General features: G+C 40.8%; 1 protein-coding gene across 2 annotated transcripts; it reads right to left on the bottom strand.

Annotated features, from left to right (window-relative positions):
• Positions 1-72,785: 72,785 nt before the first annotated feature.
• Positions 72,786-138,850, bottom strand: OMA1 (OMA1 zinc metallopeptidase). 2 transcript variants are annotated; one of them, XM_005903325.3, is made up of 9 exons: positions 138,755-138,850; positions 127,750-128,268; positions 124,305-124,533; positions 118,460-118,633; positions 118,239-118,346; positions 115,507-115,635; positions 111,715-111,789; positions 94,298-94,447; positions 72,786-74,297 (listed from the first exon to the last, which is right to left on the bottom strand). In XM_005903325.3, exons 2-9 carry the CDS (start codon positions 128,247-128,249, stop codon positions 74,091-74,093), a joined length of 1,572 nt encoding a protein of 523 aa, XP_005903387.1. In that variant the 5' UTR covers positions 128,250-128,268; positions 138,755-138,850; the 3' UTR covers positions 72,786-74,090. The 2 variants fall into 2 exon arrangements, with proteins under 2 accessions (XP_005903387.1, XP_070224056.1); XM_070367955.1 differs by having other exon boundaries at positions 138,745-138,843.
• Between the last annotated feature and the right edge of the window lie 5,329 nt (positions 138,851-144,179).

Here is a 144,179-nt window from a genome sequence, read left to right as displayed (position 1 = left end):
AGGGAAGAGCTATGGAGGGAGAGATGTTTGAGCCCAGCCCTGAGAGACACGGGGGATTTGACATGTGGGACTATGGGCCAATGGCCTGAGGAGTGGTCTGAAGTCTAGTGGGGCTGGAGCATCAAGTCCTTGGAGGCTGCGTGTATGTGGGTTTGGGACAGACGTGGAAGGGCCTGCACTCTATACTCAGAACCCTGCCATGCCAAGATGCCTCCTCCAGGCTGCCGCCACTTACCCTCCAATCCCTGATGCTTCCTGCCTGGGGCGTTTGCTGGAATGGGCTTCCCACCCCATTTCCTCCTTCATCAGCACCTACAGCTCTTGCTTTAAACTTCCCTCCCTTGGAAATGATAGACAGCCTCCCATAAACACTCCATCTAAAGTTCCTGTTACTTTTCTTCACAGCCTTTAACAACAACAACATAGAACTCTACATTTATTTTTTAGTTTACTTGTTATGTCTACCTTCTCTCCTAGATTCTAAGTTCCTGGAAATCAGTGGAAGCTTTTCTTTTTTTGATTCAAGACTGCACCCTCAAAGAGTGTGTCTTTGCACATGGCTGATCCTCAGCAAGTGCTGGCTGAATGAGCTGAAGGAGTGAATGAATGAATGAATGAGTTTAAACTCAGTTTAGAGGTCTCCTCCTCCACCAGACTCCCTTCCAAGACTATCCCATGTGTGTTTCCTAAAGAATGTACTTACCCAATCACAGCACTTACTGATAACACAAAAGTGAAAGCATTTACTTGCTCTCACTGCCCCAGACAAGTACTCCCTAAAGGCAGAGGCCATCTCAGTCTCCCCCATCCAGTGCCTGGCAGAAACTTCTGTTAACCTGGCACTTTGCCCCCATAGTGGTGTTGTTGTTCAGTCGCTCAGTCGTGTCTGACTCTCCTTTGCGACCCCATAACAGCAGTGTTTTCCTGGGTGGCAGGAGGAAGCTGGATGTTTGACCCCATAACAGGACTGTTTTCCTGGGTGGCAGGAAGAAGCTGAATGCATTCTGTGAGCTCTAAATCGCTACCACCGTCCCCAACCTATGGGAGGAGAGGCTGAATGAAATGGGCTTCCTTTGGGGCTCCTCAGTGGGGGCTCCTGCTCTGTGATCCCAGTTCCCTTCCTGTCGATGCCATCAGGAAAGCAGGGCTGGCCCCTCCTGCTGGCTGCCAGCTCTGCCTCAGCATCCTGTCTGCCTCACAGACGCTCCTCTTTGCAAGCTGACTGGTACCCGGAGGCGATTGCCTGTGCTCCTGCGTGCGGATAATGAGGTTGTGGGCTGTGTGAGAAAGCAGAGTTTGAGCAGCCAAGAGTGCCGTCCCATGCTGCCCTCCTCCTCCCATCTCATGCTTTTTCATTTGCACCAAGGGTGCCAGCCAGACTGGAGGGCTTCTCTCAGGAAGGTGCAGGATTGCACATTTGGTGGGTACTTTACATGGAAGGTCTCAAATGCACCTCTTAACAGACAGCCACGGGAGTAAAAAGGGCAGCGCAGTGAGAGAAGGGGATGTGTCGCATAGGTTGTGATTTTAAACAGGGTGGTGGGCTACTTCCCGAGAAGGTGACATTTGAGAAGGAATATCAAGGTAGCGAGGGTGTTAACCACATGAATCCCTGGCGGAAGAACATTCCAGGCAGAAGGGACAGTATTGCAAAAGCCCCAAGGTGGGAGCTTACTTGCGTGTCTGAACAACAAGGAGATCATGGAGGTTGGATGGACTGTGTGTGGGCAAGAGTCATAGAAGGTGATATCAGAGGAAAGATTGGGCCACGTAAGCCACGAAGGGATTTTAACTCTGATTGAGTGAAATGGGGTCCATGGTTGGGGTGTGAGCAGAGGAGAGACACAATCTGACTTGAATTTCTAAAGGATTGCTCTTGCTTTGGGGTCAAGTACAGACTTCAGGGGGGCAAGAAAAGGGAGAACTAGTGCAGGAGAAGCTTGACTGATCTAAGAGAGGGCAGCATGGGTGATGCTTTGGATGGGGGTGATGGATGTAGAGAAGGGGGCAAGCAGCAGATCCTGGATAAGGGAGGTAAGCCAGCAGGATGTCCTGTGGTCTTGTTGGAAGTGGGATATGAAAGGAAGATTTTTAAAAGCATAGAGGTCTCCGAGGTTTTTAAAAAGAATGAGAGCAAAAAAAAATGAAGATGCTGTGCATTGAGATGGAGGAAGCTGTAAATGAAACAGATTGAGGAGGAGGCAATATTAAGTTTTATTTTGACTTCTTGAATTTGGGATGTTTATGAATATTGGATTAGGAGAGAGAATTGAGTGGAAGATACAAATTCAAGATCCATCCCCGATACAGATGGCATTTAATGCCATAAGAGGGACTTCCCTGGTGGCTCAGATGGTAAAGAATCTGCCTGCAATGTGGGAGACCCAAGTTCAATCCCTGAGTTGGGAAGATCCCCTGGAGAAGGAAATGGCAACCCAGTCCAGGATTCTTGCCTGGAAAATCCCACGAACAGAGGAGACTGGTGGGCTATAGTCTATGGGGTCGCAAAGAGTTGGACATGACTGAGCGACTAACACACACATGCACAATGCCATAAGAATGGGTAAGTCACCAATGAACGAATGTAGGCGGAGAAAAGAAAAGTCTAGCCTGGCATTTATTAGAAGGTTGCTTTGACACCCAAGAGAAATTACACTCACTGGGAAAATTAAACAAAGTAATTAGCTTCCAATTAAAATAAATAAATTTATATTAAAAAAAAACTAGGTATACACCTACTGTTTGTGTGTGTGTGTGCGCGCGTGTGTGTGTGTGTGTGTGTGTGTGTGTGTACTCACTCATGTCCAACTCTTTTGCAACCCCATACACTGTGGCCTGCCAGGATCCTCTGTCCATGGGATTTCCCAGGCAAGAATACTGAAGTGGGTTGCCATCTCCTTCTCCATAGGATCTTCCTGACCCAGGATTGAACCTGAGTCTCCTGAACTAGCAGGTGGATTCTTTACCACTGTGTTATATGACCCAGCAACCCCACTACTGGGTATGTACCCTAAGTAAAGCATAATTGAAAAAGACACATGTACCCCAGTGTTCACTGCAGCACTATTTACAATAGCTAGGACATGGAATCGGAGAAGGCAATGGCATCCCACTCCAGTACTCTTGCCTGGCAAATCCCATGTATGGAGGAGCCTGGTAGGCTGCAGTCTATGGGGTCACGAATAGTCAGATATGACTGAGCGACTGCACTTTCACTTTTCACTTTCATGCATTGGAGAAGGAAATGGCAACCCACTCCAGTGTTCTTGCCTGGAGAATCCCAGGACGGGCGCCTGGTGGGCTGCCGTCTATGGGGTCGCACAGAGTCGGACATGACTGAAGTGACTTAGCAGTAGCAGTAGCAGGACATGGAATCAACCTAGATGTCCATCAACAGATGAATGGATAAAGAAGCTACAGTATACATATATATATACACAGTGGAATTTTACTCAGCCATACAAAGGAATGCGCTTGAATCAGTCCCAATGAGGTGGATGAGCCTAGAGTCTATTATAACATAGTGAAGTAAGTCAGAAAGAAAAACAAACACCATATATTAACACATATATATATGGAATCTAAAGGCTTTCCTGGTGGCTCAGATGGTAAAGAATCCTCCTGCAGTGCAGGAGATCAGGGTTCTATTCCTGGGTTGGGAAGATCCCCTGGAGAAGGAGATGGCAACCCACTTTAGTAGTACTGGTGAATCTATTTGCAGGGCAGCAGTGGAGATGAAGACATAAAGTACAGACGTGTGGACACAGCAGGGGAAGCAGAGCGTGGACGAATGGAGAGAGTAGCACGGAAGCATGTACACTACCGTATGGAAAACAGAGAGCCAGCAGGAGTTTGCTGTCTGACTCAGGAAACCCAGACCAGTGCTCCGTGACAACCCAGAGGGGTAACATGGGGTCGGGGTGGGAGGGAGAGGACCTACAGCTGATTTATGTTGATGTACAGCAGAAACCAACACAATATTATAAAACAATTATCCTTCCATTAAAAATAAACTTTAAAAATCTATTCTCTGTATGTCCTAGCCCACTCATCCTGTTCATGGTGTTCTCATAGAAAGAAATAGAGGAAAACAATAGAATAGGAAAGACTAAAGATCTCTTTAAGAAAATTAGAGATATGAAGGGAACATTTCATGCAAAGATGGGCTCAATAAAGGACAGAAATGGTATGGACCTAACAGAAGCAGAAGATATTAACAAGAGGTGGCAAGAATATACAGAGAAGGACTGCACAAAAAGATCTTGAAGACCCAGATAACCACAATGGTATGATCACTCACCTAGAGCCAGACATCCTGGAATAAGTTAAATGGGCCTTAGGAAGCATCACTAAAAACAAAGCTAGTGGAGGTGATGGAATTCCAGTTGAGCTATTTCAAATCCTAAAAGATGATGCTGTGAAAGTGCCACACTCAGTATAACAGCAAAAACTGTTATATATTTGGAAAACTCGGCAGTGGCCACTTGACTGGAAAAGGTCAGTTTTCATTCTAATCCCAAAGAAAGGCAATGCCAGAGAATGTTCAAACTATCACAAAATTGCACTCATCTCACACGCTAGCAAAGTAATGCTTAACATTCTCCAAGCCAGGCTTCAACAGTACATGAACCAAGAACTTCCAGATATTCAAGATGGATTTATAAAAGGCAGAGGAACCAGAGATCAAATTGCTAACATCCATTGCATCATAGAAAAAGCAAGAGAGTTCCAGAAAAACATCTACTTCTTTATTGACTATGCCTTTGACTGTGTGGACCACAACAAACTGTGGAAAATTCTTAAAGAGATGGGAATACCAGACCACTTTACCTGCCTCTTGAAAAATCTGTATGTAGATCAAGAAGCCAACAGTTAGAACCGGACATGGAACAACAGACCGGTTCCAAATTGGGAAGGGAGTACATCAAGGCTGTATACTGTCACCTTGCTTATGTAACTTATATGCAGAGTACATCATGTGAAATGCCAGGCTGGATGAAGCACAAGCTGGAATCAAGATTGCCAGGAAAAATATCAATAACCTCAGATATGCAGATGACACCACTCTTATGGCAGAAAGCAAAGAGGAACTAAAGAGCCTCTTGATGAATGTGAAAGAAGAGAGTGAAAAATCTGGCTTAAAACTCAACATTCAAAAAAACTAAGATCGTGGCATCCAGTCCCATCACTTCATGGCAAACAGATGGGGAAACAATGGAAACAGTGACAGACTTTCTTTTCTTGGTTTCTAAAATCACTCCAGATGGTGACTGCAGCCATGAAATTAAAAGACACTTGCTCCTTGGAAGAAAAGCTATGACAAACCTAGACAGTATTAAAAGGCAGAGACATTATTTTGCTGACAAAGGTCTGTCTAGTCAAAGCTATGGTTTTTCCAGTAGTCATGTATGGATGTGAAAGTTTGACCATAAAGAAACCTGAGTGCTGAATAGTTGATACTTTTGAACTGTGGTGTTGGAGAAAATTCTTGAGAGTCCTTTGGACTGCAAGGAGATCCAACCAGTCAGCCCTAAAGGAAATCAGTCCCGAATATTCTTTGGAGGACTGATGGTGAAGCTGAAGCTCCAATACTTTGGCCACCTGATGTGAAGAACTGACTCATTGGAAAAGACCCTGATGCTGGGAAATATTGAAGGCAGGAGGAGAAGGGGATGACAGAAGATGAGATGGTTGGATGGCATGACCGACTCAATGGACATGAGTTTGAGCAAGCTCCGGAAGTTGGTGATGGACAGGGAAGCCTGGTGTGTGCTGCAGTCCATGGGAATGCAAAGAGTTGGACTCAACTGAGCAACTGAACTGAACTGAGCCTACTCAGCCCTTTCTCAAACTTCTTTAAAAATAATCTAATTTCACAGTGCCTACTTTCTCCCCACCTAGCAATCTAGCTTGGACTCCAAATATCTACTGAAACTTCATGATCTCAGATCATCAGACTTCCAGTAAAGAACCTCAGCTTCAGTCAGCACTGTTTTATGAGCACTCCTACCTTTCAGAAACTCTCACCTCCAGAATATAGGCAATAACACATGACCACAAGCTCTTACATCTTTGAGACTTCAACCCTGTGGACTGCATCACTTTGGACCCTTGGCTTCAGACTGGGCTCTCGATGGAAGACTGCTCAGTGTTGGTTTGTTTTTTCTCTTTCTCCCTGTTTTCTTTCCATATATCTGGAAATGTCATCTTCTTCCTTCAGGCCTCATCTTCACTGAGTTCTGGTAGAGCTTATTCTTACACTGATTCTAGCTTTTCTTTCTCAGATCTCAGTCACAGATCCCATTCTCTGTGACTGGATCATCCTTTCCCTGTGCACTAAAGGCTGGTGTTCCATCCTCACTAATTTCCTGTTCTTTTCTCACACTCTGAGCTGTCAGTGACCTCTTTTATCCCCTGACTTTAACTACCACTCATATGTTATTAAATACCACACCAATACAGCTCTTTCCCACGCCTTCCCAGGGGCGCAGTGACCCATGTGCCATGTGGGAACTCACTGGACACCTCCAATGGATGCCCCACAGATACCTCCCCATCATCATATCCAATGGTGAGCTAAGCTTCTGCCTCCACAAAGCCACGAGAATGAGTGAGGTCATTCCCGAGAGCCTATTTTCCTTTGCTCTGTCATCCTTTCTGCCCAGATATCCTCCCTGCTGAGCCCCTTAACCTCTTTAATCCTGGCCCTCCTCCCCATCAGCCTTCTCCACAAAGAGATAATGTTTTCCTTTTCTGCCACCATTCCCGTGTCTTCACTCACCTCAACATTGTGTCTTGTCACTGGGTGGAGAATCTTCATTATTGATGCCTCAGGCCTAACTCTGTTAATCTGTTCCATCATTTATAAGACAGCTAACCTTAGCACATCTGAGCTATTGAACAAGTGTCAGTGGGAATTAGATTTGGTCCCTGACAAGCATGGATCTGTAGTCTGTGGCCTGGGCAAGGCCGCCATGGGGGAGAGAATCAGATAGCTGCCTCTGCTTCTCAAACTAGTATGGTCTTTCTCCCTGGCATAGAAGCCACTCCCAACTCCAGCCTGTTTAACTGAGGTCCTGACACTTGGCTTTCCAGTGGGAGAAAATGCACAAAATTTAGATTTGATGCATAACATTTAAATTTGGTCAGGATTTGAAGTCAGCTCTTCATCTTGGTTGTGAGATCTCAGGCAAGTCACTTCACTGCTCTGAACATGTAAAATGGGCCTAGTGTTCCATTCCTATACCCAGGTATTCCATTGAGAAAATTACACTAAATGCCAAGAATTTTACCAGCATTATCTCATGTAATCCTCATGCCATACCATTAGCTAGTTATACTGAGGCACACCCAGTGGAATTTGGGGGATGAATAAAGGGAGATAATGGAATATTATTCTTTATCCAATGGGATTCTATATAGATGTGAGAGAATGGAACCATCCCCCCAACAGAGCAGCCTAAGATTCCCAGTTGGAACAACAAAAACTCAGACCACCATATTCTTAATCTGTTGAGTCTCTCAGCTGCTCTGTATCATTCACCAGCACTCAGTTCCATGTCACAAGGATGAAGCTGGATTCTTCTTAATGGTCTCCTCTCAGCACTGAATTATACCAGAGACAGGAATTAGAAAGTCAAGAAGTATACCAACCTCTCTCAAGAAAAGGTCCAGAAATTCAAAAAAAGAAGAAACACTAGGAAGAGAAGAAGGAAAAGAAACAGTTATGAATTTTTAAATTATCTGCTGAATAATCAAATGATACCATTATAACATGTGACTCTAAAATTACTCTTGGAGATAGAGCATTTAAAGAGAAAAATATAATGTCCATGATGTCCACAGTTCATTGTTCCTGAGTAAATTGTCCTACCCTACCCCAACCACCCACTGACACCCCAACCCACTTCCCACCCCCCTACACCTCTCCCTGCATCACCCCCTCCCCCAGCCACCAGAGTCTAAGTCAGAGCACAGGGAGCCTTTGAACTATTCCTTTCCTTCATCCCCACACCCTACCAGGCACCAATTCCTGTCCATCTGGCATGTAAACTTTCTCTTCATGCCCAGCTCCATGTTCTCTCTCTGTTTCTGGGACCTCCACCACTGCCCAGTCCCTGGGTCTCCAGCCCATCCTCCAGGGAGTCTCCAGAGCTTTCCAAAACACCAAGAAGATCAACTCCTTTCCCTGTTCAGAGTCCTTCTTGTCTCTCTACTGCTCTGGATAATAGTTTTCAAACTTGAATGTGCATAAGAATCACCAGAGAGCTTGTTAAAGATACAGGTTTAGGTCTTACCCCAGAGATTCTGAATCTGTGAGTTTAAAGAGAGCCTGGGAACCTGCATTTTTAACAAATACCCTGCCCCCACTTGGCATTCTGACACATACAGTTTAAATACTACATTTTAAGACAAAGTGGGAAAGCAGGCAGACAGGCAGGCAGACAACCAGACCTGGTGTGAGAACTTGATTCATACTCCTCGGAACAATGCAGACTCCTCGCCATCTGGCCCCTGCCAGAGCCATCTTTCAAGCTGCTGTCCCTTCCCACCCTGTAGAATGTCGGTCCCTCAGTCATGCCTTGTCCTCTGTACCCTGCTTTGTTTTTCTCCAGAACACACGTCACCACCTGAGACATTTACAATTATTAATGTGCTTATTTTCTGTCTTGCCTCATTGCAATAGAAGCTTCTAGTGTAAGCAGGAAAATATTTGCTTACCTTCCTATCTCTCATTACCCGGAACAGGGCCTGACACAGAGTAGGTGGTATCTATAAGTATTTGTGCAAGATAGAGCATAAAAGAAGAAACCACTGCGTCCCCTGCCCCTCACCCACACTCCCTTTGAGGAGTGGCGCCACGCCTTCAAGTCACGTGACTCTGAGGAACCTATGGGTGGCAGTTCCCTGCATTCCGCTGGGCTGAGTGAGCACATGACCAGGGCCTGGCCAATCACAGTGGCCCATCTCCATGCCCTCTGTGGTGATAATTCTAGGGGTGGGCACTTGATTCAAGCTGGTCAACTGGTGTTTTTCCCAAGAGTTATGATGAGGACGTGGACATGCAGATATCAGGGACCATATTCCCTACCATCTGCCATAGCAGAAGAGGAAGCCAAGAAGAAATAAACAGAGTCTAGAGATGAGCAGAAGGAAGAGCCTGGCTATGTGGAGTCCTCAAGTCCAAGTCTTAAGGCCCTGGTGGCTGCTGTGAGTCTGTTCTGCCATTCTGGAGTCATACCCCACACCCTTTCTGGCTACAGAAGTCATTTCTCAATTTTTACTTCAACTAGTTTGAATTGTTTTCCCTTTGTCTGCAAATGACAGAGTTGCCCAATACATAGTTAATGACAATTTCTTATGAAGTGCTAGGAAGGGAAATGTAAGGTGTGTTCAGAATGAACAACTGGTGGGTCCAACCCAATCTTTTAAAAATTTTTTTCGTTGTTGTACAGCAGAAACTAACACAACATTGTAATTACCCCCCAATTAAAAAAGCAAAAAAACAAACAAAAACCCATACACATATATTAACAAGGAAAAGTCGAATACCTAAATAGAAAAGTAAGGAAAGTACAGCTATTTCAGTGAAAAATAAATAAAAATTAATTTTAAAATCTGAAATAAAAAGTAACAAACGAAGACCTACTGCATAGCACAGGGAACTTGTCTCAATTCTTTGCAATAACCTAGATGGAGAAAGAATTTGAAAAAGAATAGATACATGTACATGTATAACTGAGTCACTTTGCTGTACACCTGAAACTGGTTTAGTGGTGGTTTAGTCACTAAGTCGTGTCCGACTCTTGCGATCCCATGGACTATAGACTGTCAGGCTCCTCTGTCCATGGGATTCTCCAGGCAAGAATACTGGAGTGGGTTGCCATTTCCTTCTCCAGGAGATCTTCCCAACCCAGGGATCGAACCCAGGTCACCTAAAACTAACACAGCATTATTAATCAACTATACGCCAATTAAAAAAATACAAAATACAAAATAGGAACAAAAGAATTTTAACACAATTTTAAATGTTACTTTACATTTAAAATATTGGCAATATTCCCTGTGTTGTACAATACATTCTTAGCCTATCTTACACCCAATAGTTTGAACCTCCCACTCCCCTACTCTCATATGGCCCCTCTCTCCCACCATGGGTAGCCACTAGTTTGAAAGTGAAAGTGTTACTTGCTCAGTCATGTTCAACTCTTTGTGACTCCATGGACTGTAGCCTACCTGGTTCCTCTGTCCATGAGATTTCCCAGGCAAGAATACTGGGGTGGGTTGCCATGTCTTTCACCAGGGCAATCTTCCCAACCCAGGGATCGAACCCAGGTCTCCTGCACTGCAGGCAGATTCTTTACCGTTTGAGCTACCCAGGAAGCCACGAGTTTATTCTCTGCCAGTCTGTTATTTTCACTAGTTTGTTGTATTTTTTAGATTCCACCAAGCTGGTCTTGAGGGTCAGACTGCTTCTCCAAGGAATGGCATCTAGCTGTAGTCTAAAGGACAAAAAGATTCAGCAAGATGAAGTAGGGAAGAGAGGGATCCCAGCAGTGAAGCAGCAGGTATGAAGGACCTTGGCTAGAAGGAGGGAGCTGAAGCATTCAGGACACCAAATATAGGCCAGTGTCATGGACACTGTTGGTCCTCCCCCCCACCCCCCACCCCTCCGCCACCCACCGCATGCTCTGGGATCCCTTCTGTTTCTATGGGATTTGCTACTAGTAGCTTACCTTATACCTGTGGCTGGAGACACCTCACCTGTGTGGAGAGCCAGTGTGCTTGAAAGTCTACATTCTCTTTTAGGTGCCCAATACCAACACCTGACTGGGGTGGAAGAACCAAAACTAGACAAACTCTAGTGATCATGCTGCTGCTGCTGCTGCTAAGTCGCTTCAGTAGTGTCTGATCATAACTATCACCAAAAAAAACCAGACATAGTGGTTACCACTGGGGAGAGAGAAGAGAGAATCAATAAAGAGGTAGGGGAGTAAGAGGTACAAACTATTATGTACAAAATAAGTATGAGGATATATTGTACAACATGGGGAATATAGTCAATATTTTATAATAAATGGAGCATAACCTTTAAAAATTGTGAATCACTATATTGTATACCTGTTACTTACATAATATTGTACAGCAACTGTAGTTGTTCAGTCACTTAGTGGTGTCTAACTCTTTGTAACCCCATGGACTGCAGCACACCAGGCTTCCCTGTCTTCACCATCTCCTAGAGTTTGCTCAAACTCGTCCATTGAGTCAGTGGTGCCAACCAACCATCTCATCCACTGTTGTCCCCTTCTCCTCCTGCCTTCAATCTTTCCCAGCATCAGGGTCTTTTCCAATGAGTCAGCTCTTCTCATCAGGTGGCCAAAGGATTGGAGCTTCAGCTTCACATCAGTCCTTCCAGGGAATATTCAGGGTTGATTTCCTTTAGGATTGACTGGTTGGATCTCCTTGCAGTCCAAGGGACTCTCAAGAGTTTTCTCTAACACTACAGTTCAAAAGCATCAAGTCTTCAGCTCAGCTTTTTTTTATTGTCCAGCTCTTATATCCGTACATGACTACTGGAAAAACCATAGCTTTGACTAGATGGACCTTTGTCAGCAAAGTAATGTCTCTGCTTTTTAATATGCTGTCTGGGTTTGTCATAGCTTTTCTTCTAAGCAGTAAGTGTCTTAATTTCATGTCTGCAGTCACTGTCCACAGTGATTTTGGAATCCAAGAAAAATGTCTGTCACTGTTTCCATTGTTTCCTCATCTATTTGCCATGAAGTGATGGGACCAGATGCCATGATCTTTGTTTTTTGAATGTTGAGATTTAAACCAGGTTTTTCACTCTCCTTTTTCACCTTCACCAAGAGGTTCTTTAATTCCTGCTCTCTTTCTGCCATAGGGGCAAAATCATCTGTATATCTGAGGTTTATTGTACCTCAATTAAAAAACAAACTAGACAAACTCTGAGGTATAAATTACACTATACTTTAGCACTTCTTGTGGGATCAGGAGCAGTCTGTGTAACTGAAATTACTTGGCTTCTTCCTGTTCCCTATCTTTTCCCCTGCTTCCTGCAGGGTTCCTCCTGGAACACTCAGAGAAGAAACCATCTGCATGTGACTCTTTGGCTCAGAAAGCAATGTGGGGAGAACCAGACCGAGACAGCCATTGTGGCTGAAGTAGAAGGAGGCTGGGAAGATGGCAGGAGGTGGAGTTAGGAGGGGAGGGTCAGGGCATGAATGCTTATGAATCTGTATAGAATCCTGGCCTACATGCCAAGAACAGTGGGCCGCCACTGGAGGCTCTGTAGGTGGCAGAATGTGCATGTGGATGCTAAGCTGCTCAGTTGTGTCTGACTCTGAAACCCTGTGGACTGGAGCCCACCAGGCTCTTCTGCTCATGGAATTCTCCAGGCAAGAACACTGGAGTCTGCTGCCATGCCCTCCTCCAGGGGATCTTCCCAATCAGGGGATCCAACCCAGGTCTTCCATGTCTCCTGCGTTTGCAGGTGGGTTCTTTACCCCTAGCGCCACTTGGAAAGCCCTAAGCAGCAGAGTAGCTCTTCCTACTCCCCCACTCAGTACCGTGGACCCCAAAGTTTTCACCACTTCTCAGACAGCCCTTTCATAGCCCATTTGTCAGCTTTGACTTAGGTCTTCCCTCTGCCTCTTCTACTTTCTTACTCAGTTAACTGTGATAGATCCTTCAAGACTCACTTCAAGAATTGCCTCCTCCAGGAAGTCTTCCCTGACCTTCATCAGTCACACTCAATGCCCCCAACCAGGGTTGGACTAGATGCCACTTTTCTGTGCTCCTCCAGCACCCTCTTCTTACTTTTATCATTCAGCTCCCTTTAACGAATGAATTTCTTGGGGGAACCTGCTCAAACATTTTATTACTGATGGGGCAAGTAATCAAAAAAGTTCAGTGCCCTCACCCCTAGATCCTGAGCTTCCTGAGAACTAAAATTGTCCACGTTTTTCTCCTTAAAGTTTTATTCAGTGCCTAGTCAAAATGAAAAATTGCCTACTTGCTCACTATGTGTCAGGCCACTGTCCCAAGCATTTCACATGCCTTGTAATTTATGACAATCCCTTGAGGAAGGTACATGTTATCCCTGTTTTATAAATAAGACAAGTGCGGCACAGAAAGACTAAATAATTCACCCATGAAGATCACACAGCTCGAAAACAGGATTCACAGCCAGAGGGTATTGAGTCCAGAACCTGGACTTTTATATATATATATATATATATATATATATTCAGTTCAGTTCAGTTCAGTCGCTCAGTCGTGTCCGACTCTTTGCGACCCCATGAATCGCAGCACGCCAGGCCTCCCTGTCCATCACCAACTCCCGGAGTTCACTCAGACTCACGTCCATTGAGTCAGTGATGCCATCCAGCCATCTCATCCTCTGTCGTCCCCTTCTCCTCCTGCCCCCAATCCCTCCCAGCATCAGAGTCTTTTCCAATGAGTCAACTCTTAGCATGAGGTGACCAAAGTACTGGAGTTTCAGATAATATATTATATAATATAATATATAATATAATATATATTATTTTATATATATATATAATTTATTTATGTTGGCTCTGCTGTGTTCTCATTGCTGCGAGGGCTTTTCTCTAGTTGCTGTGGCTAGTAGGGGCTATTCTCTAGTGGCAGTGCTCAAGCTTCTCACTGTGGTGGCTTCTCTTGTAGCAGAGCACGGGCTCTATCTAGGTGCCCAGGCTTCAGTCATGGTTTCTGGGCTCTGGAGCACAGGCTCAGTAGCTGTAGCGCCTGGCCTTAGTTGTTCCACAGCATGTGGGATCTTCCTGGTCCAGGGATCGAATCTGTGTCTCCTGTATTGGCAGGCAAATTCTTTACTGCTGAGCCACCAGGGTAGCCCCAGGACCTGACTCTTAAGTAACATGTTAAGGTCAACACACAGCACAGGCATTAAAAAGAGGTGGGCACGATGCTCATATCACTGTTATCCCACGATCTCTGCATTCCTGGCCTCTTTTTGGTCTCCTCCTTCCCCACTGGACCTCATCCTGGTCATGATGATACATGTTTCATCTCCTGCCTGCTTTTTCTCATACGCCTTACCAATCCTCCAAAGTTCCTGTGGCTCCAGCATGCCCTCACAATGGGATGATTCTTGGGATTAGATTCTCACTTAGCTCTGTGTGGTACCACGTGAGATCATTGTCTTCCTGACAAGATTTTAGAGAGGACTAGACACCTTGATGAAATTTTGGAAACCCCCAAGAGGGGTGTCAGCCATGTTTTTTTACATAGCCACGCTGCAGCAGGAATGGAAGGAGAAGAGGATTTCCTGGGAGAATACCCCAGATGCTCCCAGCTGAAATCTGAAGACTGTGAGACCCACACACAAGCCTACACCCTGGGGTCAACTTCGGAGGTTGAGGGGGTGGATGCAGGCGGAGGTGGGGTGGGCAGTTCCTTGCTCTGTTCGCTACTGCCTTATTCAGCTCTCATTAGCATCCTCCTATGTGCAGGGCACCAGGCTAGATGCTGAGTTTACAGAGATGCCTGAGAGAAGGTCAGAGGCCCCAAGGAACTCCAAGCTGAGGCAGAAATTCAGACCAGCTAGCAGACCATTTTAATAAACTGGGGTAGGCACTGTGAGAGGAAGTAGTGGAAACTTAAGAGGAAGGACCCTTGACCTGACCCAGATTGGGAGTATCAGGGAAAACCTCCTAGAAGAGGCCAAAAAAAAAAAAAAAAAAAAAGGAATTTCAAATATGGATTTATGTTAGGATCAGGACATTACTTCTTATTAAGCTGCATGGTTTTGGGAAAATTGCTTAACCTCTATAAGCTTGAATGATCCTATTTGTATAATGGGAGTAATTGTGTGTACAGCATGGGATTAATGAGATAATTAATGAGATAAGTATGTATCAGCCACACAGCTATCTGTTGAATTTTCACCTAGGGTCAGGCACCGTTCTTTGCATTCTTAGCCCATGTAACCCTAACAACAACTCTTTGATATAGAAACTATCATTAACACCATTTTATAGATGAGAAAGCTGAGGCATTGTCTTAGTTTGAATGAACAAACCAGATGCAGATTGACACAAAGATTCGAGTGCAAATAGTTTATGGAGAGAGGCTTCCTTGGTGGCTCAGGGGTAAAGAACCCGCCAGACAATGCAAGAGACTCGGGTTTGATCCCGAGTTAGGATCCCTAGTTGGGATCCCGAGTTGATTCCTCAGGTTGGGAAGATCCCCTGGAAGAGGGCATGGCAACCCATTCCAGTATTCTTGCCAGGGAAATCCTGTGGACAGAGGAGGCTGGCAGGCTATAGTCCATGAGGTCACAAAGAGTTGAACACAACTTAGTAACTAAACAACAACAACACAACAAGTTTATGGAGCGGTGCAAAGAACATGATAACAGCAGAGGAAAGGAACATACCAACTACAGGTACATTATTAAGCCAGCTGCTATGGTGGTTGAATAGACCTTAATCCTGCAGAGAATTCTAAGGAATTGTGCAAAACACCTGCGTCATTATCCCAGACAATAAGCAAGGTTGGGTATTTATATCGCCATATCTGTCAGTCATTGGTTAAAGGCTGCCCCCAGAAGACTTGGCCTGCAATGTACATTGATAAACTGAGTTCTGGAGGGCCAAGGATAGCTCTCCAACAAAGATGCCGATGCTGGCCACGGAAAGTTGGGTTGGAATGAGTGGGAATACAAAGCGGATGTGAGGAGATAGGCACCAAAAACTGACAATGTCTGCTATAGGTCCCAGAGGCTAAGTAACCTGCCAAGGTCACATAGCTAATAAGTAACAGAACTGAATCTGAACCCAGGCAACTTGGATCCAGAGCTCATTCTATTAACTCCACACTACACTGCTGCTCCTAGATTGTTGGTCACATGAAGTGTAGCATTTATGGTTGTCACTGCTGCCATGATTATTGTTTTTGGTCCTGCCTTTTAGAGATTAAACCCAAGGGCAAGAAGTTGCTATTAATTTTATCATGCATTTTCTTGAAAAAATTGAATTTGAGAATGTGGTTCTTTAGTTCAAGCCCTAACTTTGTGCTGCCTACTAGACAGATCATTTCCCCTCTCTAGCCTTGATTTCCTCATTTATAAAAGGTGTCAGACTGGATGATCTCTGTACAAGTCTCCTGTCTGACAGTCTTTACTCCTCTCATATGGCTTTTTCACAAAGTGTAGGGCACCCTAATGGTGAGGACAGGTCAGTGGGTGTCTCCAGCCTGACCATCTCCGCCCCTTCAGACAGCAAGTTCCTGATTAACTAGCACTGATGGTAATTTATGTTCCTACAAAATCCTCCTCATTGGGAACAAGAGAAAATTAAATTGCTCACTAGAGTCGGTAACAGATGGTTGGCTCCATCTTCTTCTGACTAGGACCCCCCCAGAGAGAGTAATTGAGGGCATCCTGTCATACAAAAGGGACCAGAGGGGCTGAGGGAGGCTGAAGGATGGTCGGGAGTCCTCTCCTTGGCACATATGTCATTCTGATGTCTCCCCATTTCTCAGTGAAGGAGAAAATCAAATACAACCCAGAAGGAGCTAAAACAGTTTGTAAATAGGGCACGCTGGGGTGCCTCCAGCTTTTTTTATTCCACTTTATTTTGTTTTGATGTGTATGCATGCGCGCACATGTGTGTATACCCCAAAGCCAAGTTGGAGATTTCCCAAGCATCTGGCCCAGGAAACTCAACTTGGCCAGTCCCAGGGGAACCCCTGGATGGATCTAGAGGCTGACTGAGCCCTTCTTGTTCATGCCAGTGCTGGCCCCACTCCCAAAACTCCAAAATGCTAGTTTTAACTGAGAGCTGACACAAGAGTCCCTATTATTACTCAACTGAGGAAGGAGAGGGGCAATCTTTTTCAAGCAATGGTTTCCACCCAGCAACCCATTGACAACATTCATACACACAATCCCACTGGACCTTCTGAAGCTTCCATTTCCTTCCCTTGATATCCCTTCAGGCCCTTTATGCAAATACCCATCAGAATAGAAGGATCCTCTTTTGAGACCAAAGTCCAGAGAGGCTTTTTTTTTTTTTTTTTTTTTTTTGAGAGGGTGTCAAACAAGTACAATTTGGAGCATAAAAGACCTATACTGTCCTATAGACCTAGTTCTAATCCTTACTCTGCCACTAACAAGCTGTGTGGCCTTGGGCAAGTCACTTAACCTCTCTGACCTCACTCTTTTGATTTGTAAGAACATTTTATTTTGAGGATTACGGGAAACAGCATAGGTAAAGCAGCCAACAAAGATATCTGGCATACTGTAGATACTCAGTGTTTATTCAAAGAATTACAGAAGCTCAAGATAAAAACCCCAAAAACCTTTGGAGTCATCCTCCTAGATTTTCTAGTCACTAGTTAGGGACCCGCAAGGTAGACTTTAAATACACCCAGCCCCTCTCTCTTCCTGTGCCCTCCTCATGACAGTTGTGGTGGCTCAGTTCCCCATCACCTCCCACTCCCTCAACACACACATACATGCTTCTCCCATATTACCCCATGAGGCCAGTAAATAATTTAAAGACTGCTCCAATCCATAACCTAGTTTGTGCTCAACAATGCCAAATGTCCTGAAACCAGGAAGCTTCCTGTAACAGCATTCCCCATGCAGTACATGTAACAAGATTGCTAAAGTTTTGAACACAGGAAGAAATCACCTATAATTCTACTGCAATAATACCAAATCCTTATTTCATTAGCAAACAAGCTTTCCCATCTTTTCTAATGCTTTTCTTCACTAAAAATTCAGTAAGCCCTGGATTGGCTCCTAGAATAAACAAGTAACATTAGTGGAAAAACTGATGAAATCTGAAAAAAAAAAAAGTCTGGAGTTTAGTTAATGGTAATGTACCAAAAGTTTTGACAAATATACCACAGTAAAGTAAGATGCTAAAATTAGGGAGATCTAGGTGAGGGATGGACTTACCAGGTGACTCAGTGGTAAAGAACCCACCTGCCAATGCAGGAGACATGGGTTTGATCCCTGGGTTGGGAAGATCCCCTGGAGGAGGACAAGGCAACCCACTCCAATATTCTCGCCTGGGAAATTCCACGGACAGAGAAGCCTGGTGGGCTATAGTCTATGGAGTAACAAAAGAGTTGGACATGACTTAGCGACTAAACAACAACACAAGGTGAAGTGCATGTGGGAACTTGCTGTACTATCTTTGAAAGCTTTCTTTAAAGTCATTCTGAAGTGAAGAGTTCATTTTTTAAAAGACAAGATTTAGAATAGGAGATGTCATGTGTAACACTGTAAATAAATGAACAAACATGTTTTCTCTTCTAAAAAAAAACCTTAATAACCAACACTTTTCATTGTTTAAACATAGCAATTATAGTTATCACTTGTTGTTGCTAAATAATAGTTCATCTCAAAATATATCATTTCCATGTTCTTCTGATTCCTGCCACCACTTTCCAGTCTCTGCCTGGAGACTGCCTATTTCACCTCTCCTGCTTCTATTTCAACACCTACAAAATGAGAGTTATAAAAATTTCCAGACATTATTGCAAAGATTGAATGGGATAATACAGGGTTTGTCAAATGGTAAGTGTTGGTTAGTGTTATTATCATTCTCCTGTATTGGCTTTTAATCCAACCCTAATATTAAAGACCCACGTGTCATTAAACAAACTATTAAATATCTCAGGACTTGGTTTTCTCATCTGTTGCTCAAAACTACCTTCTTTAGGAGGCAGCCTAAATGTCTGTCGACAGATGAATGGGTAAAGAAGATGTGGTACATATATATACTGGGATATTACTCAGTCATGAAAAATGAAGTAATGCCATTCACTTGCAGCAACATGGATGAAACTAGATATTATCATACTAAGTGAAGAAAGTCAAACAGAGAAAGACAAATATCATATGGTACCCCTTATATATGGAATATTAAAAAAAGTCACAAATGAACTTATTTCCAAAATAGAAACTCACAGACACAGGAAACAAACTTACAGTTATCAAAGGGGAAAGGGGGATGGAGGTGAGGATAAATGAAGAGATGGGATTAACACATATGCACTACTATATATAAAATAGATAACAAACAAGGACCTACTGTATAGCACAGGGAACTATACTCAATAATTTATAATAACCTGTAAGAGAAAAGAATCTGAAATAGAATACACACACACACACACACACACACATATATATATATATATATATATGCATTCTGTACAACTGAAACTAACACAATATTGTAAATCAACTATATGTGTGCTTAGCCGCCCAGTCCTGTCTGACTCTGCAACCCCGGGACTGCAGCCCACCAGGCTCCTCTGTCCATGCGGATTTTCCAGGCAAGAATACTGGAGTGGGTTGCCATGCCCTCCTCCAGGGGATCTTCCCAATCCATGGATTGAACCCAGGTCTGCCACATTTCAGGCGGATTCTTTACCCACTAAGCCACCAGAGAAGCATAAATCAACGGTACTTCAGTTTGAAAAAGAAAAAAAAAAAGAAATCTAAGAGATGATCACTTAAAATACCATCAGTTGAATACACCAGAGTTACCATATTTTTTAAAAACTCATCTTCTGTGACAGCATTAGCACTATTGGTGTGGGCTGTCATACTACCCTAGAGGCAGAATAAAGCAGGAGAAATAAAAATAGCCAACCAGAACACTTACCATCTGCCAAACTACTGTAAGAGCCTTGCATGTATTACTCATTTAATCCTTGCATCTGTACTATGAGATAGGGAGTCTCCCTTTAGAGATAAGTATACCTAGGCTCAGAGAAATAAGTATCCAGGATCATTCCTGGCTGACTTGGGCTTGAACCGGGTGGTCTGGCTCCAGACTTGCTCCTCTTAGCGCTGCAGAGCAAGGACAGCTCTAAGCTCTGTCCAGCTCTCACCAGCCAGCAAAAGGGATCTGGGAGAGGCCCCACCAGCACCCACTGTAGGGAAGACGGAGAACTGTACGCTGATTCGTACCTGTTTCTGTCCTGAATTGAAACCTATCACTTCCAATCACATGCCGTTGGTCAAAACAAGCCCTTTGGTCATGCCAAACATCAAAGGTTCTGGGCCCAGAAAGAAGAAAACTACAACTACTGCAGAGTAACGCAAATGTCTGCTGATCATTATTAAAATAAAAGGATCTTCTTAAAAGACTAGAAGCAGTTGGTTAATACTGAAACAGAAGTTGATTTAATACATATTATCCCCATATAATTATTAAATAAAATAGAATTATATCAGTAGTTTTTGTTGTTATAATTTTTGTTCACAGTTTAACAAATACTTTTCTTCCTCGAATATTTACAAGCTCCACCACTTACTAACTATGTGACCTTCTACCATGGCCAACCATTCCAAGCTGCCTGGGACTGAGGGTTTCCAGTAACATCGGACTTGTAGTGCTAAAATCAGAACAGTCCCAGGCAAACCTAGACAGTTGGTCACCCTACTTTTAACAAGCCTCTTAACCTCCCTAAACCATTTTTTATATTTGTAACATGAAAGGTAATAATATTATTAAAATCTACTTTTGTAAGGTTTCAGTTCAGTCGCTCAGTCATGTCCGACTCTTTGCGACCCCATGAATCGCAGCATGCCAGGCCTCCCTGTCCATCACCAACTCCCAGAGTTCACTGAGACTCACGTCCATGGAGTCAGTGATGCCATCCAGCCATCTCATCCTCTGTCGTCCCCTTCTCCTCCTGCCCCCAATGCCTCCCAGCATCAGGGTCTTTTCCAATGAGTCAACTCTTTGCATGAGGTGGCCAAAGTACTGGAGTTTCAGCTTCAGCATCAGTCCTTCCAATGAACACCCAGGACTGATCTCCTTTAGAATGGACTGGTTGGATCTCCTTGCAGTCCAAGGGACTCTCAAGAGTCTTCTCTAACACCACAATTCAAAAGCATCAATTCTTCGGCACTCAGCTTTCTTCACAGTCCACCTCTCACATCCATACATGACCACAGGAAAAAGGTATATGTAAACACAACAATTTTTTGTGCATGGTAAATTCATTACATTCTGACAATATCATGAACATTATTTCTGCTTTATAGATGAAGACCCTGAAACCCCAGCAGGTGATGAGACTCTCCCAAAAACAACCTGCAACGTTGTTCTTCAGGCTGCAGAGACCAGACACTGCCCTCATCTGGCCCTGCCCAGTGCCGCTGGGCTCTGGCCCCTCTCCGGTCTGCAGAAAGTGTTTCCCTACAACATCCGGATGGTTTCCCTCTCCGTAATGTACATTCCCTGTGGTGAGCCTGCGCATGTGCTCCTGGTCTTGCGGCTGTGGAATGTATTCCTTGCTGTTGGATTTAGAAACCCGACTGTATGGCTAGTGATGCTCTCAGAAAAATCTTTCCTGGAGGAATGGGGACTTTCCTTCAGGGACTGATGAATTACAGGTCCCCTGCAGGAGTAGTAATTCCTTGCACTTAGGACGCCTGTTAACACCTAGCAAAGGTCTTCTCCAGCAATCCCTCCACTTGCCATTTCAATGACCCGTGAGAGGACAGAAGAGCTACCACCTTCTTCTTTCCTCAGGTAGGGAAATGCAAGCCCAGGGTAGTGAAGAAGTTCTAGAAGACAGCTCTCCACCCCCACCAGAGTTCTGTTTGCCACAGTTAAGATCGTCAGATAGAAACTCAAAAGTCAGTTTCTGCTAAGGTGACCAAATTTTAGCAGACATTGACATTGTCCTAATTTTCACTGCTAAAGTAACCCATCACAGAACACTCCTACTCCTGGGCAAACCAGGATGGTTGGTTGGTCCATGGCTTCTCGGATTGCCTCTCAAACCACCTCCCGTATTCTGTTGTATGAATTTATATGCACTCCATGCTTCTCTTTTTAGTACTTATCACAGTTGTAATTACACAGCCAGTTGTGAAATGTGTTATTTTTGTCTTGTCCACTAGACTATAGCTTTAGGCAGGCAATGATCAAATCTGCATCCTTTGCTCCTAGCTCATTATGCAGAGTATTCTCTCAATAGACCTTCCTCAAATAAATGATTACATGAATGAATGAATGAGTCACTCAGTAAATGTTTGTTGTATGAAAATATCTAGTAACCACCTTTGCTCAGATTGACATTTCCCAATATGTCTTCCTTCTGGGACTCATTAATATTAGTAACCAAAAAATAAGTGTTTCCTTGATAAAATAAGCGCCAGAACTCTGGGTTAAACAAAGTGGATTAGATTTTCTTTATTTTGCAGGGACCTTTGTATTTACCGAGTGAAGTGTATACTATGTTTTCCAGTTTAACCATGAGCTCTTTGAGCAAAGAGCATTTGGAGGACTTATGATCTGAAAAACATCTTTTGAGAAATGCTGGACCAGATAGTGTGTGGACTTGCTGCCAACTCCATTTCCAGTCTCCTCGGGAAGACTGCTGTTATTGCTGTTGTTATTGAGGCCATTGTTCCTTGTCTATGAATAAAAGAAACATGAGGATAAGCTCTGCTTCTCACAAGGCCTGACTCTCCAAACTCCCATACCTTCACCTTCCAAGGCAAACTAATGCTTTATAAAACTAAATCACCATGATATGCTGGCTTGTTTCCCCGAAATACTCCTGAAGAATGGCAAGACTGCTTCAGCTCTTTTTCCCCAAATCCTCATATCTCCCTGCAATCACAGACCCCGTGGCCATTTTCAGATAGTGAAAGGCAGCTCTTTGGACATCCCAGCAGATTGGAGTTGGTGACAAAACTCCCTTCATTTCACCATCTAAGAGCTGAGTGCTCAGAGATGAGGAAGCTAGACTCTTGCCTGGCTTGGCAACCTCCCTGGTCATTATTCACAGGTAATGACTGATCAGTCTCCAACAGCCTGCAGAAGAAGAAAAATCAAAGAAGGGGTTTGCTTAGCTGTCATGAATGCTAAAAGAACAGTAGCGAGAGGGGGTAGGGAGGAATAAGTAGCACCTGCTCCTGAGGGGATGAAATAATGGTGTATTTCAAAGTAAATTTAAAACTGTTTTGAAATCTATCAGCCAATGGTAGGGTACAGAGTCATTTGTCAAGATGAAAAATAAGAAGACAGTTGATCAACTTTTCAGTCTCAGAAAGGGCATGAAGGTAGACTTTGCTGCCAGTGCCAGCTCTTTTCTACATATGTTCATGTATTAATTCCTTCTTTTATTCAACACAGATTTATTGAGAGCTGATTAGCTGTCAAGCACTATGCTAGTAGCCATAGGAGACACAAAGGTCAGCAGAAGAAACACTGCCTCTGCCTTTACAGAACCCCGAGGTCAGTGAAGGAGAGTATAAACAATCAGGTAGGTGAACCGTGACAAGTGCAATGAAAGAAAAGGAAAGTTACATGGTGCTAGTGACTGATGCTCGGCAAGATGATATGACCTAACATGAGCAATCAGGGGAGGCTTCCTTGAGGAGGTGACGTTTGAGCTGAGCTCTAAAGGATAAGCAGAAAGTCTTTCACTTGGACTTTGTGAAATAGGCATTATAAGGCCCATATCAGCATATTTGGGGCTGTGAGTAGGAGCAAACTCAACTAAAAATAATGTAAGTGAAATGAAATTTATCTTGCATAACAAGAAGACCAGAGGAAGCACAGTTTCTGGGCTGCTCAATTAAGTGGCTTAACAGTGGCATCCAGAACTAGGTTTTTCCATCTTTCCACCTTGTTGTCTTCCTCCCGGGCTTGTGTTTGCAGACTGCACTGTGCAGCCTCATGCGGTGGCTGTCACAACTCCAGGCATCACACAAGGGGCAGCACTGGGAGACAGATGGTGAGTGTGCTCCTCCCCTGAGGCTTTTTCCACTGAAGGAATCCTTTCCCAAAGCTACCAATAGACATTGACTCATGCCTTTTTGGCCAGAATTTCATCCCATGCCCTTTCCTAAAGCAATCAAGGAATTACCACCACAATCAGTGTAGATCAAGACTTCAACTCCTACCCCGAAGAAGTCTGTGATTGCTTAATAGCTAAACAAAGACAGTGTTTATGAGCAAGGTAGAACATAAGAATTTTTCTCACAACCAGTTTTACAATTAGATTTTATTTTTCTTTTGGCTGCACTGGGTCTTTGTTGCAGTGTGTCGGCTCTTGATCGTGACCCTTAGGCTTCTCTAGTTGCAGCCCTTGGGCTCTCTAGTTGTGGAGTGCAGGATCCAGGCCTGCAAGCTCAGTAGCTGCAGCGGGCAGGCTTCTGTCTAGTTGTGGCCCATGTGCTTAGTTGCCCTGCAGCATGTAGGGTCTTAGTTCCCCGACATAGGGATTGAACCCATGTACCTTGCATTGGAGGTGGATTCTTAACCACTGGACCGCCAATTAGGAAGTTGACATCTCAGAGTTAAACAACTTCTCTCCTGCAACTTTAGATTGGAGCATGGATGAATCTGATCCTGATTTCATGCTTTCCTCTCCATCCAATCATGCGGTGAAGGATGGACCAGATTCAGGGAGGTTTCATTCTGTGATGCAAGATCAGGGGCTGGTCCTGCTGTTGAGTCTGCAGGTGAAGGAGCCCCAGTTGTGGGAGGAGACAAGGGGCTGAGAGCAGAGAGGGCCCAACACGTTTTCAAGCGAGAGACTCGGAGACAGGGAACATGAGCAGAAGAAACTACTGTAACTAGAGATCCCATGAGGGTCTCAGAAATGAGACAGGAGTCACAGCTATTAGAACTGAAGTACTAGCAGATGGGCTTGCTGCTGCTGCTGCTAAGTCACTTCAGTCGTGTCCAACTCTGTGCGACCCCAGAGATGGCAGCCCACCAGGCTCCCCCGTCCCTGGGATTCTCCAGGCAAGAACACTGGAGTGGGTTGCCATTTCCTTCTCCAATGCATGAAAGTGAAAAGTGAAAGTGAAGTCGCTCAGTCGTGCCCAACCCTCAGCAACCCCATGGACTGCAGCCTTCCAGGCTCCTCTGTCCATGGGATTTTCCAGGCAAGAGTACTGGAGTGGGGTGCCATTGCCTTCTCCAGCAGCTGGGCTTAGTGACTGAGTAAAACTCTTGTGAGCGCCCCACCCCCATCTCAGCACTGGGCTGCACAGCTGCCTCAAGTGTGAGGACAGGAGGGCCAGAGGAGGACGGGGCAGGCCACAGAACAGGTCTAAGTTGAGGCACCCACACTTGTAAAGTGGAGCAAGAAAGGGAATCCACCAGAAGAGACAGGAAAGAACGGTAGAGAGATAGGAAAGGAACGGGAATAGTAAAGACGGCAGAACAAGATATCCACAGGGAAGGGACAGTCACACAAGGTCTGGCATAGAGTGTGAATGGATACACTTGGATGCATCCATCAATGTATGAATGAGTACACAGATGATTGAATAAATGAGCAAATATAGGGGAAATGCCAGATAAGATGCAGATACTATATATATCAGGGAATAAACAGGGGATTTCTGAGTTCCCAGGGGGTGGGATTCAGGAGAGAAGAGGGAGATGGAAGGTCATAGAAGATGACTGTGAAATCTCAGGACTTGGAACCTCTTGGATTGGATCTGATCATCAGTAGGAGTCAGGTTATATTCCTCCCCCGACCGCCCACCCCCACCATACACACAGGCACGTGCATTTTCTAGATGCAGATGCAAAGGCAGGCTCTGCTGCTTCCCCGCTCTTTACAGATGACAGGTGGGCCCTCTCACAGACTACACAGGTTCCTTGGAGTGAAGAGTACATTTTTGCAAGTGACAGAATACCAAGCAGATGGAATCCACCAGGATGGGTAAGAATAGGAGAGACCACCAAATACCACTTTTCGAAACTCAAGGAGTATCTCAGAGGAGTCCTATCGTCTGCTCTACCGTTATTTTCAGCCACACTGCTGTCCTAAAAACCTAGGAGTGCAAGGGTCAAAGATGAGAGACATCCTCTCTTCAAACATGACCCCTTGACTTCTCAATCCCATGCTTTATACCCATGCTGTCCTTTCAAGGTAAAGTGCCTTCTTACCCCAAATTCACACACCTTCAAGAGACAATTTCCCTAAGCCAGGGTGCCTTTCTATGAATCCCTTCATTTAAGGGATTGCTTAAATAAAGCATAGAATACAGTATTCCACAGCTGACTGCTCCCACAGTATCATAGCATCATTCCCCTCTACTTATGTGTGAAAGTGAAAGTCGCTCAGTCGTGTCTGACTCTTTGCAACCCCTTGGACTATACAGTCCATAGAAATTCTCCAGGCCAGAATACTGGAGTGGGTAGCCTTTCCCTTCGCCAGAGGATCTTCCCAACCCAGGGATCAAACCCAGGTCTCCTGCATTGTAGGTGGATTCTTTACCAGCTGAGCCACAAAGGGAAGCTCATATTTATGTTTATCTGGTAATTAATCTCCTTTTTCTCTAGCCTAAGATTATTTGGAGACAGAAACTATATTTCATGTCTGTGTGTGAATCTGCAGTCATGTCTGTATCCAGAGCAACTAACATACATCTAATTAATAGTAACTGCTCAAAGCAGATATACTGATTAAAACATATAATTGCTAAGCAAATGAGTAATAATGAATAAAAGAATTAACAAATGAAGGATATGTGAATGAATGAATGGGAATAAGTGCAAGAATTAGCAAATAAAAGAGCAAACAAGTGTTTTCTGGCTCTAGTCAAGATGGAGTCAAGACACCCTCCACACTGTCTTATTCCCATTGAAAGCAACTAAAAACTCTGTGGAGAGAAAGCAGGGGGGAGCCCTCTGAGGACTCTGAAAGCAAATGGTAGCAAAAGAAACAGAACTTCAAGTGATACCAAACTAGTGATGAGTGTTTTATACATTTTTTTCTCCAATATTTCCTAGCCTGGACTCGAATGCAGCCTGAAATCTAGACCATGCATTGGATGAATGTGAAGCTTCTTCTAGTTCCGGTTCAAGGAGTCATATGGCTCCAATTTTACGCATGGCAAATAAGCCATATGGTGTCTCTTTTTGTTGTTGTTGTTTAGTCACCATGGTGTGTCAGACTCTGCAACTCCATGGACTGCAGCATGCCAGGCTTCCCTGTCCCTCACCATCTCCCAGAGTTTGCCCAAGTTCATGTCCATTGAATTGGTGATGCCATCAAAATGTCTCATCCTCTGTCACCCTCTTCTCCTTCTGCCTTCAACCTTTCCCAGCATCAGGGTCTTTTCCAATGAGTCAGATGTTCGCATCAGGTAGCCAAAATATTGGAGCTTCAGCTTTAGCATCAGTCTTTCCAATGAGTATTTACAGTTGATTTCCTTTTAAGATTTGCTGGTTTGATCTCCGTGTTGTCCAAGGGACTCTCAAGAGTCTTCTCTAGCACCATAGTTCAAAAACATCAATCCTTTGGCACTCTGCCTTCTTCTTTATGATCCAGCTCTCACATCGGTACATGACTACTCAAAACACCATAGCCTTGACTATACGGACCTTTGTCACAATGCGATGCCTTTGCTTTTTAACACACTGCCTAGGTTTGTCATAGCTTTCCTGACAAGAAGCAATCATCTACTTTCATGGCTGCAGTCACCATCTGCAGTGATTTTGCAGCACCAAAAAGTAAAGTCAGCCACTGTTTCCCCATCTATTTGCCATGAAGTGATGGGACCAGATGCCATGATCTTAGTTTTCTTTTTTTGATACTGAGTTTTGAGCCAGCTTTTTCACTCTCCTCCTTCACCCTCATCAAGAGGCTCTTTAGTTCCTCTTTGCTGTCTGCCATTAGAATGGTACCATACGCATATCTGAGGTTGTTGATATTTCTCCCAATAATCTTGATTCCAGCTTTTAACTCATTCAGCCCAGCATTTCACATGACGTGCTCTGCATAGTAGTTAAACAAACAGGGTGACAATAAACAGCCTTGTCACACACCTTTCTCAATCCTGAACCAGTCAGTTGTTCCATACAGGATTCTAACTGTGACTTCTTGACCTGGCATATAGGTTTCTCAGGAGACAGGCAAGATGGTCTGGTATTCCCGTCTCTTTAAGAGTTTTCCGCAGTGTGTTGTGTGCTATGACTTTGACACATAGTCAAAGGCTTTAGCATAGTCAACGAAACAGAGGTAGATGTTTTCCTGGAATTCCCTTGCTTTCTCTATGATCCAGTGAGTGTTGGCAATTTGATGTCTGGTTCCTCTGCCTTTTTAAACCCAGCTTGAACATCTGGAAATTCTCGATTCACGTAAGGCTGAAGCCTAGCTTGAAGGATTTTGAGCATAACCTTACTAGCATGGGAGATGAGTGCAATAGTCCAATGGTTTGAACATTCTTTAGTATTGCCCTTCTTGGGGATTGGGATGAGCCACCACATGGCCTTATCACCTCCAAAGGTCTCTACCTACTAATACCACCACATTCATTAGGATTCCCTGGTAGCTTCCCTGGTGGCTCAGACGGTAAAGAATCTGCCTGCAATGCAAGAGACTTGGGTTTGATCCCTGGGTCAGGAAGATCCCCTGAAGAAGGAAATGGCAACCCACTCCAGCATTCTTGCTGAGAAAGTCCCGTGGACAGTGGTGACTGGCGGGCTACAGTCCACGAGGTCACCAAGAGCCAGACATGACTGAGAAAACTAACACTTTCATTAGGATTCATGTACCTATTAATACAGCACCATCATTAGTATTTCAACAAATGAATTTGTTCAGAGAGTAGGGGAGAAAGAAACATTCAGACCACAGTAAATGGATACAATTTGTTTTTTAAATGAACAACAAAACCAAGTGTTGATGAGGATATGGGTGAACTAGAACTTTCATTCATTGCTGGCGGAAATGCAAAACATTACAGCCACCTCACAAAACAGTCTGCAGTTTCTTATAAAGTTAAACCTACACTTATCAATGATCCAGCAGCCCCATTCCTAAGTATTACTGTGGAGAAATAACATATTCACACAAAGCCCTGTACGTAAATTTTATAGCAGTTCTAGTCATAGTTACCAAAAATAGGAAATCATATGGATTGGATATGTGATCCATCCATACAGTGGGCTACTAGTCAGCAATCAATAACAACAAATAACAACAGCGATGAATGTCAAAAGGATATGCTACGTAAAAGAAGATGGTCTCAAAAGGTTACATACTATATGATTCAATTTATATGACATTCTGGAAAAAGCAAAAGTGCAATGACAGAGAAGTGGTTTCCAGGGGTTAGGGGTGGGAGGAAGATTTGACCACAAAGGGGCACAGGGTGCTTTTGAGGCGATGAGCTATTCTGTGTTCTGGTTATGATGGTGATTATATAAATATATACATGTATTAAAACTCCTAGAGCTGTACACCTAGAAAAAGGAAATTTATTGGACTCTATGTAACTTTATATAGCAATAATAATAATAATGGTGAATGAATATATTCATATTCTCATGTCTTTGTTCACTCTGTCCCCATCCATAAAGGATTTTCTTCCCTCTTCTCAGCTTATGTGAACCTCTGGCCATCCCCACTAATTACCTGGAATCCCAGCTCTCAAGATGCCTCTCTAACTGCATCTCAGTGCTCCCTTGTAGCCCGAGGCATACTGCCAAAAAGACCTGGTGCAATAAGGCCCGTTGGGGTCAGCTTCTCTAGTATGCTGGTGCAAGTCCGGCCTCACCTCCCTCAGGGTGCCCTCCAGGGCTGCTACGTGTCAGCGTGGCAGCTACCCTTGGGTTCTGTTTCCATCAAGACTCTTGACTGCATGGCAGAGAGACCCACTTGAGCTAGCCTGGGGGAAAGGCATTAACCGCAGGGCTTCCCAGAGGCCTTGGAGAACCTATGAGAGAGAATTAAGCAGAGCCAGTCCCAGGGGGCCTGAGACCTGGCCTCTCTCGCAGGGCCTGCGGCTCTCTGCTTCTCTCCGTGGGTCTGCTCCATTCTCTGGACTGGCCCTGCTCTCTTCTGTTTGCACACCAGCTTGTAGGTGGCCCGCCAGTTCCTTCAGCTTCTGGTGCATGTAACCTTCCTGCTCCAGGGCCCACCACATGCTGGCAGCAGTCTCTTATGTTTCAAAGTTTGGGGAAAGCAATCAGTTTGCTCAACCCAGCTGTTTGAGTCAGCCACACAATTCCGGGCTTGGGTTATGTGTCCACCCCTGACTCAGTGAGTAGCTAGGTGAAGTACAGGATCAAATGCACTGTGAGCTGCTCCTTCCAAGAGCTGTGACAAGGGCAGACCCTTCTAAAGTGCTGTGATAAACCATACTGGAAAAGAATATGAAAAAGAATGTGTGAGTGTTTATATATATATATATATATACATACAACTGAATCACTGCTGTTCAGCAGAAATTAACAACCTTATAAATCAACCATACTTTAATAAAATTAAGTTTTTTAAAAGTTCTGCTCAAATGAATTTACTGGTATGTCAGGCTATAGACACATAGCTCCCCTTCTGCACAAAGTCAATGCCATGAGTCCAGCTACAGGGGTAACTCCTTTTGGGGAGCCTCAGTATCAAGACATTGTCCAGCTGCTGCTTGGTGATCAGAATGCCTTCCAGACAAGCCAGAGCAAGAGGAGTCAGAGACAGTGAGGTCAGGAGGCCTGCTAGTACAGGAGGCCGAGAGCAGCAGCTGCCCCAGACTCAAAGTTCACCTTGAGTGGAGGCCACACAGAGCCGCTTTGCTGACAGATGAAGGGGCTGGCGAGGGGAGGGTGCAGGAGGCGGGTCCATAGGGGCAGGCAGATGCCAGGGTGCTGGAAGAAGAGAGGAGATGAAACAGGTGTCCTAGCAGCACGCCTCTTTGCTTTCTGAGTGTCATTTGCCTTTTCCCTTCTACCTCGGGCCCCATCCTCCTCACCCAAGGCTTGATAGAGAGCCCCCCCAACTATCACCTCTGGACAGACCTTTCTGAGACATCCTGAGTGCCACCTGCTCCCAGACACAACCCTCCAGACCTGGGCAGTGACACTACAGAGCTGTCCTCTTTCTGAGGAGAGGAGATACTTTGTCACACCTCTTCCCACATTTAACTGTGTGTTTATTCTGGAAAGCTCCAGTTCCTCCCCTTCCCTAGCACCTCAGAAGCAGAGCCTACTCGGCCTTGCCCTTGGTGCCTCTGGGCCACACCTCAACAGTGACTTGTGGCATCCTGAGCTACATTTGTGTGCTTTCTTCACCTTTGATGGTTCATGAGCTCCTCAGATGTTGCATCTTTATCTTGTGCTTCCCATCACCTAGAACAATTTTGAGTAGGGTCTGCATTTGGGCTCCTGAAGAAGTGATTCTGAGTTATGGATCTAAGGGTGAGTAGTTCATTTGGGCAGAGAAGGCAATGGCACCCCACTCCAGTACTCTTGCCTGGAAACCCCCATGGACGGAGAAGCCTGGTAGGCTGCAGTCCATGGGGTCACTAAGAACTGGACAGGACTGAGCGACTTCACTTTCACTTTTCACTTTCATGCGTTGGAGAAGGAAATGGCAACACACTCCAGTGTTCTTGCCTGGAGAATCCCAGGGACGGAGGAGCCTGGTGGGCTGCCGTCTATGGGGTCGCACAGAGTCAGACATGACTGAAGCAACTTAGCAGCAGCAGCAGTAGCAGTTCATTTGGGATGGAATTCCAGGAAACACCTGTGGGGATGGAAAAGTAAGAGAGGGAAGGATGGGGAAGCAGCCAATGAAAGAGTCCATTAAAACTTAGTTACCAATAGGGACAAGTGAAGCTTAATCCTACTGGGAGAACTCTGGCAGGGAAACATGTGCTTATCAGAGTCATCCTACTGGAGGGAGCTGGTTGTGATACACCAACACCTATCTGTCATTGGGTCAGGGATGCTTCTTGTTGTTTGGTTGCTATGTCCAACTTTTTTGCAACCCCATAGACTGTAACCTGCCAGGCTCCTCTGTCCATGGGATGTCCCAAGCAAGAACACTGGAGTGGGTTGTCTTTTCCTTCTCCAGAGATCTTCCTGACCCACCGATTGAACCTGTGTCCCCTGCATTGCAGGTGGATTATTTACCAGTGAGTCAACTGGAAAGCCCAGGGCTGCTTCTAGGGGGCCTTAATTCCCTGGGATTACAGTCCACCACTAGGACAGGCAAGGCAGGCTTTGGCAGCTGGAGAAAGCCCTCAGCACAGACAGGCACTGGCCGGTGGAACTTGGTACAACTGAAGATGAAGTCACAAGGTGGTGGGGATATGGGCGATGCGACAGAGCTTAACAAATATCTACTGCATTATGAGCGACTAAGGTCACTCAGAGATCTTTAGGAGTCAGCTTTTGTATCACCAAAGATTGATATACAAAAGGAGGAATGAATTTCATGATATTTAATCCTTGCCAAGGGGTCAGAGTATGGTTAGTAAAGTATTCTATTTTCTCTTAACAGTACTTCCACTGTATGTGTGAAACTAACACAATATTGTGAATCAACTATACTTCAGTACAAACTTTTTTAATAAAAAAAAAATATTTTGTAGACAAGTACATCCTCTAATGTTATATATGCCACCCAATGGGTAATTGTTTCAGAAACTGTGGTTGGGTATCTACGGGTGGGTGTCTCCTTTCTCCCCACCTCCATGGCCCCAGCATCCCTCTCAGAGCTATGGGGTCAATCAAAGCAGAGAAACATCCCCGAAGAGGTGATCCTTCTCCCAGAGGCACACAGCACAAAGACTCTGGAGTCAGACCAGCTTGGGCAGCATCCTGGCCCTGGCTCCACTCACTGTTCTCACTTTGGTTCAACAGCTCACTTTTGTTGTCTATAAAATGGGCCTATCTACCTTGCTTACTTTTATGGGGATGAAATGACATAAACGTATGGAAAATATTCAACATTGTGTTAATACTTTCATTTCTCAATTTTCTTTCCTTCCCCTAATCTAAGGCAACCCTATAAGAGGGTCTAATGGTGGGAGGGAAAACTAATTTCAAAAATTGGGATCTTTGGGATCCTCAGTAAGCAGATGACAGTACTGAGCACAGAGAGGTTAAGAAAAATATCCATGGTCACAGCTAATAAATGGCTCAGCTGGGATTAGAGCCCAGACAGTGTGGCTCCAGAGTCTATGTTCATATGCTCATGATGCTTTGCTTACTGTTTGAGAATGAATACTGGAAAAAGAAAGATACTAGGCTAGTGAAAGCATCCAAAATTACAATAATAATGGACGGTCCAGAGCAAAGCAGGCATAGGAGGGAGTGGAAGGGAGGCATGCACAGACGAGACCTGGCAATGGAGGACTCTGAGGCCTAGGAAAAGGAGAAGAGAGGAGAAATCCACAAGAATTTGTATTTTCCAAGGCCGGGGCTATTTTTAGCATATGTAACTTAGGGCCAGAGAGCCAGGTTTTGGAAAAGACGATGACACAAATGGAAACCAATGTAATATTGTAAAGTAATTAGCCTCCAACTAAAATAAATAAATTTATATTAAAAAAAAGAATCCATTGAGCTACTACTCATTAAGCATCTACTAAATACGAAAACTCCCACCAAGCCTTAAATATGATTTAGAAACACCCAAGAAGTTTATTTTTTAAATCCCAGCACTTAGATCTGGACACAAACAATTAAGTCAGTATCTGTGGGGTTCAGGCTGTGGGCATTGGTATTTTTAAAAAAGCATCCCAGGTGATTATTATATGCGGCCAGGGCTGAGACCACTGGAATTCCTTATCTCATTTAATCCCCCCGGCATCCCTATGAGGTTCTACTATTATTGTCTCAGATAGGCTAAGGAAGAACTAAGAAAAAGAGCCAAGTTTCAGACTTTATGTAGCTGTAAAGCCCATGCTTTCAGCTGCTTCGTAGGTTGAGAGGCTGAAAGAGGTCTTAAAGATTGCCATGCCCAGCCCCATTTCACAGAGAAGAAAATGGAGGTCCAGGGAGGGAGGGAGCTGCCAGAGGTCACCCACACCAGCTGTGCCACATCAGACTCCTACCTGGCTCTCCGGACCCCCAGCCCAGAACTCACTGCTCCCAGACATGCCGTGTTCTGTTTTAGACTAGAATTCTGATACAGAGAAGAAGTAGTGAGGAAAACCATCCGAGCGCTGGGTCAGACTGTCAGAGGGCGCTCCTTCACTCTCCTGTCTGCAAAGGCTGACTCCATGTTATGGGAAAGAAGCGAGAAAGAGAGCCCCAGCAGGCCACCCTGTCCCCTCCCTGTGTCTACACAACAGCACCTGCTCCTGACAGCAAAAGCCCTTATTAAGCATCCTGTACCATCTCATCTCCTGCCCCCGCTGAACTTATACTGCTCATGTTGTAGGGATTAGGGGGAAAAAAATCCCTCCACCCCGAGGCAGAACAATAACAACACGGATGCTGACTGGGAAGGCAGTTCGTCGTGTGGGCTTGAAAAATAATGAAGGTGACATTTAGGGGGGCCGCTCTGGCCTCTCTGTCACTGAGCCTCATCATTAATTTAACCGTCTCTGTTACAGACAAACTTTCTAGTCAGCCTTGGAGGGATGAGGAGGGGGCTTCCTGTCCTCTGTGGCCCATTAGAGATGCAGGGGGCTTCTCTCCCTCCTCCCCCAGTCACCTGAAATCTAGTCTCTGTCCGATTCTTGGCTCAAATGACATTTCTGCAGAAGAGCATAATTGGCTGCTGTGGACGAGGGGAGAAAAGGCAAAAAGTGCGTTGGCAGGAGGGCTCTGAGAAACATCTATCTTTACCCAGCACAGAGAAGCTATTCTTCAAATGCCCACAATGGGACACACATTCCTGTGTATATTCATCTGTTCAACAATTACACGTGCCTCTTTGGCGTCAGGCATGGTGCAAAGAGCTGAATATACCTTGGTGAGCCAAACAGGTAGAGACCCTGCCTTCCTGGAGTTTCTAATCTAGTTCTGTGCTATCCAGTGTAGTGATCATGAACCACAAGTGTCTACGTATTTAAACTGATCTAAGTATAATCAAAAGTTCAATTCCTCCTTTGTACTAGTTGGGCTTCCCTTGTGGCTCAGCTGGTAAAGAATCCGCCTGCAATGTGGGAGACCTGGGTTTGATCCCTGGGTTGGGAAGATCCCCTGAACAAGGGAAAGCCTATCCACTCCAGTAATTGGGCCTAGAGAATTCCATGGACTGTATAGTCCACGGGGTCACAAACAGTCAGACATGACTGAGTGACTTTCACTTCACATTGTACTAGTAACATTTCAGGTGTTCAGTAGTCATGTGGCTAGTAGCTACCACATTGGATAGACAGGAAACATCTCCATCTTCAGAGAAATTTCAGTTAGACAGCACTGGTCTAGTGGGACAGGCAGACACTTTATATTATTTCATCTCTCCCTCATAGAACCTTTGAGGTAAGCATAGTTTCCCCTATTTTAGAGAGGAGGAAGCAGGGACCACCTGGTCACTTATGGAATCAGGGTTTGAACTCAGGTTTCTCCTACCCCAAAACCTATAAGTAAGTAAAGGAAACAGGATCAAAGCTACAGGTAGAAAAGCAAAATGGTTCAGACCATGTGACTTGCAATACGACCTATTAAAATGTAAGTATAAATTTGGGTCATTTTTTTTTAACCTCTCTGGGCCTCAGTTTATTCATCATGTAGGGATAATAATAGGGTCACTTCATATTCTGTGGTAAGATGTTTGTGTACACATCCTGGTATGGGATAAATGCTCAGTGTTTTGGAGCCCACTCAGAGAACAATGAGTTTAGGACTATGGACACAGCTACATACACAAGTTAGGGGATACCATCTTTTAATAATCTGTATCTGACACCTACCTGATAGGTTAGTTTGACAAATAAATAAAATGGCATAGTTAAGTGTTCATTAAATACGAATTCCTTCCATCCCCTTGGATGATGAATCTGAGCTCTAAATGACAGAAGTACAATAGTGATTTAAAACCAGAGATAAAGAAACACTCAGAAATCATTTGTTTTGGAAAATTCAAGAACAGAACAACCAGGAACAGTAAAGATGAACCCCAGATTTTGATCATTACATTATTTGTCTATGTAACAAATTACCCAAATACTCAATGCCTTAAAACAACAAAGATTCATTATCTCATAGATTCTGAGGGTCATGAATCTGAAAGCAATTTAGCTGGGTGCCTCTCGCTTGGGATATCTAGCAAGGTGGCAGTCAAGTTGTTGGCTGGGGCTGTATTATCTGAAGGCTTGGCTGGGCAGGAGAATCAACTTGCAAGGGAATTTAGTCCCAAGACTGCTGTCAGGGGGCCTCATTTCTCTCTAGCTCTGTTTGGTCTTCTTGGGTCTTTACCACATGGGCTTCTACACAAGGCCCTATAAGAGTTCTTAAGACATGGAAGCTGGCTTTCCCCCAGAGCAACTGACCCAAGGGGTAGAAAGAGCAAGTGACAGAGAGAACCCATAGTCTGTTCACAAGGTAATCTCAAAAAGAACATACCACCACTTTTGCCATGTTCTATTCATTAGAAGCAAGTTACTAAATCCAGCCCATATTGGACTGAGAGAGGAATTAAGCTCTACAGCTTGTAAGGAGAAGCATCCAAGAATTTGTGGACATATATTAAAACCACCATAAGCACGGACTGGGCTGCGTGCCCAGGTCTTCCTCTGAGCAGAGTGCCTGGATGGACCAGGAGTCAAAGACAAAAAGTCTAGGCACATAAATACCACTTTACCATCCAGGAGCTCGAGTCAGATCTGGGAAGATAGCAAAAGGCAGACGAAGAAGTTGGCAGCAGTAGGACGTATTAGTAATGTTTATGCATATGTGTGGGGCAGGGAAGGAAGGGCACATCACCTGTATTATTATAGGACATACACTAATTGTATATAAATTCTTTCTCCTAATTGGGGCACTGTGTTTGGGGAACGAGGCACCAGAAACACTTCCAAACTTGCATTGTTTTATTTCTGGCCAGAGCACCTTCCCTGAATCCATCTCCTTTCTTTCACTTGGCCCTAGGTTGAGCAGCAGAGAAGGGGATGAAAGAAATTAATATTTATTGAATAGCTGCTATGTCATTGTATTTCTCACAAATATCCTATCAGATAGGTGTCAAAGACAGATTATTAAAATGTGTGTGTGCATGTGTGTGTGTGTGTGTGCTCAGTTGTATCCAACTCTTTCATCCCCATGGACTGTAGCCTGCCGGGCTCCTCTACCCACGGTATTTCCCAGGCAGGAATACTGGAGTGGGTTGTCATTTCCTACTCCAGGAGATCTTCCTGATCCTGGGATCAATCCCACATCTCTTGCGTCCCCTGCATTGGCAGACAGATTCTTTACCACTGATCCACCTAGATATGGTGTCCCCCAATTCATGTGTATACCTGTCCATAGTCCTGAATCTCATTGTTCTCTGTTGGTGCCCCCCTGACCAGGGATCCAACCTGCAGTGCTCTCTGCATGCTCAGTTGTGTCCACGACTCTTTGAGACCCATAGACTATTGTTCTCTGAGTGGTCTCCAAAATAAGGTTGACCTATTCTAATGATTCATGGGAGTTGTGGAGGAAAACACATTGGTGGAGCCCTCTATTTATATGTTTAAACTTAAAATAAGTAAAATATTAACGTTTACTAAGCTATAATATGCCAAAGCCTTTGACTGTGTGGATCACAATAAACTGGAAAATTCTGAAAGAGATGGGAATCCCAGACCACCTGACCTACCTCTTGAGAAACCTATATGCAGGTCAGGAAGCAACAGTTAGAACTGGACATGGAACAACAGACTGGTTCCAAATAGGAAAAGGAGTACGTCAAGGCTGTATATTGTCACTCTGCTTATTTAACTTATATGCAGAGTACATCATGAGAAATGCTGGACTGCAAGAAGCACAAGCTGGAATCAAGATTGCTGGGAGAAATATCAATAACCTCAGATATGCAGATGACACCACCCTTATGGCAGAAAGTGAAGAGGAACTAAAAAGCCTCTTGATGAAAGTGAAAGAGGAGAGTGAAAAAGGTGGCTTAAAGCTCAACATTCAGAAAACTAAGATCATGGCATCCGGTCCCATCACTTCATGGGAAATAGATGGGGAAACAGTGGAAACAGTGTCAGACTTTATTTTTCTGGGCTCCAAAATCACTGCAGATGGTGACTGCAGCCATGGAATTAAAAGATGCTTACTCCTTGGAAGGAAACCAACCTAGATAGCATGTTAAAAAGAGGTATTACTTTGCCAACAAAGGTCCATCTAGTCAAGGCTATGGTTTTTTCAGTGGTCATGTATGGATGTGAGAGTTGGACTGTGAAGAAAGCTGAGCACTGAAGAATTGATGCTTTTGAACTGTGGTGCTGGAGAAGACTTTTGTGAGTTCCTTGGACTGCAAGGAGATCCAACCGGTCCATCCTAAAGGAGACCAGTCCTGGGTGTTCACTGGAAGGACTGATGCTGAGGCTGAAACTCCAATACTTTGGCCACCTTATGAGAAGAGTTGACTCATTGGAAAAGACCCTGATGCTGGGAGGGATTGGGGGCAGGAGGAGAAGGGGATGACAGAGGATGAGATGGCTGGATGGCATCACCGACTTGATGCACATGAGTTTGGGTGAACTCCCTGAGTTGGTGATGGACAGGGAGGCCTGGTGTGCTGCAGTTCATGGGGTCGCAAACAGTTGGACACGACTGAGCCACTGAACTGAACTGAACTGAATATGCAGATAAGCTCTGATGCTCTTACTGGGTCTATCTGTCACCTATTCTCTACTCTCTTTTCTTTCTCTGAAGAAAAGGTAAGTGTCCCACAAGACAGAAAGGCTACCCACAGAATCCTCATTCAATTTTTACTTTTCAGCATTTAAGGGTTTACTGTATGGACATGAGTATAATTAAGAGACTTTACAAATTATTGTCTGAGATACTAGAGTTGGGTGAAGATCATGAAAATCTTCTATACCAAACAGAGGCTCACTAGTTATCCCAGAGCTAAATACTTAAAAGAGTTGTCTAGAAGAGAGATGAGATAAAAATTGATGATGAAATTATTTTTAAAAACGACAAAGGTTTGGAATTTACTGAGATTTCCTGTGATGAAAACAGCTGTTGGCAGTCCCTTATAGCTAAGACAATGATTAAATTCAACCCCTCAGATATATTAAACTTTGGGCCAAACTTTCAATTTTTTTTTTTTTAACTTTTTGGCCACACTGCACAGCTTAAGGGATCTTAGTTCCCGGCCGGGGATCCAACCTGCACCCTCTGCAGAGGAATCAATGGCGTCTTTACCACTGGGCCACCAGGGAAGGCCCTGGGCCAAACGTTTACATAACTATTTCAGAAAGTGTTGCAAGATTTTCAAAATCACAATATTTTAGTGTGAGTATGTATTTCTGGGTCACTAATTATTTTTCAATTAGTGTTTATTTTTATTTCAGGCTTTCAAAAAATTCCAATCTTAAAAATTTCCATTTGTGGACTTCCCACCAGAGAAGGAGGTCCAGTGGTTAAAACTCTGAAATTCCAGTGAGGAGTGCAGATTGTATCCCTAGGCAGGGAACTAAGAGCCCACATGCCACGTGGCATAGCCAAAAAAGAAAAAAATCTCCATTTGTGTTTGTCTTACACACAAAATATTAGTACACATGTAACGATACAATTTTTAAACAAAGCAATGTGCATACATTGATCCTGGATGCTCAGTTTCCAGTGCTAATAGAGGCTCATGATCAAAAAGGACTGATCTAGAGCCCCGTTATTGCCAATGTGATTTATACTCGTGCTCATTCTCCTGAAACATTTCTAAGTAAGGAATAGGCAGGATGGGTGAGAAAGGAGAGAGCAGAGATGGAGAGCAGACAAGAGATGGCCACTCTGGAGAGTCAGAGCTGCTCAGGGATTGCCAGGGAGAAAGCAAGGTTTGTTTTGAAGTTGATTTCATATAAGTACAGTAACCAAGGACGAAACTGCAACTGAACCCAGCTAAACTACTCAAGAGCTTTTTTAAAAAAATAAGTCAAAAGGTGTACATTAAAGGACACCGAGGCAGGCAAGCATCGACATGAACAAGGGTAGTACTGCCGTGAAGAGAATGAGCTCTCCCTGAGACTGAGTTATTCAGAAGGGCTCATGATTTTTCTCTGTTTTTATTTTCTATCTTGATGAGAAATGTGCTGATTCCACCCTGTCTCAGGACAAATAGAACTTTGACATATAGTTTACAATTTACGTAACTGATTGCATATACTTGTGCTGGCTACACTGTGTTTCTGACAATTACAAATACTTCTTTGCTCACTCGGTGGTGTTGTGGGGCATCCGTGATCACCCCGCTGTGCCTTGATGCTACAATTACGGGTGCTCTTTATTCCATCTGACACTGCAAGGAAGCGAACTGAGGCTCAGACAGGTTATTTGATCAAGGACACCTAAAGGGTAAAAGGCAGATCCAGGATTTGGACCCAGATCAATAAGGGAAGTACCTTAAAATTTCTCTGCCACATCTCAAGTGTCCCCAGACTGAGTCACCTCAATCCCAAGGAATCTCTGTCTATAGCAGTGTTTCAGAGGTTCAGGGTATTCTGAAGGTATTCAGAGGTTCAGGGTACCCAAAACTTCAGGGTATTCTCCAAACTTCAAAATGTCTAAAAAATGGCATGAGACAGGCTATTTACCAATAAATACAGTGCTTGTACTGGGTAAAATCTTTCAAGGGTGGAGTCAATCAATGTATGAAAATCATGTATGGGTCATTGGTGGTCAAAATGGGGGAAGTCATTGCTTTAGATTTTTACCCAAATGGCAAGTACCCTGCATCAAGTCCCTTCAACTTCATATAGCATCTGGTGAAGCCAGACTGGGCTGTTGAGCGAATGAATGCCTCAGGCTGTTGATAAGACCTTATTGTGTTCAGTTTCCTCAACTATAAAATAGGGGTGAGGACAGACATACCTCTAAGAGTTGTGGTTGGGATTTTTAAAAATCAAAACATGCAAAGTACTTAGAACAGTGCCTGACATCTAGCAGGAAATCAGTGACAGCTACCGTTATTGTTTTAGCCTCGGTTTCTGCATCAGTAAAATAGGAGAGTGCACATACTACCTACTACCCACAGGCATACTGTGAGACTCAAATGAAACGGTACAATAGTGCCTTACAAGCTACAGCGTGCTCCGAAGATGACAGAATGTGTTGTACTTTTCAGTTTTCTGACTCACACATGAAACAAGTCTGAGAACAGCACATTCCAGCCGGGAAATTAAAAGCTTTGTTCCTTTGGAGTCAGAGTGTGTCCCTGTACAGATCAATGTTGCTGAAGTGAAAAGAGAGATTTAATTACCTCCAGCCTCACCACCTTCCCTGCCGAGAGCAGCGAGCTCCTGGTGGGAGGGGAGGCTGAGTGTGGAGGTGACGGGCCATCGTGTGCACACCTGGGGAATCCTAGACCACCAGCCTGGGCTCTGTTCCTGGGGGCAGACAGCTTGACACAGGCAGAGCTGACCCCAAAGAGAAGGTGTGAACCTGTCTTTGAAAAGGCCATGAGCTGGGATGGAATCCCTCGGGGGGAGGAGGCAGTTAAGGCTGCCTTCCTCGCCCTTGCATGCCTGTGTGTGTCACCATGGAAGGGAACACGGCACTGAGTTTGCATACACTGGTATCCATGAACCCAAGGGTATGAACTCTCAGATGCATAAGGTCATATGCACACCAGAGAGTCTGTGTGTGCGTGTACCTGTGCATCTGGGCACACATTGCATGCGAAACACAAGTGGGTTTGCCTGCGGGCTCTGTGTCTGCCCCGTCTGGGTCTCTGCTCTTGGCCCAGTGGGCATGGATCCTTGTGGCAAGGTGGATCCATCTGTGTGAGATTCTGGCATCACTGTCTAGATTTGTGTTCAAGTCTAAACACAAATATATATGAGTTTGTACAGCTCTTACTGTGCATCTCACTGTTGCCTGGTTCTGAGACAGGGCAGGCTATGGGGCTGCTGCCCATGGGATACCTGTGGAGTCAGGTCTGGGGGGCTCTGGGTGAATACACCAAAGCTAGGAACTGGCAGGGAGCTGTGGTTGGGAGAAAGTGAGCTCACTGCCAAAGGGGTCAAGTAAGAGTGGACCTAAATGAGAGGAGATGTGGAGCCTGGGCTGCAGGGAGGAAAGGACAAGGAAGAACACAGTGCAAGAGGGGGAGCAGAGATCTGGCTGACAAATCCACCACCAATGGGCAGGCACAGACAGAAGAGCATCTTGCTTTTTAACCAGAGATGTCTCCTTAAAGGCGCCACACCCATTGCCCAGGGCACACAGCCTGAGGACTGGCGTGCATACACAGGGTGTGTTTCTACACAGGGCTTCTCTGGGGTTGACATATGATACGACTGCATGTTGGCTTTTACTCAGGCAGTGTTTAGACAGCACCTATTGCATACACGAGGTCTTTGGGAGGAATTGGAACAAAGTGGAAGCATGTCCCTTGAGCCTGAGTTTCTAAATGGAGGAGTGAAACATACAATGAAGAAAAAAATAAGCAATGTAAAGAAAGTGTTCAGGCATTCTACTGTATAGATTTGTGTGCAAGTCTGAACTCCACCTTTTACTGGCTCTGTGGTCTTCAGATCAGATCAGTCGCTCAGTTGTGTCCGACTCTTTGCAACCCCATGAATCGCAGCACGCCAGGCCTCCCTGTCCATCACCAACTCCCGGAGTTCACCCACACTCACGTCCATCGAGTCAGTGATGACATCCAGCCATCTCATCCTCTGTCGTCCCCTTCTACTCTTGCCCCCAATCCCTCCCAGCATCAGAGTCTTTTCCAGTGAGTCAACTCTTCGCATGAAGTGGCCAAAGTACTGGAGTTTCAGCTTTAGCATCATTCCTTCCAAAGAAATCCCAGGGCTGATCTCCTTCAGAATGGACTGGTTGGATCTCCTTGCAGTCCAAGGGACTCTCAAGAGTCTTCTCCAACACCACAGTTCAAAAGCATCAATTCTTCGGCGCTCAGCCTTCTTCACAGTCCAACTCTCACATCCATACATGACCACAGGAAAAACCATAGCCTTGACTAGACGAACCTTTGTTGGCAAAGTAATGTCTCTGCTTTTGAATATGCTATCTAGGTTGGTCATAACTTTCCTTGCAAGGATAAAGCGTCTTTTAATTTCATGGCTGCAGTCACCATCTGTAGTGATTTTGGAGCCCAGAAAAATAAAGTCTGACACTGTTTCCACTGTTTCCCCATCTATTTCCCATGAAGTGATGGGACCGGATGCCATGGTCTTAGTTTTCTGAATGTTGAGCTTTAAGCCAACTTTTTCACTCTCCACTTTCATTTTCATCAAGAGGCTTTTTAGTTCCTCTTCACTTTCTGCCATAAGGGTGGTGTCATCTGCATATCTGAGGTTATTGATATTTCTCCCGGCAATCTTGATTCCAGCTTGTGCTTCTTCCAGTCCAGCGTTTCTCATGATGTACTCTGCATATAAGTTAAATAAGCAGGGTGACAATATACAGCCTTGACGTACTCCTTTTCCTATTTGGAACCAGTCTGTTGTTCCATGTCCAGTTCTAACTGTTGCTTCCTGACCTGCATACAGATTTCTCAAGAGACAGGGCAGGTGGTCTGGTATTCCCATCTCTTTCAGAATTTTCCACAGTTTATTGTGATCCACACAGTCAAAGACTTTGGCATAGTTAATAAAGCAGAAATAGATGTTTTTCTGGAACTCTCTTGCTTTTTCCATGATCCAGCGGACGTTGGCAATTTGATCTCTGGTTCCTCTAACTTTTCTAAAACGAGCTTGAACATCAGGAAGTTCATGGTTCATATATTGCTGAAGCCTGGCTTGGAGAATTTTGAGCATTACTTTACTAGCGTGTGAGATGAGTGTAATTGTGCAGTAGTTTGAGCATTCTTTGGCATTGCCTTTCTTTGGGATTGGAACGAAAACTGACCTTTTCCAGTCCTGTGGCCACTGCTGAGTTTTCCAAATTTGCTGGCATATTGAGTGCAGCACTTTCACAGCATCATCTTTCAGGATTTGGAATAGCTCAACTGGAATTCTATCACCTCCACTAGCTTTGTTCGTAGTGATGCTTTCTAAGGCCCACTTGACTTCTCATTCCAGAATGTCTGGCTCTAGGTCAGTGATCACACCATCGTGATTATCTGGGTCGTGAAGATCTTTTTTGTACAGTTCTTCTGTGTATTCTTGCCATCTCTTCTTAATATCTTCTGCTTCTGTTAGGTCCATAGCATTTCTGTCCTTTATTGAGCCCATCTTTGCATGAAATGTCCCTTTGGTATCTCTGATTTTCTTGAAGAGATCCCTAGTCTTTCCCATTCTGTTGTTTTCCTCTACTTCTTTGCATTGATTGCTGAAGAAGGCTTTCTTATCTCTTCTTGCTATTCTTTGGAACTCTGCATTCAGGTATTTATATCTTTCCTTTTCTCCTTTGCTTTTCACTTCTCTTCTTTTCACAGCTATTTGTAAGGCCTCTCCACACAGCCATTTTGCTTTTTTGCATTTCTTTTCCATGGGGATGGTCTTGATCCCTGTCTCCTGTACAATGTCACGAACCTCATTCCATAGTTCATCAGGCACTCTATCTATCAGATCTAGGCCTTTAAATCTATTTCTCACTTCCACTGTATAATCATAAGGGATTTGATTTAGGTCATACCTGAATGGTCTAGTGGTTTTCCCTACTTTTTTCAATTTAAGTCTGAATTTAGCAATAAGGAGTTCATGGTCTGAGCCACAGTCAGCTCCTGGTCTTGTTTTTGCTGACTGTATAGAGCTTCTCCATCTTTGGCTGCAAAGAATATAATCAATCTGATTTCAGTGTTGACCATCTGGTGATGTCCATGTATAGAGTATTCTCTTGTGTTGTTGGAAGAGGGTGTTTGCTATGACCAGTGCATTTTCTTGGCAAAACTCTATTAGCCTTTGCCCTGCTTCATTCTGTATTCCAAGGCCAAATTTGCCTGTTACTCCAGGTGTTTCTTGACTTCCTACTTTTGCATTCCAGTCCCCTATAATGTAAAGGACATCTTTTTTGGGTGTTAGTTCTAAAAGGTCTTGTAGGTCTTCATAGAACCGTTCAACTTCAGCTTCTTCAGCATTACTGGTTGGGGCATAGACTTGGATTACTGTGATATTGAATGGTTTGCCTTGGAAACGAACAGAGATCATTCTGTTTTTTGAGATTGCATCCAAGTACTGCATTTCAGACTGTTTTGTTGACCATGATGGCTACTCCATTTCTTCTGAGGGATTCCTGCCCGCAGTAGTAGATATAATGGTCATCTGAGTTAAACTCACCCATTCCAGTCCATTTCAGTTCACTGATTCCTAGAATGTCGACATTCCTAGAATGTCTGTGGTCTTAGGCAAGTTATTTAACCTCTCTGAGTTTCATTTCCCTCATCTGCAAGATGAAATAATAATACCAATTATTGTTACTAGGCAATTGTGACAATGAAAGGAAGTAAGAAATATGAAGTCACCTAATAAAGTATACAGTACATAGCATATGTGATGAGTGGGGCTCAGTCCAGCAGGCTCCTGAGAAGGCACTGACCAGGTGACAGTCTGAGAGAGGATGTGGAGGATCCAGACCTCCACATGAGGCAGCTCTTGTCTTTAGACCTTTGTTGCTGTGAGTCAGTCTCTGAGTCATATCCAACTCTTTGTGACTCCATGGACTGTAGCCCACCAGGCTCCTCTGTCCCTGGAATTCTCCAGGCAAGAATGCTGGAGGGGGTAGCCATTCTCTTCACCAAGGGGACTTCCCAACCCAGAGATCGAACCTGGGTCTCCTGCACTGCAGGCAGATTCTTTACCATCTAAGCCTCCAGGGAAGTAGAATCAGAGGAGGATCCTAAAACCAACCCCTGGGGTCAGGAGAAGCTTTGCAGAAAGATGGGCAGAGTGAGGTTGGGTGTATCTGACATAGGCCGTGGTAGGACACACGGTGTTTCACATTTGATACAGTCCTGTCAAGGTGATGCATTGAAATAGCCTGCAAATCAAAATGGCTCCACTACAGTTATAATGGATAACATTTATGGAGCACTTGCCATGTGCTTTCATTCATTTGCTCCTATGACACAGTGTGGGAATCCACATTTTCAGATGAGAAAACTGGGGGCTTAGGTAGCTTGGCTAAAGTGCCCAGCTGGTAAGTGTTTGAGCTGGGGGGATGACTCCAAGCTGTACCCCTATACTACCTCTGGTCAGAAATGTTTCCCCATTAAAACTCAGGACCTGAGGCCAAGAGAGAAGCCAGATTTTGGAGAGGAAGAAACCTAGAGCAGTATGGTGGCTGTAAGAATGTGCCTCTCAGATGTCCAACCTCAGGGAGCGTAACTGACCAGTGGTCCCAGCCACTGTGCTCTGAAGTCCAGCATTGCTTTCGCACCATGCTGGTTCCTGGCAGCTCCCAGCCAGAGGCAGAACCCAGCGAGGGACACTCAGCAGGGTCATTCAGGGGAGACTCAGGCCTCCTCACCCGGGCAACTTGGGTTCAAGGACCCCCAGACAGCTTTGCCAGACTCAGGATTGTCTAAGAATTTCCACCCAACCCTCTGCCTTCCCTCTGTCCTTCACTCAGGGTCACATCAACTTCACACTCCGTAGCTCCTCCCATCTCTCCTGACTTCCCCTTCATTTTCTCTTCCTTTTCAGATTTCCTATACATTTAATCCTGTCTGTTTCTGGTTTCTGCTTCTTCTACGGACCTGGACTAATACAGATCAAGTAAGTGTAAACAGAAGCCACGTGGTGCCCAGCTGAAGTCTGCGGAGCACTGGATTCTGAGCCCGGATGGTAGAGGAAAGGGAGGACGCTCGAGTGGTCTCATGTGAAGCACTGTCACTTTGCTCTTCCTTTTTCAGGCCTTGGGGGGGTGCAGTTCTTTCTTGAAGGAACAATCTCTCTCCCCTGCCACACGCCATCCTTTTTTCCTTCCCCTGGCTCCACCTGGTTCTCTTCTGGAGGTCACTTCCTCCAGAAAGCCTTGATGCCATGACACGGGGTGATGTGTCACTTTCAGTGCTGCCACTGCCCCGACCTTCATCTCTCATGGACTTCATCCCACTGCCCGGGCACCTGTCCATGCCTCTGTGTTCCTGCTAGATAGGGGTGGGGGCTCCTGGGTGGTGGGTCAGAGTCTGTGCTACTTGTCACTGTATTCTGGTGCCTGGAATGTAGGAGTGGTAAATCAATGACTGAAATGATCGAACACATCAATAAGTGGATGATTGGCCTCATAGCAAACACATCACTTGCCTTGTATAAAACAGACACAGAACCTGGAGGCAGAGCACCGCAGTGGACCCCTGACACCAGAAAGACTTTCATGTGAACCTAGCTCTGCTAATTAGCAGCTGAGTGACCCCAAATTTGCTGAGCCTCAGTTTTCTCATCTGTAAAAAGGGATTGTAATGTTCAACTCTCCAAGTTGTGAAGACTGAAAATAAAACACATGAGGCATTTAACAAAGTGGCTGTCACAGTAGTAGGAAATCAGGCATCAGGCCCTCTGACCTGGCCCCCCAGGTCCTCCTCTATAGATCTATCACCTCATACAGCAGTGCTCAGACAAAGGCAGAGGCTCTGCTTTCCTGACTTTCAAAACAGTTACTTACGTTCTACTATCTGCTCTACCCGCCTTCTCTCTTCCCTCAATTTTCCATCTCCTGATTAGTAAAAACATAATAAGCACATATTGCTTGTCAACAGCACTGGGGATTCAGAAATAAGCAGATGAAAATCTTCCTTCTTAGAGTTCATGGTCCAGTGAGGGTCTGAGAGAGAAAGAGAGTAGAAACAAGCATAAAAATAAAGAATTGCTACTCAGGGCAGGAAAAGCCACAATAGGCTAAGACTCAATTGCTGACATGTGATAACAAAGACCCAAGATTTTCTGAAGCAGAGCCGATTTCAAGTCATTTAATATATTTTCAAAAAAGGTAATCTGTGGAGTATGATTTAATATGGGTTACTTTTATCATGGAATACTTTAGGCACAGGTACAAAGAGCAATCATGAACCAACCACTCAGCTTAAAACAGAAAACCTGACTGCATTCTTCTTTCTTTCTCTCCCCAGTGGCAACTTCAATCCGGAAGTTTGTGCTTAATCACTCCCTAGTGTGTTCTTAGACTTTTATTATGTATGCACATATCTACAAATGATGTATTGCTTGGTTCTGCATGTTTTAAAACTTTATATAAATGTCACATCCTGTATGTATCACTCTGCAACTTTTTTGGTTGTTTTTGCTCAATACTGTACTTTTGAGATGTATCCATATTGAGGCCTTTATCTCTAATTCATTCATTTTCACTGCTCTGTAGCATTCCATTGCATGTCAATATCACAGTATTGATCTGTGTTCCTGGTGATAAACATTTGCAATGGGGAAATAGAGTCACTCTGTCTACTAGAGACTTCCAAGAAGCAGACACCAAGATGGGATCAGATGTAAAGAGATGAATTGGAGAGACACAGGTGAGTGATGTGGGTAGGGGAGGAGGAGTAGGCAGGGACAGCCTTCAGACCACAATGCAGGTCTGACACAGGAAAGGAGAGTGGGAAGGAAGGAGGACTGAGTCAGGAAGATTTCTGACTAGCGTGGCTCTAAGCAAGTCTCAGCTAGGCCAACAGGGAGTCCTCAAGCAAAGGTTGTCCATTATAGGTACCCACTGGGAGGCCAGAATGGCCCCGTCCAGCTCTAGCACTGCTGCTGTGTCCAGTCACTGGCTGGAAGCCATCCAGATGAAATGTCACACTGGATCTGAAGGTGTGGCAGCTGGGGCATCAGTCAGCTAAGCTCCACACAGCAGGTTCTCTGGAATGGGGTGCTGAATGGGTCCACAACCTCTGTGGCTGCCATACTGTGCATGAGCAGAGAACAGGCAGATTCCTACTTATTTATTCATTTGTTCATTCATTCTCTATCTTAGAAACAAATTGAGATGTTTCAGAAGGTCATCACAGAACAGTGCCATGAAAGCTGGGTCCCTAGAGGACTGTTTCAGACTTCATCACTGGGGCCAGCAGCCGCAGGAAGTCATTTTTGTCTGGTGACCACATAGAGCTCTACTGCCAGGGATCTACAGTCAAGGTCCCAAGAGTCTTCAGGGTAAGATTTTGGAGTCATACAGACCTGTTTTTATTCTTTTCTCTGCCACTTGGTCACTTGTGCAAAGACCTTTGTACCTTGCTCTAGGTCTCAAAAATGAGGGTAACCAGACCTATTTCATGGAGCTGTTATGAGGATTAAAAGAGGTGATGTAAACATAGCACCTGGCACACATAGTAGGTGATTTAAAAAACATTAGGTTCCTCACCCAACATTCTTGGATGGAACAATTTTTCTCAAACAGAACTGCTAAAACTTAGAGCCCTAGTTCTGCAAACTCCAGCTATAGCAATCAGGGTGAATCGAAATGGTCTCCATTGACCCTTCTTATTCACACCCATCACTCTTTCTAAAGCAGCATTTGTGATTAATCTCACTCTAGGGCTAAATCAGTCCCAAGAGCTTCCAAGGCACTTGATAAAGAAGCTCTCTGATTTATAGCAAACACCATTATTGAGCGGTGGCAGAGAGAGGCCATTGGGGGATTTGTCTTGCTGGAAACTCTGTCTGTTGGAGCCATTTCTTCTACTTTCCCAGATAAGAGGTCAATTTATTTCAAAATAGATAAATGGGGTCCTTTTTTTATTCCCTTGGTGGGGTTGGAAAGAGAGAGGAGTTGGATGATTTTTTAAAAATAATGAATAATAGTTAACATTTTAAATTTGGGGAACTCTTCATGGCTGACACAGACATCAGGGTTCAGCAGAAGGCTAGGCACATAGTTCAGTTCAGTTCAGTTGCTCAGTCATGTCCAACTCTTTGTGACCCCATGGACTGCAGCACACCAGGCTTCCCTGTCCATCACCAAATCCCAAAGCTTGCTCAAACTCATGTCCACTGAGTTGGTCATGCCATCCAACCATCTTATCCTCTGTCATGCCCTTCTCCTCCTGCCTTCAATCCTTCCCAGCATCAGGGTCTTTTCAATGAGTCAGTTCTTCACATCAAGTGGCCAAAGTACTGGAGTTTTAGCTTCAGCATCAGTCCTTCCAATGAACATTCAAGACTGAGTTCCTTTAGGATTGACTGGTTGGATCTCCTTGCAGTCCAAGGGACTCTCAAGAGTCTTCTCCAACACCACAGGTCAAAAGCATCAATTCTTCAATGCTCAGCTTTCTTTATAGTCCAACTCTCAGATCCATACATGACTACTGGAAAAACCATAGCTTTGACTAGATGGACATTTGTCAGCAAAGTAATGTCTCTGCTTTTTAATATGCTGTCTAGATTGGACATAGCTTTTCTTCCAGGGAGCAAGCGTCTTTTAATTTCATGGTTGTAATCACTATCTATAGTGATTTGGGAGCCCAAAACTATAAAGTCTGTCACAATTTCCATTGTTCCCCCATATATTTGCCATGAAGTGATGGGCCAGATGCCATGATCTTAGTTTTCTGAATGTTGAGTTTTAAACCAGCTTTTTCACTCTCCTCTTTCACTTTCATCAAGAGGCTCTTTAGTTCTTCGCTTTCTGCCATGAGGGTGGTGTCATCTGTGTATCTGAGGTTATTGATATTTCTCCCAGCAATCTTGATTCCAGCTAGTGCTTCAGCCAGCCTGGCATTTTGCATGATATACTCTGCATATAAGTTAAATAAGCAGAGGGACATAGTAGGTCCTCAATAAATGTTTGTGGCATATGCAGTCATCTCATGGAATATTCACAGTGCCCCTGTGAAGCGTACCAAACTCATTCTTCACATTTGACAAAAGGGGAAGCTGAGGCTCGCAAGTAAGAAATGGAAGAATTAGGACCGTGATGTAGCCTCAGACCTAACCTTGACCAGTCACCACACCACTGCCCTTGGTGGTTCAGGAGCAGAGCCATCATACCCATTCCTTGAGCACAGATGCCTAAGACACTGGCTCAGAGTGAAAGCCCAGTCAGCCAAGGCTGCAACTTATTTTTACCTAGTCTTTGGATCCAGTTGGTTCTACTCCAGAACATATACATAGAACATTTGTCTCTCACTTGCAGTCCCACTTCTTCACTTCTGCCTACTCAGAGCCAGACTTTCCTCTCCAACAAACCTTACAAATGGTAGTCTGACAAGACTTTGCCTGAATATTTCCAGTAACCAAGAGCTCCCTCCCTGCCAGAGCTGTCCATAAGAGAGCTCCTCTTATTTGTGCCCTAGGAAGGTAATTCCCCTGGACCTTAGACTTTGCTGCAGGCATAAAAGCATAGGTGAAAAGCTCAGGCAGACCTGCCCTGAAGTATGGACTTTCCATTTACTAGCTAGGTGAACTGGCAAAGTTAACTAATTTGCAAAATGCAACCAATAATATTTTATCAGTAGGATTTCATTTGGGTGCAGGTATGAGAATGGCCACCTGATGTGAAGAGCCAACTCACTGGAAAAGATCCTGATGCTGGGAAAGATTGAAGGCAGGAGGAGAAGGAGATAACAGAGGACGAGATGGTTGAATGGCATTACCAACTCAACAGACATGAGTTTGAGCAATCTCTGGCAGATGGTGAAGGACAGGGAAGCCTGGCACACTGCAGTCCATGTGGTTGCAACGAGTTGGACACAACTGAGCAACTGAACAAGAGAATACTTAATTAACAGTGGCATAAACAATACACTTAATTTTTCATTTCATAAACAATTGCAAGGGAGGCAGCACTGGCACTCGCTCAGCAACACAGTGATGTTGGGCTTCAGGTTAGTATCTTCATGATTCTCTTGGCCTGCCCTCAAGTTCATTAAAAGGCCACAGCAGCAACAAGTATCATATCTTAACACAAAACTTGCAAAGCAGGGATAGAAGACACAGGATTAAAAATAAAGCAAAGTAGATAAACAATAAGGATCTACTGTATAGCACAGGGAACTATATTCAATATCCTGAGATAAACCATAATGGAAAGAATATACATATGTATGCATGTATTTCAGAATGTATAACTGAATCACTTTGCTGTATAGCAAAAATTAACATAACATTGTAAAGCAACTATATTTCCATTGAAAATGTAAAATAAAATAAAACAACCAGACTTTTTCATGGCCTCTCTCTTATCAGGTGGAAAACATTTGCCATTCTGGAAAATATTAGACTTGTCTCTATTTCTCATTGGTCAGATCTGGTCACATGCCTACTTCTAGACCAATCACTAGCTGAGGGAGATAGTACTGCCATGATTGACTTAGACAACCATGTTTTATCTCCTTGGGCAGGGCAGATTGCCATTTAAACAAAATGAAGCTCTGCTAGCTGTTGGCTGAACAGCAACAATATTGCACTTGAGGGTAAAATGGGATATGTGCACAGTGCTTAGTAATTTCTGACATGTTTTACTCCTTGTTAACTCTTACTATTGCCTATTATGATGATAAACATTAACAAAGGTACCCAGTTTCCCTCTGACAATCTCTTCTTCCACCTAGAACTTCAGTTCACCCTTAATTATGTTCTACCTTGAGGATCATTCTTCTTGACAGAAAAGATAAAAGCATTAAAGGTAGGACTGCCTTGTTGCATTTACTCTACTGGGAGTTGTTCACATTGTAGTCTGGGCGGATGGCGCCCTCTGGAGTTGTGCAGGATATAACTTGTGTGACTGCTAGCCTTGGTCCTACTAGAAGTAAAATAGTTCTTTCTGTGTCATCTGTCTTCACCATACCATCTTCTCCCATAAGCAGTCCCCTCCTGTTCTTGGTATATTTGACCCTACAAAAACTTTAGCTTTTTTGTCTTACTTGTACGTCTCACTTAGGAATTGAGCCTGGATTAACATCTTATCAATATCTTGAGTGAAAATAGGGACAGGCAGCTCCCTTTAAGGGATAGAGTCAGTGACCAGTTGTGGTCATTGAACTTGACCATGGGACCTCTATCTGCCCTTCATACGGCAGTGGGGCTGGGGGGAAGGCAGGCTTTCCAGTTCTGCTGTCACCTTTGAAACAGTTCAAAGAGACTCATCAGCAAAGGGTAGAGAAACCAGGGCAGGTATTTCCTGAATATTACTTGATGCTATCTTGAGTAGAAAACAAAAGACTTTGTTGAAAAACCTTTCTTGTATTTGTCTCTTGATATTCTCTGCCTTACAAAAGAATCTCTTATATCATCTGAGGCCTGATAAGAAGAGTCAGATTTTGGCCCCAAACTTTCCTTTGCAAATCATCTTTGGAAGTAAGTGGACTATAAGGCATATGTTTGAGGGGTAAGAGAAAGAACAAGAATAAGAACAATGGTAATTAGTTACCATGTGCCAGGCACCTCTGCACATAACTCCACTGCCTTCTCCTGGCTGCTCTGTGAAGCAGGTATCACCAATATTTGGTGGGCGTGAAATCAGTCCTGGGAAAGTGAAGGAATTTTCTAAGGTCTGTCTGATTCAAAAGACATTTCTCCACATCACACTGTCAGTTCAGTTCAGTTCAGGTGCTCAGTCATGTCCAACTCTTTGTGACACCATGGACTGCAGCATGCCAGGCCTCCCTGTCCATCACCAACTCCCAGAGCTTCCTCAAACTCATGTCCATTGAGTCAGTGATGCCCTCCAACCATCTCATCCTCTGTCGTCCCCTTCTCCTCCTGCCTTCAATCATTCCCAGCATCAGAGTCTTTTCCAATGTATCAAACTGTATTTTTGTTCATCATAAACTAGTCAGTCAAATAGCCAACCCACCCTCATCGAATGCCTTCACATGGCATTAAATCTGGAGCCCATTAGCTTGGAGGATGGGGACAGTCCAAACTGTGACTCTGGGTCAAAACACCCATGCTGTCTAGGCTCTGATTCCCATGCATTCATCTATAAAGTGAGACGATCATATCCACTTCACAGAATGGCTGCACTGATCAAATCAGCCCCTGGATGTCAAGTGCTTTTGGGTCCTGGCTTGTAAGAGGCGATTAATTATTCATCCACTAACCAATGGTGGCTCTTATTACTGCTCTGCTTACTGGTCTTACTGTCAGTGACTGGATCTTGCTGAGCCCTGAAGTGAACTGAGAAGTGTGAAGTGAAAGTGTTAGTCACTCAGTCATGTCTGACTCTTTACAACCCCATAGCCTACCAGGCTCCTCTGTCTGTGGAATTCTCCAGGCAAGAATACTGGAGTGGGTTGCAGGGGATCTTCCCAACCCAGGGATTGAACTCTGGTCTCCTGCATTGCATGCAGATTCTTTACCATCTGAGCCATCAGGGAAGCCCCAGTGACCGGTTTCCAAAACAACCCAACCTGAATGTCCTCTGCAGAGTAAGCTGGAGCACTTCTGAGTTGGCTCCCTCAAAACTGGTTTGCCTTCCCAGCCTATGTTCCGTGTTTCGACTCCTGACAGATTCCTTGTATCGGACAAGGCCTCTGAGTGTGACTCTGCCATCTGCTCTGGCTGTTAAATAAACTTCTGCTCCCGGACGGGCTGTCACATGTGGTAAAAACCACTTTATGTCTGGACTCTGATTTCCAAGTCAAAATTCCCACTACATGGCTGGTTATTAGGGTCACTCCAGATCCAGATTGTATGAATCAGAGATAATAGGTTCCAGCTCCGAGGCTGCCCTGGGGCCTGATGATGGGCCTGAATGAGGGATGTTTACTTATTGTATATGGGCATGTTTATGGCTACTCTGAGCATCAGATGATCACTTTTGTGTCACCATCATTAGAAGAGGTGGCATTATGAAGGGACAATAAGCCACTCATGCCCAGTACTACAGTTTATGAAGCCCATTTATATTTAAGTGTTGACTCATTACCTCCTCATAACAACCCCGAGAGGCAAGGGTTATTTAAACTATGCCCTGCTGTGTAACCATGGGCCAATCCCCAGTCTCTGAACTTTAGTTTTGTCATCTGCTAAGTGGGGTTGTTATAGGCATTCAATAATAATAACAGTGTTTGATAACTAACTTCCCAGTTTGGGTCTCCCCCAAAATAAGGCCAACACAGGCACCAGGTAAAGTAGGTAGGCCTGAGGTGGTTTATCTGGCCTTGCTCTCAGGAACTCATATAAGGAAGTGGACAGAGAGAGCGGGGAGGGAGAAACCGCTGCAGTATGGATTAATGACAGGGTTAAAACTGTGATGCGGCTTCTCAGGTGGCTCTGTGGTAAAGAATCCACCTGCAATGCAGGAGACCTGGGTTCGATCCCTAGGTCGGGAAGATCCCCTGGAGAAGGGAATGACTGCGCACGCCACTATTCTTGCCTGGGAAATCCCATGGACAGAGAAGCCTGGAGGGTTACAGTCCATGGGGTCGTAAAGAGCCAGACATGAGCCTAAACACACACATCTATAGGCTCATAAATCACACTAAACCTGCTACAGATAGGTTTCCCTTTTCTTACCCTTGGGTAAGAACAGATGATCATCAGTTCTGGGTTGTATCACATCAGGCAATGGTCATCCTTTTGGAAATGACCTCTCCTAAATAATAAACTTATCACCCAGACTAAGATGATGCTAGAATTGGCCTGCATACAGTGTTGTTTTTTGGTTTTGGTTTTTTTTTTGAAAGAGAAATGAAGCAGTTTTTAATAAAAATAATGGCATAAATTTGGTTGTATATCTTGGAATACAAAAATAAATTGTAGGTGTTTTAAATACAAAACGATAAAAAGCCAGCCCCAAACTGCATGCAGCATTTTGGATAAAGTACAAAGCAGAGACACATAACTATATTTAAAACCCATAATAACTGCAGGAAGTAGGCAGGGAAAATGTTATCATCCTATTTTCCTAAAGAAAAAATAAGATTAGTCATGTTCTTGATTTTTCTCAAGGTATTCTAACATCAGAGGGGAACAGTTGTGGAAAAAATTAAATTCAACTTGCCTTTCTGCAAAAATGATACTTAAAAAATATATCCTTATATACGGAACAACAGACCTGTCTACCGTCAGTAGACTGTCCATCACCCCTAACCTACAGAAATATGGCTATAATTTAATATACTGGTCAATGTTAATACATGTTAATTTTACTTTATTTCATCTTCTGGAGAAAAAAAAGTGAATCTGACTGTAAACCTCCTGGGAAGAGGTCCCAGGCCCCTTGTGGCCTGTAAAGATGTTATTGGAATCTTTCAAAGAACCTAACTAAAAACTTTATATTTTCTCTCATATAATTAGGCCACACAGACTAATTAAAATCACAAATCTTTCTTTTGGCTGGAATTTGGTAACACCAGAGATCAACATGATGATCAGCAGTCCTGATTGGTCATTAATGACATCACAGAAACTTTGAGACCTGGAAGCAGAACCACACTGTGACTTATGCCCCTTACCCAACTATCTCAGCTCCTAAGCAGCCAGTGCAGCAAGAGACCCTGGTCATGGGTTGAGACATTCCAACCCTTCAAGACAGAGAGAACTTGGTGCAAACATCCATGCACACAGAGCCAGATCATGTAAAAAGAATTCTTGGTGATTTAAAAGCTAGAGCCACTGGCCTACTTTGGAGGGCTATGGGTTTTCTGATGGAAATTAGGGGGCCAAGGAGTAAAGTGGGGATGCCCTGATAGTGCTTTATTTCCACAGTGAAATGAGATATCAGATCAGATCAGTCACTCAGTCGTGTCCAACTCTTTGCGACCCCATGAATCGCAGCACGCCAGGCCTCCCTGTCCATCACCAACTCCCAGAGTTCACCCACACTCACGTCCATCGAGTCATTGATGCCATCCAGCCATCTCATCCTCTATCGTCCCCTTCTCCTCCTGCCCCCAATCCATCCCAGCATCAGAGTCTTTTCCAATGAGTCAACTCTTCGCATGACGAGGCAAAAGCACGGGAGTTTCAGCTTTAGCATCATTCCTTCCAAAGGAATCCCAGAGCTGATCTCCTTCAGAATGGACTGATTGGATATCCTTGCAGTCCAAGGGACTCTCAAGACTCTTCTCCAACACCACAGTTCAAAAGCATCAATTGTTCGGCGCTCAGCCTTTTTCACAGTCCAACTCTCACATCCATACATGACCACAGGAAAAACCATAGCCCTGACTAGACGAACCTTTGTTGGCAAAGTAATGTCTCTGCTTTTGAATATGCTATCTAGGTTGGTCATAACTTTCCTTCCAAGGAGTAAGTGTCTTTTAATTTCATGGCTGCAGTCACCATCTGTAGTGATTTTGGAGCCCAGAAAAATAAAGTCTGACACTGTTTCCACTGTTTCCCCATCTATTTCCCATGAAGTGGTGGGACCGGATGCCATGGTCTTAGTTTTCTGAATGTTGAGCTTTAAGCCAACTTTTTCACTCTCCACTTTCACTTTCATCAAGAGGCTTTTGAGTTCCTCTTCACTTTCTGCCATAAGGGTGGTGTCATCTGCATATCTGAGGTTATTGATATTTCTCCGGGCAATCTTGATTCCAGCTTGTGCTTCTTCCAGTCCAGCATTTCTCATGATGTACTCTGCATATAAGTTAAATAAGCAGGGTGACAATATACAGCCTTGACGAACTCCTTTTCCTATTTGGAACCAGTCTGTTGTTCCATGTCCAGTTCTAACTGTTGCTTCCTGACCTGCATACAAATTTCTCAAGAGGCAGATCAGGTGGTCTGGTATTCCCATCTCTTTCAGAATTTTCCACAGTTTATTGTGATCCACACAGTCAAAGGCTTTGGCATAGTCAATAAAGCAAATAAATAAATAAATAAATAAATAAAGGAGAAATTATATATATATATATATATATATTTTTACCACAGATTAAGGAACTCTCTGCTGCTGCTGCTAAGTCACTTCAGTCGTGTCCGACTCTGTGTGACCCACAGACGGCAGCCTACCAGGCTCCTCCGTCCCTGGGATTCTCCAGGCAAGAACGCTGGAGTGGGTTGCCATTTCCTTCTCCAATGCATGAAAGTGAAAAGTGAAAGTGAAGTCACTCAGTCGTGTCTGACTCTTCACGACCCCATGGACTGCAGCCTACCAGGCTCCTCCATCCATGGGAGTTTCCAGGCAAGAGCACTGGAGTGGGTTGCCATTGCCTTCTCCAAAGGAACTCTCTAGGTTTCAATAAAAATACATTATACAGATGCTGGAGAAGGTGTAGAGAAAAGGGAACCCTCCTATACTGTTGGTGGGAATTTAAGTTTGTTCAGCCATTATGAAAAACAGTAGAGAGGTTCCTCAGAAAACTAAAAATAGAATTACTACATGATCCAGCAATCCCACAACTGGGCATATATCCAGACAAAACTCTAATTTGAAAAGATACATACAACCCAATGTTCGCAGTGACACTATTCACAATATCAAAGATATGGAAACAACCTACATGTCCATCGACAGACAAATGGATAAAGAAGATATGGTACACAAATACAATGAATAGTACTCAGACATAAAAAAGAACAAAATAATGCCATTTGCAGCAACACGGATGCAATGAGATTATCATTCTAAGTGAAGTAAATCAGAAAAAGACAAACACCATACGAAATCATTCATATATGGAACCTAAAATATGACACAAATGAACCAATCTATGGAAGAGAAACAGATTCACAGACATAAAGAGCAGACTTGCGGCTGCCAAGGAGGGAGATGGGGGAGGGATGGACCAGGAACTTGGGGTTGAAAGATGCAAACTACTACACTTAGGATGGATAAGCAAGGTCCTATTATATAGCACATGGAACTATATTCAATATCCTGAGATAAACCATAATGGCGATGCATATAAAAAAGATTTGTGTGAATGTATGTGTGTGTGTGTATACATATATATAAAACTGAGTCTCTTTGCTGTACAGCAGAATTAACACAGCATTGTAAATCAAGTGTATTTCAATTTAAAAAAATGTTATAGAACAATTACCAGGAATTTTATCTTCATGTATATGAATATGCTTAAAATAGATATTTTTACCACATGCCATAGAGCATTAAAATGAGTGCTTTTAAGAAAGGGAAGAGAAGGTATTGGCCCTGCTGTTCACAAGTGAGGAGTGAAAGGAAAGGAACCCTGTGCATTTCCACTTCCTTTATGAGATTTGCCAGCTGAAGTAGTAAATGGATGAGGAGCACAGACTCTGGAATCAGAAGATGAAGGCTTGGATCTCAGTTCTGCCATTACTTGCTGAGCAGTGCTGGGCAGTTGCTTAGTATCTTTGAGCTTCAGTTTTGAGATATAAAAAATGGAGGTAAGGCCTGCCTCTCCAAAGAGAGTGGAGTTACAGTGTGGTGTTACTGTTGAATGAGCACAGGATTATAAATCAACGAATCTTTTCCTTCTGATCCCAGTTCAGCCATTCACTTGGATAACTTGCCTAACTCCTTCAAGCTTTAGTTTTATCCCCTATGAGCAAAACTCACTTGTCCTTCCAATCTCATAGGTTGATTTTGAGGATATAATTCAGGTCAGGCCAAAAAAAAAAAATTATAAATGAAAAAGCAAACATTTCAACACAAACCCACTATCATATCAACATAAAATTTCGCTACAGTGTTTTTGTCCAGATTATCATTTCAGACCAATCTTCAAAGGATCGTTTTTCCTTACTTGCTCAGAGGCAAAGGTAACAGGTTTCTTTATTCATCACTCAATAGACCCTACGGTTGCATGTCCCCACCATGTCATAGAGCTCTGTTTGGGTGCTGTTGACTGTACCCATCCTTGGCTCCTGCCAGTCAGGACAATACCATCCTCTACCATGGTGATGGTGACTGCTTCTGGGATGCTCTTTAGAGGCCGCACTTAGAAATGAAGGCTTTGTTTCAAAAGTTGCAAAGTGAGTCACTCTTCCTATCTAGATGTGAAGTAAACCTGGCAGCTGCCTACAGCCATCTTGATTATCATCAGAAGAGAGAGAAGCCAGAGCTGAGAAAAATCACAAAGAGCCATCGCTCTGCTGATATCATGATCCTTTGGACTGAATTGTGTCCAGAGCTAGTGCACTTCTGGGCTTGCTGGCTGAGACAATAAATTTTCTTGATTGAGTTTGAGTTGGTTTTTCTGTTCTTGCAAGTAAAATAATCTTAAGAAATATACCATGTGACCTTGAGCAAGTTTCATTAACCCCCTGAACGTCAGTTTCCTGATCTATAATAGGGGATAATATAATATCTATCATATAGAGGGTTACAGTGAGGTTCAATAGTGCTTGAAAAATGCTTAGCACAGTGCTTAGTACAAAGTAAGAATTCAATAAATTGTGGCTATTTTTATTATGTTTGGAGCTCTAGACATTGTGCTAAATGCTTTCAGTACATCATTTCCCTTAATCATCATGTTAACCTATAAAGTGGGATTTACTATCTCCATTTACAAATGAAGAAATGAGGGTTAGAGGGTTTAGGGGACTTGTCCAGGGTCCCATGGCTACCAAAAGGCAGAGATTTCATCAAATATCATTACTTTTCCTTTTTTCTAATCTTTCGACCAGATGATATTGTACATTATCATCAAAATGCAAATGTGCTAAAAATGATTAGGTATTAGAGATATAGCAGTAAATATACATTTTTCTTTGAGCTTAGTTTTAGAGGGTATAGTATTAAAACTATTGGATTATAAAAGAAATTAAATTGAATTTGTGCTCTGGATTAACCAGCATCATTTTCCAGCCAACAGCATCTAAATCCTCCAAGCACATAAAAAGCACTGAAAGTAAGTTATGCAACTAAATGCAGGACATAGAGAGGTCGTTTCCATGTACAACTTAAAGCATATGTACACATATTATGTTCCAATTACTATTTAATTTCTCCTAAAACCCTGAGCTGAAATGTAACATTTCTTTTACATTTATTGATTCTAGTTTTTAAAAAAATCTTTTTCATGTACACTATAAAATTATCATCTCTATATTGTCTCTGCTCTTTCTGACAAGATGTAAACTTGTGTATGTTTTCTAGGAAGTCTGAACAATACAATTAGATGTGAGAATAGAAGAAAAACAAATAGACTAGGGTCTTCACTACATAATTTTCTTAGGAAATGTACAGGGAAATCTAAAACTGCATTTTACTGTTGACCTGTAGGGGACCTTCTCCAGATGCCGCTACATGGCATGGAGTGACAGCACTCCAACCACTAAGGGAGGAAAGACCAACCAAAGGGAGAATGGTTAATCCAAACCTCTGCCTTACAAGTGTTGTCTTGTGGGCAGATGAGGGAATTCCTTCCGAGCAATAAATACAAAGCCTCGAAAAACATAAATACACTCTGGACTGGTCTTCTTAACAACTAGGTCAATATTTTGTCAAAGAAAATGTAACTGCATCCAAACATATCCCCGGTGAGAAGTAACAGAGTTTCACAGGCAGGGCGAGAGGTTTCACTTCCGTCCTGCCTCATTCTAGGTTTTTCACATGAGGCCTGATAGAAACGTCTGAGAGGAGGACCTGGAAAACAGTCTTATAGATGATACAAGTGATCCTTGATTTTAAGCTTAGGCGGTTTTTTACCGATATCAAAGTCATACATGAGGAAGCTGACAAGCAACCTAGAATAGTTTGTTCCTTTTGGTAGTTTTTAGAAAGCTGAGGGTGTGGAAGTGGACATATTTGTAGTCAGGCAGGTCTAGCCCTGCTCCTTCTAGGTGAGAGACACTGAGTGTATCATTGAACCTCTGCAAGCCTGTTTCTCATCATAAAATGAAAATACAGGCATGCCTCATATCACTGCGCTTCACTTTATTGCACTTTGCATTATCATGTCTTTTACAAACTGAAGGTTTGTGGCAAGACTGTGTCACACTGTCCCCACAGCATTATTTTTTAATTAAGGTGTGTACATTGTTTCTTACACATGATGTTATGGCATATGTAATAGACTACAGTACAGTATAAACGTAAGTTTTATATGCACTGGGAAGCCAAAAACAATTGCGACTCATTTGACTGTGATATTCACTTTCTTGTGGTGGTCTGGAACCGATTCTGCAGTATCTCTGAGGTATGCCTGTAATAAGAACTACTTCACAGGGTTGTGTGATGAATGGGCACAGGTAAAAGGTAGCTTATTTTCCCTTTAATTTTCTATAAAACTATTTATTTGATTTAATGTGTTATAAGAAAAATATCCCTCTTAATATAACCTCAACATCACTAGACTTCACAGTTTGGGAGTACAAATCATACAAAAACAATAATACATTTTTACAACCTATTTCTACATGTAGGGAATATAGTAATTTCTGGGTATCACTAGGGATGTGTCTTGTGCTTCTTTCATCTTCATCCAGATCTTTTTCGATGTCTGCTGCCAGAAAGATCAACTTGGGGACTACATCTCGCCCCTGCCTGCGTCTCTGTGATACCTCAGTGAGAACAGGTTGGCTGTGCTCTCTGAGAACCCCCGACGTACTGAGACTATAATATCACCAACAAGCTCAGATGACACAACTTCCTGCTACGGCTTCAGTGCACCAGAAGCATACCATGTCTGCAGAGAACATCCTTCTCCCCATTTTCTCACTTGATCACTTAGACCTCAAACAGCACTACTTGTGTCTGCCTATGGAAAGAGCTTCTTCAGCTTCTTCTTAATCACTCATGGCCCACAGATGAGGATCAGGAAACTCTCTAGTCAAAGGTGCCTACTCCACACAATTGCAGTCCTATTGCAAACCAATTTCTGCATATTTCAGACCATCAATTTCCTAGTTCATTGCAACCACCCAGACTCTTAAATTCAGTTTAGGCTCAGCTGGAACCCTCTAGATGATAACAATTATTTTACGTTCTGATATTCTGATTTTTCACCCACTAGAGGTTTTCCCCCCAAATCAAAAGTATAAGACACAGTAAAATGTGTAAAACAGGGGTGGTCCTAAGATGGCGGAGGAATAGGATGGGGAGACCACTTTCTCCCCCACAAATTCATCGAAAGAAAATTTGAACTCAGAAAATTCCACAAAACAACTTCTGAATGCTGGCAGAGGACATGAGGTGCCCAGAAAGGCAGCCCATTGTCTTTGAAAAGGAGGCAGGACAAAATATAAAAGATAAAAAGACAGACAAAAGAGGTAGAGATGAAGATCCATCCAGGGAAGGGAGTCTTAAAAGAGAAGTTTCCAAACACCAGGAAACACTCATTGGCAGGTCTGTGGGGAGTTTTGGAATCTCAGTTCAGTTCAGTTCAGTCGCCCAGTTGTGTCCGACTCTTTGCGACCCCATGAATCGCAGCACGTCAGGCCTCCCTGTCCATCACCAATTCCCAGAGTTCACTCAAACTCATGTCCACTGAGTCAGTGATGCCATCCAGCCATCTCATCCTCTGTCATCCCTTTTTCCTCCTGCCCCCAATACTTTCCAGCATCAGAGTCTTTTCCAATGAGTCAACTCTTCACATGAGGTGGCCAAAGTACTGGAGTTTCAGCTTTAGCATCATTCCTTCCAAAGAAATCCCAGGGCTGACCTCCTTTAGAACGGACTGGTTGGACCTCCTTGCAGTCCAAGGGACTCTCAAGAGTCTTCTCCAACACCACAGTTCAAAAGCATCTATTCTTTGGTGCTCAGCTTTCTTCACAGTCCAACTCCCACATCCATACATGACCACTGGAAAAACCATGGCCTTGACTAGACGGACCCTTGTTGGCAAAGTAATGTCTCTGCTTTTGAATATGCTATCTAGGTTGGTCATAACTTTCCCTCCAAGGAGTAAGCGTCTTTTAATTTCATGGCTGCAGTCACCATCTGCAGTGATTTTGGAGCCCAGAAAAATAAAGTCTGACACTGTTTCCACTGTTTCCCCATCCATTTGCCATGAAGTGATGGGACCAGATGCCATGATCTTCATTTTCTGAATGTTGAGCTTTAAGCCAACTTTTTCACTCTCCACTTTCACTTTCATCAAGAGGCTTTTGTTTTTTTTTTTAATATGAGGTACTTTGTGTTTTTTTTTTTTAATTTTATTTTATTTTTAAACTTTACATAATTGTATTAGTTTTGCCAAATATCAAAATGAATCCGCCACAGAAGAGGCTTTTGAGTTCCTCTTCACTTTCTGCCATAAGGGTGGTGTTATCTGCATATCTGAGGTGATTGATATTTCTCCCGACAATCTTGATTCCAGCTTGTGCTTCTTCCAGCCCAGCGTTTCTCATGATGTACTCTGCATATAAGTTAAATAAGCAGGGTGACAGTATACAGCCTTGACATACTCCTTTTCCTATTTGGAACCAGTCTGTTGTTCCATGTCCTGTTCTAACTGTTACTTCCTGACCTGCATATAGGTTTCTCAAGAGGCAGGTCAGGTGGTCTGCTATTCCCATCTCTTGAAGAATTTTCCACAGTTTATTGTGATCCACATAGTCAAAGCCTTTGGCATAGTCAATAAATCAGAAATAGATGTTTTTCTGGAGCTCTCTTGCTTTTTTGATGATCCAGCGGATGTTGGCAATTTGATCTCTGGTTCCTCTGCCTTTTCTAAAACCAGCTTGAACATCAGGAAGTTCACGGTTCACGTATTGCTGAAGCCTGGCTTGGAGAATTTTGAGCATTACTTTACTAGCATGTGAATTGAGTGCAATTGTGCAGTAGTTTGAGCATTCTTTGGTATTGCCTTTCTTTGGGATTGGAATGAAAACTGACCTTTTCCAGTCCTGTGGCCACTACTGAGTTTTCCCACGGCAACATAACTGGGAGGAAAAATAAATAAATAAAACCCACAGATTACATGCCTAATGGCAACTCCCAGTGCTCACATCCGCCAAGCAGGGACTGAACAGGGAGGCATGGGCTACATTGTTTAGGGTAAGGACTGAGCCTGAATGCTCTGAGGGCAATCTGAGGGAACTAATGTGAGATAGCAACCCAAACTGTGGGATAGCCAGAGAGAGAGAAAAAAGAGAGAGAGAGAGAGAGAACTATCTTGCAAAAAACCCTAACCTAAGGCACTGCCAGGCCCGCTCACAGAACAAAGGACTGAGCGAATAACAGAGGAGAGCTAGCTGGCTGCGGACTGGCCCATCCCCCACTGGAGACATGGAGGCAGGAGGGGGCAGCCAGAGCCAGAAAGGGGCAATCTCAGCCCCAGAGACAGCATCTTCTAACAAACTGCAAGCAGGCTCCCAGTTGCTAACCAAGACTTCTTGGGATTCTGGGTGGTTGACATCTGCCAGGACGGTCGCCACCAGAGATCAGCTCCCCAGGAGACGCACAGCACACCTGAGATGGGCGCACCCGCTGCCACCCAGGAAACCGAGCTGCTGGGGTCAGGGAGGTGATAAGACGCCCCACCCCACCTGGGGAGACTGGCTCGCCAAGCACCTGGTCACCTGAGCTGCTCAGACCTGGGAAGGGCACAAAATGCAGACCCAACCGAGTCTGCGCCTTTGTGGAGTACCCAAGAACCTGAACCTGAGCAGCTTAGACCTGGGAAGTGCGTACAACCCAGGGCCCACCTCTGACAGTTCCTGGCAGAGCAACCTAGAGCCTGAGAAGTGTAGACTGGGAAAGCGCATGCACCATGAGCGGGAGCAAACCCAGTGTGGCCCAGGCACTGTGAGCACTGCCCACACACGCCAGTGATGTTTGTTTGCAGTGTTTCTCCCTCCCCACAGCATGACTGCACAAGTGAGCCTAAGTGACCACCTTTGCCCCCTTGTGTCAGGGCAGAAATTAGACACTGAAGAGACCAGCAAACAGAAGAAGCTAAAATAAACAGAGGGAATCACTTTGGAAATGACAGGTGCAACAGATTAAAACCTCTAGTTAGCACCGACTACATTGGAAGGGGCCTATAGATCTTGGGAAGTATAAGCCAGATCAAGGAAATATCTGAAACTGAACTGACCACACACTACCTGCAACAGCTCCAGAGCTGTTTACTATTATCACTTTTTAAATTTTAAAAAATGAAAAAAAAAATTTTTAAGTCCTCTTTTACTCCTTTAATTTTCATTTTTATAAGGTTCTATTAACTTGCAAAAAAAAAAAAAAAAAAGACCCTATTTTTAAAGCAAACTTCATATATATATATTTTATAATTTTTGTGACTTTGGGTTTTTTTTAATATTGTATTTTTGAGAGTCTAACCACTACTCTAGATTTTTAATCTTTGCTTTTTAGTATTTGTTATCAATTTTGTACCTTTAAGAACCCAATCTTCAGTACCCATTTTAACTTGGGAGTGTGATTACTGGCTTGATTGCCCTCTCCCCCTTTTGACTCTCCTTTTTCTCCACCAGGTCGCCTCTATCTCCTCCCTCCCCCTTCTCTTCTTAGCATACTCTGTGAATTTCTTTGTGTGTTCTGGACTGTGGAGAACACTTAGGGAACTGATTACTGGCTGGATCTGTCTCTCTCCTTTTGATTCCCCCTTTTCTCCTCCTGGTCGCCTCTGTCTCCTTCATTCCTCTTCTCTTCTCTGTGTAACTCTGTGAACCTGTCTGAGGGGTACAGACTGTGGAGAGCACATAGGGAATTGATTACTGGCTAGCTTGCTCTCTCCCCTTTTGATTCCCCCTCTTCTTCTCCTGGTCACTTCTATCTCCCTCCTCCCTCTTCTCTTCTCCATGTAACTCTGTGAACCTCTCCAGGTGTCCCTCACTGTGGAGAAGCTTTTCATCATTAACCTAGATGTTTCATCATTGGTGCTGTATAGATGGCGAAGTCTTAAGGCTACTATAAGAATAAGACTGAAAACCAGAGGCAGGAGGCTGAAGTCCAAAATCTGAGAACACCAAAGAACTCCTGACTCCAGGGAATGTTAATTGATAAGAGATCATCCAAAAGCCTCCATACCTACACTGAAACCAAGCACCACCCAAGAGCCAACAAGTTCCAGAGCAAGACATACCAGGAAAATTCTCCAGCAATGCAGGAACATAGCCCTGAGCTTCAATATACAGGCTGCCCAAAGTCACACCAAACCCATAGACATCTCAAAACTCACTACTGGACACTTCATTGCACTCCAGAGAGAAGAAATCCAGCTCCACCCACCAGAACACCGATGCAAGCTTCCCTACCAGGCAACCTTGACAAGTCACTCATCCAAACCCACCCACAGCGTGTAACCTCCACAATAAAGAGGAACCACAAACTGCCAGAATACAGAAAGGCCACCCCAAACACAGCAATCTAAACTGTGAAAAGGCAGAGAAATACTCAGCAGGTAAAGGAACAGGATAAGTACCCACCAAACCAAACAAAAGAGGAAGAGATAGGGAGTCTACCTGAAAAAGAATTCAGAACAATGATAGTAAAAATGATCCAAAATCTTGAAAACAAAACGGAGTTACAGATAAATAGCCTGGAGACAAGGATTGAGAAGATGCAAGAAATGCATAACAAGGACCTAGAAGAAATAAAACAGAGTCAATAATGAATAATTCAATAAATGAGATCAAAAACACTCTGGAGGGAACCAACAGTAGAATAACAGAGGCAGAAGATAGGATAAGTGAAGTAGAAGATAGAATGGTAGAAATAAATGAAGCAGAGAGGAAAAAAGAAAAAAGAATTAAAAGAAATGAGGACAATCTCAGAGACCTCTGGGACAATGTTAAATGCCTCAACATTCGAATCATAGGAGTCCCAGAAGAAGAAGACAAAAAGAAAGACCATGAGAAAATACTTGAGGAGATAATAGTTGAAAACTTCCCTAAAATGGGGAAGGAAACAGTCACCCAAGTCCAAGAAACCCAGAGAGTCCCAAACAGGATAAACCCAAGGCGAAACACCCCAAGATGCATATTAATCAAATTAAAAAAGATCAAACACAAAGAACAAATATTAAAACAGCAAGGGAAAAACAACAAATAACACACAAGGGGATTCCCATAAAGATAACAGCTGATCTTTCAATAGAAACACTTCAGGCTAGAAGGGAATGGCAGGACATACTTAAAGCGATGAAAGAGAAAAACCTACAACCCAGATTACTGTACCCAGCAAGGATCTCATTCAAATATGAAGGAGAAATCAAAAGCTTTACAGACAAGCAAAAGCTGAGAGAATTCAGCACCACCAAACCAGCTCTTCAACAAATATGAAAGGATCTTCTCTAGACAGGAAACACAGAAAGGGTGTATAAACTCGAACCCAAAACAACAAAGTAAATGGCAATGGGGCCATACTTAGCAATAATTATCTTAAATGTAAATGGGTTGAATGCCCCAACCAAAAGACAAAGACTGGCTGAATGGATACCAAAACAAGACCCCTATATATATTGTCTACAAGAGACCCACCTCAAAACAAGGGACACACACAGACTGAAAGTGAAGGGCTGGAAAAAGATATTCCACACAAATAGAGACCAAAAGAAAGAAGGAGTAGCAATACTCATATCAGATAAAATAGACTTTAAAATAAAGGTTCTGAAAAGAGACAAAGAAGGACACTACATAATGAGCAAAGGATCAATCCAAGAAGAAGATATAACAATTATAAATATATATGACCCAACATAGGAGCACCACAATATGTAAGGCAAATGCTAACAAGTATGAAAGGGGAAATTAACAATAACACAATAATAGTGGGAGATTTTAATACCCCACTCACACCTATGAATAGATCAACTGAACAGAAAATTAACAAGGAAACACAAACTTTAAATGATACAATGGACCAGTTAGACCTAATTGATATCTATAGGACATTTCACCCCAAAACAATGAATTTCACCTTTTTCTCAAGTGCACATGGAACCTTCTCCAGGATAGATCACATCCTGGGCCATAAAGCTAGCCTTGAAATTAAAAAAAACTGAAATCATTCCACGCATCTTTTCTGACCACAATGCAGTAAGATTAGATGTCAATTACAGGAGAAAAGCTATTAAAAATTCCAACATATGGAGGCTGAACAACACACTGCTGGATAACCAACAAATCACAGAAGAAATCAAAATATGGATAGAAACGAATGAAAATGAAAACACAACAACCCAAAACCCATGGGACACTGTAAAAGCAGTGATAAGGGGAAGGTTCATAGCAATACAGGCTTACCTCAAGAAACAAGAAAAAAGTCAAATAAATAACCTAACTCTACACCTAAAGCAACTAGGAAAGGAAGAAATGAAGAACCCCAGGGTTAGTAGAAGAAAAGAAATCTTAAAAATTAGGGCAGAAATAAATGAAGAAGAAACATAGGAGACCACAGCAAAAATCAACAAAGCTTAAAGCTGGTTCTTTGAGAAGATAAATAAAATTGACAAACCATTAGCCAGATTCATCAAGAAACAAAGGAAGAAGAATCAAATCAACAAAATTAGAAATGAAAAAGGAGAAATCACAACAGACAACACAGAAATACAAAGGATCATAAGAGACTACTATCAGCAACTATATGCCAATAAAATGGACAACTTGGAAGAAATAGACAAATTTTTAGAAAAGTATAACTTTCCAAAACTGAACCTGGAAGAAATAGAAAATCTTAACAGACCCATCACAAGCACGGAAATTGAAACTGTAATCAGAAATCTTCCAGCAAACAAAAGCCCAGGACCAGAAGGCTTCACAGCTGAATTCTACCAAAAAATTTAGAGAAGAGCTAACACCTACCCTACTCAAACTTTTCCAGAAAATTGCAGAGGAAGATAAACTTCCAAACTCATTCTATGAGGCCACCATCACCCTAATACCAAAACCAGACAAAGATGCCACAAAAAAAAGAAAACTACAGGCCAATATCACTGATGAAAAAGATGCAAAAATCCTTAATAAAATTCTAGCAAACAGAATCCAACAACATATTAAAAAGATCATACATCATGACCGAGTGGGTTTTATCCCAGGGATGCAAGTATTCTTAAATATCTGCAAATCAATCACTGTAATACACCACATTAACAAATTGAAAGATAAAAACCATATGATTATCTCAATAGATGCAGAGAAAGCCTTTGACAAAATTCAACATCCATTTATGATAAAAAAAAAAAAAACCCTCCAGAAAGCAGGAATAGAAGGAACATACCTCAACATAATAAAAGCTATATGAGAAACCCACAGCAAATATTATCCTCAATGATGAAAAACTGAAAGAATTTCCCCTAAAGTCAGGAACAAGATAAGTGTGCCCACTCTCACCACTACTATTCAACATAGTTTTGGAAGTTTTGGCCGCAGCAATCAGAGCAGAAAAAGAAATAAAAGGAATCCAGATGGGAAAAGAAGAAGTAAAACTCTCACTGTTTGCAGATGACATGATCCTCTACATAGAAAACCCTAAAGACTCCACCAGAAAATTACCAGAGCTAATCAATGAATATAGTAAAGTTGCAGGATATAAAACCAACACACAGAAATTCCTTGCATTCCTATACACTAATAATGAGAAAACAGAAAGAGAAATTAAGGAAACAATTCCATTCACCATTTAAATGAAAAGAATAAAATACTTAGGAATATATCTACCTAAAAAAACAAAAGACCTATATACAGAAAACTATAAAACACTGATGAAAGAAATCAAAGAGGACACAAATAGATGGAGAAATATACCATGTTCATGCATTGGAAGAATCAATATAGTGAAAATGAGTATAGTACCCAAAGCAATCTATAGATTCAATGCAATCCCTATCAAGCTACCAATGGTATTTTTCACAGAACTAGAACAAATAATGTCACAATTTGTATGGAAATACAAAAAACCTCAAAGAGCCAAAGCAATCTTGAGAAAGAAGAATGGAACTGGAGGAATCAACCTGCCTGACTTCAGGCTATACTACAAAGCTACACTCATCAAGACAGTATGGAACTGGCACAAAGACAGAAATATAGAACAATGGAAGAAAATAAAAAGCCCAGAGATAAATCCACACACCTATGGACACCTTATCTTTGACAAAGGAGGCAAGAATATACAATGGAGAAAAGACAATCTCTTTAACAAGAGGTGCTGGGAAAACTGGTCAACCACTTGTAAAAGAATGAAACTAGAACACTTACTAACACCATACACAAAAATAAACTCAAATGGATTAAAGATCTAAATGTACAATCAGAAACTATAAAACTCCTAGAGGAAAATATAGGCAAAACACTCCCTGACATAAATCACACTAGGATCCTCTATGACCCACCTCCCAGTTCAGTTCAGTTCAGTTGCTCAGTCGTGTCCGACTCTTTGCGACCCCACGAATCAGCACGCCAGGCCTCCCTGTCCATCACCAACTCCCGGAGTTCACTCAGACTCACATCCATTGAGTCAGTGATGCCATCCAGCCATCTCATCCTCTGTCGTACCCTTCTCTTGCCCCCAATCCCTCCCAGCATCAGAGTCTTTTCCAATGAGTCAACTTTTGCATGAGGCGGCCAAAGTACTGGAGTTTCAGTTTTAGCATCATTCCTTCCAAAGAAATTCCAGGGCTGATCTCCTTCAGAATGGACTGGTTGGATCTCCTTGCAATCCAAGGGACTCTCAAGAGTCTTCTCCAACACCACAGTTCAAAAGTTATGTTAATAAAAACAAAAATAAACAAATGGGACCTAATTAAACTCAAAAGCTTTTGCACAATGAAGGAAACTATAAGCAAAGTGAAAGACAGTCTTCAGAATGGGAGAAAATAATAGCAAACGAAGCAACTGACAAAGAATTAATCTCAAAAATATACAAGCAACTCCTGCAGCTCAATTCCAGAAAAATAAATGACCCAGTCAAAAAATGGGCCAAAGAACTAAACAGACATTTCTCCAAAGAAGACATACAGATGGTTAACAAACACATGAAAAGATGCTCAACGTCACTCATTATCAGAGAAATGCAAATCAAAACCACAATGAGGTACCATCTCATGCTGGTCAGAATGGCTGCTATCCAAAAGTCTACAAACAATAAATTCTGGAGATGGAATGGAAAAAGGGGAAATTTGCATCCCACTGTTGGTGGGAATGCAAACTAATACAGTCACTCTGGAGAACAGTGTGGAGATTTCTTAAAAAACTGGAAATAGAACTGCCATCTGACCCAGCAATCCCATTGCTGGGCATACACACTGAGGAAACCAGAACTGAAAGAGACACGTGTACCCCAATATTCATCACAGCACTGTTTATAATAGCCAGGACATAGAAGCAACCTAGATGTCCATCAGCAGATAAATGGATAAGAAAGCTGTGGTACATATACACAATGGAATATTGCTCAGCCATTAAAAAGAATACATTTGAGTCAGTTCTGGATGAAACTGGAGCCTATATACAGAGTGAAGTAAGCCAGAAAGAAAAACACCAATACAGTATACTAACAGATATATATGGAATTTAGAAAGATGGTAACGATAACCCTATATGCGAGACAGCAAAAGAGACACAGATGTATAGAACAGTCTTTTGGACTCTGTGGGAGAAGGCGAGGGTGGGATGATTTGAGAGAATAGCACTGAAACATGTATATTATCATATGTGAAACAGATCGCCAGTCCAGGTTTGATGCATGAGACAGGGTGCTCAGGGCTGGTGCACTGGGATGACCCAGAGGGATGGGATGGGGAAGGAGGTGGGAGGGGGTTTCAGGATGGGGAACACATGTACATCCATGGCTGATTCATGTTAATGTATGGCAAAACCACTACAATATTGTAAAGTAATTAGCCTCCAATTAAAATAAATAAAATGTATTTTTGTTACAGAATTTAAAAAAAAAAAAAGGAGTTAGGCATGATTAAAAGTGAAGTTCTTGATTTATCAAGAAGTAAAATGTAGCAGTGATCTTCAACCAGAAAGTAAATTATTTATCACTAGATGGCACTGTACTGGATAATTTAAAAAAATTTTTTAGCTCAAGGTTCAACTTACTTATCAAATTAAAAGAATTCTTTCTTTCAACAGAAGGTAAGATTACATTACTATTTTAAGTTATCTCATGGCTTTGAAAATAAAAGATATGGTTTAATGGAAAACAAAACAATGACATAATCAAGTTAAACTATTTTTAAACTATTCTGATATCTTAAATAACTCTTCTGATATTTTCTAAGCAGAAATAATGATGAATGTCTCTTGTTTACAATACAACAAACAAGTATAGGAACAGAACATGTGCAGATTTGTACTGTAGCAATTTGACCTATATGGAACTACATGTCCCAGAATCCCTGGTCACAAATGGCTCCAGGCAGATTTGGCCAAAAGAGGAATTCACTTCAGATGCCAGAGGAGGAACTGAAGCAGCCATAGGATTTCTCTTCTTGGTTAGATGTGGTCACAGATACTGACACTGCCAGTTCCAGCCCATCCTAACACCCCTCTGGTCCATGTCTAGCTCTTTTTTTCTCAAACACTGAACCAACTGACCAATAAAGTACACAGGTTCACACCAGACAGCTGGCAGATGACACAGAAGTGGCGTTCTAGAAGTATTTAATTATGGACGAATGTTTAGTAAGCTATAATAATGAAGTAAATGAGTTAAGCTCCTCCTCACACAGTAGCTTCAATGTGTTGATACTGTTCTATCAATTTATAGATTTATAGGGTATTTGTATACCCTTTTCCATGTATCAAACATTATATAAATTTTTTTAAAGGGCAATCAGTGATATTAAACATCTGGAGATATTCAAATATGTTGAGACCACAATGTCTGAACAAAACAGTGAGCTAAGAAATCCATCTCCACCATTTCTTTAATATTTACCAAATTATCATTCAGCAGTATCATTCACTGTGCATGAAAACCCTCCACCTATAGTCAGCTATCTTTAATAGTCAACCAAACTCCTGCATTTGATAGCTAACCACCAAGATGATTTCTTAGTCTGTTTTATTTTCAGAACTGAAAAAGTAGATCTAGTGCTGGAACCAATGACAAGGATACACAACAGGCTCAATATTCTGTGTTAAAAAGAGTTCATCAGTTAAATTATCTTCATACTGGTATCAGCCTGATTCAACTCCCTTAACATCTGAGTTACCACAAGGTAATGAAACAAAACATCAAAGAAAATAAGAAATATAACTGCTAGTTCACTTTTGTGGATTAAAAAAAAATCAAGATTCAAAAAAAAGTGTAATACAAATTTATTCTGTGGCATTTTCCTCATTAAAGATATTTTTAAATTGATTAAATATATCAACATTTCATGAAAAATAAATACCTAGTATAAGAATTTAGATAATACCTGTAATATACATGATTTGACCCTGAGTATCCATTTTTTTCCTTTCAAACATCATTTTTTTAAAAATAACATGAAAATGATAAGGACTGCTGCATTCTTCATGTATCCTGTGTCTCATAAATTTTAATTCAGCTGCCAGTTCTTTTGTCCACTATGCATGTTAATGGTATTTGCTTCTGGTTTTGGATGGGAAGAGCATCCATTTTCTGTTTAACAGTGATATTTAGGTCTTCTTTCTCTGCTTCAAGAAAATTCTTCATGCTGAGTTTGAATAGTAATCGAGGGTCTGGTCCAGAAAGTGGTGGGCAATTACAGGTCTCTCTAATTTTGAGAGCCTATAAAGAAAGAATACAATACAAAATATATACACACATATAAATTAATTAAAACAATGAAAAATAAGAATACATTCTATATTTCTGCAATAAAGGGATCTTAAATACAATATGTAAAAGAGAACATATGTAAATTCATAGTAAATAGTCGTATTTACATGATTTATCCATACAATAAGGTATTTGCAAAAAACAACTGTATCTGCAATGACTGCCCACTGTTCTACTGGGGATAAACAAGGCTTCTTGAAGGTATCTCTACGACTTGTCAAACTCGAGCCAATCCTGAGAATAATATTCCAATCAAAAAGATCTGAAGACTCAGATTTTTTTCGAGAGAGAAAAAAAAAAAGATGTGAACACACTGAAAGAAGATATACATAAGTGGGACAGTCTGGGGTGGAAATGATGCTAATAACCTAGAGAAGTAAGCAAATCAAAATCATGACACCTTTTAACTCCAGGGAAAATAAAAATGCTGCAGGAAAAAGAAAAGTAAGCACAGTATACAAACGGCTCAGCTGTGATTAGTGTTTACAGTGTTTAAAAAATCGATCTTCATCTAACCAAAAGGGGGAGAGCTATATTCATGCCTGTGTATGCAGAGGATGTGACAGTGTGCCGGGAGCCAGCACGGGAGTTCCCACCCATGACAAGGTCATGCAGGAGCGCCCTGATGGGCAAGGCGAGTCAGGGCTCAAGAGCGCCCCCGCCTGGACCAGCCTGAGCATCTACCCCAAAACCAAAATCTGTCTGTTTCACTATTTCACAACTTTCACCAACTCTTCTGACGTTAACGGGGGGCTATCCCTGACCACCTTTCTCTGTAAGAAAATCAACTTAAAACTCTAGTTAATAAGTCTCCTGGGCATAATAGGACTATTTCAATTCAAACCCCTCTGATGACTTTCTACATTGCCTGACAGGTTTGTTTGGACTCCTACAGCTACGCATGTGATTGTTCACAGCCTCCCAATCACAAGAGGCACAGGAAGCTTAAGATATTCTAACAATGCAGAGCTTCTTAGAGAGTTAAAATTGTTAGAATAGAACTAGTACAGGATTTCTTTGTTGAGCTAATGCTTGCTTCCAAGTTTCCATATCCCTTACCTACTGTGTCCCTGGGAGTGTATTGATTAATATAGTTGGTGTATAGAAATGTAAGTAGTAGCTTTAATGTTTGTAACCTTGGACCCTTGAGTTAATTCTTTTCTTGTTATAGCCCACCACACTTTTGCCCTATAGGAATGCAACTTTAATGCTTTCAGAGGGTGGCACCTGACTTTAGAATAATCACCTTTAGAGACAAATAAGTTTTCTGAAGAAAGGGTCATAAAATGTTAACAGGCCTCCTGGCCAGAAGATGATGTAAATCACCTAAAGCTTTTGTACATAAGTTTGCAGAAAGAAAGCCTGGCTTCGATAAGGATCAAGGACTGCTGACCTTGCATGACTCTGCTGCTGAGTCACTTCAGTCATGTCCGACTCTGTGCGACCCCATAGACGGCAGCCCACTAGGCTCCCCCGTCCCTGGGATTCTCCAGGCAAGAACACTGGAGTGGGTTGCCATTTCCTTCTCCAATGCATGAAAGTGAAAAGTGAAAGTGAGGTCGCTCAGTCGTGTCCGACTCTCAGCAACCCCATGGACAGCAGCCTACCAGGCTCCTCCGTCCAGTGGATTTTCCAAGTAAGAGTAGTGGAGTAGGGTGCCATTGCCTTCTCCGTGCATGACTCTACCCCCCCGCCCCACCCCATTATCTTCTATGCACAACTTAAGGTATAAAAGCTACTTTGGAAAATAAAGTTGCGGGCCTTGCTCACTGAAGCTTGGTCTCCCCATGTCGTTCTTTCTCTTTCCTTTTCCTTTTCAGGCTGATCCCCTGAGGCGCAGGGGCCCTCTGTGTTCACTTTCCTGCCTTGGGCTTCTAAGACCCACTAGAGAAGGTGCCTAAGGTGGGGCACCTTCCGCGATTCGAGAGGGCGCCTACAGCCTACGTGAACAGAGCAAGTCCCGTGCTGGGGCTTTATTGGCTTTCTGCGTAAACCAAAGGAGTATCAGCCTCTCTTCTCTCCTCTATTTTCTTAACTGCAGAATTTTTTCCTTATCTCTTTCTCTATTTCTATCCTTTTTGCCAACGCAGTCCTCTCGAGGGAATCCCTGGATCCAACTGGGGTTGGACCCCAGTAATTCTCATCCTCCATGGGGAGAAAAGAAACATATAATACCCAATACTGAAAAGTTAGGAAATAGCCATAAAAGCATGTTACATGGACATGGTAGGAAATACTGAAAGAACCACTTTATAGAGGTGCAGTTACCCTTGAAATTGGAAGCAGGATAGGGAGACTGCTGCTTCACATACTAGCCTCAGAGAACTACGTGCTTCTTTAAAGCGGGTACATGAACGACTTTAAAACACGAAAACCAAAATAGAAATTTTTTAAGAGAAGAAAGTCTTGATTCTTAAGGGATTTTGAAAAAAACATATTTGAGGGAAAAAATTAGTTTAGTCTTTTACGGCTTCTAAATCTTGGACAGTGATGCACATTAAGGGAAGAGAAGCAGGGAAGGGGATGTGAGAATCCCTTAGAGGAAACGGAGTAGCCCCCATAGTCAATGAAAGAGTCTGAAATGCAGTACTTGGGTACAATCTCAAAAATGACAGAATCATCTCTGTTCATTTCCAAGGCAAACCATTCAATATCACAGTAATCCCAGTCTATGCCCCAACCAGTAATGCTGAAGAAGCTGAAGTTAAACGGTTCTGTGAAGACCTAACAGAACTTCTAGAAATAACACTCAAAAAAGATGTCCTTTTCATTAAAGGGGACTGGAATGCAAAAGTAGGAAGTCAAGAAACCTGGAGTAACAGGCAAATTTGGTCTTTGCATACAAAACGAAGCAGGGAAAAGGCTAACAGAGTTTTGCCAAGAGAATGCACTGGTCATAGCAAACACCTTCTTCCAACACTACAAGAGATGACTCTACACATGGATATCACAAGATGGTCAATAATGAAATCAGATTGATTATATTCTTTGTAGCCAAAGATGGAGAAGCTCTATACAGTCAGTAAAAACAAGACTGAGAGTTGCCTGTGCCTCAGAACTCCTTATTGCAAAATTCTGACTTAAACTGAAGAAAGTAGGGAAAACCACTAGACCATTCAGGTATGACCTAAATCAAATCCTTTCCGATTTTACAGTGGAAGTGACAAACAGATTCAATGGATTGTATCTGATAGACAGAGTGCCTGAAAAACTATGGACAGAGGTTCATAACATTGTACAGGAGGCAGTGATCAAGACCATCCCCAAGAAAAAGAAATACAAAAAGGCAAAATGGTTGTCTGAGGAGGCCTTACAAATAGCTGAGAAAAAGAGAGAAGCTAAAGGCAAAGGGCTTCCCTAGTGGGTCAGACGGTAAAGCGTCTGTCTGCAATGCAGGAGACCTGGGTTCGATCCCTGGGTTGGGAAGATCCCCTGGAGAAGGAAATGGCAGCCCACTCCAGTATTCTTGCCTGAAAAATCCCATGGACTGTGGAGCCTGGTAGGTTACCTTCCATGGGGTTGCAAAGAGTCAGACACAACTGAGCGACTTCACTTTCACTTTAAAGGCAAAGGAAAAAAGGAAAGATATACCCATTTGAATGCAGAGTTCCAAAGAATAGCAAGGAGAGATAAGAAAGCCTTCCTCAGTGATCAATGCAAAGAAACAGAGGAAAACAATAAAATGAAAAAGACTAGAGATCTCTTCAAGAAAATAAGAGATACCAAGGGAGGAGCCTGGTAAGCTGCAGTCCATGGGGTCGCTAAGAGTCGGACTCGACTGAGCGTCTTCACTTTCACTTTTCACTTTAATGCATTGGAGAAGGAAATGGCAACCTACTCCAGTGTTCTTGCCTGGAGAATCCCAGGGGCAGGAGAGCCTGGTGGGCTGATGTCTATGGGGTCACACAGAGTCGGACATGACTGAAGTGACTTAGCAGTAGCAGCAAGGGAACTTTTCATACAAAGATGGGCACAATAAAGGACAGAAATGGTATGGACTTTACAGAAGCAGAAGATATTAACAAGAGATGGCAAGAATACACAGAAGAACTATACCAAAAAGATCTTCATGACCCAGATAACCACAATGGTGTGATCACTCACCTAGAGCCAGACATGATCACTCACCTAGAGCCAGACATCCTGGAATCCGAAGTCAAGTGGGCCTTAGGAAGCATCACTACGAACAAAGCTAGTGGAGGTGATGGAATTCCAATTAAGCTATTTCAAATCCTTAAAGATGATGCTGTGAAAGTGCTGCACTCAATATGCCAGCACATTTGGAAAACTCAGCAGTGGCCACAGGATTGGAAAAGGTCAGTTTTCATTCCAATCCCAAAGAAAGGCAATACCAAAGAATGCTCAAACTACTGCACAATTGCACTCAACTCACATGCTAGTAAAGTAATGCTCAAAATTCTCCAAGCCAGGCTTCAGCAATATGTGAACCGTGAACTTCCTGATGTTCAAGCTGGTTTTAGAAAAGTTAGAGGAACCAGAGATCAAAATGCCGACATCCGCTGGATCATGGAAAAAGCAAGACAGTTCCAGAAAAACATCTATTTCTGCTTTATTGACTATGCCAAAGCCTTTGACTGTGTGGATCACAATAAACTGTGGAAAATTCTGAAAGAGATGGGAATACCAGACCACCTGACCTGCCTCTTGAGAAATCTGTATGCAGGTCAGGAAGCAACAGTTAGAACTGGACATGGAACAACAGACTGGTTCCAAATAGGAAAAGGAGTACGTCAAGGCTGTATATTGTCACCCTGCTTATTTAACTCATATGCAGAGTACATCATGAGAAACGCTGGACTGAAAGAAACACAAGCTGGAATCAAGATTGCTGGGAGAAATATCAATAACCTCAGATATGCAGATGACACCACCCTTATGGCAGAAAGTGAAGAGGAACTCAAAAGCCTCTTGATGAGAGTGAAAAAGTTGGCTTAAAGCTCAATATTCAGAAAATGAAGATCATGGCATCCAGTCTCATCAGTTCATGGGAAATAGATGGGGGAACAGTGGAAACAGTGTCAGACTTTATTTTTCTGGGCTCCAAAATCACTGCAGATGGTGACTGCAGCCATGAAATTAAAAGACGCTTACTCCTTGGAAGGAAAGTTATGACCAACCTAGATAGCATATTCAAAAACAGAGACATTACTTTGCCAACAAGGGTCCATCTAGTTAAGGCTACGGTTTTTCCTGTGGTCATGTATGGATGTGAGAGTTGGACTGTGAAGAAGGCTGAGAGCCGAAGAATTGATGCTTTTGAACTGTGGTGTTGGAGAAGACTCTTGAGAGTCCCTTGGACTGCAAGGAGATCCAACCAGTCCATTCTGAAGGACATCAGCCCTGGGATTTCTTTGGAAGGAATGATGCTAAAGCTGAAACTCCAGTACTTTGGCCACCTCTTATGAAGAGTTGACTCATTGGAAAAGACTCTGATGCTGGGAGGGATTGGGGGCAAGAGGAGAAGGGTACGACAGAGGATGAGATGGCTGGATGGCATCACTGACTCGATGGACGTGAGTCTCAGTGAACTCCGGGAGTTGGTGATGGACAGGGAGGCCTGGCGTGCTGCGATTCATGGGGTCGCAAAGAGTCGGACACAACTGAGCCACTGAACTGAACTGAAAATCACTGCAGATGATGACGGCAGCCATGAAATTAAAAGATGCTTGCTCCTTGGAAGAAAAGTTATGATCAACCTAGACAGAATATTAAAAAGCAGAGACACTACTTTGCCAACAAATGTCTGTCTAGTGAAATCTCTGATTTTTCCAGTAGTCATGTATGGATGTGAGAGTTGGACTATAAAAAAAAAAGCTGAGTGCTGAAGAATTGATGCTTTTGAACTGTGGTGTTGAAGACTTTTGAGAGTCCTTTGGACTGCAAGGAGATCCAACCAGTCAATCCTAAATAAAATCAGTCCTGAATGTTCATTGGAAGAACTGATGCTGAAGCTGAAACTCCAATACTTTGGTCACCTGATGCAAAGAACTGACTCACTGGAAAAAACTCTGACGCTGGGAAAGGTTGAAGGCAGGAGGAGAAGGGGACGATAGAAGATGAGGACTGGATGGCATCACCTACTCGATGGACATGAGTTTGCGTAAGCTCCGGGAGTTGGTGATGGACAGGGAGGCCTGGCGTGCTGCAGTCCATGGGGTCGCTAAGTGTGGGACATGACTGAGGGACTAAACTGAACATTTCACTAGGTCTCACTGAAAAAATAATGACCTGGAGGGGTGGAGGGAAGACGTAGAGGACAGGACCTGAGGGAAGAAGTAACTCGGGTATCCAGAAGAAGATACTTCCAAAATGCTGCAGTGAGTGCCAGAACCTGAGATGGGAGAGTCATGTTCCGGACAGTGTGGAAGCCAGGACAGCTGCAGCAGAGTGGGTATGTGGCAGGTGCAGATCGTGTGGGATCTCACTGGTCAGGGAAGGGATCTGGGTCTTACTCTGAGTGCGCCTGTTTCTGACATCTGTGGGGTCCATGGCAAGAATGCAAACGGAGGCTCAGACACCATATATTTAAATATCTAAAATGACTACATAAAAAATGTTCTGTTCTACTTTGAGGAACAGACAATCAAAATGACGCTGATGGCCAAACACAAAATTAGCATCCTTGAATTCACTGTAAGGTTGCAGGGAGCCTACCCTGGCTGCTGCCACTGGCCTGCTGTCCACTCCCTTCTCCCACCACAACCGCCCACCTGGCACTAGGAGGGACCTTGTGTGAGCATGTCCAAGGGAAGAGGTCCACACAGGCCCTGGAAACAGGCTCCAAAGGATCTGGGTGGGGAATTCCATTATGCCAAATGATGACAGCATAGGTTCTTAAAAGGGACTATTCCCTTAGGTCTCACAGGAGAGGAGGGCATACAACCAGAGGCAAGTCAGAAAAGGGTCTTTCCAATTGGCTGAGGTCAGGGCAAGAGCTTGGGTCTAGGACTCTGAATGAGGCTGTGAGTTACCAAAATAAAGAGGAAAAAGCACTGAAGTGAAATTCTTTGGTGACAGAGGTCTTGTCTGAATTTTCTTTGTATCTCACAATATGACAGAATGTGATATGTACTCAGTGTTAAGTAAATGTTTGTTAAACTGAACTGAAAAAAGAAAAACAATGTTTCCCAGCTACAGCACTAAAGTAAACAGAAATTCAGACCCTCAGCCAAATGGTGACCTACTGTCCAAACAAGGATACCTCTGAGAGTGAAAGGAAATGCTATTAAAATAAGATTTACACCAAGACATCAGGCACAACCTGAGACTGTCCTGGCAAAACTGGGACATGCTACTCTTGCTTTAACTCCTTTATAACCAGGCTGATGTTCTTTCCCAAGTGAGAAGCCATCCTGTCACGGCTGCTACATCACACGCCCAAGGCGTTCCTGGGTGTCCGTAAAGGCCCAAGTGTGGGGTTCAGCAGGTAACGGGGTACAGCTGAGTTTAACAATAAGAGATGTGAAAAAGCAAACAAAGAGAGGAGAATACCATCTCCAATAGTCTTTTATATTCAGTAAAAGCTCTTCTCTTTCCTTTCGTCAATACTTTTGCCTTCAACAGAAACTTAGAACCCAATACTGAGTAAAGTGCTAGGTACACCCGAATCAGAACAAACAGTCATGATCCCTGCCCTCAAGCAATTCACTTTGCATTTCCCCATTACTGGGCTTGTGAATAGTTTCCATAGTTTTGTTTTATGTGGCTTTTATAAGTTACCGTGCTATGAAAATCTTTGTTTAAAAAAAAAAAAAAAAGATGTTATTTTCTAACCTCCAGTTGGGAAGGAAAATTCCCCAAAATAAAATGATCTGATCAAAAGCATAAGAACAGAGTGTAATTCTTGTGATATAGGACCAGACTGCTTTCACTAGGAAGGGTTTATCACCCTATAATATCATCATCATGCAATCATATCTGACCTAATCCATGTAAGAGTGCATGATTTCTATCAAGATAACCACATAATTTCAAATCTCAGAATTCTTGGAAATCATCGTTAAATTTTACAGAGAAGAAAATTGAACCCTAGAGAGGTTAAGTGACTGGCAGGAAACAAAACACTGCCTAGTATTTGTTTATTTATTTGTAATTGCCAAAACTTGGAAGCAACCAGGATGTTCTTTGGTAGGTGAACGCATAAATAATCTGTGCTACAAGCAGACAACAGAATATTACTCAGCACTAATAAGAAAAATTTTCAAGCCATAAAAAGCGACGGAGAAACCTTAAATGCGTGTTTTTAAGAGGAAAAAAAAAAGCCAATCTGTAAAGGCTGCATAGTGTGTGATTCCAGTGATATATGTGACATTCAGAAAAAGGCACAACTATCGAGACACTAAAAAGATCCTTGTCTGTTAGGGGGTAGGAGGGAGACAAGGATGAACAGACGAGCAAAGAGTATTTTTAGGGTAATGAAACCTACACTACGTAGTACTATAAGGATAAATACGGCATTATACATTTGTCAGAACACCACCAAATGTACAACTAAGAGTGAACCCCAATGTAAACTGTGGACTTTGGGCTATAATAATGGTGGCAATGTACATTCATCTATAGTAACAAATGTACCACTCTGGTGCAGGATTTTGATAGAGGGGAAGGATGTGCCCACATGGAAGCAAGAGGTAGATAGGAAATTGTACCTTCCATTTAATTTTGTTATGAACCTAAGATCTGTCTTAAAAACAAAACTATCTTTTTCAAAAGCTGGCATGGAAGTAATCCCAGGTGGCACTAGTGGTAAAGAACCCGTTTGCCAATGCAGGAGACATAAGAGACAAGGTTCGATCCCTGGATTGGGAAGATCTCCTGGAGAAGGGCATGGCAACCCACTCCAGTATCCTTGCCTGCAGAAACCCATGGACAGGGGCATATGGCGGGCTACAGTCTACAGGACCTCAAAGAGTCAGGTATGACTAAAGCCACTTAGCACAGCACAGCACATGGAAAAGCAAAAAGGTTTAGAAAAAAGGAATTGGAACCCACTTTTGTTGTTTTTGTTTTTTATACTTCTGCATTACATGAACTAATGTGGTTTCTTTTTCTCTCTCTTTTTTTTTTTTTTTGCATTATGTTTCCTGAGTAATCCTTTACTGAATAAAACGTACTTTGGCAACATCTGAACTACATTTCCTTAACTGCTAGAAAAACTATATATACTTCATAAAGGTTTATATTAGTATTTCTTCACACGTCAACTGTTTTTCTCCTCTACCTATCAAGCAGAATCCTGTTACAGACCACGTATATTTTCATCAAGTCTTCATCTGTTTTGCATAGTAAGATTTTTATCACATATGTTGGTAAAACATTCTTTTTTTCACTTTACTTTCCACATTTATTTCACTATGCTTTGTGGTACCAACATCTTTTATTTTTTATAAATTCAAATCTATCTTATTAAATATGCCTTCCTCTCTTTTAAAGTAAGCAATGCTTTCCTACTATATAACTAGAATATGCTTTTTCCCTTACTTTGTTTTCTGTATTTAACTCCATGCACTGCACATAATAGTACTTAATAAATGCATGCTGAATTTTAAACAAACATTTATAGAACACAAGCTATGAATAAATCATTATGATAAATGTCATAGGAAAAACATTCTTAAGAGTTTTTACAGCCTAAGAGAAAGCAGGAATGCATTCACATAAGAATATACAGTTCTAAGAATCCCATGGAAGACGTAGCATTAAATATGGGATTAGCCAGCCTAAAGATTCCCACTAGGAGTGAAAGAAACTAACATTTACCATTCATTTTCTATGTGTCTTGCACTGTGCCAGGTGTTCTATCTAAATTGGGGTTATGATATGAACTACTTTGAAATCCTGGGCTCAGTGTTAAATACTTATCATTAAAGTATCTTATAGTGGAGGGAGGGAAGGAGAAAGTTTCCCTTTCTTAGGCCAAGAGGGAAGGAGGCATGATCTCCGCACAAATACATAAAACATTCGTTAAACATCCAGGAGACACTGCTATCTCAGTTTCCTTCTCCAGGGGATCTTCCTGACCCAGGGATCAAACCCACATCTCTTTATGTCTCTTGTACTGGCAGGCAGGTTCTTTACTACTAGCCCCACCAGGGCTTCTCCAGTGGCTCAGATGACAAAGAATCCACCTGCAATGCAGGAGACCCAGATTCGATCCCTGGGTTGAGAAGATCCTCTGGAGAAGGGAATGGCTACCCACTGCAGTATTCTTGCCTGGAGAACCCCATGGACAGAGAAGCCTGGTGGGCTAGAGTCCACAGGGTCACAAAGAATTGGACACAACTGGAACAACTGAGCACTCAGGCAGTAAAGAAGAAAATAAACATTCATTCCCAAGCATTTAGTTTCTAATGTCCATTAAATCTTCTTTTTGTACTATTCAACTCAATTCTCTGTTAATTTCTTTACATGATCTTTGGTTTTCTAAGAAGAGCAGAGTGCAAGCTATAATCACAATCCTATATATTGCTAAATAGCAAGCTAAACTATATATTTTATCTAATTCTCAAGCATCAGTGGATTTGGAAAGTTCACCACTGCTACTGAGTACTTCACTGACACTTCATTGTATGTGTTTCATTTATTAAGGGATCTTTCATCATAAAAGGGGTTTCCCAGGTAGTGCAGTGGTAGAGAAGCTGTCTGTCAATGCAGAACACGCGGATTTGATCCCTGGGTCAGGAAGATCCCATGGAGTAGGAAATGGCAACCCACTCCAGTATTCTTGTCTGGAAAATTCCATGGACAGAGGAGCCTGGTAGGCTACAGTCTATGAAGTCAAAAAGAGTCAGACACGACTGAGTGACTGAGCACACACCATCTTAAAAGCAATGAAAGTTGGTTTGGTTAGATACCATAGCAAAATGCATTCGTTCCATTGGTTTTTGGTTGGTTGGTTTTGTTCCATTCCCCTTTAAACTCTTACACTTCTCCAAAGTCTGAAAAGTAAGATCCAAAGTCTCTTTAAGTGTTTTTAAAATTTCTCTTTATACCACGGCATCTCGTAAAAGCCTATCTTTGCAATGAAGGGCAAACATTTGATAAATGTATGTATCTAGGTATGTTCATGTCAGGTTTCTCTTGCATGATGCTCTGGGATTCTTCTAAAAACTTTTCCTGAGAAATGTTATCTAAATTAAAAATGTGACATAGAAACTAGTCAAAGAAATGTCTTCTGTCTTGTCAAAAGACCAAACAAATGACCCTTATCACTGTTACATGCAGCTTGGATTTCCTTGTGTCTTCAATATGCTTCCATTTTCTTAAACACCTTTTTTAGCTTCAGATGTTTTAATTTGGTTGTGCTATGTATGTTGCTCTATCTCTGAGCATCAGTAAGTCTTTGCTCTGGAGCATCAATTCTGTTCTTTCCAATAGCTACTCTGCAGTATTCACAAGTGAAGTAACTTTTTGAAGTGGGTGTGTCTTACATTTGTAAAGTCATTCTTTCTTCTTCCTGTCACTTTCAATGTAGCTGAATCAGCCTTATCATGCAGCTTTACATGGTGCTGCCTCTGCATGTGCAACTAATTTGGGCAACTAAACTAAGTTGTGTCCAACTCTTTTGTGACCCCATGGACTGTAGCACTCCAGGCTCCTCTGCCCATGGGATTTCCCAGGCAAGAATACTGGAGTGGGTTGCCATTTCCTCCTCTAGGGGATGTTCCTGCTCCAGGGATCAAACCCAAGTCTCCTGCATTGGCAGGCAGATTATTTACCACTTGAGCCACCAGGAAAGCATCTCTGATGAAGCAAATTTTTTAAATTAGCTTGAGATTTGCTTTTTTTTTTTAGTTTTTCTATTATTTAAAGCTTATCTTATTCGAGGAAAATGGGCATTTGGGGGGCTTTGGTTTTTGTCGTTAATGCTAGATTTAGTTGAGATGAAGATCTTTGTGGTATTATTTGAGGACTCTCAGACACTACCTATTTATTAAATATCGATACAATTATCTGTGACCAACCTTCCTTTCAACTCTTATGCACTAATCATCATTGTGATTTAAAAAAAAAAAAACCTCACTTACCTACGTCTTAAATCTACTCTTAAATAGGAGAAAAATGTGCCTGCAACATCTTTTGTTCCATTAGAGCTGACTTGGCTGGTCTGAGTTCCTTCTTCACTGTTCTACTTAGGTAGATTCCTCCTAAAGACACACGGGGCTTATCTGCTGGCTCAGACAGTAAAGAATCTGCCTGCAATGCAGGAGACCTGGGTTCAATCCCTAAGTTGGGAATATGCCCTGGAGAAGGAAATGGCTACCCACTCTTGTACTCTTGCTTGGAGAATTCCATGGACAGAGGAGCCTGGCGGGCTACAGTCCATAAAGTCACAAAGAGTCGAACACGACTGAAGCGACTAACACTTTCACTTTCTGAAGACACAATCAGCTTAGCCTTTTAAGAGAGAGGAGGATATTTCTTCAATTAAAGACACTTCTCAGATTGCTGAAGAACTGGATCTTTGGCAGAGTGCCGTTTCACCACCTCACAATCACTTGCTGGCTATGAGGGGGAAAACCACATTCCCAAAGGAGGGGTGACGGTATCACCCTCCAAACCCTCTGATCAAATGTGACATCACTGAACATGGGGCAGCCAGATTAAGAGACTCCTGATGTGAAGCCATATGAAGCATAACTGCACCACCTATAAAATATTCTTGCCAAAAGTTAACTTCCACTTATAGGCATACAGAGAAAGAGGCTGGTCAAGGCCACAAAGAAGTAATCAGATAAATCCAGAATGTGGGTCTAGATTTATTCAACACATCAATAACATGTTTAAAAACAAACAAAGGGCAGGGAGACTGTTCTAAAATCACAGACTTAAGGGACAAAGCAGGGAAATGCTATATGGATTTGTTGGATTTGAATAAACTAATTATAGAACTATACTTTGGGATGATATTTGAGTATACAAAGGATATTTAACTTTATTAAGGGGAAATTACTTAGTTTTCTTAGCTATGATGGTGGTATGATTACAGAAGAAAACAGTACTAGTTTCTAAAATGAATATGGAAGTATTAGGAGGGAAAGCCCTCATGTATAAGTTTTGCATTAAAATACTTCAGGGGAAAGAAATAAGAGAAGGGGCAAATGAAGCAAATGTATAAAAAACTTAATACTACTGAATGTGACTGAAAATGGGGGTTCATTAAATTATTCAAATTATTCTCTATCTTTATATATGTTTTAACATTTTTACCATCAAAAATAAAACTAAAAATCTTTTCTTAAAAAAAAAAAACAACCTTACTTTTCCTTTGTCATTTTTACACTTCTATAACTTCAACCTTGATTTTACATCAATATCTTTTAATTCTAAATGGCTCATGAGAGGTTTAAATGTTTTTCCTGAAATATGAAAGCAGTCCCTTTACACCCTCTGAATTTCCAACTCTTTACCTTAATTTCTGAAGGTAAGCATATACTTTTCAAAAGATCTAAAATTTTAGTATCAATAACCTCAGTGCAAAAACTCACTAGAAACAAATTTAAGAGAAAATAATAAGAATAGTAGGTTACCACTTCAAGGAATAGGAAATACACCAGAAAACACAATACAGTGTGTGGCTACTTAAAAACAACCAAAAAACTTGTTTTTATTAGTCTGACAGGATGATCTGATCTGGTGTCTACTTGAAAGGTTAACAGGAGACAATAGGAAACAAAGAGAAAAGCTGTGAAAGACTCTGAAACGGGCAGTAAACGGTCATTCGGTGCCCTGTCAAGTGCATCCTTGGGTATTATCTCTGTCTTTCATGGCCTTAGAGCTACTTTACCATACTGTAAGTTGTAGAAAACTTACAACACTGTAAATGACACTTGGCCACAGAAAAGGAAATGAACGATATCTGGTACTACATATCAAGTAAAACAGCAATTACATATGCATAAAAAATAAACTAAGTTCAAAAGAGAAAAAGGAAAAAGAACAGGAAAAAAATTAATGCCAAGAAGCCTCATGGTTAGGCTAAAAGCCTCCTTTGAAAACAGAAACCAAGACATTTCAAGGGGAAAAAAAAAATCACCTCCATTTTTTAAACATGTTTTTCTAAAGATATCATTACTTTTCTCCCCTTTCCTCCTAAAAGCAATTTTTTTCTAATAGCCCATTCATTTCAGCCTCAAGTAGATACACATCAAATGCACCATAATATTTTTTTAAGGTTTTAAGACAATGGTACTGTCAGGCTTACTGGTTTTATATGATTCAGAGGCCAATTCAATTACAGTAGCTGCTATGATATTTGCCTTTTCCTCAACACTCTTCATGTCAGACAAAATGAAATTCTGTGAGGTGAGCAGTGTGTTTGTGTACATTGGCCAACAACGACATTTCACTTCAATGTTAAACACTCTCATATTTTCTCCTTATGCAATGTATAATATTAATGATTTATGCATTTACTTTGTCCAATTATAAATATGTAAGAATGATTTACACGTGAGTTAAAACCCCCAGCTTCCTGAAAGTTTAAAGAATCTGAAGTAAAATGAGATTAAAATGAATGCATTTATGGTCTGCCACTGAGTGATTCTTGTACCTAAAAATTAAATGTAGTAAATCTGAAACTCAAGATTTAAAAAACAGTTTACAAATAAAGCTGACATTGAAAGTTCTAAGAGTATTAAAAAATAAATCCTATTCAAAATTATGATTATAATAACATAACCCCAGACAAATAGTAATTCCAAATTAAATGCCTTCCCTATTTACTCTATTATTCTCTATCCCCTTCCCCATGCCAAGGAAAGGATGACAGAGAGTTGTTAAGAGAAGAAATATAAAAAATTTAGTATAAATGTTTTCAGTTGTAAAATAAATCCGCCAAGTAAATTTCAACCCCAGGTTATTATACAATTTTTCTTATTAACATCTATTCATATAGTATAATGATACTTACAGAAAAAATCAAATAAGGTTATCTCTTTCAAGGATTATGTATGGTATATATAAATTTAAAATTTGAATATAATTTTAAAATTGTCATACTATTAAACATCAACAGGTTGATATAACATCTGTTCTTCAATTTTTCACCCAAGTTGTTATGGTAACGGAATATGTGGGATATGTGTTTCCTAAATTTAACTGATTATTTCAAGTAAATAAAATTATAACATACCGTATCATTAACTACAAATAATATCATTACTATAACTCTTTATTTATCCTTTTTAAATACTAGTGGATCACAGGACTATATTTAACTAGGCGTTTACACATGCATTATCTCATAATTCACATTTTTTTAAAAAGCAAGGATATTTTTTTCCAATTTGAAGGCTTGATTTAGAAACAAAACAAAAAAAGGAATTGGCTTATTTTCTGAACAATATACTAAACTAAAACACTCCAAAATTACATGATTATACTGTTTTGTAGGAGCTGTAGATTACACTCTTTTCAAATACAACACAGATCCTGTTATTCCTCTAGTCCTCAGCTCAAAACACTCCACTGAGGCTCTCTTCAGTCATGTCCGACTCTGTGTGACCCTATGGACTGTAGCCCACCAGGCTCCTCAGTCCATGGAATTCTCCAGGCAAGAATACTGGAGTGTGTTGCCATGCCCTCCTCCAGGAAATCTTTCTGACCCAGGGGTGAAACCTGAGTCCCCTACAACTCCTGCACTGCAGGCAGATTCTGTATCACTGAGCCTCCAAGGAAGCCCCCACTGCTGCTCCATCTCTGAGTAAAACCTAGGCCCCCCCCTCTTTTTTTTGGTGGGCCTATAAAACCTGCTCCCTCCACCTTCCCTTGTTTAACCCCAAGCAGCTACATTGGTTTCTTTGCTGGTCCTCAAATATAGCTGGCTCACTTCTGCTCAAGGACTTGTACTTACTATTCCCTCTGCCTGGACAGCTCCTCCTCCCAGGAAGCTACATGGCTCACTCTTTCCCTTATTTCAAGTCTTCCTTCAAATACCTTCTTCCCAGTAAAACCTTCTCTGACCCAATCCCATTTCAAACAGCTATTCCAGCAACCATGACTACCTCTGCTCACACATTACCTATCTGCTATGGAATGAACTGTGTCATCTGGGAATGTGTATGCTGAAGCTCTAATTCCCATTGTGATGGTATTTAGAGATGGGGCCTCTGGGAGGTAATGTTTAGATGAGGTCATGAGGGTATGACCCTTGTGACGGAACAGTGCCTCCTAAGAAGAGGAAGAGACACAAAAAGCAATCACTCTTTCTATACCACGCGGGACACAGCGAGAAGACAGCTACATACAAGACACGAAGAGAGACCTCACCAGAAACTGAACCAGCCAGAACCTTAGTATTGAACTTCCAGCCCTCAGAATTGAGAAAAGTGTATTTCTGCTGCTTAAGGCAGAACCCTGATCTTGTACTTTTAGCCTTCAAATCTGTGAATAAATTAATTTCTGTTGCTTAAGCTACCAAGTCTATGGATTTTGTTATGGCAGCCCAAGATAATACACAATTCCTCCTTCTTTATTTCCCTCCCTTACATTTATTACTAACATGCAATATACTGGTGATTTATTCTGTATATTACTAATTTATTCTATTCACTGTCTCTCACCCTTTACTGCCAAATAAACTTCCTGAGGGCAGGGGGTTTTGTCTATTTTGGTCACAACACCTACAATACCTATAATCTAGCACGTAAGAGGTAATCAATAAATATTTGTTGAAAAATGCTCAAATATAGATTTAAAACATCATAAACATTAATATGCTATGGTAAGACAATACACTTCTGTAATGATCTACAGGAAAACAATAAAAAAGAAAAATATACAATCTTCAAAAACTTAAATTTTAAAACATCAAAGTTACCAAGATTTGTATTCTCAGAGGACCAAAGAACCTCATTTTCCTGACTTTCTTGGTCTTTTCCTACGAACCTAATCTACTACAGGCTCTTCCTCCTACCAATTAAGCATGGACTCTACCTAACACAGCTAAGTGTCCAAGAGCACTTCCTGTGCTTACCTCCTAAGTGAACTCACTCACTCTCACCACTTCAACTACCAGCATTTCCTGGTGATTCTGAAATCCTCATCTCTGACCGAGACACCTCTGCACACTGGTGCCCAACCACCCTTTAGATGTACATCACTGTCTGAAATGGCAAAGGACAGGAGCTTTAGGTGCAACCCAACACTGTCCTCACTTTAGTAGGAAAGAAACCTTAAAGAAAATCCAACCCAAAAAAGATAGTCTCTAAGACGACACAGACTCACATAATTCCAGATACTGCCTGAGGAATCGTTTTCTTTCATTACAGAAATTAGACCTATGATAGTAGGGAATTCCGATCTCTGAATTATGACTATGTATTCTAATTAACAATATACTCTTCTACTATCAGTTTCACTTCAATCACTGAATTACTCCCAATATTGTAGTAGAGTTTTATTACCTTCAAATTGAATTTAATCACTTGGGGGGAAAAATACAAGAAATTGTATGAGGTTTTCAAATTAAGCTTCCGAACTAGAATAGTTTATTTTTAGAAGAAAAATATCTCTTAATTTTTTCTTCATCACTGGCTTCCAAATAACATATCTGTTTCTCCAACCATTTTTTTTTTCATACTCACTACTCAATTTATTATTATTTTAAAGACTTCTCTAAAGAACATTTACTACTTCTTTAAAGATCATTAGTTATCTGATGATGAAACAAAAACCCGGAATTTAGGACAGGCTTCAGATAAAAGTTAGGTAGAACTCATTATCCAGTTTAAGCAAACCATGTATTTTTAGAATTTCATTAAGCAAAAAGCAAAGGAAATTCTAAGAGAAAACCATATGGTTATTATGGATTTAGAGATAGGTTAAGCCATTCCCAGGGTAGTATGAGGTTCCTGGGTCTGGGGTGCCACTAAGAAGACTCTCAGAGTCAGCGCTCTTCAATACAAATCAGCTACTTATGAAACTGACTGTCCCAGTCCCATGTTGTCTCTCAAGGGCAATAACTACTACACGTTATATCAAGTAAATTTCACTGCTCTTTCTTTCTCACGTATTTTTCCTTAAAGTTAAGAGTATAAACGAAATGTATTTAGGATAGGTCTCAATAACCTATGTCTGGCTGACCCGGTGCTCATAAAAGGCATAAAGTAAGCTCAAAAAATCAACAAATCCAGTCATCATTCTTTTCAAAATACGTCCAAAATCTGACCATTTCTCTCCCGCTCTTCTGCCTCCATCATCTCTAACCAGGATTACTGCAAGAGCCTCTTAAATAGGCTTCCTGATTCCACCCTTGCTCCCCTATAGTCCACAAAAGAGACCCGGTGATCACTATAAAACACTTGAGCCAGATCAAGCCTCCTCTGCTCAAAGCCCTCGCTTAGCTTCCCATATCACTTGAAATAAGAATCAAGACCTTACAGTGGTTTAGAAGACGCCTCACACCTCAACCATTCTCCCCTCCCTTACTCCATTCAGCCCCAGTGTCTTGCTATTCCTTGAATATACCAAGCAAGCACAGTCTCACTTCCGGTCCTGGGCATTAGCTGCTTCCTCAGCCTAGAAGACTCTTCCTCCAGATATCCACAGGACTTGCTCCCCTGCTTCTTTCCAAATTCTGTGTATTAAGGTCTTCCTTGACAAATGAACACTGACTAGTATACCTTCTGTTGCCCAGGCCTCTCTCCCACCTTTCATCCGCTTTGTTTTTCTGCAACGTGCTTATAACTGCTTGACATACTATATGTATGTTTGTTGGCTTGTTTATTATTTGCATTCCTTAACTAGAATGTTAGCTCTAAGAAAACAAGAGGCTGCTTTGTTCCTTGCTCACTCCCCGGCACAATACAACACAGAACAGTACATTAGCAATGAATATTAATAAATGTTGATCATATGAATAAATGAATGAATCTTGTGGTAGTTTCTTACCACAAATAAGAGGCTTACCCCCAAAATACGGTTATTATTATTACACCAAGTAATAAGGTTATTCTTCCTTCACAATGTATACCATTGTATTCTACTTTTCTTATGATAAATAATATTCCTTATTATATTAAGAATCATTTTTTACTTATTTTAGCATCTTAAAATATCAAGACTATGTATTATTTCTTTTGCATCTTTCTTATAGCAGGTACTCAATGTTTGTTCTTCTGAATTTGAAGTCATATTTAAAGAGACGTTTATAATATATCTGTATCTGTTGTGTTATCCCTTTAGCAATTAGCCCAAGACTAATTCTTAAACTGGTAACGAATATTCTGCTTTTAAGCACATGAGGCAGAAGAGAGGATGCAGGCTGCCTTAGAGACAACTGACATTCATTTTGTACCTATGTGGAAAGCACTTCTGAATATGTTAAATCAAAAGAGTTTTAAAAGAGAGTGAGTACTACTTGGGAGAAAGCTGTTTCAGCTTGATCCATTAATGAATTCTACAAAGGAAAAAAAAAAAAAAAGAGCACACAGCACACACTTTATTCTATCTTTTAAGAGAACTAACCAGAAAGCAAACTAATCTGAAGGTTTTTTTTTTTTTTTTTTCCTAAAAACAAAACAAAACAAATTCCAGCATCACTACTGGAATTAATACTCAACCCGAAATTTCACACAATTCATTAACTGGTATTTTTAATGATAAGCTGAAATCACTAAGATTATGATCAGTATGATGAAAAATATACCTTGACTTTTAGACTTTCACCGAATCAGTTAAAACTAAAAAGTATGATACTAAAAGTGCTAAACCTTGACTATCATGAAAAGTCAACTATACATACCAATTTATTCACCAGGACTTGTGGACTAGCAGGATTTTTTACTTTTCAGTGAAATCCTTTGAAAACTGATGGTAATAAAAATGGTTGACAGGCTAGTGCTCTTTTTCTAGGCACAGGAAGTAACAGTATTAAAAATAAATGATACCATAACAATAAAGTCTTGCCTTATGCAGTGTTAGCTCACCTGAGGTATGAGCCTATCCAAGTGCTCAGCTCGATTGCCATGAGAAGGGTGTGTAGACAACCATTCTGGCAACTTGGGATGACCATGGAGGCTTTCTGCAAATTCCATCTGCTGCCAAAACACTGAACTGGCTCTGACGTCCACACAGGCCTAAAACCAAAATTAATAAAAGCACAACGTAAGCTTAGTAATGAGGACATTATTTTTAAATTACCTTTATGTCATTACATTTCTTAAAAATATTTACCATTATCATTTTAATAAAAGTAAAATGTGCTCATTGCTTAAAAAAAAAAAACAACAACTCTCAACAATATGGTAAAGCATCCTCCTCCCTCTCCCTCCCACTAGACAACGTCACAATAATCCCACTCCCAAGAAGTGTGGTGGATATTAAGAATGTATATTGAGGGCAAAAATCTTCCATACAAATTAAAATTTTTTAGGTTTTCATAAAAAGATTTTAAAATCTAATCTGTTAACAAACTATAATAAAGAAAGTTTACTCTTCATCTATACTACCAGAATAATTAGAAGACCTCAAATAAAGACAGTTACACTTTTATGTGAAATTCCAATTTTATTTGCATTATATCTTACTACAAAAATGGTTCTGCGTTTTAGAATATAAGATTAAAGTGCTGACTCCAGAAAAAATTTAGTGTTTTTATGCTGTTTGATTCCACCCACTATTAGCATTCATTTACATTTAAAATCAGTCATTCCCTCTTGGAAATCTTTTTTAAAGGATATTAAACCTACACTATAGGTTTCATTTGTTGACATTTTTTTGGCCAAAGCTTAACTTCCTCCTTTACAAATTTCTTTTATTGTATTTATTCTTAAGAAGGATTTCACAAGTTTGAAATCAGAGATATTACTCTATGATTTATTTTTAATACATCTGTTTACATTTACCTCGTCAATTCACTTGAAGTGAACATTTATCAACGTATGAGTAATGTATTTTTTAAATTTATTTACTTTTTAGTTGAAGGATAATTGCTTTACAGAATTTTGTTGTTTTCTGTTAAAGACAGTTATAGTTTTAATGTACACATCAATTTGTCTACTTTTCCTTGAACTTACTGAAGAACATTTGAATTAAGCCATTCAAAATACCTTACAAAAAAATGAATCTTTAAAAAAAAAGATGGGGTATACAGATTTTGTGTATGTGTGTGTACAATTCCATCATATACTCACATACATATACTTATCTATTCATAGATCATTTCTGGAAAGCTATTTAAAAAACATTAATAGTAGCTACCCTAAGAGATAAATGGGGTGTTTGATGGTGGAGGAGGTTATTTCTGAAATGTATTAAAATATATTTATTTTATACTAAAATTTATTTTCTAAATCCTACATAAAGTGATTTAGTAAATATTATTATAAACCTATTCAATTTTTTCACACTTCTTAACTTATTTTTCCTATAAAAAGTGGCTGGGAAAAAAGTAGTTATATTGTATTTCCCAACCAGTTTTACTTTTGATTAAAACAATTTTTTAAATTACACTGTATTGACTAAAATGTGCTATCAAAAGCCTTAATGTGCTATCAGCCTTAAAACAGTGCAACTGTGACAAACAAAAAGACAAATAAAGAATACTGTACGCTAATTTAGACAGTCAACAACTATGCCACATCATTTTTAATAAACACCATTAAAGCCATTTTTAAATACTCAGAAAATGAAAAGAAAAAATGATTTGAAATTCAAGTAAGTTTTATTCAATGTTTAAAGCAACACCATTCTTTTTTTATTGTGGTAAAATACATATAACAAAGTTGACCATCTTAACCACTTTTAACTATACAGCTCAGTGGTACTGAATACATTCACACTATTGTACAGTCATCTGTACCCATAACTAGACTCATAACTCTTCATCTAGTGAAACTGAAACTCTGTACCTATTAAACAACCCTCCATTCTCCCCTCCCCTCAGCCCCCAGGCAACTACTATAACAATTCCTGTCTTTATGACTTTGACTACTCTTAAAATACCTCAAATAAATGGATCACACAGTATTTGTCTTTTTACACCTGGCATTTCACTGGGCATAATGTCCTCAAGATTCATCCATGTTATAGCATACTATAGAATTTTCTGCCTTTTTAAAAAGGCTGGATGACATCTCATTGTATGTATGTACCACATTTTGTTTATCCATTCAACAGTCAGTGGGTACTTGGGTCGCTTCCACATTAGCTATTGTGAAAATATTGCTATGAACATGGGTGTACAAATACCTTTTCAAGACCAAGCTTTCAATCTCCCAGGGAATACACCCATAAGTGGAGTTGCTGGATCATATGGTGATTTTAATTTAAAATTTTTTCAGAAACCAACATTTCATTTCCATGGTGTCTGGACCATTTTACACTTCCATTCAATTTCTTCATATCCTCGCCAGCACCTGTTATTTTATGTTATTTTGATAATAGCTTTGCTAATGAATGGTAAGTAGTATCTCATTGTAGTTTTAACTTGCAGTTCCCTAATTATCAGTGGTGTTGAACATCTTTCCATGTGCTTATTGGCAATTCACATAGTTCTTCTCTGGAGAAATGTCTATTCAAGTCTTTTGCCCATTTTTGAATTAGGTTTTTATTGTTGAATTTTAGAAGTTCTCTATATATTCGGATATTAATCCCTTATCAGATACATGATTTGCAAATATTTCCTGCCATTCTGTGAGTTGTCTCTTTTTACTCTGGAGATAGGGCTTCTCTGGTGGCTCAGGTGGTAAAGAATCTGCTTGAGCCCCAGGTTCAATGCCTAGGTTGGGAAGATCCCCTGAAGAAGGAAATCGCAACCCACTCCAGTATTCTAGCCTGGAAAATCCCACAGACAGAGGGGCCTGGCAGGCTACAGCCCATAGGGTCACAAAGAGTTGGACACAACAGAGCAACTAACACTCTGTGAATGGTGTCTTTTGATGCAATTTTTTTTTTAATTTTCATGAAGTCCAATTTGTCTACTTTTTCTCTTGTCAATTGTGCCTTTGGAGTTACATCTAAGAAATCATTACCAAAACGAATGCTGTGAAGGGTTTTGCCCTGTGCTTTTTTCCTAAGAGTTTTTGTTTTAGGTCTTACACTTAGGTCCGAGTTAGTTTTTGTATACAGTATTAATAAAGGTCCAGCTCCACTCTTTTGTGGAGAAATCTGTACGCAGGTCAAGAAGCAACAGTTAGAACTGGACATGGAACAATGGACTGATTTCAAATTTGGAAAGGAATACATCAAAGCTGTATATTGTCACCCTGCTTATTTAACTTATATGTAGAGTACATTATGCTTCATGCTGGATTCGATGAAGCACAAGCTGGAATCAAGACTGCAGGGAGAAATACCAATTACCTCAGATATGCAGATGACAGCACCCTTATGGCAGAAAGTGAAGAGGAACTAAAGAGCCTCTTGATGAAAGTGAAAGAGGACAGTGAAAAAGTTGGCTTAAAACTCAACATTCAGAAAAGTAAGATCATGGCATCTGAACCCATTTGCCAATTCATGACAAATAGATGGGAAAACAATGGAAACAGTGACAGACTTTATTTTCTTAGGCTCCAAAATCACTGCAGATGGTGACTGCAGCCATGAAATTAAAAGACGCTTGCTCCTTGGAATAAAAGCTATGACAAGCCTAGACAGCATATTAAAAAGCAGAGACATTACTTTACCGACAAAGGTCCGTACAGTCAAAGCTATGGTTTTTCCAGTAGTCATGTATGGATGTGAGAGTCGGACTACAAAGAGAGCTGAGTGATAAAGAACTGATGCTTTTGAACTGTGGTATTGGCGAAGACTCTTGAGAGTCCCTTGGACTGCAAGGAGATCAAACCAGTCCATTCTAAAGGAAATCAGTCCTGAATATTCACTGGAAGGACTGATGCTGAAGCTGAAACTCCAATACTTTGGCCACCTGATGCGAAGAATTGACTCATTGGAAAAGACCCTGATGCTGGGAAAGATTGAAGGCGAGAGGAAAAGGGAATGACAGAGGATGAGACGGTTGGATAGCATCACCGACTCTATGGACATGAGTTTGAGCAAGCTCCAGGAGTTGGTGATGGACAGGGAAGCCTGGTGTGATGCAGTCCACGGGGTCGCAGAGAGTCAGATGTGACTGAACTGAACTGATCCTCTTTTTTTAAGAATTATTTCCTGAAAAGATTGTCCTTTACCCATTTTCCACTTTTGGCAAAAAATCATTTGACCATATGCATGACAGTTTAATTCTGGGCTATCTACTCTATTCTATTGGTCTATAAGTCTTTCATACTAACACCACACTGCTTGGATTACTGCACACTTGTAGAGTAAGTTCTGAAATCAGGAAACATGAGTCTTCAAGTTTTGTTCTTTTTCGAGATTGTTTTGGCTACTCAGGTTCCTCAAGATTGTACATGAATTTTAGGATAGGTTTTTCTCTTTTTTCGGCCATGCCATGTGGCATGTGGAACTTCCCTGATCAGGGACTGAATCTGAAACCCCTGCAGTGGAAATGTGGACTCTTAGCCACTGGATCACCAGGGAAGTCTCTAGGATGGGTTCTTTTATTTCTCAAAAAAAAAAAAAAAAAAGATCACTGGCATTTTACAGAGATTACACTGAATTTGTAGATTGGTTTGGGTACTGACATTTTAGCAATATTGAGTTTCACAATCCATAAGTACAGGATGTTTTTCCATTCATTCATGTCATCTTTAAGTTGTTCCAGAAATGTTTTGTAGTTTTCACTGTACAAGCCTTTTCCCTCCTTAGTTAATTCCCAAGTCTTTTACTCTTATGGGTGCTATTACAAATGGAATTATTTTTGTAGTTTTCATTTTTAGATTATTCACTGTTCATGAATAGAAATACAACTGATTTGTGTGTGCTGATTTTGTAGCCTGCTACTTATTAGTTTAAACAGCTTTTTTGGGAGAGTCTTTAGGATTTTCTACACACATATCATCTTACTTCTTCTTTTCTAATTGGATGCTTTTTATTTCTTTTTCTTGCTCTGGCTAAACGTTCTACTACTACTATGTTGAGTGGAAGTGAAACTGGGCATCCCTGTCTTGATCTTAAAGGAAGTTTTCAGTCTTTGCTGCTGTGTTTTTCATGTATGGTTTTCATTGCAGTGATACGGTTTTCTTTTTGTCTCTATTTTGTTGCCTGTTCCTTATCATGAAAGGGTGCTGAATTTTGTCAGATGTTTTTTCTGTATTAGTTAAGATAATCACACAGCTTTTTTCCTTCATTTTGTTGCTAATAGCATATCATTGATTAATTTTTGTATATTGACCCATTCTTGTATTCCAGGGATAAATCTCATTTTGCCACAGTGTAAAATCCTTGTAATAGGCTTCTGAATTCTATTTGCTAGTATTCTTTTGAGAATCTTTGCACCGATGTTCATAGTAGTAGCTAGTAGCTCAGTCGTGTCCGACTCTTTGCGACCCCATGGACTGTAGCCTATCAGGCTCCTCCGTCCATGGGATTTTCCAGGCAAGACTGCTGGAGTAGATTGCTATTTCCTTCTCCAGGGGATCTTCCCGACCCAGGAATCGAACCTGGGTCTCCCACATTGCAGGCAGACGCTTTACCTTCTGAGCCACCAGGGAATCCTTCTTTTCTTGTTCATCTTTGTCTGGCTTTGATATTAGGATTATACGGGTTTCACAGATAAGGAAGTATTCCCTCCTCTTCAATCTTATTAGGAAATTTGAGAAGTAATGATATTAATTCTTTAAATATTTGGCAGAATTCTTCAGTGATGCTATCAGATCCAAGACTTCACTCTGTTGGAAGATTCTGATCATTGACTCAATCTAATTACTAGTTATGTGTACTAAGTCACTTCAGTCATGTCCAACTATTTGCGACCCCATGGACTGTAGCCCACAAGGACCCTTTGTCTATGGGATTTTCTGGGCAAGAATATTGGAACAGGTTGCTATGCCCTCCTCCAGGGAATGTCCCCAATTCAGAGGTCGAACTTGTGTCTCTTACGTCTCCTGCAATGGCAGGCAGGTTCTTTACCACTAGCACCAGTAGTTACAGGTCTATTCAGATTTTCTATTTCTCCATGATTTAGTCTTGGTAGGTTTTGTGTTTCTAGGGATTTGTCCATTTCATCTAGGCTATCCAATCTGGGGCAAACAATTGTTCACAGCACACTATTATAATCTTTTTATTTCTACAAAATCAGTAAAAGTGTCCCCAACTTCATTTCTGATTTTAGTAATCTGAGTCATCTTTATATTTTTATTAGTCCAGCTAGTTCATGATTTGTCAATTTTGTTTATCTTTTCAGAGAACAAAATTTTGGTTTTGTTGATTTTTCTCTGTTGTTCTTCTATTCTCTATTTAATTTATCCCCACTCTAATCTTTTTTAAATTTCCTTCTACTAGCTCTGAGTTTAGTCTATTCTTTTTCTAGCTAAGTTGTAAAGTTAAGTTGTATATTTGAGAGCTAACTTTGGGTATATTGTTTTCATTTTCATTCATCTCTATATTTATTAATTTCCCTTGTGATTTCTTCTTTAAATTCTTTGACTGTTTAAAAGTATACTGTTTAGTAGAGGTCTAACACTATGCTACTAAACAACCAATGGATCACTGAAGAAATCACAGAGGAAATAAAAAAATATCTAGAGATAAGTGAAAATGAAAATACAATGGACCAAAACCCATGGGACACAGCAAAAGCAGTTCTAACAGGGCCATTTATAGTGATACACACTTACCTCAAGAAACAAGAAAACTCTCAAATAAACAACTCTGACTTACACATAAAGAAACCAGAGAAAGGGGAATAAAATCCAAAACCCAAAATTAGTAGAAGGAAAGAAACAGCAACAAAACAAAAACCAATGGGGAAAAAAAAAAATCAATGAAACTAAGAGCTGGTTCTTTGAAAAAATTAACAAACTGATCAACCTTTAGCCAGACTCAAGAAAAAAAAAGGGGGGAGAGGACTCAAATCAATAAAATTAGAAATGAAAAAGGGGAAGCTACAACCAATATCACAGAAATACAAATGATCATAAGAGACTACTACAAACAAGTATATGCCAATAAAATGGACAACCTGGAAGAAATGAACAAATTCTTAGAAAGGTACAATTTCCCAAGATTGAACCAGGAAGAAACAGAAAATATATTACCAGTAATGAAATTGAATTAATAATTTAAAAACGCCCAACAAACAGAAGTCCAGAACTAGAGGGCTTCACAGGTGAATTCTACCAAAAACATAGAGAAGAGTTAACACTTATACTTCTGAAACTATGCCCAAAAACCGAAGAGGAAGGAACACCTCCTAATTCATTCCGTAAGGCCAGCATCACCCTGACACCAAAAACTAGATGAAGATCTCACATATACACAAAAATTACAGGCCAATGTCACTGATGAACATGATGCGAAAATCCTCAACAGAATACTAGCAAACTGAATCCGACAATACATTAAAAAGATCATTTACCATGACCAAGTGGGATTTATCCCAGGGATGCAAGGATTTTTCAATGTCCACAAATAAATCAATGGGATACACCACATAAACAACAACAACAAAAATCCCAGTGCCCTGGGGCAGTAGGAGGTGAACCACACATGTAATGCTCCTACATTTCTAGGAGCTGCCCAAGGGACTAGCCACTGTCACATCTATCTAAGGCACTGATAGACTCTAGAGTACTTTAGATGCCTGGGGAGCACGGGGACCAAAGACAGATTCAGACTAGCCTGAATGTTTGAGAGGTTACCTAAGTCTCTGGCTGGGCTGATCAGCAAAGATCTCCTCCTGTTTGAGGCCAGTCTGTGAAGACTGAAAGCAGTGGTTGTTTTTTCCATTGTGAAGATACCAATACCATAAGTCAAGAGAAATGAAGAAATGGGGAAATGAGTCCTGAAGGAACAAGCTAAATCTCCAGAAATCAACCCTAATGACGATTTACCTGATAGAGAATTCAAACCAGCCATTATAAAGCTGCTCATCGAGGTCAGGAGAAATGCATGAATTGCAGCCAAGAGATAGAAATTACTGGAGTACCAAACAAAAATCTTGGAACTGAAGAATACTATAAATAAACTGACAAATTTCAGTAGAGGGATTCAACATCAGACTAGATCCAGAAAGGATCAGTGAACTCGAAGACAAGGCATTAGAAATCATCTCATGAAGAAGGCTTAAGGAATTTATGCAATATTACCCATCAGCAGACCAATTTATACATTATAGAAGTCCCAGAGGAAGAGAGAAAGAGAAATGCGGCAGAAGAAAAATATCTCTAAATCTTGGTCTTTCTATTCACCTAGACTCTCCAACCAAACTCCTGCCAGATACCATGTTCTCTAAGAGGTAAATTCTGACACTAGCAGTTCTGAATTTTTCTTTGGAATGGCAACAACACCCTACACTTATCTGAGTCATTCTGGCATTCTCCCCTGTATTCTACATAGACATGTGGTAGATAAAACAGCCATCTGAGATAACACTATAAAGAACTGTAGCAGAAGGGTAACTGGATTCTTAGATGTAGAAGAATACACTGAGGCTATATTAAAATTAAATTTAAAGGAACTGAAAACATATATAAAAATGGTCATTTTACGGACAACAGGACAGATGTCCAAAACTGTTCCTAGCAGGTTAAAGTATTGGGTTGACCAAAAAGTTTGTTCGAGTTATTCCATACCATCTTACAGAGCAAAACTTTTGGCCAAACCAATATTATCAAAAAGTTCCATTTCAGAAGGAGGAGGAGAAAACTTTATTATCTGTGAGCCCTTTGACAAGTTACTTGCTTTCTCCATCCCTCAGTTTCATCCATAAAAATGAAAGAATAATTGTACTTCACAGGGTTGCTATGAAGATTAAAAGAGGTAGCATATTTAAAAACACTCAGAACATGAGCAATACATAAAGAAATGTGAACTATTATTATCACTGTTGTCAAAAATCATCATCATTGTTACCATCACTACCATTACCATCATCATCTACCAGGATGTCTCAGTTTATTTCAGTCTCTTATAGGTTCCTTTTGCCAATATCGTACCACTTGTTAAAGCTCACCTTATAACCCACTTCTTGTTTAAACAATATTCTCCAGTCAATAATTAAAAACTGCTCTTTTACAACCAACTAAATGTGACATAGTCCTGAGATGGTTATTGCTAAACTATTCTCAATATGTGCCAATCCCACTCACTTAAAAAGAAAAACAATGACTTATCAAAACCAATTTTATGTACCCTAACAAAGAGGAAAAATGACAACTTCCATTATTCTATAATTCATTTCATTTTAAAGTTTTCTGCATTTTTGATTGCCAACATGTCAGTTCTACATAATTTTAATAAATTTTCATGCATTTATTTATCTATCCTAAAATGTTTTATCATAAGATTCAAAAACTTGTGCTGAAATCAGAGCAACTAAAAAAAAATTAAATGAAATCACAACAGCTTGTCTCTTTTCTCTAGGTGAAACAATCAGGTTCAAAATAAGATGTAATCTATAACACGTGCATTAGGGGAGCTGACTTCATGGCACACCTAGTAAATGAGACGTTCTCATTTATTATTTTTTCTTTCTTAAATAAATCACTAAAAACATAAGACTTTAACACAAATAGGACACAAAGATAGTCAGTTCGCTATGTAAAAGGCCAGATTACCAACCTGGAAAACTGAGACCTGAATTCTAGCCCTGGCTCTTGCTGTAGTACTAACTGCGTGCTAAGTCACTTCAGTTGTATCCAACTCTACGACTCTATGGACTCCAGCCCACCAGGCTCCTCTGCCCACGGGATTCTCCAGCAAGAATACTGGAGTGGGTTGCCATGGCCCTGATCTTCCCGACCCAGGCACAGAACCTGCGTGTGCTTCATCTCTTGCACTGATAGGCAGGTTCTTCACCACTAGAGCCACCTGGGAAGCCCGTAACAAGGGAACCCACTCCATTATTCTTGCCTGAACAACTGGATAGAGGAGCCTGGTGGGCTACAGTCCATAGGATTGCAGAGTTGGACACAACTGAAACGACTTAGCACGCACACACACACGTATGTTACTGGACAAATCACTGCACCTCTTTGGGCCCTAATTTTCTCATCTGTAAAAGGAGAAGATGGATCAGATTATCTCCAGTTTTCCTTCCTGCTTCAAAAATCTGGGATTCTATAACTTATCATTTTACAGAGAGTTCAGATTTTTTAATTTTCTCACTCCTGCTATGAAAGGAAGTTTTGCTTATTACCTATTGATATTTCCCCCACTAGATGGTGCTATGTGCACAGTTATTCAGATCACTTGAAGCAATCAGCCAACTATGTTTCTTAAGAGGGGCACTTTCAAGATTTGGGGGCTGGACAATACCTCATTCTGGAGAGCTCTCTGGGCCACTACAGGGTATTTAAGATCCCTGCCCACTGCATGCCCACTAAACATCAGCAATCCACAGTCAGTATGACAATCAAAAATAATCAAGAGGCTGTCCCCCAGCTTAGCACAAACAAAAGAAAACTAGTTTTCTTTCTCATATTTAAGAAACAGATACTCAAAAAATATATGAACATGGTACAGCTTTTTGTGAAATCAAATAAACAAGAGTCATTTCTGTAAATGACGGTAAAGTGTCAAATTCTTTTTACAGGGACAAATGAATAAACACACAACAAAATCAGGCTATCTTTTTGTCAGCTGGACAGTTAGCTGTTACTCTGTGCTTAGGACACCTTAGTTCTATCCGTTTTTACAACTGTATTTGTCATTCTGGTTATTTATATAGTGATAATTTAAAACTTTTTAATTTTTATAAAAATTAAATGAAAAATTAAAACTATAAGAATGCAAATATAAAAAACAAACTCACTCACAGCCAATAGCAGAGTAGACAAAGAGTGTCTCTAGAAGAGAGAAGCTGCTTACCATGAAAGAGGCATCTCGAGTAACTTGATTCTAATGGATTTTCCATATTTCTATTTAGCCCTTGGCCTTAAAAGCTCATAAATCCAATGGGACAGCACATGACCAATAGATCCATCTTTCAGGAACAGTTTCCATTAACCAAGCTCACTAGACAGACGTAAAATCAGAATGCCAACCTATTAGGTGACAGCAGTAACTATAACTACCCAAACTACAAGGGCACAGGGCATGTGTGTCCTCAAGTCAGCATGTTCTCTCCCTCGCAGGCAAGGCAGTCCAGGTAAAGGAAGTCCGACTACAATCAGAAGGTTGCTTCATAAGGAAAGGATTAGGAATAAGAGAATTACGTGATCTGACTATTAAGTGGCAAGAAGTCAACGGAGTCTGATGCATCAGTGTCCAAAAAGAGGACACACGCCACAAATAAGAGTCAAGTTCCGGATATTCAAACTGACCATCGAGGATCAGTTCAGTTCAGTTGCTCAGTCATGTCTGACTCTTTGCGACCCCGTGGACTGCAGCATGCCTCCCTGTCCATCAACAACTCCTGGAATTTACTCAAACTCATGTCCATTGAGTCAGTGATGCCATCCAACCATCTGACTCTCTAAGTTATCCCCTTCTCCTCCTGCCTTCAATTTTTACCAGCATCAAGGTCTTTTCCAATGAGTCAGTTCTTCACATTAGATGGCCAAAGTATTGACAGTTTCAGCTTCACCATCAGTACTTCCAATGAATATTCAGGACTGATTTCCTTTAGGTTGGACTGATTGGATCTCCTTGCTGTCCCAGGGACGCTCAAGAGTCTTCTTCAACACCACAGTTCAAAAGCATCCATTCTTCAGCGCTCAGCTTTCTTTATAGTCCAACTCTCACATCCATAAATGACTACTAGAAAAACCACAGCTTTGACTACCCGAACCTTTGTTGACAAAGTAATGTCTCTGTTTTTTAATACACTGTCTAGGTTGGTCATAACTTTTCTTTCAAGGAGCAAGTGTCTTTTAATTTCATGGCTGCAATCACCATCTGCAGTGAGTTTAGAGCCCCCCAAAATAAAGTCTGTCACTGTTTCCACTGTTGCCCCATCTATTTCCCATGAAGTGATGGGACCAGATACCATGATCTTCGTTTTCTGAATGTTGAGTTTTAAGCCAATTTTTTCACTCTCCTCTTTCACTTTCATCAAGAGGCTCTTCAGTTCTTCTTCTCTTTCTGCCATAATGGTGGTGTCATCTGCATATCTGAGGTTATTGATATTTCTCCCGGCAATCTTGATTCCAACTTGTGCTTCATCCAGTCCTGCATTTCTCATGATGTACTCGGCATATAAGTTAAATAAGCAGGGTGACAATATACAGCCTTGACGAACTCCTTTCCCAGTTTAGAACCAGTCTGTTGTTCCATGTCTAGTTCTAACTGTTGCCTCTTGACCTGCATAAGATTTCTCAGGAGGCAGATCAGGTGGTCTGGTATTCCCATCTCTTTAAGAATTTTCCAGTCTGTTGTGATCCACACAGTCAAAGGCCTTGGCATAGTCAATAAAGCAGAAGGAGATGTTTTTCTGGAACTCCCTTGTTTTTTCAATGATCCAACGGATGTTGGCAATTTGATCTCTGGTTCCTCTGCCTTTTCTAAAACCAGCTTGAACATCTGGAAGTTCATGGTTCACATACTGCTGAAGCCTGGCTTGGAGAAATTTGACCATTACTTTGCTATCATGTGAGATGAGTGTAATTGTGTGGTAGTTTGAGCATTCTTTGGCATTGTCTTTCCTTGGAATTGGAATGAAAACTGACCTTTTCCAATTCTGTGACCACTGCTGAGTTTTCCAAATATGCTGGCATAGTGAGTGCAGCACTTTCACAGCATTATCTTTTAGGATTTAAAATAGCTCAACTGGAATTCCATCACCTTCACTACCTCTGTTCATAGTGATGCTTCCTAAGGCCCACTTGACTTTGCGTTCCAGGATGTCTGGGTCTAGGTGAGTGATCACACCATCGTGATTATCTGTGTCGTGGCGATCTTTTTTGCATAGTTCTTCTGCCAATTCTTGCCACCTCTTCTTAATATCTTCTGCTTCTGTTAGGTCCCTACTATTTCTGTCCTTTACTGTACCTATCTTTGCATGAAATGTTCCCTTGGTATCTCTAATTTTCTTGAAGAGATCTCTAGTCTTTCCTATTCTATTGTTTTCCTCTATTTCTTTGCATTGATCACTAAAGAAGGCTTTCTTATCTCTCCTTGGTATTCTTTGGAACTCTGCGTTCAAATGGGCATATCTTTCCTTTTCTCCTTTGCCTTTCGCTTCTCTCCTTTTCTCAGCTATTTGTAAGGCCTCCTCAGACAACAATTTTGCCTCTTTGCATTTCTTTTTCTTGAGGATAGTCCTGATCACAGCCTCCTGTACAATGTCATGAACCTCCATCCATAGTTCTTCAGGCACTCTATCAGATCTAATCCCTTGAATCTATTTGTCACTTCCACTGCATAATCACAAAGGATTTGATTAGGTCATACCTGAATGGTCTAGTGGTTTTCCCTACTTTCTTCAATTTAAGTCTGAATTTGGCAATAAGGTGTTCATGATCTAAGCCACAGTCAGCTCCCAATCTTGTTTTTACTGATTGTATAGAGCTTCTCCACCTTTGACTGCAAAGAATATGATCAATCTGATCATTTAAAATGCTAAGCAAAGTATAAAAATATAATAAATATTAAATGGCAGATAATGGTGTTACTATCTATAAAGGTGACACAGAATAAAGTGGTAGTATGAACATAATTGAGGTTTTCATACTTATTTCTCCCTTTGGAAGGAAAAGAAATACTTGTATTCAGAGATGGCATTTTTATATCCTAAGTGCTCCATAATAAAGATATTACTTCATCACTATGGATTCATCACTTAACATCTGCAGCAATACTGTTTTCTCCTTTGAACTAAACAAACCATAATATCACAACTGGTAAAAGGTCACTAGTCCACAACACAAAGAAAGTGAAATCATAGTTTTATCTACCCAGATATACTCTTTAAAATATATATAATATGGATTGCATATCATAAATAATCAAAGGAATATCAATATTTCTTTAATAACTTCTCTAGTTTAATTCCTTTTTTTTAATAAAACAGGAAATTTAACTTACCAAATGACCTCAAAAAACAAAACTGACATTTGATTACTCAAAGTAGTAATTTCCAAATCTGACTGGATATCAGAATCACTTGCAGCTCCTAAAGACACTCCAGACTCAGACCTTGGTCACCTAGCTACTGATTCTGAATTTCCAAGGGGGGAGGCTAGAATATGTATTTTTAAAATCTACTCATCAAAAGTAGATTGCCTTTTACACAATAAAAGGCAAGCCACAAAAGAAGAAATCGTTTTTAAAAGAGCCAATGAAAATAAAACATTATGCTCAGCTTTACTGCTAAGCAAGAAAATTCAAGTTTTAAAAGCAATTTTTGAGATCTCATTTTTTGTCCAAATTAACAAAAAAGGTATTAAGAACCGTGCTGTTGAGGGGAGTTTAAAAAGGCATTCTGGTTTTGTCACTGGTAAGACTTGCTAGTAACATTCTGAAATAATTGAGAGTGTCTTTTAAAGTAAACATTGAAATGCCAGCAACCCCACCCTATAGCTATAAAAGCCCAAGGAGCAGAAGGATATGTGTATAAGGTTGTCAATTTCAGAATTATTGCAATAAAAACAGTAACAACAACAAAAACTAGAAGTACCTCCAGAAGTTCATCAATAAGCATATAGTTAAATGAGTTATCCAAATTACAGAATATTAGATAGCTATTTAAAAGACTGCATTAGGGAGTTCCTCTCCTAACAGTGATAGAGACAAGTAGCTTATTATAGCAGACCAAAGTTTCCATCAAAAGTGATTAGAAAATTTGGATAAAACATAAATAATACTTGTTCAAAGGTACTGGAGAGTTATCAAGTCAACCAAGACTAGAAAAGCCAAAATCCCAGAAAGAAGGAAAGCTCACTGAGGTGAGTCTGATCCTCTGTTTCACAATTCCAACCAGCAAATCTTATTAAATTTTAAGCAGTGAAGAGCAAGAGACTAAGAATATATGCAGAAATCAAAAGAAACCCAAGCAGAAGGAGGTAGAAGAGCCTTTGACTGTCTATCAGGACTAGAGAGTCAAAACTTAGAAATCAGACATTTCTCCAAAGAAGACACAGGGATGGCCAAGAAGCTCATAAAAAGATGTTCGACATTATTCACTATAAGAGAAATGAAAATCAAAACTACTTTTAGGCATTATCTCACAGCAATTGTAACAGCCATCATCAGAAAAACTACAAACAATAAACGCTGGAGAGGGTGTGGAGAAAAGGGAACCACGCTGCACTGCTATGGGAATGTAAACTGATACAGTCAGTGTGGAGAACAGCATGGAGATCCTTAACAAGTTACGCCTAACACCACCATGGTGGTGCTTCAGTCGCGAAGTTGTGTCCGACTCTTGCGACCCCGTGGAATGTAGCCTGCCAAGCTCCTCTGTCCATAGGATTTCCCAGGCAAGAACACCAGAATGAGTTGCCATTTTCTTCTCCAAAAATCACCATATGATCCAGTATTCCCACTACTGGGCATGTTGTTGTTGTTAGTTGCTAAGTCATGTCCAGCTCTTTGTGGCCCCATGGACTGCAGCATGCCAGGCTCCTCTGTCATCCACTATCTCCCAGAATTTGCTCAAATTTATGTCTATTGAATCAGTGATGCTATCTAACCTTCTTATCCTCTGCTGCCCCCTTCTCCTGCCTTCCATCTTTCCCAGCATCAGTATCTTTTCCAATGAGTAGGCTCTTCACATCAGGTAGCCAAAGGATTGGAGCTTCAGCTTCAGCATCAAGAAATGAGATGTCGAAATTTATTACACAGTTATAATGAAAAGGTGGTATTGGCTCAAAGATAAATACCGAACCCGTGGAATACAACAGGGAGTCCAGAAACAGACTCTCATATAGCCTCCCACATTCATGACACAGAAATTGAAGTTTAGTGGAGAAAAGAAAATCTGCAATAATCAGTGCTGAGTCTATTAGATATCCACATGGGGAAAAAATTATCTTGACCTCTTCCTTATATTTAAAAAAACAAGAAAACTTCTTGGAAATAAAACAGGAACAACTTATTGAAATAAGCAAATATTTCTGAGCCAGAACACAGAAGGCACTTACCTAGAGGGAAAATTTCACAGACCATAGTACATTAAAATTGGGAAATTCTTGAAAGAGTTAACCTGTGGCCCACTATTTGGGAACCCCTTAATCTATGAGGTCTGAGAATTCATTTAATCCTGTTTATGCAACATTCAAAGAACATAGCTTTTTTGGATTTATTGAATTTTTTGAACTTTGAATTTTAATCTCGATTTATGAAATTAAATACATAAAACTCATAATGAGAAATTCAGGTAAGAGTGATTTTCAATAGTTAGGATTTCTGATAACTACTGAAAACTCAACAAAGAATCAAATACAATTTGAATTTAACATTTGAAGTGGCACTGTTTTCACCAATTTTTAAAAATGCAGTTTTACTTCTAATGTTAAATCCTACTAATACACATTTATCACACATGATAAAAAACAGTAGCCAGGCATAAAAGTAGCTTCAAATAAACCCAACATAAACCAAAATAAGACCCCAGAGCTGCTCTCTGTGGCTAGCAAAAATAAGTCATCTGCTATAACAAAAATTATAACCTAAAAGATACAAAGTAATAAGACTGTTCTTCTACCATTTATTTAAATGGTAAAAATTCAGTTTGTTCAGCTGAGATTATAGCTACAAGATAAACCCTTTTCCAAGTGGGGAAGAACAGTTATACATCATCTTATTCAGAAAGCCTCCTTAGATCAGCAAAACAAGGGAAAAGAGTCAAATAAAGATAGCAATAGCTTCCAGAGAGGACAGACTTAAAAAGATATTGATGACGGGCTTCCCTGGTGGCTCAGTGGTAAAGAATCCACCTGCTAATGCAGGAGACATGGGCTTGATCCCTGGTCCAGGAAGAAGACCCTCCCCGCACCCACCCCCCCATGCTGCAGAGAGACTAAGCCTGTGCACCGTAACTGCTGAGCCTGTGCTCTTGAGCCCAGGAGCCACAACTACTGAGCCCACATGTGGCAATTTACTGAAGCCCATGTGCCCTAGAGCCCGTGTTCCACAAGAGAAGCCACTGCAATGAGAAGCCCACGCAGCACAATTACAGGGTAGCCCCCACTCGCCACAACTAGAGAAAAGCCCATGCAGCAAAAAAGATCCAGAACAGCCAAGAATAAATAAATAAAATTATTTTTAGAAAGGTATTAGTGAAAAATTATATATAGTCAAACTCTCATTCTACGCCCACGCCAAACCTTGTTAAGACAACATACAATTGTATTTTGTTATATGAAGGAGATAGTGTATTTTCAACTTCTAAACTTTTTACCTTGGCAGCAAGCTGTAGTCCAATTCTGTCAGCTTCAGCCTCCAGCGTTCTACTATATGGTCTATCAAACAAAAACTAAGAAATAAGAAAGAAAGGTTCCATTCAGGCTATTTATTTCATTTAAAAAAGCAACAAAATGAGATTTTTAAAATAAATTTCATGGATTATCTAGGATATAGTTCTTATGCTATGATTAACATTTAAAGCACACCATGGTATAAAACAATACAACCTTTATTTCCCCCATCAGAGATTAATATTTTAAAAATAAGGAACAAATAGGAAAAAACCATGCCTACAAATTTTGGGAGAGTCCATAGTATCAGAGTCCTTTTATTTTTTTCTGATTATAATCTCCACTTACTATGTAGAGGATTCCCTGAGAAAGTTTATTGACATAGGTTTTTTAATTATGGCCAAGAAACATCCTGATCTTTCAGTCTTAAAAGAAAATTGAAAAACTGCAGCTATATACTAGCCAGTGACACTACTAGGAGATTTATTTCAGTTAGAAAATTAACCATATAGCACAATGTTCTTTCTTTGATGTATTATCTTAATTTCTTATTTGTTTTCTAAGTATTGATTAGTTAGGAAAATGAACCTTTCTTCCAACTTCAATAAAAAAATACAAATAGATATTGTAACTTTAATTTTCCTAATTACTTGTATTTATGTGAATGCTTTCCAGTTAAATACTAATTTTCAGTAAGTACTAAAACTTTGTAGAAGATGGATAGGCAGGACTTTTTGAGAAAAGAGCTATTAATTGGGGAAGCAATTAATTACCTGTCAGTGACGGCTAGAAATAACTAAGTCGATCTAGTCCACAGTACATGACCATTAGGTATGACTTGCTTCCTTCTCGATCATGCCTGTTTCAGATTGCTGAGCTGTATTATATACTGGCTTCATCACCAAAAGCTGTTCCACAGGTGTCCCCACAAACTGACTGGCACTAATAGTATAACTACTATAAACTGATGAAAAACATTGGCTTTGAAAGGAGAGAAACATGTTCAAGCCTGAGTGCTTATTAACTATTACCTCTGGGCTGTATTTTTCCACCCTTCTAAGCCCAATAGTACCATATGTAAAATGAAGCAGTGACTTCATATAGTGGCAAAGTATAGCAGTACTTCATATAGTACCAAACTCCTAGAGTTGCAGAGGGTTAAAATGAGCAAGTAATAACTCCTATTTGTTGAGTCCTTACTTTATACCAGGTGCTGGGCTAAATGCTTTCAACCGGTGGTTATCAACAGAATGTGATTTTTATCCCTTGGGGACATTTGGAAATGTCTGGTGATATTTTTGACTGTCACAGCTGCAGCTAGGGGTGGGAAGAAGTGGGAGAGCTACTGGCATCTAGTGGGTGAAGTGAAGTCACTCAGTCGTGTCCGACTCTTTGCGACCCCATGGACTGCAGCCTGCCAGGCTCCTCTGTCCATGAGATTTTCCAGGCAATAATACTGGAGTGGGCTGCCATTTCCTTCTCCAGGGGATCTTCCCAACCCAAGGATCAAACCCAGGTCTCCCGCATCGTAGGCCGATGCTTTTACCATCTGAGCCACCAGGGAAGTCCCTATCTAGTGGGTAGAGGCATCTAAATGTGTGGAGGCTACTAAACTTTCTGCAATGCAGAGGACAATTCCCCACAACAAAGAATTATCTTGTCAATTCTTTGTTAATTCAAAATGTGAATAGTGCTTATATTGAGAAATACTGCTTTAAATGTTATCATTAAACCTTCAGTAATGCTTTGAGTTAGCCACTACTACTATCTGAACTTACAGATAAAGAAACTGAGACCTATAACAAGTGCAGCCATCTGTTGAAGTTCTACAGAATTTAAATCTAATAGAGATTAAATTCAAACATAGATCCATCTGATGAGAGCCTGTATTCTTAGCCCCTGTACAAAATTAAGTTACAGTGTTTATCGTGGTGCCTACCATATAGTATGTACTCAATACATGCTAGCTACTGTATTACTAATAGCTCTCAAAACCTTAACTGGTAGCGCTCTATGAGGGCTGCTACACTATATCCAAATGGTTAAGTGAGAGCCCCTCCTTCTTCCTTCCTCTCTTCCTTTCTCTGACAAAAGAATGTCAGCATTTCCCCCTCAGTAACTTCACTATCAGAATCCTCTCTGCCCTCCCATCACCATGAGCAAGACTTCTAGAGAAAGAAGCATTTCCTCATCACCAAAATTATTGGGAGGGGGCCTTGATTCAGAGAAAAAAAATAGAGGAAAAAAAAAAAGAGTTCAAACAGAAGTAATCCTTACTTGAGTTTCAGTGTAATTATTAAAGAATTATACTCAAGCAACAGGATCATCAAGCATTTCAACAGAGAAACAGCTTCCAGTTATCTTCCTTATGACTTAATCTTCTGATTCCATTACACAAAATGCTATCTACTGATAAATGGTGGAAAACCTGCATTACCTTCTTTGACTTCCCAGCACATGAACGATAAAAATAAAATTCAAAATATGAGATTCTGTAACTTAAGCAATAACCATTTTTTCTCTTTCCCTTTAAGAACTTTTATTTCAATACAAATGAAACCAAATGATACAATAACACTGAATAAAAGATTTAGTTATTCAATTTCCAAAGCAATTTGTCTCAAAGAATTTTACAGATTAGATTTAAACAGCACCCAGATGGCACTCTGATGGGTGCTCCACAAATCACTGAATATACACAAATAACAGATTGTTCCTAAATAACCAAACCTCCCAGGACAAGATGTAAAGATGTAAAATAAAATAATCACAGCCAGGAAAGCAAATATTAAGACTGCAAGACCTCCTTTCAATAGTGTACTGTTTTGAGCAAGATGGAGGACCCCACAAATTTTATCAGATGACTATCATTATGCATAAAGAAAAAGTTAACAAACACCTATTAAAACTGTCCTTTCAATATTTACCAGGTAATACTAGCTTAGCTGGAATGAGGTGGTGGGAGAAATTAGGCAGCTTCTGCCAACCCTGTATCCATAAAAGTTTACAGGTTTTAAGAGCTCCCCAAGAGTGCTGATGAACCTATTTGCAGGAAAGGAATGAAGACAGAAAAGGACTTCTGGACACAGGTGGGGAAGCAGAGGGTGGGAAGAGTTGAGAAAGTGGCACTGACATATATATACTACCACGTGTAAAACAGATAACTAGTAGGAAGCTGCTATACAATACAAGGAGCCCAGCCTGGTGTTCTGTGATGACCTAGAGGGGTGCGATGGGACGGAGAGGGAGGCTCAAGACGGATAGGATATACGTATAATTATGGCTGATTCACGCTGTCGTACAGGAGAGACCAACACAACACTGTAAAGCAATTATCCTCTAAAAAAAAAAAGTTCCCCATCGAAACGTAAACATTTGGGGAAAGGAAGAATCATCCAGTGAGTACACCACTGTCACTATGAGAGACAAAAGGAACATCTGAAGGTAAACAACAGAAGGAAAGAAAGGGTTGTGACTGGGTTTTCTCTCTGTAGCAACAATAAAGATGCCAAAAAAATTATGTTCGCCAGAAGCTGCCAAGCCCTTCCTACCCATCCATCTCCATCATTTAAGAGAAGCAGTATTTTCTAATTTAAATGCCTATTATTAAGAGTATCCACTACAAATGAGAAAATGTAAGACACTAAAACATAGTAGCCATGTGTCATGGTAAGGATAAAATATGAAAAGATTTCTGATTTTTTTTTTCTTTACAGTAATATTAAAATATCCGCACCACAAGCTATTGCAAATTCAAGTTTTTGTCTTGGACTTACCTCCTGCAGTTTAGACTGTATCCACTGGCCCAAAAGTGCCAAACTATCTCGAGGACAAATGGCCCAAATCGTCGTAAGAAAAATCAGACCTAGGAAATCCAGTAAATGAACCAAGCTAGCCTTTTCTGCCTGAGAAAAATCAAAACAATAAATTATACTTAATAAATTCAGACAGGCTTACATTTTCTAGTTCACTGTGTGTAACCACATTAAATAATTACATGTGTTTAACTGAACTTCGCCAAGTAAGACTGCAAGTTCTCTTCCTTCTGTGAGCTTTATCCTTCCTGTCTCTTGCTTACACATTATGTATTCATTTACTCATACAACTAATATCTGCTTCAACTATTACCACTATTCAGATATAATGACAGGTTCATTAACCTACAGAGTCTTATATTAACAAGCATACTAATTTTGTAAAATATGTACAATCGTTTCCTATTTTATAGATAAACTAGGATGAAGAGAGGTTAAAAGAGTTGCCCAAATTCACATAGCTGCTAGTAAAAAGAACAAGGAATCAAACCCAGGAAGTTAGTTTCTAATATTGTCGCTAAATCTTTTTTAAAAATCAAATAAATGTGTTTATTATGCTTTTACTTTTAGACAGAGACCAAACACTATTGAACATATGAAGAAGTTAAAACAAGAACAATTCAGGAAAATATTGGAAATTATTTTAAATAAAAATCTTTTGATTTCATGAGCTAATATATGAAAAGTCAAGCAAGTTTGAAATTTTATCAGTCTGATATTGCCCACCAAGAAATTTAGTTACAAGATTTTTTTGTATTTACTTATAGCAGTAACCAAAAAAAGTTCTAAAGTGGTTGTTTTGAATAGCGATATCTAAATATAAGTTTAAGGCACTGGACTGTTCACCGCTCCCCACTATTGTTGATTAATAAATGTTACTGTCAGGCTGACACTGACAATACAGGAAACATTACTTGAGTGTATAAAACATGGCTGACAACTAAAAATAACCACCTAGAATACTTCTTAATACAAACTGCCCTCACTAAGCAATTTTTGCTTCATTATAAGAACTGAGAGTCATGAAAAACAATTACGGAATTATTTTAGCACTAGAAAATACAAGTCCAAGTGATGAAGTCATTATAGAAGAGAAAATCCTTGTAATTACTAAAGAATATAATTGCTATTACATAATCTTAGAAGACTAAAAAAAAATTTTTAAATCCATATTTGTGGAATAACAAAAACAACATAAAAGGCGAGATCAAATAAAAATGGAGACTCCTGAAAGAGAAAACATAGTACAGACAATGGCTAAGACGCCTAACAAAGAAATATTAATAACTATTTCCTATTTTTGAGCCTGCTATTTGCTTTTTATGTCTCATCTAATTTTTGTTCTTGCAGAGACAGAGATGACAACATTATGCTGAATAACACATTGATCTAGATTCAGGAAAATTAATGTACTGAAATGAATACCTTTTAAAAGCTAAAAATGACCAAAATTGATTTTGCAGTTATGAAACCATTTCTAGAAAGATATAATGCATTTCAACTGTTTAGATTGATTCTTGCATGTATCTGTTTAAGGAAAAAAATTTTTTTTAATTTTCCTATAACTCAGAAGAAATAAAGGTAATAATTACTATTTGTACTCCAGAAGAGCACAACTTTGGCCTACCTCATCTTATTAATACTCTAAGGAAAAGACAGAATTTGAGATGACTTTTAGAAGGATTAATAACATTATCTTTTCCACTTGAAGTTAATATTACTTGCATTTCTGATACAACATTTTACAATCCTTTCAGTATTTACCTTTGTGCTTTTAATTAGAAAATATACCTTTTCTACTCATGCGGACAAATGAGCCATGTACATTTTTAGTGCATCAAAATAAAAATATGAATAAACAAATATTTTTCTAGATTCATACCAAGTCAAACAGATGTGTATATTCACAAGAGCATTAATCAACCTATATTGTATGATAAATTGACCTGAAAATAACCAGGTAACTGTGGTAACAGAAAGCAGTGCTGGACTTGCAAAGACAAAGCCTTGATTAAAGTTCCAATTCTGCCAGTTTGTCAGATTAGTCATTTCATTTAAGGTCTTCTTAAATGTTAGTGTTCTTGTATATAACATAAGGATATTAAATACCTACCTCATGAGGACAGTATTAAAATTATTAATGAGAAGGCATATATTAAAAAGCTGAGTAAACTGTAAAATAGCAAGGTATCATCATTATTACTTTGCATTCATTATATATAGCATATCATTCTAGACATTTTCATTATATACAGCATATCATTCTAGACATTTTCCAAGATGCTCTAAGTTATTCTCTGAAAAGCAAGAAAACTGACTTACCACTTAAATAGTAATATCACTTTCCTACAGTTAATTTTCTGACTAGATTGTAAGTATGTTAATAATTATGGAAAGTTTAAAATCTAATTTGAAATAATTAGATGTTGAGAATAATTACTTCTTACCAAAAAAGACAGGTGATAAAAACAGTATTTAAGAGAAACACTAATTATTCAGAATCAAACACTAAAGACCATAGAAATTCTCAAAATTAGCCAGTCATACTTTTTGAGGCAACAGAATAAGTCAATTACTAAAAACTAAAATACCATCAATTTAAAAAAACTGAAAAGATGCAGTTCTCTAAAAGATTTAATTTGCTAACTTCAAAGGAGTATTTCAATAACTGAACATTCACTTCAGATACTTACAGCATGCTCAAGTACTGCATGTGCTATTTCATGGCCCAGAAGGAAGGAAAGCTGATGAATATCAGTCACGCTATTTAAAAGTCCAGTGAAGACGAACACTTGTCCATTCTGCACCATAATGAAAATAATGCAAGCAATGAGAACACCATTTAAAAAAAAAACAAACAAATAAGGACATTAAATTTAACAATTAAAAATTAGGCTGGGTAACATTTACTTACTGGAAGTACAAAGGCATTTATATCTGGGGAATCAACCACATGGATAATCCAATTGATCTCAGAGATCCCTGGAATATCTTGATTGCATTCAATTAAATGATGAACCACTGCTTTAACAGCCACATATCGGGCGTCTTTCTCAGTTAGCATATCATTTTTAAATTCTTCCATCCACTGAAAGGTTAAAAAGAAAAGTAGTCTCTAAGAGAGTGCTAGCTCTACAAAATGTTTATATTGCTTTTATTGTTGTTGGTTTAGTCACTAAGTTGTACCCGACTCTTGGCGACCCCATGGATTGTAGCCCACCAGGCTCCTCTGTCCATAGGATTTCCCAGGCAAGAACACTGGAGCGGGTTGTCATTTCCTTCTCCAGGAGATCTTTTCAACCCAGAGATGGAACCCTCATCTCCTGCAATGGCAGGTTTCTTTACCACTGAGCCACTGCTGCTGCTGCTAAGTACCATCAGTCGTGTCCAACTCTGTGCTATCCCATAGACGGCAGCCCACCAGGCTCCCCTGTCCCTGGGATTCTCCAGGCAAGAACACTGGAGTGGGTTGCCATTTCCTTCTCCAGGAGATCTTTTCAACCCAGAGATGGAACCCTCAACTCCTGCAATGGCAGGTGGATTCTCTACCACTGAGCCACTAGGGAAGCCTTTATTTTAAGGAGTGATTTATATGCACTATGTTGTTGAATACTTTAATTTTTAAATATGGAAAAATCTGCATATAGTAAATACTCAAATTTTTCAAATTTGAATTATTTATGCAAAGGCAAAAATTTGGCTTTTCACAAATGGAGTAAGTTCTAATAACTTAAGATTTTTCCTATAAATTGGTTGAAATAAAAATTTCATTCATCTTTTCTATTAGCTTATAAACAAATAAAATGCTTAAATATTATTTCTACTTTCCTAAATATTTTAGAAAACAAAGCATTTCCTAGAGAACATAAAGATTTTATATAAGAAAGCAAAACACACAAAAAATTACTATATAGCAGAAACTAACACAACACTGTAAACCAACTATACTCCAATAAAAATTAATGAAAACTTTCTTTCATAACATAAAACACCCTATGCTTAATAAGAAAGCTAAACTTCTACCAGAAAAAGGACAACATTTCATTAATTTTAAAATGTCTTATTCACACCGACTGAAAGGAAATTACTGAAACTGTAGAACTAATGAGCATATCATTTTCTTTTTACTGTGTTAAGACTAACCACCATACAAAGACATTTTTTCTGAAGCTATATGCATGAGAGATTCTTCCAAGTATACTTTGAAAAATTTTGCTGTTCCAGTCGCTCAGTTATCTCTGACTCTGTGACCCCACGGACTGCAGCACACCAGGCTTCCCTGTCCTTCACAATCTCCCAGAGCTTGCTCAAAATCATGTCCATTCAGTCGGTGATACCATCCAACCATCTCATCCTCTGTAGTCCCCTTTTCCTCCTGCCTTCCATCTTTCCCAGCATCAAGTCTTTTCCAGTGAGTTGGCTCTTCGCATCAGGTGACCAAAGTATTGGAGCTTCAGCATCAGTCCTTCCAATGAATACTCAGGATTGATTTCCTTTAGGATTGACTGGTCTGATCTCCTTGCAGTCCAAGGGACTCTCAAGAGTCTTCTCCAACACCAGAGTTCAAAAGCATCACTTCTTTGGCACTTAGCTTTCTTTATGGTCCAGCTCTCACATCCACACACAACTACTGGAAAATTCATAACTTTGACTATACGGACTTTAGTCAGCAAAGAGATGTCTCTGCTTTTTAATGTGCTGTTTAGGTTGGTCATAGCTTTTCTTCTAAGGAGCAAGTGTCTTTTAATTTCATGGCTGCAGTCACCATCTGCAGTGATTTTAGAGCCAAAGAATATAAAGTCTGTCACTGTTTCCTTTGTTTCCCCATTTATTTGCCATGAAGTGATGGGACCAGATGCCATGATCTTAGTTTTTTAAATGTTGAGTTTCAAGTCGGCTTTTTCACTCTCCTCTATCACTTTCATCAAGAAACTCTTTAGTTCCTCTTTGCTTTCTGCCATAAGGGTGGTGTCATCTGCATATCTGAAGTTACTGATATTTCTCCCAGCAATCTGGATTTCAGCTTGTTTTGGTCTACTCCAGAATTTCTCATGATGTATTCTGCATAGAAGTTAAATAAGCCAGGTGATAATATACAGCCTTGACGAACTCCTTTCCCAATTTGGAACCAGTCTGCTGTTCCATGTCCGGTTCTAACTGTTGCTTTTGACCTGCATACAGATTTCTCAGGAGGTAGGTAAGGTGGTCTGGCATCCCATCTCTTTAAGAATTTTCCACAGTTTGTTGTGATTCACACAGTCAAAGGCTTTAGAGTAGTCAATGAAGCAGATGTTTTTCTGGAACTTTCTTGCTTTTTCGATGATCCAACAGATGTTGGCAATTTGATTTCTGGTTCCTCTGCCTTTTCTAAAACCAGCTTGAATATCTGGGAGTTCTCGGTTCACGTACTTGAAGCCTGGCTTGGAGAATTTTGAGCATTACTTCACTAACATGTGAAATGAGTGTGATTGTGTGGTAGTTTGACCATTTTTTGGTATTGCCTTTCTTTTGGATTAGAATAAAAACTGACTTTTTCCAGTCCTGTGGCCACTGCTGAGTTTTCCAAATTTGCTGGCATACTGAGTACAACACTTTCACAGCATCATCTTTTAGGATTTGAAATAGCTCAACTGGAATTCCATCACCTCCACTAGCTTTGTTCATAATGATGCTTCCTAACGCCCACTTGACTTTAGACTCCAGGATGGCTGGTTCTAGGTGAGAGATCATACCATCATGGTTATCTGGGTCATGAAGATCTTTTTTGTATAGTTATTCTATGTATTCTTACCACCTCTTCTTAATATCTTCTGCTTCTGTTAGGTCCATGCCATTTTTGTTCTTTATTGTGCCCAGCTTTGCATGAAATGTTCCCCTGGTATCTCTAATTTTCTTGACGAGATCTCTAGTTTTTCCTATTCTATTGTTTTCCTCTATTTCTTTGCATTGATTGCTGAGGAAGGCTTTCTTATCTCTCCTTTCTATTCTTTGGAACTCTGCATTCAGAGGGGTATATCTTTCCTTTTCTCTTCTGTCTTTCGCTTTTCTTCTTTCCTCAGCTATTTGTACTGAGAAGGCAATGGCACCCCACTCCAGTACTCTTGCCTGGAAAATCCCATGGACGGAGGAGCCTGGTAGGCTGCAGTCCATGGGGTCGCTAAGAGTCGGACACGACTGAGCGACTTCACTTTCACTTTTCACTTTCATGCATTGGAGAAGGAAATGGCAACCCACTCCAGTGTTCTTGCCTGGAGAATCCCAGAGACGGGGGAGCCTGGTGGGCTGCCGTCGATGGGGTTGCACAGAGTTGGACACTACTGAAGCGACTTAGCAGCAGCAGCTATTTGTAAAGTTCCTCAGACATCCATTTGAAAATTAAGGATGTTCTGAAACTACTAAATTTCCAAAAAAGTGTAATTTCTTTCATATATGAATTAAGAAGTCTGTAACCTTGATAATACATTACAAACAAGATTTTACAGAATATGAATTTTAAAATCTTTACATAGTATTTTCTAAAAGCACAAGTCACCAATGTAAACTGTCTTAAAAGAACACTACTGAAGTAGATACAACAAGATTATATGTAATTACAGTACTTTATAATAATCCCATAAGAATATGTGCTTGAATTTTCATATCAAGCAGGTATTACATGCATAGGCTAAAAATAAGTTAAAAATATATGTACATGTATGTAATTTTTTTTAACTTCTTAGTGATATAAATGGTAGAACATACACTAATTTAACACTAGGCCTTTATCAACCTTAATAAAACACTTTTGTCAAACTTGCTTCTGACTAGACTATTCTAAGAAACATCTCAAATCTCTGTATAACCTGTATAAAAGAGATTGGTCTTATCTTTATTAAGAACAATCGAACAATCTTTTTAGTGAAAAATCTGTTATTTCTTTTTTATGGTAACTTTCCACTGACAAACTCAGAAGCTCAATATTATAAAATATATAAATATTTTTATATATCAATAAAAATAAATAAGTATTTTTATATATTAATAAAAATATTGATATATAAAAATCTAACCACAGCAAAGTTGTCAAGTGAGGCTATAAATTCAACAAATATTAATTTAGCATATATAGCACACATTGGAGATATTGTGGGTTCAGTTCCAGTTCTCAATATCTTTGCTGAGATATTCACCACAAAGTGCATGTCTTAGTAAAGCGAGTCACAAGAATTTTCAGTTTCCCACTGTTTATTGTGTGCATGTACACACCTTAAAGAACACTTTATAGCTTAAAAAAAATGTTAAGCATCACCTAGGCCTTGGGAGAGACATAATCTCTTTTGCCTAACAAATAATAATGAAAAGACTCAAAATACTGCCTCACTGAAAAGTGACACAAATAGGAAGTGAGCAAATGCTGCTGGAAAAATGGAGCCGACAGACTTGCTTGACACAAGGTTGCCACAAACCTCCTAAGTTTAAAAATGCAGTATCTGCAAAGTGCAATAAAGCAAATCACAATAAAATGAAGTGTGTATACCGTATGTGTGCTAAGCATGAGGGACAGAAAGATGATCTGCCCTCAAGGAACTCACTAAGGGTGTAAGATGTTCACTTGAGTTACTATACTTTCCAAGGAGTTAAGGCTTCTGAAATCCAACTTTATTTTGTATTCAAAGAATATAGTTTTTAAAAAACTTTTAAAAAGAACATAATAAACTGTGGCAACCTGGTGGCCCAGTGATTGAGAGTCTGCCTGCCAATTGCAGGGGACATGGGTTCGATCCCTGGTCTGGAAAGATTCCATACACTACGAGGCAGCTAAGCCCATGGCCACAACTACAGAAGCCTGTGCTCTAGAGTCCAGGAGCTCCAACTATTGAGCCCACACAGCAACCGCTGAAGCCTGTGCACCCACAGCCTGTGCTCCACAACCAGAGAAGCCACCTCAGTGGGAAGCCTGCACACTGCAACTAGAACGTAGCTCCCACTTGCTGCAACTGGAGAAAGCCCTCATGCGGCAGTGAAGGCCCAGGGAACCAACAGATGATTAGATTTTTTTTTTTTTAATGAAAAAGAAAATATATACATAATAAACTGCCCCAATTGATGTTTAGGGGATGGGGAACTATGTTATTCTACTTAATTTTCAAGATACAAAAATTCAAATTATAGATCTATTTGTTAAAAAAAAATACATAGTAAGCATACTTTGTACACTGTACCAGTACTTAAAATAAAATGATAAACAGAAAAAACAGGCTCTTTGAACCCCTGGAGTTAGTCTAGCAAGGGAGACAGATCAGCAAATAGATAATTATGCAAATAATTATGATGCTTCTACCCTCATGATAAGTGGTTTTTAAAAGGAAAGTACAGTATGCAAAGAGAAAATAAAAGTAGGATACCTAGCCCCAATATAGCCAAGCAGTGATCAAGCTACAAATGACTGATTCATAATGCAGTCTGTTATGAAGGATGCCCCCCAGGGCCTAACACAGCCTCACTGCTTAACCCAGTCGGGATAATCGAGGAAGGCTTTCCTGAGAAAGTGACATTTAAGGTGACATGTTGCAATCAGGAATTGGCTGGGTGGTTGTGAGGAAAGGCAATGTAGATGGCAGAAATACAAAGCATGAAAGGTCTGAGACTTTTTGGAAAAAAGGCTAATTCCCCATCAGAAATTAAAATTAAAAAGTAGTGCATTGTTCATGTTTAAGAAACTTTCCTGCTTTGAATATTATATCAAGCAATCTAATTAAAAAATGAGTCTTTCTACTTACTGCTTCATATTCCAGTTCTGATAAAAGTCTGAAATGTTCTTTCCCCAATATCAGTAGCTTGCTCCTTCCTGTGACTGGACTCACTTCCAGATGTGTAAAATAAAACACTACAAAAAGCAATCCAAAACTACTCAAGCCAAGGAAGAGCTTCCATTTATTCTTCCTTAAACTTTCTTTAAATAGTTCCTTCTTGTTAGGAGGAAGTGCCTGCCACCATTTTCTTATGCCCCTAGAGCAAAAAGAAAAATTCTGATAACAAAAAGTTCTGATAACAAAATCAGTACATACCACCAAAACTTTATGCTTATGCTAAAATTTTGTCATCAAAGGCTTGAATTTTCATATATCTCTGTATAGATGGGTTTTTTTCCAGTTTATAAAATTCTTAGCCGAATGATAAAAAAGCAATCAATTATACAGAGCTATAGTTAAAAATTCTAATGTTCATTTGAATTTTCTTCTTCGGTTATTTTAAACGAGCTAAGTGAGAAGTTGTTTTACTCTACCATTAGTTCACATTTATTGACTAATGAGCACATTCAAGGTACTCTTCTAATTGCTGTACATATGTCATCTCATTTAATCTTCATAATAACCCTGTTACAGAAGAGAAAACTGAGGCATAGAGAAGTTAAACAACTTATCCAAGGTCACAGAGTTAATAAGAGGAAAATCAGGAAGGCAATGTGATAATAGGGATGAACTGCGCAAATAAACAACTGAAGGCTTATGGTACAATGAATCTTCACCTTTAACCACCAGTCCCCCCACTGCTCATCAGACATCAGACATCTGGCACAATCTGCCAGTACTTCAGTCAGATGCAAGGGAAACTATCTCAGCACTGATTTTAGAAACAAATATTGCACAGTAGCAGAAACTCCACTAAGCTACAGAGAACACGACAAAGGAGAGGTAATAAGAGCACAGGCACTGTAAACACAGAAATCAGAGATTTTATGATAACATCTGAGGAGGTCCAACTCTACCAGGCAACAACGTTCTCTGCTGCTTCCTAGGATTCACAGACATTGTGACAACCAGTAATGTTTTCAGTAGCTTCCTGGGTGGCCCAGTGGTACAGAACCTGCCTGCCAAAGTAGGAGACCCAGATTCAATCCCTGGGTTTGGAAGATCCCCTGGAGAAGGAAATGGCAATCCACTCCAATACTCTTGCCTGGGAAAACCCATGGACATAGGGGCCTGGCGGGCTACAATCAACAGGGTCGCAGAGTTGGACACGACTTAGCAACTAAAAATAATGCTGTTTTCAGTACCTGAACAAAAAATTTCCCCCATGAGTTCATCTGTGAAATTACAACAAATATTTAAAATATATACATCATTCTCTAGACAAAATTTATTCTATAAAACAATTTAGGTTATTTTAGTCCTGCTAAGTGATATACCTAAAAGGCCCTTAAAGTGTTTCAACCTAAAAAGACTTAGATCAAGCTATGAAGTATACTTATTTCCAATTTAAAAATTTATGACACCATTATTTAAAATGTATGAAAACATAACCTAAAACAAAATGTCAGGTGATTTATAATGGTAATAACAAAAAGTTAAATAATTTAAAAGAGGAAAAAGATCTATCAGCCCAAGAGCCTGGGCTGAGTTGTGACAAAGATTCTCTCCTGGACCAAACTCTACTTAGACGCCCATGAATGTTTTGACTTCGAGACTCCTGTGTTCATCTCTGCACAGGTCAGTTAAGTCAGAATCCCTCATCCTCCATATCTGATTACTCGTGATATCTAACCTGTTACTTATCGTTCATCATCTCCAAGGTCTGCTGCTGCTGCTGTTGCTAAGTTGCTTCAGTCGTGTCCGACTCTGTGCAACCCCATACACAGGCAACCTACCAGGCTCCCCAGTCCCTGGGATTCTCCAGGCAAGAACACTGGAGTGGGTTGCCATTTCCTTCTCCAATGCATGAAAGCGAAAAGTGAAAGTGAAGTCGTTCAGTCGTGTCCGACTCTTAGCGACCCCATGGACTGCAGCCTATCAGGCTCCTCCGTCCATGGATTTTCCAGGTAAGAGTACTGGAGTGGGGTATCCACTTCTCCAGTATCCCCCAGGTCAGTGGTCCCCAACCTTTCTGGCACCAGGGACTGGTGTTGTGGAAGACAATTTTTCCATGGACCTGGGGTGGTGGTGAGGGAATGGTTTCGGGATGATTCTTATAAGGAACACGCAACCTAGATCCCTCACATGCCCAGTTCACAGTAGGGCTCATGCTCCTATGAGAATCTAATCCTGCTGCTGATCCAATAAGAGGCAAAGCTCAAGCAGTAATGCACGTGATGGGGAGCAGCTGTTAAACACAGATGAAGCTTTGCTTGTTCACCCACGGCTCACCTCTTGCTGTGAAGTTGTGTTTCTGAACAGGCCATGGATAGGCACCATGGTTGGGTGGTATCTGATCACTCTCACCTATTTCGGCAGTAACTCTGATAGACCAGATTGAGTAGAATCCCTCCTGGCTCCTGATGTTTCCTCTGTAGTTTTCCATCTACCAACCATCACACTACCTGCACAGCCCATGGTGTATTCAAAACTGACTCTGGTTCTATACTGAGGTCTCTTTTCTCCTACCACAAAAGTTCTGAATAAAAGCTGGTTTTACTTCTTTGACTACTGCCTAACCCTAGCTTTCTTCGAAGTCATACTTAAATTGAGAGCTAAATTAACTGTGTATTTTCTGAGTGCCAAAGCTTAGTCATAAAGAACACAATAAATTAGAGTACAAGTTCTCGATTTTGGATAAAAAGAAAACTGGGTGGATAATTATGGAAGTAAAAAAGCTAGAAGGCACTTCATAGCTATCAAATATGAAATAAGTTTATAGGGAGACAATGCTTAACTTTACCTTTCTTCAATCTTCATGGAGCAAATAAGAGAAAACAAGATTAATTATGAGGGAGGAGTTTTAAGTTAAATACGAAGCATTATTTAGCTTTAAAAACATTAAATGCTATAAAGGATCACCAAAAGAAAATAAAGATTTGTTGGAAACAGAATAGAAAAATAAACAAATACTAATTAAGAGTTAACTTGGCTAGGAGTTCTTTCTTAAATGAGCAAAGTTCTTCAGTTTCATGATTCATTGCCTCAAATTTCATGAACTAAAAAGGAATGTTTTAAGTACGGTTCTTACACATGAACTGTAATAAATATTTTTGATTTTTGTAATTATAAGATCTTTAAAATAGTGTCTAGATAATATATATAAGAATAATTCTTACAGATCACATTTCTGTATTATATATGCAGCAAATGATTTCAAGATTATTAAGGCATATATATATATATATATACACACCAACTATTTAGAAACTGAACTGAGCTAATCATGGGAGGGAAATCTACCAATTTTTCTTTAAAAGTACAGTTTTACAAACTTTTAATATAAAAGCTTATATTTTGAAAAGCATTTTACCTGCCCACAATGATTGCAAGCAGTTTCTGCACTGGCTTAAGAATCATCAACAACAGAGGAGCAGGAGCAGCTTGGCACCGTGGAGAAGTGTGGAAACTCCTGATGTCTCTTGTGGGTAAACAGTTCAAGGGATGCGACATTGAATGAGCAGGAACTACGGGAACATTCTTCATCGGTAGCTGTCTTGAAAAAGAGTCAGTCCATGCAGTACATTTTCGGCTAATCATCCAAATTTCCTTACTTCTGGAACTCAAAAGGCAGCCTTTTCTTTTGGTATTAAAAGTCCTATAGAAGAGAAAGTTTTCAGGCAAAGGAGTCCATCTATCACCGTGATTTACTCCCAGGCCCAGAGATTTATTTACTATATGGTTAATTTTCACTTGATGAAAGTCTCGTGAGGTTACAGCTTGTGTGTTACATTTTCTCCAGTTGGTCAGTAAATTAAATCGGAAGAAAAAACAGTTTCTAGCAGCAGACTGCAGTCCATAGATGAAGCTCATTTTTGTTTTACTTGATTATCTGGAACACAAAATATAAACTATAAATAATCCCAGCAAAATATTTATTACCAAACTGGAAATATAACACATTGAAAAGTTCTTCCTTCAACACGTCTCCAACCAAATTACCTTGGGTTTCTACTCACCACTCACGCAGCAATTCCTCTTAACAACAAAAACCAGAGGTTTTACTAACTTTTTTAAACTCAGCAACATGTACCTCCAATGTCCAACAAATCTGACCTTTTTGCTTCTTTTCATTTTTTTAATTTTAGTTGAAAGAAGTCTATTTTTATTTTAACAGCTAAATTATTTGGGGAACAAGAAATAGATTAAACAAAAACAAGACTGAAAGAAAGTGAAAGTCGCTCAGTCGTGTCCAGCTATTTGCAAATCCATGGACTTGTACACGGTCCATGGAATTCTTCAGACCAGAAAACTGGAATGGGTAGCCTTTCCTTTCTTCATGGGATCTTTCCAACCCAGGGATTGAACCTAGGTCTCCCACATTGCAGGGGGATTCTTTAACAGCTGAGCCACCAGGGAAAGTTTCAGTAATTGGTAGTAACCAGGTCAAAGAGCATTTAATGGAATACTAAAGTCTAACACAAAATGTATTTTTTAAAATACCAATTTGTTCCTTTCAAATATTATGCTGACACTTCTGATTCAGGTCAAGACAGAGGGAAAGGGACTTATCTTCTCACTGAAAACAACTGAAAGAACAGAATATGAAGACCTAAATAGACATTTTTCCAAAGAAGACATACAGATGGCCAACAAGCACATGAAAAGGTACTCAACACTGATGATTATTATTGTTGTTGTTCACTCAGTCACGTCCAACTCTTTGTGACCTCACGGACTGCAGCATGCCAGGCCTCCCTGCCCGTCACCATCTCCCAAAGTTTGCCCAAGTTCAAGTCCATTGTATCGGTGCTGCCATCCAGCCATCTCACCCTCTGACACCCTCTTTCCCTTCTACCCTCAATCTTTCCCGGCATCAGGGACTTTCCAATGAGTCAGCTGTTCACATCAGATGACCAAAATACTGCAGCTTTAGTATCAGTCCTTTCAACAAGGACCAATTATTATAGAAATGCAAATCAAAACTTCAATGAAGTATCACCATTCACTGCTCAGAATGACTATAATTAAGAAGTTCACAAACAATAAATGCTGGAGACAGTGTGGAGAAAAGGGAACCCTCCTACACTGTTGGTGGGAATATAAATGTTACAGTCACTATGGGAAAGAGTATGGAGCTTCCTTAAACTAAAAATAGAGCTACCATATGATCCAGCAATTCCACTCCTGGCTATTTATCCAGAAAAGAAAAAACTCTAATTGAAAAAAGATACATGCACCCCAGTGCCCACAGCAGCACTATTTACAACAGCCAAGTCACGGAAACAACCCAAGTGCCCATCAACAGATAACTGGCTTAAGAAGATGTGGTATATATATGTATACACAATGAAATACTACTCAGCCATAAAACAGAATGAAATACTGCCATTTGCAGCAACATGGATGAACCTACAGAATATTAGTGAAATAAGTCACACAGAGAAAGATAAATATTACATAACATCACGTATATTCAGAATCTTAAAAAAACAATACAGATGAGTCTATATACAAAACAAAAACATATTCACAGACACAGGAAACAAACTGAAGATTATTGGGGAGAGGAAAGGGGAGGAATAAATTATCAGTATGGGATTAACAGTTATAAACTGCCATACATAAAACAGATAATCAACAAAGACTTGCTATATAGTGCAAGAAATTACATTCAATATCTTGTAATAAACTACAATGGAAGGTAATCTGAAAAAAAAAATATACATATATAACTGAACCACTTTGCTGTATACCTGAAACTGACACAATATTGTAAATCAACTATACCTCAATAATTTTTAAAAAGAGTAAATAAAACAAAGGTTTCATGATAAATGCTGGGCTGGATGAAGCACAAGCTGGAATCAAGATTGCCAGGAGAAATATCAATAACCTCAGATATGCAGATGACACCACCCTTATGGCAGAAAGTGAAGAGGAACTAAAAAGCCTCTTGATGAAAGTGAAAAGGAGAGTGAATAAGTTGGCTTAAACTCAACATTCAGAAAACTAAGATCATGACATCCGGTCCCATCACTTCATGGGAAATAGATGGGGAAACAGTGGAACACTTTATTTTTCTGGGCTCCAAAATCACCGCAGATGGTGACTGCAGCCATGAAATTAAAAGACGCTTACTCTTTGGAAGGAAAGTTATGACACCTAGACAGCATATTAAAAAGCAGAGACATTACTTTGTCAACAAAGTTCTGTCTAGTCAAGGCTATCTTTCCAGTGGTCATGTATGTGAGAGTTGGACTGTGAAGAAAGCTGAGCGCCGAAGAACTGATGCTTTTGAACTGTGGTGTTGGAGAAGACTCTTGAGAGTCCCTTGGACTGCAAGGAGATCCAACCAGTCTATCCTAAACCAGATCAGTCCTGGGTGTTTATTGGAAGGACTGATGTTGAAGCTGAAATTTCAATACTTTGGCCACCTGATGCGAAGAACTGACTCATTTGAAAAGACCCTGATGCTGGGAAAAGATTGAGGGCGGGAGGAGAAAGGGACGACAGAGGATGAGATGGCTGGATGGTATCACTGACTCAATGGACATGGGTGTGGGTGGACTCTGGGAGTTGGTGATGGACAGGGAGGCCTGGCGTGCTGCCGTTCATGGGGTAGCAAAGAGTCGGACACGACTGAGCGACCGAACTGAAAACAAAGGTTGCACCATATGGACATTAGGCAATGAAGACCAGTCATCCCTGAGAGACAGGGAGAAAACAGATAAAGGAACCTCATGGCCACCCCAATCTCCTGCCTGGAGACCACTACGCAAAAAGGTAAAACCTAGCGCAGCCCAATGGTCCTCCAAAATCAAAGAGATGAAGATGGGAATTCAAGGATATTAAAGTAGTTATATACACTGCACATGTGTTAAATCTTAAAGGAAAGTTTGAGCATGTTATATAGAGACAAAGAATATAATTTTTCAAAAGACTGATATTGAATTTCCAGATAGGAAAACTATTAATACAATGTCTTAAATAAAAATTACCCTGGATGAGACTAACAGCAAATTAGACACTGTAGAAATAAAGACTTATGAACCTGAAATAACAATAAAACCCATCGAAAATCAAATGCAGAGAAAAAATAAACTGTAAGAAATGCATAAAGCATCAATGAGGTGTGGGATAACTCAAAAGGAGTAAATGGACTCCAAGAAAAGTGGGAAGGGATAGCACACAGGGAAAAACACTTGAAAAATAATGGCCAGAATTTTCTAGAGAATAGCAAGGAGAGATAAGAAAGCCTTCCTCAGTGATCAATGCAAAGAAATAGAGGAAAGCAATAGAATGGGAAAGACTAGAGATCTCTTCAAGAAATTCTAAGAGATACCAAGGGAACATTTCATGCAAAGATGAGCTCAATAAAGGACAGAAATGGTATGGACCTAACAGAAATAGAAGATATTAAGAAGAGGTGGCAAGAATATAAAGAAGAACTATACAAAAAAGATCTTCACAACCCAGATAATCACGATGGTATGATCACTCACCTAGCCAGACATCCTAGAATGTGAAGTCAAGTGGGCCTTAGGAAGCATCAGTATGAAAAAAGCTAGTGGAGGTGATGAAATTCCAGTTGAGCTATTTCAAACCCTAAAAGATGATGCTGTGAAAGTGCTGCACTCAATATGCCAGCAAATTTGGAAAACTCAGCAGTGGCCACAGGACTGGAAAAGGTCAGCTTTCATTCCAATCCCAAAGAAAGGCAATGCCAAAGAATGCTCTAACTACTGCACAATTGCACTCATCTCACACGCTAGTAAAGTAATGCTCAAAATTCTCCAAGCCAGGCTTCAGCAGTACGTGAACCATGAACTTTTAGATGTTCAAGCTGGTTTTAGAAAAGGCAGAGGAACCAGAGATCAAATTGCCAACATCTGTGGCATCATCGAAAAAGCAAGAGAATTCCAGAAAAACATCCCTTTCTGCTTTATTGACTATGCCAAAGCCTTTGACTGTGTGGATCACAACAAACTGTGGAAAATTCTGAAAGAGATGGTAATACCAGACCACCTGACCTGCCTCTTGAGAAATCTGTATGCGGGTCAGGAAGCAACAGTTAGAACCAGACATGGAACAATAGACTGGTTCCAAACAGGGAAAGGAGTACATCAAGGCTGTATATTGTCACCCTGCTTATTTAACTTATATGCAGAGTACATCATGAGAAATGTCTTGCTGGATGAAGCACAAGCTGGAATCAAGACTGCCAGGAAAAATATCAATAACCTCATATATGAAGATGACACCACACTTATGGCAGAAAGCAAAGAAGAACCAAAGAGCCTCTTGACGAAACTGAAAGAGGAGAGTGAAAAAGTTGGCTTAAAACTCAACATTCAGAAATCTAAGATCATGGCATCTGGCCCCATCACTTCATGGCAAACAGATGGGGAAACAATGGAAACAGTGACTGACTTTATTTTGGGGGGCTCCAAAATCACTGCATGTGATGACTGCAGCCATGAAATTAAAAGACACTTGCTCCTTGGAAGAAAAGTTATGACCAACCTAGACAGCATATTTAAAAGCAGACACATTACTTTGCCAACAAAGGTCTGTCTAGTCAAGGCTATGGTTTTTCCAGTAGTCACGTCTGGGTGTGAGAGTTGGACTATAAAGAAAGCTGAGTGCTGAAGAATTGGTGCTTTTGAACTGTGGTGTTGGAGAAGACCTTTGAGAGTAACTTGGATTGCAAGGAGATCCAACCAGTCCATCCTAAAGGAAATCAGTCCTGAATATTCACTGGAAGGACTGATGCTGAAGCTGAAACTCCAATACTTTGGCTACCTGATGCGAAGAAGTGACTCATTTGAAAAGACCCTGATGCTGGGAAAGGCTGAAGGTGGGAGGAGAAGGGGACAACAGAGGATGAGATGGTTGGATGGTATCACTGACTCAATGGACATGAGTTTGAGTAAACTCCAGGAGTTGTTGATGGACAGGGAGGCCTGGTGTGCTGCAGTCCATGGGGTCTCAAAGTCAGACACGACTGAGCGACTAAAGTGACTGACTGACTGAAAATTTTCCAAATTTTGATGAAAATTGTAAACCTGCAAATCAAGAAGTTTAACAAATCACACACACTGGAAACACAAAGAAAATTACTCCAAGGTATATAAAATTTCTTAAAACCAATGAAAGAGAAAATCTTAAATTTGACACCTTAGATTAAATGGACACATTCCCTGAAAAACACAAATTACCAGAGCTCACTCAAGAAGAAATAAATAACCTAAAGAACCTTATACACGATCTTTAAATTGAGTTTGTAGTTGAAAACCTTCCCACAATGAAAGTTTCAGAACGAAAAGGCTTCACTGGGGAATTCTACTAAGTATTTAAAGAAGAAATAACAATTCTATATAAACTCTTTCAGGAAATTAAAAAGGAATACTTTGCAACCCATTCCTTAAGACCAGCATCACCTGATAACAAAGACAGAAAAAAAAAGGATAATTACAAAAAGACCACAAAATAATAACCCTCATGAGTATAGATACAAAAATTCTTAATATTTTAGGAATTGTAACTCAACAATATATTAAAAAGACAATACATCATGACCAAGCAACATCTGTCCCAGGAATGTAAGGCTGAATAAAAATTCATACATCAAAGTAATTCACCCTAACTGAAAAAACACCACGTGATCATCTCAGAAGACACAGAAAAAGCATTTGATAAAACCCAACAACCAGGAGCTTCCCTGGTGGCTCAGTGATAAGGAATTCATCTGCCAACACAGGAGACATGGGTTCAATACCTTACCCAGAAGGATCCCACATGCCAAGGAGCAACAGAGGCTGCATGCCACAACTTCTGAGCCTGTGCTCCAGAGCCTGGGAGCCGCAACTTCTGAGCCTGTGCTCCAGAGCCTGGGAGCCGCAACACTGAGCCTGTGCTCCAGAGCCTGGGAGCCGCCAACACTGAGCCTGTGCTCCAGAGCCTGGGAGCCGCAACACTGAGCCTGCAGGCCCTAGAGCCCGTGCTCTGCAACAGAAGAAGCCACTGCAATGAGAAGCCCACACACTGCAACAAGAGAAGAGCCAGCCCTTGTTCACTGCAACTAGAATAAAACAACGAAGATCCAACACAGCCCCCAAAAAGGTCAACAACCAATCTTTTAAAAACACTCAGTAAACTAAGATATTTACAGGTATCTATATCCAACAGTGGAGAAGGCAATGGCACCCCACTCCAGTACTCTTGCCTGGAGAATCCCAGGGACGGGGGAGCCCGGTGGGCTGCCGTCTCTGGGGTCTCAAGAGTCGGACACGACTGAAGTGACAGCAGCAGCAGCAGCATATCCAACAGTATGTTTGCTGGTAAAGGATATACTTTCCTCCTAAGATCACGACCAAGGAAAAAGATGTCCACTCCCACCACTTCTATTCATTTTACTGGAGATGTTGGTGAGTGTGATTGAATTGAGTAAATATGTACATAAATGGCATCCAGATAAGAAATATATATCATCTTTATTCCTAGATAACATGACTGTCTATCCAAAATATCCAAAGAAATCTAGAAACCAAACCAAAAAAATAAATAAATAAAATAACTATTAGAATGAGCTTAAGGTGGCAGAATACAAGAGCAGTACACAAAAACAATTTTATTTCTCCATACTAGCAAGTGAGAGAAGCCAGACCCATACACAGGAAAAAACACTACTCTCCCTCCAAAAAACATACTCTATGATTCCAGCTTTATAATATTAACTGTAGAAAATGCAGACTAATTTATAGTTACAGAGAAATCAGAGGTTGGAGAGGTAAAGAGGGGCAAGAGGAGGAATTACAAAGTTTGGGGGACAATTAAAATGCTCACTATTGTGATTGTGTTGCTGATTTCATAAATATACACTAAGTCCAAACATATGCAGTTTAAATATGTCCAATTTACTGTGTATAAACTATACATTTAAGATATTTTTTAAAAGATACTAAAAAGAGGCAACCAAACACAATGTGTAAACTCTGATTAGATCCTACTTTGAAAGAAAAAAATTAGCCTTAGAAGACAATTGGAACTACTGGAATAATCTGAATATGAATTTGCTTTTAGATTCTTTTAGGTAAGTACTGCTTATTTTCTTAGTTGACAAAAGATGTGGTTATGGAGGTGAGTATCTTATACCTGAAATACTTGCTGAACACTCTCTTCATCATGAATGAAACTTCCAAATTTTATAATAAAATTACCTACATACATACACACAGGACACAAAGCTGATATACTAAAAATGGTAGCAATCTTTGTGTAAAGTGGTGGTTATATACGTGCCATTAAATTTGTTTTTCAGTTTTCTTTAGTGTTTCAAAATCTTCATAATAAAAATTGCATCTTCTGCATTGGCAGGCAGGTTCTTTACCAGCTGAGCCACTGGGGAAGCCCAATAAAACCTGAAGGTAAAAATACATAAATCTAATTCATCTAGGTTAATATACTATTATCTGGAAAGATGCTTCAGAACATCAATTTTCATAAATAGTATTATCTATATATCAAACTATTTGAATACTGTTCAACATTTTTACATACTTTATACATTCTGCCCTTGCATTAATGTATAATCTGAATAAAGAGCATGCTAAGCAAGTGTTAACTTCTAGTTAACCCTTTTTGAATTCCTACCAATTCTAAATCAGTAGAGTTGAAGCTGATATTGTATATAATAGTTTAATATTAATAACAAGATATTTTCTAGTTTTCTTCTCCTTTGAACCTAACTGAAAAGTGGTAAAATATTTTAGGCCTGGAAATCATTTTAAAATTAGTATTTGGGTAGCTAGGAAGATTCTTCATTGGCTAGGTGGTATGTGAGTTATGGACACAGCATAAAATTCAATCCCTGACCTCACAGAGGTTATAATCTAGTTGGGACTGGGGGGAAAGTACTTTAGTAAGACTATTAAAGGACAGTAAAACATGGCCTTAAGTGCCATACACTGTATGAATTTTAAAAAAGAAAGTATATCTTTGAGTAGCAAAATAGTTCAGGAAGGCAATTATTATGCACACCATTTGGGCAGATGCATAAAAAAAAATTTAAGATTTCAAATATGAAAGTGTACTTAAGGTTTATATATAGAACGTCTTCTACCAAAAGTCCAAACTGCAAAAACAAACATTCTCTTTTCATTACTCTGGGGGACCAGTTTCAGTCACTTATCAACCACACTCCCTTTTTCTAAGTACACTCTACAGCCTAAATTTGGGGCATAGGCCTAGACTGCCATGTTTGTCCCTTTTGATTCTGACCTCTGAATTATTTATTATTCATTCATACATTAAATATTTAATAAGTGCCTGCTACATGCCATACCACATACCTTTCTGAATGCCAGGGATACCACAGAAAACAAACCAGACAAAAATCACTACCTAATTTGCAAAAATAGTAAAGCTTAAAATATGGCAGTATACACAAATATAAATAAATCTAAAGGAATATACACCAAAGCATTCACAGTGGTTATCTGGAGTGGCAGGATGATGGTTGTAAGGATTCAGCATTCCCATCTTCTGTATTTCTGTGCTATTTACATTTTTACAGAATGTGTGACTACTGTTGTAAGCCTCAAGCCAATAAAGCCAACTGTATTTGTAATTTTCATTGGTTTCCATGCACTTCAATAAACTCCTACATATTGTAGACCGAACCCTGCAAATTACCACTTCCCACTATTTCTCCAGGCACCTTCCCCACCCTTTCTTCACCAACTCCTAAGTTCCAGACCCACGGATTTACTTACACCTCTCAGCAGAAAGAAAGAAAAAAACCTCTCATCTCTGTCTGCGCGTATCTATTTACACTGCTTAGCTCTGCTCATATGTCAAGCAAACTCCTGCTCATCACTCTCGACTTCCGTGAAATGTAAAGTGTTCTACTGACACAGAAGGTATAAGCAAAAACCCAACACCATACCTATTACACATACAAGCAAAAACACTATCATTTATATCACCGACAAGTGTCACTTAGAACAGAAATAGTGCCTGATAGTTTGTAATCCCTGCTTTATCCTTAAGAAAGGATAGAGAATGGGAGAAGGAGTCTATTTATACATTTTCAAAGAGCCAATGACTAGACTACACAGAGCAGAAGAATCCGGGCTTACATATCCTCTTCAAAGAACAGCAGCAGGTCAACAAACATAGCTGGCAAACTTCTAGGATTATTAAATTAATGATGTGAGGAAATTAAACAATTTGGATTGTTAGCCTCTAAGAACATTTCAGATCCTTAATTCTTTAAGTACCATCTCAGAATGCGCAAGTACAGCCCTCACTGGCACTCACAGCTGAAGCCTAGAAGACAGTTTTAACAACTCTGCTGAAAATGACTATTTCTTCTCTAGTTTCTATGGCAACAGCTGTCGGATCGGCAAAAATAGGACATGTACTTTAAAATAATCATTCAAGCAAAGTACACACATGATGGAAGGCTTAAAAAAATAATAATAAATAGGAAGGCAACAGACTTGGTTCTTAGGCTTCCAAATGTCAGCCTACATCCTTTCACCACAGCTGAGAATGATGGATACGAACCCAAATCCTTTTAGTGAGGATTTGATTGCTTTGGTTGGAGCCACTATAGCTGATCAATCCCTGAATTCTCAATGCAAGTATTTTCATTTCCCTGGACTAAAATTTCTCATGCACATTGTTAACTGTTGTTCCACATTACACAAACAAGAGACATTATTTAAAGAGCACAAAAAGTGATTTTTGTAGACAAGTTCATGAAGAAATTGTTTCAATACCCTACAGCTGTTCAGACAGGGAATTTCCTATTTTTCACTGGGCTTTAGGTAGGAAAACTTTTCTCTACTTTAAGAGTGAGGAAGTACAAGAGGTTTGAGTCTCAAGATGCCTAAATCGGTTGGAATCAGTTTTCCACAGGAGAAGGTGTTACTGTGAGCCATATTACGTTAATTAGAAACACAACTTTTAAAAAGGGACGCCTAAACGAGAAGGCTGGGAGAGGGAGGTTATCTTGCCGGAAATACAGCCACCTGTCTATTTGAACTCCCGCGCTACACGGCAGCGCCCTGGAGTCCCTGCAATTCACACCAAAAGGGGACCAGGCGGGAGAAGGAGGCTTTACTCCCACGTCCTCCTTTCCCCCTCGCCCCTCTTCCCCGACTCCACACGCCGCCCCCTCTATTCCCGCCCGGGCGCCCTGTCGTCCCTCCCCTACCCCAGGCCTCGCCATCCCCACCCCGCCGGGTACACAGGGTCCTCGCTCCGCACCCCAGCGCCCCTGAAAGCTCTCTCCAGCCCAACTCCAGTACTCTGTCCCCTCCCCGGGGCCCGGCCCACTCTATAGCAAAGGCGTCCCCACCAGGACAGACCCCAGCAGTAGCAAAAGCGAAGAGTCCGCCGACTCGACCTATGCGCACGCGCACACCTCCCCAGAGAAGCCCGGCCTCTTCACTTCCTGCCTTCGGCAAGGACCGGGACGCCTTTTGCTCCGCCCACACCGGGCAGTCAACACACCCGCCCAGATCGTCCTCCCAGAGGGCCGGGGTCCCGTGTGAACTATGGCGCTCTAGTGCCCCCGCGTGGCTGGAGGAGGGACGTGACTATGGGCTAGGCCGCTTGCCTAGGAACATCTTCACTAGTGTGATCCAGTCAAGGGTGTGCCTGCTGTAGATACGGCCTGCTGTGCTGGCCGAAAGGAAAGTGATTCGAAGGCTACCATAACGCTAAGGTTTCTTGGTTCAGAAGTTGCACAGATAGAAGTAGTCTTCGGAGTGTGAGATCTGTCTGCTTTCACATGGCACGTTTTAAGGAAGATGAGGGATAACCTGCGGCATCTGGAAGTTAGTTGAAAATAACTGGCTACAAAGTGATGTGTATAGTAGACTTCAAGATACCAGATAGTGATATACTTTAATTACAAATTTAGTCTGTTATATTCTATGCACAGTGAAGAACATCTTAAAGGATAGAAACACTATTTTTAGGTATCACTTTTAGAGCATTTTAAAATAATTTTTTCTTTTATCTTGCTTGTCTGTATTGTGTAGTTTGCCTTTTGCTTCAAAGGAACTATGTTGGCATATCTCTAACCACTGGTTCCCTGAAAATTGAAGTGGCAGTTCCCTGAATCTTCACGGATTTATCTCCCACCCTCTGAAGGGCATGTTTTCTACCAAGGAAATATCCTTCCAATATACTAGCCACCTCTTGCTCATTCTGCCTGATTAGCATCATGTCATCAGTGAAACAGGTGTTCTGTGTTCTGTGGCATGCCCAAGTGGTCCAGATTCTGTATTATGTTGGTCACAGAGCTGACACGATGGCTGTGATCAGGGCTCCTTCATGGTTAGGTCTGCAGTAGTTTGTAAGCCATCCTCCTGGTTTCTGAAGAGGGCTGACAGGCAAACTAAATGGAAACGTGACCACTTAAGGGTGACCATTCCTGCATCCTTTAGGCTGTTCATGGCAGCATTAATTCCACCGTCACCTCCACATCCCCTTGGATGAAATATTGATTTTATTTTATTTTTTCAACTTGATAGAGAAGGGATAGTTTCAAAGGTGTTCACTTGGACTTCCCCACATGAGAACTAAAGGCCAAGAACCTAATGTGCAGGCTTGCTCCAACTGCCCAATTTATATTCCCAATTGTGAATTCAAGAGTGGGGAAATGGGTGGGTCTGTAGGCCCAGGGACCATTGTAAGCTCTGTGTTATCAAGGACTCTGCTCATTACCTGACACTCAGAAGTCCCCTTTCTTACAGAGGAGCCATGGTGGTACTTTGTATTTCTGGGTAACAAGATCCTTTCAAATCCTGAGAAATATCTGGATGTTCCTCTTTCCCCAGTATACTTGTCTCAGTGTTGCAGGGTCCTTCTTCCTAGGGACCTAGCCACCTCCTTTGATCAATGGGTTCCATGGTCTAGGTCTGAAAATTTACTCAGATATGAGAGTTAAGAAAGGAACATGACTTTTTATTTGGATAACCACACTGAGACTCCTCTTCCTCCATTCTTGTGTTTTTCTGGTCATAGATATTAAGCAGAAACCAGTTGGCTAGAATATTTAGAAAATATTCTAAAATATTTTCTGAATGATTAGGCCCGTGGAGCTTTTACAAACACATGCATATGCCCTTCTTGTGGTAAGGACCACCAAGATAACTGTGGTCCCAACAGTTCTGAGTAGCCCATCCTTTCCTGACTCAGTTGAAGTGTTACTTTTGATACATACGAAATTTTCATAAATACCTGCATCTGTTTCTGGACTTTCTCTTTGTTCCCTTGTCTGTCTGTTCTGGCACTAGTATACAATTCTAATTATTCTAACGTTACAATACAGATTTTATTTTCAAATATTTTCTGCCCCTTCTTATACATTTGACCTTGAAGATGAACTTTAGAACTTTTTTCAAGTCTTCTCCATCAAAAGTGCATTGAGACTTTGGTTTTGTTATCACTGTGTTTTTAAATTTATATTAATTTTGAAAAAAAAAGTATATCTTTGCAGTGTTGACTCTATCAATCTAGGAAACTGGCATGTGTCTCCATTTATACAGATCTTCTTTTATGTCCCTCCATAAAGTTTTACAGTTTTCTTATATGATGGGTCAAAGCAGTATGTTTTTTAAAGAAACTATAGACTTTGACTTGTCTTAAAATTACAGAATCTCAGAACTGGAAAGGACTTAAAAATCATCTCATCACCCCACTCAATCAAACAAGCAAAGATATGGGGTGTATTTTGGTGAGTTTTTTTGATATGGTGACATCATATTATATGTATTTTCTGTGACTTCAGTTTATCACTTGAATAGCAAGTCTTGGAGAAATTTCTTATCAAGTTAATTCATTTTAATCATTGCGTAATGTTTTATGGAAATGATATTGCATCATTTAATTTATTATTCCCTTGTTGTGGACATTTAACTATTTCTATTGTTTTGATCTTACAAAGAACTCAGTTTACAACTTTGCACCCTAACTAAAATCGAAGTTCCTGAGAGTCTAGACCACACAACCAGTGCCTGCAAAGTCCCCCTCCTCAAAGTCACCACTAGGTGGCACAATGCCTGACAAAGAAAGGCTTTTTAAAAATTTTTTTGGCTGTTAAGAGTCCTTTGTTGCTGCTGCTAAGTCGCGTCAGTCGTGTCCGACTCTGTGCGACCCCATAGACGGCAGCCCACCAGGCTCCCCCGTCTCTGGGATTCTCCAGGCAAGAATACTGGAGTGGGTTGCCATTTCTTTCTCCAATGCACGAAAGTGAAAAGTGAACTTTAGTTCTGTTCAAAAAGTATTTATCAGATGGGTATAGTAGGCAAAGAGTCGGACACGACTGAGCGACTGATCTGATCTGATCTGATTGTATACTAAGCACTGGAATTTTGCAATACCCCAATTTCAGCACAATAAAATCATCACTTCAAAAATACTTATTGAACTTCCCTGATGGTCCAGTGATTGAGAATTCACCTGCCAATGCAGGGGATGGGGGCTTGATCCCTGGTCTGGGAAGATCCCATATGCTGCAGAGCAACTAAGCCCATGTGCCACAACTACTGAGCCCGCGCTCTGGATCATCCAAGCTGCAGTTACTGAAGCCTGCATGCGTAGAGCCTGTGCGTCCACAAGAGAAGCCACTGCACTGAGAAGCCCGTACGCCACACCTGGAGAATAGTCCCCATTCACGGCAACCAGAGAAAGCCCACGCACAACAACAAAGACCAGCAGCAAAAAAAAATCAATCAACAATACAGTATTTTTAAAAAATACTTACTGAGTGCACACCATGTGCTGGGCCCTGTGTAGGTCTGAGGGCTCCAGGGAAAATGAACAATCCCCAGCTTTTCTTTTGGACTCCAACAATTTCCAGAATTAAAGAGGGGTCGTTATAACATGGTACACATTTATTTCTAAGCTCCGGATAATTCTTTACACTTTAGACCAAAAGACCAGGCAGCAAATTCTCAAATAATTGGGATAATGTCTTAAATATGTTGTGAGATGTCCATGCTTACATTCTCACACTCTTGTACATGCTGTCCTTTCTGTGTGGAATGTTATCTAATTTGGGGTTCCCTCAGAAGGATACCCTGAGACAAGAAATCAAATGCAAGTGATTTATTTGGAAGACCATCCCAGGAAGTACCAGTTGAGGTTCAAAGCAGAAAAGTGAGGCAGGGAAAGGAAGGGAAGCCAATAAATGATGCATTAACAAACTGGTTACAGATGGAGTCAAATGAAGCGGAGTTTCTCTAATGAGTATGGGGGTACTATGTAACACACACTCAGAATTTTCCCAGCTGAAGGATGAATTTGCTTGGTTTTTTATCTACCAACTCTAACCAGTCACTGAGGGAAAGTTGTCCCGAGGCTGATTAATTCTCTGCACTTCCAGCCTCTTGCATATGTTTCTGGGAGGTCCAGAAGTCTCAAGCAGAGGCGTTCAGATGCTGATTTTTGCAAGTATAATGAGCATGTGCAGAAATACACCTGTTGGGCCAGGCAGCAACATCCAGGGAGGTGTAAGTGGGCACCACTAACATCTGCTACCAATGCCTTTTCTACTGTCACCCAGCTAATTCATTCTTTAGAACACAGGGCAGAAGTCACCCTCTGAAAAGTCCCGCGTGCCTATGCAGCCAGCCTGGTGAGTTGCGCCATTTTCTGTGCACCAGCAGCACTTTGTTCTCATGTCTCTCCTACTAAGAGATTGTAAGTGGCTCTGAGACCCAAATTGGCTCCTGACTCCAAACCCCAGGATGAAACCACTAACATGCTCCCATACAAGTGAGCCCCTTGGATGTAGAGACACAGCTCCAAGCTCTGCCTCTGTCTTCATACCACTGTTTTCTCTGTGTTTCTGTGTCCTCTATTCTTATAAGGACACCAGTCATTGGATTTAGGGCCCTCCTTCGGTCAGGATGATCTCCTCTCAAGAGGAGTTGTTGCTCTTATTTAGTTGCTCAGTTGTATCTGACTCTTTGCAACCGCATGGACTACGGCATGTCAGGCTTCCCTATCCTTCACCATCTCCCAGAGTTAACATCACCAAGAGGAGTTAACATCTACAAAGACTATTTCCAGTGGAAATTGGAAGGAGAAAACATTCTGTGTGGTTCTTGAATTAGTAGAATAAGAGACTGAACTGCTAGTGGCCCTGTTGCTCCAGATGAGGAGGAAGCTGCCCTAGAAAATGATGCCAAGTCATGAGCATAATAAAGATATAAAGAGAGAAACAGAAACCTGACATTATTTGAGCCCTTGGATCCAGACACGCGTGAAGCTAACACTTCCTCTTCACCTTCAAGTTACATGAATTAACAAATTCCTTTTGCTTAACTAGTTTGAGTCACTAACACCAGCAACTGAAACAGTTCTTACTTACTAATACAATCAAGTACTACACATTTAATTTCTTCCTTGATGGATCTGCTTTCCCTTCTCTTCTTATACCTGACAAAGTCCTATTTATCCTTAGAGCTCAGTTCAAACTTTCTGGAGTAGACCTTCCCTAAACTTCCCCCACCTCCACCCCAGATTACATCAGTTCTACCAGATGGATGTTCTCATAGCCTGGCACTCCTTTATCATAACACTTATACCACGTCGTTGTAATTGTCTGTTTAATTTATTCCCCGATCCTAAGGTTGCTTCCCTGGTTGTTGTTGCCCAGTCACTAAGTCATGTCTAACTCTTTGCGACCCAATGACTGCAGCACACCAGACTTCCCTGTCCTTCGCTGTCTTCTGGAGTTTGCGCTCTCATGTCCATTGAATCGGTGATGCCCTCCAA

The sequence above is a fragment of the Bos mutus genome, chromosome 3 (assembly GCF_027580195.1).
Source record: "Bos mutus isolate GX-2022 chromosome 3, NWIPB_WYAK_1.1, whole genome shotgun sequence".
In the NCBI taxonomy this organism is placed as follows: Eukaryota; Metazoa; Chordata; class Mammalia; order Artiodactyla; family Bovidae; genus Bos; species Bos mutus.
Note: the sequence above shows the minus strand (reverse complement) of the source record. Positions and strands in the feature narration are given on the sequence as shown.

Coding starts and splice junctions, on each gene's coding strand:
- OMA1 (XM_005903325.3), bottom strand. CDS start 128,249: ATGAGCTTCATCTATGGACTGCAGTCTGCTGCTAGAAACTGTTTTTTC. Junction 94,448..111,714: donor GACTACAGCTTGCTGCCAAG/GTAAAAAGTTTA, acceptor TTTTGGTTTTAG/GCCTGTGTGGACGTCAGAGC. Junction 74,298..94,297: donor TGGATAGGCTCATACCTCAG/GTGAGCTAACAC, acceptor CTTTCTTTATAG/GCTCTCAAAATTAGAGAGAC.